The sequence below is a fragment of the Rhododendron vialii genome, chromosome 4a, assembly GCF_030253575.1.
Source record: "Rhododendron vialii isolate Sample 1 chromosome 4a, ASM3025357v1".
Lineage (NCBI taxonomy): Eukaryota > Viridiplantae > Streptophyta > Magnoliopsida > Ericales > Ericaceae > Rhododendron > Rhododendron vialii.
Genome location: NC_080560.1, coordinates 15,290,652 through 15,434,231, shown reverse-complemented (window position 1 = coordinate 15,434,231; position 143,580 = coordinate 15,290,652). Strand labels below are relative to the sequence as shown.

Below are 143,580 nucleotides of genomic sequence, written 5' to 3'. Positions count from 1 at the left end.
GGAATGCAGTGAATAGAGTAGTGGTGGTTGTGTGTGTATTTTCGGATTGGAGAGGGGTGCCGTGGGATGCAAAAATGGAGGGAGGGTGGTGTCAGCAGTAGCTAGGTAGGTGGTAGGTTGCAGCTGGCCCCCTTTGGTTCCGCCCATCAACAACCACATTCGCCACTCGAAGTGGGTACGCATTCGAGTGGAGGTATGTGTCCCCGCGCGACCCCCTTTGAATCCGTCCCTGTTGCAGCTGGCTGGAAGAGATAGGGTTGAAATTCAACCGTTGGAAGTTGGTGGAGTAGGGAGGAAGAATGTGTGGTAGCCAAGAAAAGGAAGGTGGGAGGAAATTGCCATGAGAGAAATCTGTTCAATTTACCTTTTTGACCAAGAAAGTGTGGTGGCCAAGAAAAGGAAAGTGAGAGCCGAAATTTTTTGACCACAAAATCCTATAATTTTATGTATAGCTACAAGAAAATGATAATACCAAAAATATTTTTGTTGGTGCTAAAATTCTAGTACACAAACGACTTCTATCATGTCCAGTGTATAAGACTTTTATGCCCTAGTTGAAGTTTTGACACAAACAAAAATAGTTTTGGCATTATCACTACCCTATTTATATGTGTGTGTGTGTGTGTGTGTATATATATATATATATATATATATATATATATATATATATAGAGAGAGAGAGAGAGAGAGAGAGAGAGAGAGAGAGAGAGAGAGAGAGAGAGAGAGAGAGAGAGAGAGTCCGTTTCCCATGAGGGGATCCTCATTTTAATTAAAATGCGGATTTCCATTTCTCCCATTTCTGGATCAAATTTTGACGATTCGAACCATTCAATGTGTTTAAAATATGATTTTAAAGACACCCGCGAGAAGTCGGCAAAAAAAAGAAAAGAAAGACTGAAAAAGGCTTGATCCAACAGATAAAATTAATAAAATTTGGGATAACAATATTTATTAAGTATTATTTTGATTAAAAAAAAAGGGACCAAAATTAGGATCGTTACAGATACCTCCTAATCTCCTTGGTGTTTGTATTATATTGTAATGAAGCCAAATTTGAAAAGTTGTTATTATAGTTGAAATTCAAATGTCCAATGGGTGAGATTCTCATGACATAAAGTAGGTGAGTATATAAAGATGAATAGTCAAGATCCAAGCCATGCCCTGAGTGTCGGCTCTAAAAAAGCTCAAGCGGAAGCAATAACAGTGCCAAGGAAATTAAGCATAATCATCCATGGATGTTAGTAACATCCAAGATCTAAGAAGCCATGGCATCATGAGTTCCACCTCAAAAAATGCTCAAGTGGAAGTCATAGTAGTGCCATTCCAGTATAAGAAAAATTACATTGGGTGACGAATGAAAATCGTCACAAATTACAGGTCTTTCGTCACAAATAATATAGGTGACGAAAAAAAATTGTCGAGTAAAGGTTATCGAGGATTTCTACCTTGTGACGATATCTATTTTTCGTCACCTATAGTGCTTTTTGATGACGAAATATTTCGTCACCAAAAAGTGAATAATTGGTGATGAAATTTTTTTCCTCACCTATTGTGCTTTTTGACTACGAAATTTTTTGTCATAAATTATTTCTTTTGGGGTCATATCGGTGATGAAATTTTTCGCCACTAATTACGTTTGTCATAAATTATTTCTTTTGGGGTCATATCGGTGATGAAATTTTTCGCCACTAATTACGAAAATGACGTTTTCATATGGGAAAAAAATTCCTCTTTCTTGCTCCTACTGGGTTTCAAACACGAGTTCCCTAAGTTTTTCGCACAATCTTCGACCAACTGCACCACATACACTTTTCAGTATATATTTGAAATATCTAATATATAGCATATATGTTTAACAAGAAAATATATTTCGAATGTAGTTTTGAACCCTTAAACATTAAAATTAGCAATTTTGATAAACATGAAAGTTGTAGGCATTTGAATTATTTGGATCGGAGTTTTTAGTAAAGAGTTATGTCTGAAATACATTTAGTGACAAAGCACAATTCATAAATTTTGTCACTAAAGGTACCTATTTGACGACAAAATATATTTTTTGTCACCGAAAGCATTAAAATGGTGATTAAATTATTTTTCGTCACCAAAGTTAAGCATTTGTTGACAAAAAAATATTTCATTACTAAATTGGTCTAATTTGGCGACAAAATATATTTTGTTACCAAATGATTATCTTTGGTGACGAAAAATAATTTTGTCACATTTTTTAAGCTTTCGGTGATGAAAAATGTATTTCGTCTCTAAATGGGTATCTTTGGTGACGAAATGTTTTTTTTGTCGCTAAACAGGTATAATTGGTGACAAAATTATTTCGTCACGGAAGTTGTCAAAACAGTGACGAATTTATTTTTTTGTCGCCAAATATACTCATTTAGGCTCCGTTTGTTTGGGCGTAAAATGTTTTCCGCAAAATGTTTTACCTATTTTTCGGTGTTTGATTGTGTAAAAAATTAGGAAAACATTTTATTCTATCAATTGGATGAAAATGACTTACCCTTAAATCTTCCGTAAGTTATTTTCGAAATGAACCTGTTGCATTCTATTGCAATTCTCACTGCTCAATATTCGATCGTCAGTCCTGACCCACGTTCAATTATATTCCAATATTCTTAAATCTCTCTACTATTTAAGCCGAGCTCTACACTATTTTGTTGATTTCTGAAAATATTTTCAAGTGCCAACCAAACACCGGAAATAAAAGTTTGAAGTTTGTTTTCTGGAAAAATATTTGACATGAAAAATATTTGACATTGTAAAACATTTTATATTTATTCGATCGTCAGTCCTGACTCACGTTCAATTATATTCCTATATTCTTAAATCTCTCTACTATTTAAGCCCCCCTCTCTCTACATTATTTTGTTGATTTCTGAAAATATTTTCAAGTGCCAACCAAACACTGGAAATAAAAATTTGAAGTTTGTTTTCTGAAAAAATATTTTACATGAAAAATATTTGACATTGTAAAATATTTTATATCGAAACAAACGGAGCCTTAGTGCTACTTTTTCTTTACCAAATTTCATTTTTCTTGTAATGTTCCCCTGCATGCATAGCCATCTCAACCAACTCCTCCAACTCTCCTGCCTCATCTCCTCCTCCTACAACATCCCCGTCCGCTACGCCACCACTGCCACCCACCTCCGCCAGGTCAAACTCCGTTTCAACTCCCAAACTCACCTCCAAAACCCCCATATCCACTTCCACGAATTCCCCCCCTCCTCCGGACCCGAATTCCTCCTCCAAATTCCCTTCACATCTGCTGCCTTCCTTTGAGGCTTCCATACAGATTCGCGACCCCGTGGTGGCGCTCCTGCGGGAGATCTCCAACACCGCCACGCGGGTCGTTGTAATCCACGACTTCAACATGGCTTATGTGGTTCAGGACGTTGCCACCATTCCTAATGCAGAGTCCTATATCTTTTGCTCTATTTCTGGTTTCTTTATGTCTTTCATATCATTGAAAGATCATGAATCTTTCCATTCATTTGAAGAACTGAAAGGGCTATCAACTATCCAAGGCGATCTAACTCCGGAGGTCCTAAAATTTACCACTCTTCAAGCTGATTTTCGGTCGCTAGCCGCTGGAACCATATTCAACACTCATGCAGATCAATTGAAGGTATTGTTTGAATAATTATAGTTGAAGTAGATATATTTTCAATTTGATACGGAAAAAAGCATTTTACTAATTAACTTGAGTAGTCCAGAGTACAGCAGTAACACCGATTTTGGACGTCCTTGAAGACATGTATCCAAACTTGCAACTAGTTGCTCTCGATAACTTCGATTACCTTACAACTAAATATCATGTTTTGGCCGATTGGACATGCGAAAGCAAAGTAAGTGTGTGTCCTCCATGAGATGGCATGTCTGAATCCCACGGAGGCCAAACATTTCAAACTTGGAGCCATTGGAGCGTTTGTCCGGTCGCTAGTTAACGTTCACGCAAGTTGGCCCAAACATCCGGTTATGAAAAAAGAATTTCAACTTCATACCAAATTGCAATCTTAAAATATAGCACAAATTTTGTTTTTGTTCAAAAATTGCTTGTGTTAAAGTTTGCTGCAGGTACTTACCTAGATTCGCTGGAAAAAGAAATGAACAGTAGAAACAAGAAAGTTTGGGCAATAGGCCCATTGAATTCAGACACAAAAGGAAGTCAAATAGCCAACACAAGTGTTTAGAGTGGCTTGACAAACAACCCCCAAAATCTGTGCTATACGTCTCGTTTGGAACCACTACTACAATGGCGGATGAACAGATTAAAGAATTTGCACTTGGGTTGGAATAGAGCAAACAAAAGTTCCTTTGGATTTTGCAAGATGCAAATAAAGGAGACATTTTTACCAAAGAAGTGAAGCGAGCTCCACTGCTAGAAGGGTTTATATACTAATATTAGAATTTGAAGTTTCAGGAATTAATTATTGCTTGAATTTAAAGTTCAAAATTTGTTCCAAACAACCCCCAAAATGCCCAAATTCAAAAATTTTCTTTTCAATGGCATTATTTTTTCCCAATTTCTTGTCACACTTTATCCCATTTTACTTTTTTTTTTTATCGTCCCCTCTGGTGTAGTTTTTGGCTCTTGTCCTGATACATTTACATTCCTATAGCGCTTTATTAGTCACGTTTCTTTCCTTTTTAATGGCTCTTGATTTGATGCATTAACAGGTAGTGGAAAGGGTGAAGGAATTTGGAATGGTGGTGAGGGATTGGGCGCCCCAAGTAGACATTTTGGGACACCCATTAACCGGTGGGTTTATGAGCCATTGCGGATGAAACTCATGTTTGGAGGGTATAACTGCGGGAGTGCCAATACTTGCTTGGCCAATGCACTCTGACCAGCATGGAAGTGCATTTCTGGTTACAGACATTTTAAAGGTTGGTCTAGCAGTTACCGCCTGGGAACAAAGAGAGCAAATAGTGACTTCATCCACCATTTGTGGAGTTGTAAAGATATTGATAAGCACCCAATAATGCATATTCTTGGTGCTTAAGTCCTCTAGTATGTTGTGTTTGTACATATATTTTGTCGTTTTTATGCGATATTGCACGTAAGGTACGTTTTTGTGTATTTCAGGTAAAACATGCTAATAAGGCGGTTTTGAATGCCAATCAACGTTTCGGGATGAACCAAGTGTCCGAATGCCCACCGGTACTCATTTCATTGTCACCAAAGCCTAACGGTGCCACAAGAAGCCTCGGAGATTGGCCGGAGGTCAAGGTTGGCAAGGAACGTGCCAAAGTGTTTCAAGCGAGACATATGCATAGAGGATGGCCCTCGAGGGTATCCAAGAGACCAAGGCCACATGGCACACCTCCGTCAAGTCCCGTTGATCGAGTCTCGAAGTATCGGAGGGCCGTCGGGACATCACAAGAGCTCAAAGGCCAAGCTGCCATGTTTTGTAGTTTTGCAGACAATGGTACCGGTACCTCAAAAACATGGTACCGATACCTTGGTGCTAAAATGGAAGACAGTTGGATTGGTACCAATACCTCATTTTTGAGGTACCGGTACCAATGCCCTTCGGCCAGCACCTTTTTTGCTGAATATTTCAACCTTCCATATATGAAAAGTTTCTACTTCTAGTATGTTTTTTGGATATTTTGGGGGCCTTTTTGTCCATTGTAAGGCTGATTTTATAAGCTCTATAAATAGGCTTGTATGCCATTTATGGAAGATGATGGCCATTAGTTAGTTTTCAGGCCTAAGTTTTTTAGTTTTTGCTCTAGGTTTCTCCATAGCTTTGTTCAAGCTTTTTTTGTCATTTCCTTCAAGAACACTTCAAGGTATTGGTTGTATATTTAATTCTCAAGTATTAATGTTGTAGCTATGGTTTGGATCTTCTATTAAATCTAGTTTATTTTCGTTTTCATCGGTGAATCATGTTTTTCATGCTTAACTCTTTTTCTAGTCTTTTTATTATGAGTGAGTAGTTTAAAGGTTAGGTCATGGGGTGAGGTTCACCCTACGGTTTAGTCTATTAAATGGTTTCCCTTAAACTTTAGCTTAATCTCCAGGTTTTGAATGAATTAAACTCATGATTTCTAGTTTTGATCATGGGGTTGGTGGTTTCTTTGATCAATGAAGTTTATCGCCTTGGGCTACGAGCTTGATAATCCTACGCGTGCGAACGATCTTTTTTCGTCTCTCACTTGCGTTAAATGAGTTCAATTTGAATTAGAGCTTTGAATTAAGTTATAAGTAGTCTACAGCTTTTAATTCTTCTAGTGGAATCCGGACGGTTTCGGTCCACTCATGAGTTAGATGAAGGAACCATTTGACGGCTAAGTCGTGGGTAATCGATCCCTTTGACTCGACCATCTTAACCTAGTTTATTTCCAAGTTTAATTTCGTCAATCGAATCAAAACTCCAAAGTTGGCTGCTTGAACGCCGCAATCTTTAAGCAACTTCTATTCCAAATTCGCTAAAGAAGATTTCTCTGTGGGAACGATCCGGTCTTACCGGTTATTATGCTTTCAACAACCTAGCCCTACGCTTGGGGTGTGAACCTTTCTAAGAGGTTAGGTTGCGACAGAAGCAGATATTGATGGCATCAAGAGAAGGGGAAGAGGTAAGAAGGAAGGTTGAGGAGATAAGTGGTGCCACCCACCAGGCAGTGATGGAAGGTGGTGTTTCTTGCTTGGAGTTGGATTCATTCATATCCACATAACTAGGTAGCTAAGTAATTGCTAAGGGAACTTATTGTATTTTTTGAAAGAATTTATACCGTATTCATTCAACATAGTATGTCAATGGTATATATTTTTGTTGGAGTACAACAATTTACGTATCCTTGTTTTTCCTAAATTATTGGTTTGGTATTTTATTTAGTACTATTTACTTCTTGTAATTTCTTGTTTAGCTTTCGTAAAAAAAAAAAAAAAAAAATTAGGAGCAAGTAATTGTAATCATTCCTCTCAATGAGGGGAATTAGAAAAGTATAAAAAAATATGAACTATAGTTGAAAAAAGTGTAATGATGATAAATTTTAATAAGTTAAACTTACGAAGCTGGACACTTAAAAATGGGTGGAGGGAGTAACACTTGCATTCCATGATCAAAGGATAAGCCAAAATACATTTTTCAAGATTGATTATCCATAAAAATAGAACAAAAATTGTTTAACAATATATCAAAGGGAAAAATTCAAAAAAATCACTGAACTTACACTGCAATGTCCCATAGGCCTAATGTATTTTCAATTTAACCTCCAAAGTTTACAAAAAAACTTACAATTAAGCCTTTGCCGTCATCTTCCGTCAAGTTACAAACGGAATTGTGAAATTTGTACTGTTCATCCAAAGTTTAATATTTATTTGGACATATTACGGATCCTATAAAGATGATTCAAACTGCAAGTCATTCTTAAAATGTAATTTTATAGGTTCCTTAAAAAAATTAGCCTAATCCAATATCAGTAAGACTCTCATATGAGTTATGGCTCTCTTAGGTGCTTATTGAAATGTTTTAGAATCAAAAATTAATTATGACTATTTAAAAAAAAAAATTAATTATGATCAAAATTTCTTGAGTGAGAGACCTTTTCAGTGCATTTTTTGAACCTAAAGGATTTGCTTGAACCCAAAAACCATGGTAAAGCCGCCCCAGAGCAGCCCATTGAATTGTCCGCAAATGCGTAAGCAGATATGTCACTTCTTTCTTGGGAAGGAAGCACACAAGGTCGAAAGGTCTTCTCTATTTCTATTTGTTCAAAATAACACATTAACACTACTCATCTTGCAAACATTAAATTACATCCTCTTTGTATTTTTTACCAATGTCATCCAAGATCCAAGCCATGCCCTGAGTATCAGCTCTTAAAAAGCTCAAGTGGAAGTAACGACAGTGCCAAGGAAATTAACCATCATCCTCCATGGATGTTATTAGTAATATCCAAGATCCAAGAAGCCATGGCATGATCAGCTCCAACTCCAAAAAAGCTCGAGTGGAAGTCATAGTAGTGCCATTCCCATGCCATAGCCATCTCAACCAACTCCTCCAGCTCTCCTGCCTCATCTCCTCCTCCTACAACATCCCCGTCCACTACGCCACCACCGCCACCCACCTCCGCCAGGTCCAACTCCGTTTCAATTCCCAAACCCACCTCCAAAATCCACATATCCACTTCCACGAATTCCCCACCCCTCCTTTCCTCTCCCCTCCTCCGAACCCAAATTCCTCCTCCAAATTCCCTTCGCACCTGCAGCCTTCCTTTGACGCTTCCATACAGCTTCGCGACCCTGCGGCGGCGCTCCTCCGTGAGATCTCCAACACCGCCACACGGGTCGTTGTAATCCACGACTTCCTCATGGCTTATGTGGTCCAGGACGTTGCTACCATTCCTAATGCAGAGTCCTATATCTTTAGCCCTGTTTCTGCTTTCCAAAGGTCTTTCAGCGTATTGAAAGATAATAAATCTTTCCAGTCACTTGAAGAACTGAAGGGGCTATCATCTATCCAAGGAAATTGGACTCCGGAGATCCAAAACTTTTTCGCTCTTCAAGCTGATTATCAGTCGCTAGCCGCTGGAACCATATTCAACTCATGCAGATCAATTGAAGGTATTGTTTGAATAATTATAGTTGCAGTAGAAATATTTTAAATGTGAGATGAAAAATGGCATTTTAATAATTAATTACTTGAGTAGTCCAGACAGCAAAGTAATACCGATTTTGTAGGCAATAAATGATTTATTAAGAAACCTCGAGATAGGGTACATTAAGTTGGGAGATAGGGTACATTAAGTTGGGGGAAGGGAGGATCTAACCAATGGTTGAATGAAAAAAACCAGTGGACCGAGGTCTAAACACTTTAGATGCAAAGCCCAAACACTTAAAGGCCTCAAAATGCTCAGAATAAAACATATAAAGCTCAAAACATCACAAGGGCCTAAAATGGCCACATTTGAAAAATCAGCCCAAAATCAAGGTATGGTCCAATATGGGCCAAACCCATCCTCGAGCCCAAAACACCGTAACAGCTTCAGCCTAGATCTCCGCCACCACCCGCCACAGCCACCAACCCGGACCGCAATCCCGTTCCTCACACTGCCGCGACACCCACGAGCCATAGGATCCCACAAGAGGCCGCCAAGAAACCGTCAATTCGGTCCTCACAAATGGCTGGGAGACCGGCAACCAAGCTTCCATAAGTTGCCGCAAGCCACCGAGTCGAGATCCACCACTAATGAGCAAAAACAGACCAGCATTGCCACCCGACGCCACCAACCACAGATTTACAAAAGCCCAGCCACCGTGAAGTTACCACCTTACCGTTATGCACGAAACCGACAGGTGACAGCACCCATGAGCACAGTAGGCATGGAAACGTCGCAACCCGCCTCCACCAGCCAACTGCCGCGTCTAGCCGTTAGGACAAACCGGAAACTCTCAGATGTGGTTTCCCGGCTGGCGAGCAGAGGCTGGAGAAGACGAACCAGACAAGAAAGCGGCGAGCATGACAGTGAAGAGGGGAAAATACTAAGAGAGAGAGAGATGAAAGCCCAAGGGCAGAGGCGCCCCCAACCCCCCACCCCACACACACGCGCGCGCGCGACGGCTGAAACCCTAGCTTCCTTCTTTTCGCCCAAATCGCCTGAGATAGAGAGAAGTTGAAAAGTTTGAGTTATGTACATGTGATGTATCCAAACTTTCAACTAGTTGCTCTGGATAACTTCAAATGCCTTCCAACTAAATATCATGGGTTTGGCGGACATGCCAAAACAAAATAAGTGTTAACTTTAGGGTCTCAGAATTAGTCGATATTCGTGCAAATTGATCCATACATCCGACTATAAAAAAAAAAAAAAAATTTCAACTTCATACCAAATCGCAATCTATTTAAGAGTACAAATCCTTTTATGTTAAAATTTTGCTTGTGTTCAAATTTACTACAGGTACTTACCTAGATTTGCTGGAAAAGGAAATGAACAGTATAAATAAGAAAGTTTGGACAATTGGGCCACTGAATTCAGACACAAAAGGTGACAAAAGAAAGTCAAATAGTCGCCAACATAGGTGTTTGGAGTGGCTTGAAAAACAAGCCCCAAAATCTGTGCTATATGTCTCGTTTGGAACAACTACTACAATGGCGGATGAACAGATCAAAGAGCTTGCACTTGGGTTGGAACAGAGCAAACAGAAGTTTCTTTGGATTTTGCGAGATGCAGATAAAGGAGACATTTTTACTGAAGAAGTGAAGCGTGCTCCATTGCCAGAAGGGTATATATACCAATAGAATTTGAAGTTTCAAGAATGAGAAAATCTTATTCACAGAGGCGCCGTGAATGAGGTTTGCGGAGCTCAATCTCGACCGTCCAAAAGTGTTTTGAACGATCCAGATTAAAAACAAAGCCGTGAATGAGGTTTGTGGAGCTCAATCTCGACCGTTCAAAAGTGTTTTGAACGATCTAGATACAAAACAATCTATTAACAGTACCTTTAATAGATTGTTTTTAATCTGACTCGTTCAAAACACTTCTGGACGATTGAGATTTCACAGAGTCGTGAATAAGTTTCTCTCTTCAATAATTATTGCTTGAATTTAAAGTTTAATAATTGTACCAAACAACCCCTGGCCCAAATTAAAATTTTCCCTTTTCAGTGGTTTTTTTTTTTCGTTTCTTTGTTTCTTTTTATGTAATGATTCCTTATGCGCTATTTTCATAATGGAGTGTCCCAATGCCAACAGGTACGTGGAAAGGGTGAAGGAATTTGGAATGGTGGTGAGAGATTGGGCGCCCCAAGTGGATATCTTGGGACACCCATCAACAGGTGGGTTTATGAGCCATTGTGGATGGAATTCATGTTTGGAGAGTATAACCATGGGAGTGCCGTTACTTGCTTGGCCAATGCACTCTGACCAACCTAGAAATGCATTTCAGGTTACAAATGTTTTAAAGGTTGGTCTAGCAGTTAACACCTGGGAACAAAGAGAGCAAATAGTGACTTCATCCACCATTTATGAAGTTGTAAAGATGTTGATGGCATCAAGAGAAGGGGAAGAGATCAGAAGGAAGGTTGAGGAGATAGGCGGTGCCGCCCACCAGGCAGTGAAGGAAGGTGGTGTATCTTGCTTGGAATTGGATTCATTCATTACTCACATAACTAGGTAGCTAAAAAATGAAAAATAATAATAATTGCTAAAAGGGAACTTGCAGTTTTTTAAAGGAAATTTATACTGTATTCATTCAACAGAGCGTGTCAATCATATATATTTTTTGTTGAATTACAATAATGGACGTAACCTTGTTCTTCTTAAATCATTGGTCTTTGTGTTTTATTTAGTACTATTTACTTCTTGTAATTTCTTGTTTAGCTTCGTAAAAAAAATTAGGAGCAGGTAATCATTTGTCTCAATGATAGAAATTAAAAAAGTACAAAAAAAAATGAACTGTAGTGGAAAAAAGTTATGATTAGATGAGACTACGGAAGAAGGCAGTGTTTCGATCTCTTTTCATCATTAGTGACTATTTTTCGCTTTTGGTCATAATTTTTATTTTTAAGACTCCTTCTGTTGTGATGAGTAAAGAATGCTTCAAGGTTAGTCTAATGAAACAATAATTTAGCAAGAGCAAGGCCTTTTGGTATGAGTCTCTTTAGTGAAAGTTTATCAGTAAAATACGGAGATTTGGGACGGAGATTGTTAGAATTCACTCCGCCCCGTTCTGTTGCCACCTTAGAATCCATCCCGCCCCGCTCTGTTGCCACCCTTACTGAACAATTCAGTATTACTAGCCTTAGATGAGCAAAAACATAAAAACAAAATTGGGACATTTAGCCCAGTTGCACCATTTCCCGTCTGTCTTCCATACGTGCTCTTTTTGCCAGTGTGAAGCCCTATGTAAACTACTGGCCCAACAAGTTAATTAGTCAATCCTCATAAAACATGGGCCTAAATGCTTATGTCTAAAATTTGGGCTTAAGCATTTGGTTATGATACATTGTTTTGGTATGAAATAGGTGATTACATAATATAATGTTGGTACTCATCGTAATGGCCTAAATTTTTTTATTGGACTCAAAGTTTTCTACGGAACCAATGCCCAAACAATAGAAACTTCACTTTTTTCCGATAAATGTCATTTATGCACCAAAAACAAAAAATACAGGAGAGATACTTCCCTTTGCCAGAAAACAGACGAGAACAAGAAGGCCAAAGCTACCAAAGCCTAAAAACAAAACTGCAGAACTACTACCTATAAACAAGAACAACATTAACACACACAGGAGACAATTAACTACTGAAAATCTTAGGTGAAATATTCCAAATATATATGACACAGCCTGGAATTAGAATGTCATTGCTTCATCCTCCTGCAAGAACTAGCCCTGCCTCTACCATCATCCACAATAGCAGAGCAAATGGCATCACTGGCCTTGGCTTGCCTCCACAAAATCCTTGCATTTCTCTCAAGCCATAAATGGTACACAGCCCCAGTGAGGACAAATTCAAATAACACTGCACATATTCCATCCTTTTATGTTTCTAATAGGCGCTTAAGTAAGCTCCAAACTTCATATCAATGGAATCCTCACAATCACAAATTTCCTCATAAGATTAGCCCAAATCGATCCCTCTGGAAAAAGAGCATCACTAATAGGATCCCTATCCTTTGTTACTAGTCTGACCGACTGACCCTGCAACGTAGCCACAGGATGAAGACCCACCTTGGGATATTTCCTTTAAACCACACCACTGAGAACCAAGGAACCTTTGGACCTCTCTTATTGCAGCCATAGCTGACTGCATAGAAAAAAACACCATTGGCACAAGGAACCGTGTCACAGCATAAAACAAAGGGAGATTTAGTGATAAATCAACTATAAGGAACTTGTAGAGTCTCTAGTTCACCTCAATAATTTGTAGAGTCCCTAGTCCACTTGCTTAATAAGCCCACCACCACCACCCCCCTCCACCACCCCCACCCCTCCCGCCACATCTCCATCGGAAAGTTTGCCGGAGTGCCTAAACCACTAAAATCATATGAAACCAAGTGCCTAAACCACTAAAATCTTATGAAAGTGCCTAATCACTAAAACCCTATGAAAGTCCCTAAAATTCTAAACCCAGTGAAAGTGCATAAACTACTAAAACCCTTTGAAACTAAGTGCACCCTAGAACTATATGAAAGTGCCTAAATTTTCAGGCAAACTTCCTGGTGCCGGCCAATTTTCAGGCGAACTTCCTGGCGCCGACCAACTTTCCGGTGCCGGTCAACTTTCTAGCGATGATGTGGCGGGAGGGTATAAATATTAAATTGAAATGGAGTGGACTAGGCCTACTATAAAAAGTTAAAAATGGACTAGAAACTTTATTAACTTGGAAGATGGATTAGAGACTCTTCAAGTTTCTTATAGTGGACCTAAGACTAATTTTTTAAAAAACATACTCCTATCAAGGCTGGGAGAAGGGATAAAACAGTTCATTATCTCTGGGATGGTCACACTTCTTTTGCCTAGGCCATTTCCACTCACTAGTTAAGATAATAGAAGAGACTTTTGCAAGGTAGCAGAGGCTCAAGTGGATGTGAAGCGATAACAAAGTATCCTCTCCATTGCCCACAGTGTTATTTAATTAAGGGCTTAGCAAGCCCTCAGATTAAAAAGTTTTCTCATTGTCCATGAAGAACATGTTCCAAAAGTTTTTATGTATAATCAATTAATCACAAAAGTTTGGACCCATTTAATTCACAAAGAGCCAGCTTCATTACTGACAGCATTGGAGCCTTATGCCACAATTTCAGAGGCTTTAAGCCCAAGCCGGCCCCCTTCCTCCTAATGGGAGAAAAGTTCCTTCCAACTTATCCTGGCACCTGAATACCTTAAATACGATCAAGTCCATAAGAATGCCCTCAAGATCCCCTCCACTTCTTTAAGAATCTTTTGGTGAAGAATGAATATAAAACACCAGTAAGTTTGCATACCCCGGCCATAGGACAGATTGAATCAATTGAACTCTTCCACCAAGTGAGAGATGCTGAGAAGTCCAACTCTTAACTCCAGCGAATGTCCTCTCTTTCAGCTGAATACACTCAATATAGGATAGCTTAGAAGTTATCAACGGAACCTCCAAATATTTGACCCGTAAAGGAGCCATTGGGATAGGCGGAATAGCTGCCAAACTAGCATGGAGAGAGGGGTTAACACTAGCCAGAAAAATAGCACTCTTATTGAGATAAGGTTCCAGCCCTGAATAAACATGAAATTCCTTTAAAGCACTCTTAACAATAGTGAGAGAAGAAACATCAACTCCATATACAATGAAGTTCAGTGTATGGGTACTTGGCTTTAGCTGTTAGACACTTGCTCATCCTAGGCCAACTATCCTTTTGAAAAGTCCCCGTATCTCATCTACCCATCATTTTCACCTCCTCCTCCATAATGAAGCACCTCATTTTTTGATGACCACACGGTTTTACCATCTATACCTCCACTTCAACATCATCATCCTCAATCTTGATACTTGAATTAGCATTGGTAGCCATTTCCTATTTATAAATCAGCCCACAATTAAGATGGTCTAAATTGGTAATTTTTTTTTTTTTTGCAAGAAATTCAATTTTCAGCACTTAGAATCAATATTCGTACAGCTAACATAGCATCTATCTTGAAATTCCACTAGTTGGAATACGATTCCTGCATATAGTATCAAGTTTTGGCAGCTAGCTTTGGCATTTACTATCAAAATACAGCACTTAAAAAAAAAATATTTCATTTTCCCTTTCTTTCATGCAGTGAACACAAGGGCCAAAATGTTGAAGCCTCAAATGCTTAAATCAATGCCTTTTTCACACAAGCACAAATACAATAGTGATACTTCTACACGAATTATACCAAGATCAACATATAAAGAACATCACCAGGCAATAGTACTTACCGTACGTATTCCAGTGATCAGAATCCTTGGACGCCAAGCGCGGTCAAATACTAGTGATACTGCTCTGTGTTGTTACATTTTCATATTAAATGAAGTATATTAATTAATCTAATATCATTAACGTTAGAGTTTAGTTCATTAGAGTACAGTCTTTAATTGAAGTCTTATTAATGTGTTAAATTATGGATGTACGTAGTTAATTGGGTTTCCATCTATGGACTATATAAGGGTCTTCTTCAGGTGTTTCTAAGGCAAGTAAGTGAAGTAGTAAAAAACAAAGGGAAAACTATTTTCACTATTTCAGGCAAAGAAAGGTGTTTTTATTCGGTGGAGCTTTGGCCTCACACCACTGATGCAGAGTGTGTGAGAGCCATACAACTTGAGTGTTGTGCTGATGTATCCTAGGGGAGAATTGTTGTTGTCTGCTACATCGGTTGTTTGGGTTGCACCCACCGCAGAGGCTATATCTCCTTAAAGAAAGCGAGATACCCGCACCTCAGCCATTCTGGTATTGTTATGAATTTATTAAATATATAATCTGCGGTAATTTCACCAACACTCTGGAATCAAACTGCAGTAAGTCATATTAACAAAGAATTAGAAGAAATCATTTGCAATAGATGAAAGGTCAACTACCCCAATTCAATCCCAAACATGGGACTAATATTTTGGAAAATTATTGCCCAACACGTATGATGCAGAATATAACCAATATAAATGAATTGATTCAGGCAAACTGGAAATTATAAATCTACCCTAGTTACTGAAAAGAGTAGTAAACCTCGGATCTTGATCAGACACAATAAACACCGAAAAACCATGGAGATGGATGATCTCCCGAATGTACAAACGGCTAAGCGTATCAACCGAATTGTTGACCTGAATAGGTAAGAAGTGAGCGGTCTTGGTCAAACAATCTACTATTACCCAAATGACGTCATGTCTGCTCAGCGACCTCAGTAAATCCGTAACGAAGTCCATGGTCACATTCTCCCATTTTCATTCGGCAACTTGCAATGGTTGTAATTCCCCCGCTAGTCGCTGATGCTCTGCTTTCACTTGTTGTCATGTAAGGAACTTTGATACAAAAGTCACAACATCTCTCTCCATTCCAGACCACCAAAATTGTCGATGCAAGTCATGATACATCTTTGTCTCTCCTGGATGAACAGTTAATGGAGAATGGTGAAACTCTAGTAAGATCTCTTCTCGATACGAAATGGGTACTATAACTTCCCTTAAAATCGCAAACTTTGATCGGCACGAATCATCCACCTTTCTTGAGCTTTTTCACTAAGAAATTTGCGCGTAACTCTTCTGCTTCCTCATCGTGTTGTTGCGCCTCAGTCACTCGATTCGCTAAGGAGGATTGCACAGTGTTGCATAAGGTGACCCCATCTCAGACCTCCTCGAAACGCAATGCATAGAACCCCAATTCTTTCATCATCTTCCCCTCATGATTGCTAGACTTGCTAGGTGTGTTGGTTTCCTACTCAGGCTAAGTTTGGATGGCAGGAATCTTGAAGAGGAATGAGAATGTGACACCATACTTCCATGATTCCGACGTTTAGAAGGAACAAGAATAAAAATGTGATGTCACACTTTTAGAATTTCCATGTTTGGGAGAGTCAGGAATATGATTGTGATTCCTGACGACAAATCAGACCAGGAATCACAACCGAGTGGGAATCTGATCCCTCCCTTTCTCCATGGGCATCTTAGATTCCTGGCTTAATCAATGAAAAAAGAAAATATTGACTTTGATAATTTTCCAAAATAATGGATTGCTGCATAAGATTACTGAATTAATCCAAACACTTAAATGAAATTACTTCTAGTATTGTATTCCAAAGAATTTCATTCCTAAAAATCAGATTCCTATGTCCACTCAATAAAATTCCTAGAAATTTGATTCTTAGTAATCACATTCCTATTCCTATTCAAGATTCCGGTCAGCCAAACTGAGCCTCAATGCGTTCGCAACCACGTTCGCCTTTTCTTGATGATATGGTAATTCAAAGTCGTAATACTCCATATACTCCATCCAAAGATGTTGTCGCAAGTTAACCTCTTTTTGGGAAAATAGGTATTTCAAACTCTTGTGATCAAAAAATACTTCAAATTTCTCACTGTACAAATAATAGCGCCAACTCTTCAATGCAGAACCACGACCGCAAGCTCTAGGTCATGCGTCGGGTAATTTCGCTCATGTGTCTTTAATTGCCGCAACCCATACGCTACCACTCACCTCACTTGCATCGTTCCCTAAAGGCATCACAGTACACGAAGTAGCCAACTCCACGCTCGGGCACAATCAATACTGGTGCGGTAGTCAAACGCTTCTTCAACTCCTCAAATGTTGCCTCACACGCATCATCCCAAACAAAACGAGTCCCCTTATGTGTCAATCTCGTCATAGGAGCCACCAAACGCGAAAAGTCAAGAACGAAACGACAGTAATACCTGGCTAAGCCCAAGAAAATCCAAATCTCAAACACATTCTTTGGTCATTGCCAATTCAAAAATGACACATTAATCTTCCCTGAGTCAACGGATTTTCCACCTTTTGATAGGACATGACCCAAGAATTTCACCTCGGACAACCAAAACTCACACTTACTAAGTTTGGTATACAAACATTGCTCTCTCAAGAGTTCTAGAACGATACTATAAGATGAGATTGATACTCCTCCTCCGAAGGCAAATATATTAGAATGTCATCCACGAAGACAACTACGAAATAGTCAAGATAAACTCGAAAGATACGATTCATTAAGTCCATAAAAATCACCGGTACATTGGTCAACCCAAAATTCATTAAATTGAATATGATGATGTAGTAACTCTTAGCAATGGTATTTTTCACAATGTAAGCAATGGCGATTATGTCTAGTCTTTTGACATTGGGATTGTAACGAGTACTTAACGTTACCGATCCTTTTAAATTCATGGTATGAATGCTTGTATTCATTTATGGGTAATTATGGAATATCTTATTTTGCTATCATGGAAAAGATATGGGAAGTGTGTTGAAAATCAAGGGCATGATAATTGATGTTTGGACCAAGACCTAAGTCAACTTACATTTTGGGTAAGGCTCAGGATCCAATAATTTATAGTATTTTCCAAAGTACTGTGCGGTCCACTCCTCTTTTTTACTAGGAAAAAAGATACCCTCAAATTAAAATACAATAAATAATCAACTCCCGTCATATCACTGCTGGCGACGGAGCACTCGCCGGAAAAGTCACCGGCGCCGGACATGGTGATCGGAGATGGTAGTGGTGGGGATGAAGATGATGACAATTAATGGTGACTCATAAAAAAATGTAGGGGTTCGATTTGACGGGACCTTGACCTGAGTTGGTATTCCTCCTCCGCTGCTCCGTTCCCCTACCTCTGGACCTGCAACAAGTCACTAGGGCTGTGGAAGCCCAGTGACCCTCCGACGATCAAGTCAGACCTCAGGGGAGAATATAGATCTAGGGTTAGGAAAGAATGGCATACCCCTTTATGTTAGAGTCCCTTTGTATTTATAGACCTAGGTTTACTTGGCCTCCAAGGTAGCGCGTGAAGGATACGCTCGGGTAACCGCCTCGGATGACATCACAGATGACGCATCGGATAAGGCGGTTACGAAGCGTATGGCCAGATCTGGCCTAGGTGATCCTATTTGCCACGTGTTGCTCCTGGTCCCCTCTTAGTACGCAACACTCCTTCCAGAGATCTTAACGGAATGCTTACTTCGGTAATACCCCGAAACATTAACAGGAGACTCGATACTAACCGAGGAGATAGAAGGATATACGCTGTGGCCCGTCTGTACAGTCCCTCAGATCGAACCGATATGAGACCTCGGTTGACGACGGTCTGGCAAAGCTACCGAGGCCATAACCAAGGCCTCCACAATAGCCCCTCAAGCCCCTGGAGCTTTGCACCCCTGCTTCAGGGTCTTGACCCCATCGCATGAAACGTCAGGCCTCGATGAGAGCACTTGCCTCGGTAGATTCCACTCATCCTACGCCAGTAATGAGAGCCACGTGTCAGCAGTTGCCGAGGTCTCAGAACGAAAAGGCTGACTCGACACATGCCATGTCAGTTGATTGGTACGAAACGTCGCTTCGGCGACACGCGTCGTTACGCCTATGGTTTGAATATCCGGCGATTGTCCTCGGTGCAGAGTCCCTGATACTGGCCGTCCGATGATAACACGCGTCGAAGATCTGACGGTTTGGCGCACGACGCTTCGTTTCCCGTGCGGCCTTCCACTTCTTCCGTTATAAATAGGAAAGACAGAGGTGAGACGACCACTTTTTCTCCGCTTCTGAAGTCGAACTGCTGCCGCCGTCCGTTTTCAGCTTTCAATCGAGATTTTGAGCGTTTTGGACGCGGATCTCGACACAAAACTCAGGTATGACGATCTTCAATCGCTGGTTTTCGTGTTTTGATCATTTTCCTCAAGTTTTCTTCCCTTTAGTCCACATTCCTCATGCGTTGCGGCTGTACCGCCACTCGTCGCTGTTCGTCCCACGGCGGCGCTGGGCGTTTCCAGCGCTGTGCTCTTAGTTTTCCCAGGTCTAAATTCAAACCGAGGCCCATATTCTTCCCGAGGCCAATCTTCAACCCGAGGCCATAGAGACAACCACTGGCCTCGAAAACCTTTCTCGGGGAGAGGTCCCCAAAAATATACCGAGGAGCGATGACCATTTCGTCCCTGTTTACTAGGTCATGTCGCTTTTCCCTGGGCATATAGCTAACGGGTTTTTGCACACATCTTTTTTGCTAGGTAGGGGCGAATGGTTGTTGAAGTCTCCTCGGATAGTACCAGTAGCTCCACTTCTGCCGACCTTGAGGAAATCTTTGAGGAGTGTCGTGCCCAGGCCGTTTACCGAATCCCATTGGACGTCATTGAGCCTTCGGACCCTCTTAGAGCTTCACGCCCCGTTACAGCCTTCGCTCCTTGGGAGATGGAAATCCCCAGTACTTCGGGCCATGGACCGGGCCTATTCGCCGATGCCCCCGAGGAGGTTCGGGGACGAAGGAGGCCAATGAGGCCGTGTCTCTATCTGAACCAATACTTTAATGGGACCTCGGCTGCCTTCGCAGAGTTCAGAAGGGTTTACAGCATCCCACCGAACGTAGAGGTCCGGCTGCTTCCTGACAACAATCCCAAGACCCTTCCTCACCGACCAGGGGAATTGATTTTCCCTTGATGGCGATCACTGAGGGAGGGATTAGATTCCCCCTTCATCAATTTGTCCGACGAGTTCTCCGGACCCTTTCTCTTACCTCCTCCCAGCTTACAGTAAACTCCTACCGAATCATCACAAGCATTATTGAGCTGAGGAGGCAGTTCAACTTGACCTTTGGGGTCGAGGAACTCTTCTGCGTATACCTCTTAGGAGTCAACCGAGAGAGCAACCGATACTACCTCTCGTGCAGGACGGGGTATGACACCTTCCTTGTCGATCGTCTCCCCGACTCCGAGGAGTGAGCAAACATTTACATCTCGGTGACCGACAACTTTATGTTCGGGCCCGGGGAGAATGCTGATACCACTACCAGGGTGCAATTTGGGACCGGGGCTCTTGGTTGGTAAAAATTACTCTTCGGTAGATACTTTGTATGTTTTTGTTATGCCCTGCGTACTTATACTGATCCCTTGTTTTGATTTTGCCTTGCAGCCGAGGGGATAGTTCAACAGCTTCGGGAGAGAGCTAATCGGGCCTGAATTACAGCGGCCTACACCATTCCCACCACCACTCGGTACGCTCCAGAACTGCTCGGGTACGTCCCAACTTACACGAGCTTTTTAAAGAAGAAGCCGAGGCAGCAGGGGGTTCCAAGGGCAGGCCGAGGACGAGGACGAAGGGAGAGGGGAAGAGGCGAAGGCGCGACCGAGGGGAGTAACTTCGGACCTCAAGGCATCCTTCGCGAGAAAATTGACCGAGACATTCCAGAGAGAACCGGGCTGAGCAAGGAGATGGCAGGCCCTGGAACTCGCGAGGTGCTGAATCTCAGGCGCCGGAGGCCGGCCAGTCGGGGCGTGGGAACAGCCCCCGGTACTCCTGGCGCCGGGACTTCGAGGGCGACTCCCGTTTCACCACAGGAGCCCCCGGAGAGGAGGACCCGGCGCGAGGGGGGAGACGGAGAAGGGGGAGGTCAGGAGACGATCCTGATTGAGGAGGAGCAAGGAGAGCCCGGAGGGGGGACCGGTGGAGCGGAGGAAGGCTCTTGGGTCAATCCGAGGGAACTCCCCTGGGCTCCAGAGTTTCGCCACTTTTTTGCCGGCCGCCAGATCCACCACGCCGATAGTGTCAAGAACCTCGGCGTGGCCTTCGGGATGCTCCGAGGAAGCATTCTTCCGAGGGATGCCCGGGCTATCACTGGCTTGACCGAGGATGTCACGGCCGAGATAGCTCAGGCCCTTTTCAATGTAAGTTAATGGTTTGCGTCCCGTTCTCTTCAATCTTGAAAGTTTGCACTTGTTGAATTTCTTTTGTTTGTTTTGTTTTTTTTTTGTTTGCAGGCGGGAGCTCGGGCATTGGCTATCAATGACCGGTGCAAGGCGCAGGAAGAAAAGACCGAGAAGCTTGCTCGGGAGCTGACTCGGAAGGAGGAAGACCTCAAACTGGCTCGGGAGACTTGCGAGCGCTACCTGGCGGACTTCCAACGGTGCGACAGGGAGAGGGTGGAGGCAAAGACCAGAGCCGCCAAGGCCGAGGAGGATGCCAACACACTGCGAGCCACCCGGGCCACAGAGGTTGACTTCGCGAGGAAGAGAGGCTACGATGAAGGTTGGGATGCAACTGGAGTAGAGTATAAAAAGCAGGTTCGAGAGATTGAGGCTGAGCTGCACCGGGACCGTTTCTTGGACGGCCTTCGGTATGGCCATGAAGCCTTGGTGAGGAGGCTCAACCTCCTTGAAGACTCTGACCTCCGAACACTTTCCGAGGCGCCTCCCGAAGAGCCTGTCCTTCTTGAGGAAGAGGAGGAGGTGGTGGAGCCTGCGTTCGGGGACCATGGCCTCAGGAACCAAGCCGATCCAAATGCCCCTGCGCCCGAGGACCAGCTCGACCACCTAGCTCGCTCTTAGGATAGTGTCTTCCTTTTATTTTTGAGATTTCATGTCTTTAGATTCTGTAACTTTGGCTGGACGGCTCTGGACACTTGGAGTTTGCTGCTCCAGGGTTTGTAAATGTTTGATATCGAAGCAGTAACTTTTTTGTTTATGGATTGTTGCTGAAACCCATAATGTTTTGTGAATGAATGCTTTCTTTTCTTGAATGTTATCTCTAAAATGCTTGTATGATTGGTTTGCTCCTTGGGTTATGATGCCCCCGCTTCGGTGAGAATTGAAAAGTTTGTAGAAACAAGTTTAACCGAAGCGGTAACCTAAGAGTTTTGCCAATCGTAAAAAGATGTTTAATCAAGAAAAAAGTGATTTGATCCGAAGCCCCTGCTTCGAGGAGGGTCGGTAGGGACCGAATCAGAAGCAATTATTTAATGAATTTTGGACTTGCATGCCCCTGCTTGTTAATAGAAATGAGCCTAGCGAGTAGACGCGAGATGGTATTACTGCTAGGGGACGTAGGCCGAGGTCACGAAGGGGTATGGCTTCTGCCATAGGTTCGTGACGCAGCGAGTCCGAGCAGTGGGAAACTTTTGGTGGGTCGGTATAAGGGGCTCGGGAAGAGACCGAGTATCCTTAAAGCGAGTGACCAGAAATCCAGACGACCGAAGAGGCCTGGGTGACTTGGTGGAAATTTTGTCCGCGGGTATCACCTATGGAAGAACAATATCCCTGAAGTCGGTATAAAACGGTCCGGGCAAGAACGGACCGAGTATAAGTAATTTTAAACAGTCAGTGTACGAATAGTGCCAAAGAGAGAATTCTCATTCAAACTCATTGGAGCGCTGTCAATACATAAGCAAATTGCCTTCAAAACTTTTAAAAGAAAATGCAATATAATAAAGACTAAGTGGGCTTCGGTAACCGAGCACTATCCGTAGAACTTCTTCAAGTTGTTGGCATTCCATGTTTTAGCGATGGGGGAACCATCCAACTTCTCCAATTTGTAGTTTCCTGATCCGAGGTGCTTGAGAACTCGGTAGGGGCCTTCCCAATTGGGCATTAGCTTTGGCTTTTTGGATTTCTCCACCACCTTTTTCCAGACGAGATCGTCAGGTTTGAATGACCTAAGGCGGACGCTTCGGTTGTAACCTTTTGCAACCTCCTGTTGGTATGAAGCGAGCTTGATCCTTGCGCTGTCACGTTCCTCTTTGGCTAAGTCGAGGTCCGAAGCAATGCTGTTGTTGTTGACCGACTCATCAAAGTTTTCTGTACGCATTGTTGGGAGACCGACTTGGAGAGGGATGACCGCCTCCATTCCAAATGCTAAGGAAAAGGGAGTGCGACCAGTGGATCGCCGAGGAGTAGTACGGTAGCCCTAGAGTACCCTGGGTAGCTCTTCGGCCGACTTTCCCCGTCGTGACTCGAATCATCGCTTGAGTCCAGATGAAATTGCCTTGTTTGCAGCCTCGGCCTGTCCGTTACCCTAGGGGTAAGCCGGAAAGGATGTGTCCCATTTGATACCGTATTCGTCAAGCAGGGCCTGATACTTCTGCCCTGTAAACTGCCTCCCATTGTCTGTAATTATGGCGAACGGCACACCGAAGCGAGAGATGATGTTTCGCCACACGAAGCGGATGACGTTTGTTTCTTCGATGGTGACCAGGGGCTCGGCCTCGACCCATTTCGAGAAATAATCGGTTGCGATTAAGAGGAACTTGAATCCCCCTGGAGCGACTGGGAGCTTACCAACGATATCCATGCCCCATTGGGAGAAGGGCCAGGGGCTGGTGAGAGGGCTAAGGTCCCGGGCCGGCTGATGGATAATGGGAGCGAACATCTGACACCTCTTGCAGCGCTTGACGAATTCTTCAGAATCCTTCTTCATTGTCGGCCACCAATACCCCTGAGTGATGGCTCGGTGGGCGAGGGACCGTCCACCAGAGTGACAACCGCTGTCACCGGCATGAAGCTCTTCGATGATGCCCGGGACTTGATGTGGGTGCGCAACCAATAAGTATGGTCCGGTGAATGATCTTCGGTAAAGCTTGTCGTTGGGATTGAGCCAGAAGAGAGCGGCTTTGTTTCGGAGTCGGTGAGCCTCCTTTTTGTCAGCGGGAAAGGAGTCATCTCTCAGGTAAAGGATAATTTCGTCCATCCAGCTCGGGCCAAGCTCTATGTTGAGTATCTCCTTATTTAGTACTTCAAGCTCGAAACTGGGCTTGTCAATGGAATTAAAGAAGATGGAACGGTGTCCTCTAGACAAGCATGCCGAAGCGAGTCCTGCAAGGGGGTGGGCGTGGGCGTTTTGTTCCCTGGAAATATGCTCGACCCTGATTGCTTTGAAGCGTTTAATGAGCTGGACTGCGGCGCTGAGGTAGGTACGCATGCGGTCGTCCCGAGCTTCATATTCCTCGGAGAGTTGGTTAACCACCAATTGGGAGTCGCTGTAGACCACGAGTTCTTCGATGCCAATGGCTTCGGCAGTTTTGAGTCCGGAGATCAATGCTTCATATTTGGCCTCGTTGTTAGAGGCCGGGAAGTTGATGGAGAATGAGCTTTCGTGCAAGACACCGGAGGGTGAGAGGAGAACGACGCCAGCACCGGCGCCTCGGCTGTTGGAGGCGCCATCGACGTACATTTTCCAAACATTTCCATGAAAAAGCTGCCATGCTGTGCTAGGGTTGGCCTGGAGTAATACCTCGGTACTCGGGGTGGGAGCCGAAGCGGGTGTAGTGGGCGGGGTAAGCTCGGCGATGAAATCGGCGAGCACCTGAGCTTTTATTGCGGTCCGAGGCTGAAAATGGATTTCAAAATTGGCAAGCTCAACGGCCCACTGTGAGATTCGGTTGGAGAGGTCGGCCTTCCGGAGGAGAGACTTAAGAGGATACTCGGTAAGGACAATGATACGGTGTGACTGGAAATAGGGAGCGAGCTTCCTGGAAGCTGAGACGAGGGCAAGGACGAGTTTTTCTAACGGTAGATAACGCATCTCGGCGGGAGTCATTGTTTTGCTAGAGTAGTAGATTGGCTGATGTTCCCGATCCTCCTGGCGAACGAGAACCGAGCTTACGGCGTGTGGAGAGACTGCTAGGTAGAGGAAAAGGTCTTCTTGGTCCCGAGGGGTGACGAGGAGTGGAGCTTTAGAAATATACGTCTTTAACTATTGGAGGGCTCGGTCGCAGTCTTCTGTCCAACTGAAGCTCCGTCGGCTGCCTTTTAAAAGTGCGAAAAATGGCTGGCATTTATCCGAAGAGCGGCTTATAAATCGATTCAGGGCTGCGGCCATGCCGGTCAAACGCTGAACATCACGCTTGTTGTGGGGAGCCGAGAGTTGAGTAATGGTGAGAATCTGGGAAGGGTCGGCCTCAATACCGCGTTGGGAGACGAGGTGGCCAAGAAATTTTTACCGGAGCTGACACCGAAGACGCATTTCTCGGCATTGAGGCGGAGCTTGTGGTTCTTGAGTATCTGAAAGACTTCGGCGAGGTGGGTTAGATGATCACCGGCGCGCAAACTTTTGACCACCATGTCGTCGATGTAAGCCAGCATAGTGTCGCCTAGTAACCTTTTGAACATCTTGGTAATCATCCGCTGAAAAGTGGCCCCGGCATTTTTTAAACCGAAGGGCATAACAAGGTACCCGAAGATGCCATGGGGGGTGATGAAGACCGTGTTCTCGACATCGCCTTCACTCATGGCAATCTGGTGGTAGCCCCGATAGGCATCCAAGAAGCTAAGTCGCTCGTGTCCGGAGGTGGCGTCGACGAGCTGGTCAATACGAGGGAGTGGAAAGAAGTCCTTTGGGCAGGCGTCGTTAAGGCTTGAGTAATCGACGCAGACCCGCCATTTACCACTCTTTTTCTTGACTACGACGGTGTTGGCCAGCCACTTGGGATACTGGACTTCTCTGATTGCCCCTGCGTTCAGGAGTCGGTTAACTTCTTCAATGACGGCCTCGGAATGAAGAGCAAAGGACCGTCGTGCCTTTTGCAAGATCGGGCGTTTGGCTCGGTCGATGTTGAGTTCGTGGCAAATGAAGGAGGGGTCGACTCCGGGCATCTCATATGGGGTCCAGGCGAACACTTTGATGTTTTGGTTGAGAAAAGTTACCGTGTCATTCTGTTCAGTATCACTAAGTGAGGAACTGACAAGGAAGAAACGGGAACCGTCTTCGGTTATTGGGATGGTGGCCACGTCCTCTATGGTTTTGTCGTCGGGGGATCTACCGACGTCTTCCAAAATTGGGGCCTCAGGGACTTCAATGAGATTAATCCGGGAGGTCTGTTTGTTACTTCGGACGGCGTTGATGTAGCACTTCTTGGCCGCAGTTTGATCTCTGTACAAGTCTTCCTGGTGCCCGTGAGTGCCAATGAAACGGACCACTTGGTGATAGGTGGAGGCAATCGCTTTAAGCCTATGCAACTAGGTGCGTCCGACAATTGCGTTGTAAGGGCTAGAGACGTCAACTACCACAAATTCCATTTCAAGAGTTACCGAGCCGGCACGAACAAGAAGAGTGATCATGCCGATGGGCCAGACAGGAGCTCCGTTGAAGCCGATAAGAGGAACTTCGGAGGGACGGAAGTCGGTGTCGGGAATCTTCAGTTCCTTGAACAGAGAGTAGTACATGACTTCGGTCGAGCTACCCTGGTCTACGAGGACGCGACGGATGTTGAAAGGTCCGATGCGTAGTGTGACCACGAGGGCGTCATTGTGGGGAAGCTGGATGCGGTGGAGATCCTTCTCGATGAATGTTATCGTCCATTTGGAACCGTCATCGGTTCTGGGGCGCTTCGATTCGGGTTCGACCAACATGACCTGTTTGGAGGAGGAGGTCTCGTTTAGCTTGGTACAGATGATGCGAGCGGCCTCAGGGTTTAGGGGACCGTGTATGACGTGGATCATCTGGACTTCTTCCTCGGTGTTTGTTTTGGTCCGTTGTGCCCGAGCCGTCGTCTTCTCGTGATCGATGAAGTTGCTGAGGTGGCCATCAGCAACAAGCTGTTCCAAGTATGCCTTGAAGGGCTTGCATGCTATGGTGAAGTGACCCTGCTCGTTGTGGTAACTACATCGGACGATGGGGTTCTTGATTTTCCCATTTTCGGTTCCTAGCTTTTGATTCGGGAAGGAGAAAAAGGGCTGATCCTTCACCTGCTCAATGATTCTGTAGATAGGAATGGTGAAAACGGTTTTCTCGGCGTTGAAGTCATTTGGCTTCAGTCCTCTTCTCTGCGACTGCTTGATGGTATTGACCTGTTTCTTTGGCGTTGAGACAGGTGCGGAGGCCGGTGTGGATACCGAGGTGTTTAATGCTTTGGAACTCGTCGGCTTCCCGATGCCTCTCTCTGCCTTGGACTCGATGAGCTGACACCAGCCCTCAATACGAGTCATAAGGTCCTTCATAGAGTTTGGCTTATGGCGAGCGAGGTCGTCATAGACTTACTCATCCTGGGAGGTGAGACCGAGCTTGAATCCTCGGGCAGAGATGACGCTGTCGCAACCCTCTATCTCATTGAACAATTCCCAGTAACGGCCGGCGTATTGCCGAAGCGTTTCGTCGTTCCTCTTGCGGAGGGCTAAGAGGGAGTCGATCTCCTTCTCATGTTTGTTGCTAGTTACGAATCGGGCCATGAAGGCATCGCAGAGGGAATCGAATGAAGAAATTGACCGAGCCGGGAGTTGATTGAACCAGGTGAGGCCCAGGTTCCCGAGGCTTGCAGGAAACACTTTGCACAAGAAGGCGTCGTCCGAGGGTTCGTTCCGAAGAAACAGAGACATGACGAGTTTATACTGAACCAAATGAGTGTACGCCTCGGTCTTTCCGTCGTATTTGGCAAACTTGGGTTGGGTGAATCTTTTAGGGGGGGGGGGGGGTAACTGAGTCGATCTCTCTTGTAAAGGGAGAGGTCGTGAGTCGTGTAAGTCGTGCGTCGTGATGAGGTCGGATCGAACGGCCGGGGCCGTCTGGACGCTCAGTCGCTGTACGCTTCTTGGGAACAAGTTTGTCCAATCGTTCATATTCCTTTTTATTTGGGGCAGTACTAACCGATTTCCTGGGAAAGCACTCCTGGCGGTGGTGGCGGTAGCTGTCCCGAGCAGAAGGCTCGAGGCACTCGGTGATCGGGCTCCTGCTGTGTGCGCCGCCGGGGTTTATGACGATGGGGCTTCTGGCCCCGGGGCCCTTTAGGCGCTCGCGGTATCCCCTGGTCTGGATCTCCATAAGGCCGTCATCTCCCTTGGCTGCCCTTGTGAGGCTAGGGGTAGATTCCCGGCCTGCCTTGCCCACCTGGACCGAATGAGTGGAGGAGGCAGAGACGCTGCCAGCACCGAGCCTTTAGAAGGCCGATGGTCTCCTTCGAAGTTGCACGGGGTAGCGGGAACGGTCCCTGTGCGATGTGTCCCTCGGGGCTCGAGTGTCCACTACTCTAGGTGACTCGAGATGATCCTTGACGGAGGGGTGGGGTCTATGCTCTAGCAGGTGACCGACTTCGTGACTGTGAGGGGAGGTACGACGGTCCTTCCTTCCGCCGCGACTTCCAGAGGAATGAGACAGGGAGATTTGGAGGAGGTGTTTGATCTCCGCCAACTCATCTCGGACGTGTCTGTCGCGTTCCATCATTGTTGTGAGATCGTTGATTTTCCGCTCAAGATGGCGGATGTAGGAGTGGAGCTCGGAAGATGGGCCTGCTTCTGGAACTGACGTTGCGGCGCCAATTCCGACGGATACATGGGTCTTTCCCAGGACGGCTGCTCCGCCGGAAGCCAGGCTGTGATCCATGAGGGAACCGAGCCCGTGGGCGGTTCCATCGTGATGCGCGTCGTCAATCTCGACCATGTTTGATTCAGGAACGCTGAATGGAGCAGAAGAAAGGAAGGGGGGAAGTGGATGTTGGATTAATGGCTAGGTCCCCAGCAGAGTCGCCAATTGTAGGGGTTCGATTTGACGGGACCTTAACCTGAGTTGGTATTCCTCCTCCGCTGCTCTGTTCCCCTACCTCTGGACCTACAACAAGTCACTAGGGCTGTGGAAGCCCAGTGATCCTCCGACGATCAAGTCAGACCTCAGGGGAGAATATAGATCTAGGGTTAGGAAAGAATGGCATACCCTTTTAGGTTAGAGTCCCTTTGTATTTATAGACCTAGGTTTACTTGGCCTCCAAGGTAGCGCGTGAAGGATATGCTCGGGTAACCGCCTCGGATGACATCACAGATGACGCACCGGATAAGGCGGTTACGAAGCGTATGGCCAGATCTGGCCTAGGTGATCCTATTTGCCACGTGTTGCTCCTGGTCCCCTCTTAGTACGCTACACTCCTTCTAGAGATCTTAACGGAATGCTTACTTCGGTAATACCCCGAAGCATTAACAGGAGACTCGATACCGAACGAGGAGATAAAAGGATATACGATGTGGCCCGTCTGTACAGTCCCTCAGACCGAACCGATATGAGACCTCGGTTGACGACGGTCTGGCAAAGCTACCGAGGCCATAACCGAGGCCTCCACAAAAAATATAATATAAATATACTTTCAGATAATTTTATATGTTGGAATGAATTTTGTAAACATACTTTTTTTTTTCATGGAAGAATAGATGATTTTATTAAGACAGAGCGGTCTGAGGACCGAATATCATCACGAACAAGATTAGTGAGATGTTGGGAGATAGAACCCCCCCAACACTCCAGTCTAGCACCGAACGCTTAGCCAATGAATGAGCTATCCTATTACAATAACGCTTAACATGAATAAAGGAACAAGATGAAAATAAAGGAAAAAGCTCTACACAATCAGCAAGAATAGAACTACAATCAGAGAGAGACTTTCCATCTTGAATCAAAGCCTGAACTACCTAGAACGAGTCACCTTCAACAATAATTTTAGAAAATCCTCTAATAGCCGCAGTGACAAGGGCTTCACGAAATCCCAAAGCCTCAATAGAACATAGCGATAAGAAACCAGCAAAAGGAATCGAAATAGACCCCAAAATTTCACCAAAAAGGTTTCTTGCTACAATACCCACACCAGAAATGCCATTCTTTTTGTTAACTGCACCGTCAACATTAAGTTTAATAACATTAGGTGGAGGGGGAAGCCAGGATGAGGGGTGGGGTGGAGTGAAGAGTCTAGGGATGGAATGGACCATTTCTATAGCTGCCTTGAACTCCTCATATAGGGTGATCGCCTTTTCAATTGTAGCAGAGCAAGTCCATAACTTTTTATCAAAGTATGCAGTGTTCCTCCTCTTCCATAACATCCAGCACATTGTGGCTAAAATAGCATGGAGATCTTCCACTCCACCAGAATTACGTACCGATTGGACCATACCAATCCACCATTAAGTAAATGAGAGAGAATCCCACGAGGGTGAGACTGCATTAGCAAAGGGGGAATTTTTCCACACCTCCTTGGATGATTTACACTGAAAAATGAGATGCTCAATAGTTTCAAATGCAGAATTACACCTCGGACAGTAAGGAGAAACATCAATCTTTTTCTTGAAAAGATTAAATAACACCGTAAGAGCGTTGTGAGAGCATCGCCATAAAAATATTTTAATCTTGTTGGGAACTCGTAAGGACCAGATTAGTCTCCAAATACCATCCTGTAAAGTGCCCGAACTGGATTCTCCTCTCTCTCTAGAGTTTTGTGGAATATTGCTAGATCTTGTCAAGCGATATGCCGATTTGACTGAAAATAAACCATTATCTGTATAATGCCATACCCCTAGCTTTATCCGGAGCACCTTGAGAGCTAATTGGAATAGAAAGAATAACTTCCACATCAATATCAGAAAATAAATGATTGATTAAAGGGATATTCCAAGAGTGAGTTACCTCATCAATAAGATCAGAGACCCGAGTGACGCTGTGATAGAGAGAATCCACTAGTGGGGCAGGACTAAGCACACAGACACGTTATATGTAGCAATAAATTTTCCAAATATACTTTAATTTACATGTTACTTATTCTGGACAAATTAAGTGACAAAATATTAAGATAAGCTTATATGTTGTTTAATTTGCAAAATTAACTCTCAATTGGCAACTAGCAGCTCAAGCAAATGATCCATTTTAAAGACAAATAAAACACCCCGATCTCATCCTTCTTATTGTGGCCCTCCTCAAACTCCTTATTAATTAACCAGATCAGGATTAACAACTCAAGTCCAAACACGGACACGGACACTACTTGTAAAGTTCAATGACCCACAAGTTACAAACAAGACATTCCAATCTGATGCCAGAAAATCCAGCGCTAGTGGCTAGGTCCAAATACTCCTGTTGCGTGCGCTCTTGCCCTCCATAGTGATGACTCATCATCTGCAGATCCTTTAGGAAAATGCCTTTCCTAGCACTATCTGGCATCTCCGGGAGAATATCCTCCACCGCAATTATCTTCCCATTGTCCGGTAGAGCTTTATAGCAATTCTTTAGCAACTTCAGGCAAAGATCGTCATTCCAGCCATGAAGTACACACTATATATAAGTGATCGAACGCATCGTCATCATCATCAATCGTATTCATTCATGAAGTACATGCACCCTATATATAAGCAATCGAATGCATCGTTGTCATCATCAATCGTATTCATTGTATTAGGTCAATGCGTAGTTGTACACACCGCAATTTCGATATTTATTATTCATTAAGAACAGTCTCGGATGCCATCCCGATAACGAAAATGGGCAACAGTACCTGAAGAAAGTGTCGATTAATATCCAAGAACCATTTCTGTGGTACTGACGGCGGTTTATGGACGGGTAGTAGTAGCCTCCTATCGGAAATTGCAAATGTTTCGTCCCGTGTGCGTGTATCATGACAATTTACAAGAGCATTAATATATACACTGCACCGTGATCGCTAACATGCATTGACTTTATCCATGATTTTATCAAGAAAAAACATTCACACGTACTACTACATGCAATTAGCTAGTTTTAAATACTCCATCCGTCCCTTTTTTAGAGTCCAGTATTCCATTTAGGACTGTCTCTTAATAAGTGTCCATTTTGTAAAGTTAGTGGGTAAACATTAATACATTTTCTATTTTACCCTTAAAATGAGAATTCATTTGGAAAAATTAGTGAGTAAAAGTGTAATAATAATATCTCTGTAGAGGGTAAGTAGGAAAAATTGAGGTAAAAATAAATGTGAAATGTGTAATGTCTTTTTAATAAGTTGGAGTTACGAAACTGAACACTTAAAAATGGACGGATGGAGTAGTATTTAAAGCTCACCTTCATGAAAATGGCATCTCCTTTTGGAACACTTTCAAACATATCTCGTCCAACATGTTCCACACCTACACGAAGAAAGTTATGTTACCGTAGCTTTTCATGAGCTAAATGATATGCTTGGAGAAATACAAATTAATAACTGAATGAAGAAAATAGGTTGAAAGTCATACCAGGATAGGGTTTGGCATGTTTGATGACACGGGGCAGGTCAAGATTAATACCCCTGATATGTGGGTATTTGGAGGTGATTAATTCGAGAGCGACACCGAGGCCGCCCCCGACGTCGACCAGGGTTTCGACTTGCTCAAAACCATTGTAGGATGACTGCAGAAATTTCTTGAGGAAAATTGTGCTGTAGTTGACCATTGCGTTGTTGAACACCTCGTTGAACCTAGGATCAATCCCTGGGTAGTCAAATGACTCCACCCCGTAAACCCTCTTAAATGGGATCCCTCCTTCCAAAACTGCCCCTTTAAGTTCGTCCCTATGTAGTTGAGTAAGATAAATATAAAATCATTTAGTATAAACTTCCTCCGTCCCATTTTGTTTGTCCATTTTCGTTGTTCATGTCGTTATATGTCCCAACCTATAATATTTTTCATAATTTTAAAAACTTTGTATTATAGACCATATCGAGAACTATCAAACAAGATTCATATTAGAAGATATAGGTGTTTGAAAAACTGACACAAACATAAAAAATAGACAAACAAAATGGAACATAGAGAGTATATATAAATCGGGACGGTTCCGGAAACCCCTAAAAAAACCTCTTAACCCCCCCCCTCCAAAGTTTCCGATCAAATTTTGAGAATCCGAGCCGCTCAATGTAATTAGAACGTGATTTTAAGAGCACTCGTGAGAAATCGGGAAAAAAAAATAAGGAAGTGGCTTCATCCGAACAGTTTTTTATTCACGTTCTGAACACATTGAGCAGCTCGGATCATCAAAATTTGATCGGAAACTATGAGATTAAAATTTGGGGGGTTTTTTTAGAGGTTTTTGTAGGGGTTCCCGGAACCGTCCCGAATAATTTTCGAGCTCCAAAAAAAGTCTAACACGCTCCACCATTTGTTTTCATTAGACAAATTTCTTGAATTACCCTCTCAATCTAAAATTTTTTCCTAAAAAGTTTCTTAAAGTATGTAAAAAGTGGAGCGCCTAAGGTGTTTTATGAAGTGCGAAAACCTATAAAAAAAAAACTCTTCTAGGGAAAAGAAAAGTTTTAGATTGAGAGGATAATTCAGAAAGTTTGCCTAATGAAAACAAAAGGTGGAGCACCTGAGCCTAGGTTTTAAAAAATGGCCATTACGTCCCGTTACGTCACGTACGTAACGGTATTTGAGAGATCCGATACGGTTACGCCAACATTTAACGGTGTTACGATAATTCACGTCCGAAACGGCCGTTACGTAACCAGAATCGGGGTGTAACGGCCGTTATGCCCGTTACGGCAACCAGCAGGCAGAAACAGAGGGAATCTCACCCTGCTCTGTTTTTCTCCTTTTTTTCTAACTCCATGTGAATCAACAGAAACATTTTGTGGCTTAAAAACAAAACCACCAGTCCACCGTACTTCAATTAAGGGAGAAAAAGGCTGCAATTTCACCTTCAACATTCGATTTCGGCTTTACCTTTACCATCTTCTTGGATTTGAACTTCGATTTGGGCTCCTCGGTATGTTTTTTTTCTCTTCTACTACGAGTTTGATTTGGCATGTATAGGCTTCGATTTAGGGGTTTTAGTGAAGGATTAGAGTTTTATTTGTGGTTTGAATAGTTGGATTGAGGTTGTGGTAGTTAGGGTTTTCTGTTCAACTTCTCGACTACTGGATTAGAGTTTATTTGTTGGGTGTGTTGCGTATACCAACTTTCTGTGTACCTATACATTAGTTTAGGAACGTAGGGAAATAACTAATATCATTATTGCTCTTACTAGAATTGGAAAAATTGAAAAAATACATTGCCTGGTACATACAATTGAAAAAATAAAATTAAAAAAATTCTAATATCAGATTTAGTACTCCATCAAATACCAACATTATAAATCATCTATCATAGTACCAAACTACCAATTCTAGTTTGTTAGATAGTGAAAATCCATCCCCTGCGAAAATTTCAGAATTTATTGTCTCAAAACATGACAATTGATCCAATCTTACTTACAAAACTACTTCTAAAAGTCAAATATCACTCATATATTTCTAAAAACATTCACTTTTTTTTCAAAAATAAGGTTAGAACATGTGTATCAATGGTTTTTTTTATCATTTGCTAGTGCTATAAAAAAAGTCACGGTTGCGCGCGGTCTCCAATTCCCATTACACATTGACCGACACTCCCGATACCTGTAACCCAAGACCGCGACCGTTACGCAAACCGTGACCGCGATTTAAAACCATGACCCTGAGGCTTTTTTGGGAGCGCAAAAATCAGCTTCCTCTGTGTGTGTGTATATGACTTACCAGCTTTTCATGCAGACCTTGTCCTGGACCAGACACATCAAGGGCCCTAACGAGACTCCATCTTGGTTAGGAACAAAGTATTTGGCCAGAGGGGTCAGCCCATACAACCTCTTATCCTCTAGTGCAGCAGCAGCAGTGCTAGGAGAGTCATGATGATCATCAGAATGGAAGTCAACGGCGGAGCAAGTGAGAATGGAGTGGCTGGCCAGGAGGCGTAGCATCCGATCCAACATTTTTGGTGCGTCGGGGTTGCAGAGAAGAGCAGAAGCCGGCAACTGAGATGCAATCTGAGGTTTTTTTTTTTTTCGTTTTTATCAACTTGAGTAAGATATACATCCATACATTACATAGAGCTAAAGGATTCATAAGAAAACCCCACAATCACATATATACCTGAGATGGGGAGAGTTGTGCTCTTGGGCCTGCCTTCGCTATGATATCCAGCACTTGCAACTCCACCGTTGCCTTCATCACCATCGGCAGCACTACCGAGAAAGCCAATTCAATCGCATTCGAATAGCTACACAGCTCCTCTTCTTCGGCTCTATTACTACCATCGCCATTCTCCACATCTTTTTTGTTGGACGTTGATAGGTCTTTTTCTTGATCCATTTGTTGCTCCATTTACTTCTTACTAATATAAGTGAGCATGTGGATTATGGAGTGTGCTATTTATAGACATGGAAAATTCAGATCGGGACTCATGGGTGTGCATGGGTTGGGTTGGGCGGATTTAGAGTGTATTTTTTAACTAAGCCATACTTGCGGTTAACAATTTTTTTAACTGCCGCCGACCTGTCATCATCTTAAAATGACCGGGTTGGCTTTTCTTTTTTTTGCTGTTTCGACTCAGCGGGTCTGGCAGGTTGGGAAAACTCGAAAAGATGGCTTTTTACCACTAGGTACAAAAAATAAAAAATATTTTCCACCAAGTCACCTCCAATTAATGAAACACCAAAACCCTATGAAAATACCTAAAACTCTAAACCCTGAAAGTGCCTAAGTCCTAGGGTACCTTATGAAAGTGCCAAAACACTAAGGTACTCTATAAAAGTGCTTAAACCATAGGGTATCCTATGAAAATGCCTAAATCCTAGGATACCTTATGAAAATATCTAAATCGCTAAAACCCTATCATAGGAAGGTACACTCTAAAACCCCCTGGCTTGGATCTTGGATATTACTAATAACATCCATGGATGATGATGGTTAATTTCCTTGGCACTGTTGTTACTTCCACTATAGCTTTTTTAGAGCTGACACTCAGGTCGTGGCTTGGATCGTATTTTGAAATAGATATAGAGAAGACCTTTTGACCTTTTCCGCTCGATGACGACTTCATTTTATAGCAACATGCACCTTGTTTGGTTCATAACTCAACTCATCTCATTTTTTTTTATATACGTTTTTCAATACATTTTTCTTTCTATCTCTTTTCACTTATTACATCAAAAATAACTTTAAAAAATGCAAACCAAATAAGGTGATTGTGACTTCCTTTTGAAGAAAGAAGTGACGGATCTGCTTACGCATTTGCCGACAATCCAAAGGGGAGCTCTGGGGTGGCTTTACCATGATTTTCGAGGTTGAAGCATACCTTATGGCTTAAAAAAAAAAAATACTCTCTCCGTCCCAATTTATTGCGCTTATTTTAACTTTTATGTAGTTTAAGAAAAGATCATAATTATATTGACTTTGTGTCAATTTTACCATTTTATTATTTTGTAACTTATGATTTTTTTGTCAACTTTCCTTGTCATGTCATTGAGAGAATGGAAACAAATCTAATTTGCTCAATCCGCACCGATGGACCCTACCCGAAAATCTCGGGTTAAAACCATAAGCGAGGTGAATTGGGCGGATAAAACAAAAAATTTAAGCCGGTTGATTTGGGTGCGTATAAAGTTTTTCGAGATAATGCTGGGCCGGTCCCAATTTTCAATTTCATAGTCCTTGGTAGGGGTGTGCACAGGTCGGGTTCGGCCCCGACCCCGACTGGTCGGTTATCGAATTTTTGGGACCCGAACCGAAGGAGGGGGGATACCCGTCCGCGTAACCGATTTTTTTGGTCGGGTCGGGTCGAGTTTTGGTCGGGTCCGACCAAAAACCAATGTAAACTATATGAATTCGTGCCTTTTGGTCGGGTCAGGTAAGAAAAAACAGCACCTCGAGCCCTGAACCGAAAACTGGTTTTTTTGGAAAAGTGTACCCGTACCCGACCGAACCATATGTTCGGCCCCGCCCGAAACCCTTTGGGTCGGGTCGGGTCGTGTTTTTTGCACACCCCTAGTCCTTGGGATCCTTTTCAAATAAGTGTAATAGCCCACTAGGTCCTTACAAAATATTGAATCCCACGCGCGCCATTCCTTTCCTTTCCGTGTCTCTCTCTTCGCATCCCATGTGTTCGGACTACCTAGTGGATCAACTGAACCGCCGAAACCGATCCGTCCGTGAACCAAACCGAGTTATGTGATGGATGGATGCGGATGGAAAAAACAACAATCCACTGTGAGCAAATTGGATGCGGATTAGAACGGCCCAATCCGCCCAAAGTAAAAAATAAAAAAAATTACGAGAAAGAGTTAAAGCCTTCACAATAAACTATTAGCCCCACCAAAATAGTACTGGTATACTCCATATACCATGCTGCTTGTTATTGATATAGAAATTCCAATGTTATGTCAATAGAAAAAATTATTGGCTAGTCGGGGCAATACAGAGTGATATGATGTTATATTGTGCTACTATACTTTTTAAATTTTTGGTATTTATAAAAAATAAATTACAGGCTTAAATCCGCCCAAACGACATCCAAACCGATCCGATCGAACAACGCTCACGGACGGGTGGTGGATGAGGTAAGTATGAATGTGTGTGTTTTGTTCTCTGATTTTTGGGTTTCAAAGGGCTTTATAGAGCAGATATGAACGTGCTTTGTTTTAAAAAATATTACTTGAGTAATGTAACCTTTTTACATATGCAAAGTTTGGAAGCTGTTTAGATTTTTTCGAAGTACTTAGGTTGTTTCAAATCTGCCCAAACTGACTAAGCCGAACCGCCTAAACCGCAAACCAAATTGACCGAACCGTGAAACACTCACAGACGGTTGCCGATGGAGAAAATAATAATTTAGCAGATGCAAATCCGCCTAGGAATCGAACTGATCCCCCAAATTCGAACCGCGAACAGCCGTACGTACCATGTGAATGTGCACACCTCTCTCTCTCTCTCTCCCCAGCCGTACCATGTGAATGTGCACACCACTCACACACACGAGAAATTATTCATTGCCCCAAGGGCAACACGTCATTTTTAATTTGCCATGTGGATTAAAAAGGTTTTTACCTTTTTAACCCCAAGACTGGTACAAAACGAATCTTTCCGTACACGCGGTTACCTATGTCAAATTATCTGTACCCACATGAGCGTTGTATTCGGAAAGAGCCAACTTGACAAACGAAGTAGCCTTTATATTGCATCTTGGACACTAATTTCCAAATTACATTTGTGCCAATAAATGATGTCAACTAGACATCTAATTAGTGCACCCATTTCTCCAACAATTTTCATGGTCTGCGCACAGAGGTCATGTGCAAGACTATGAGAATTTTCATTTATTGGGAATTTGAACCATCCCAACAAATCTCCACCTTGGTGAAAATTCCACGCATCACCGCGCCACCACCAAGCCTTGAAAACGACAGCTACACTTACCGAATCAAATTAAGGTCCAACAATTTGATTCAAACCACAGAGCCAATTCACGTGTGTAGCCGCCTCATGCCAATAATCATCAATTGACACGAGAGTAGGACCTCGACCTGTCCTCTCTACCAACAGGATTTTCACTCTCACAAACATTGGCAACTTGGAAACATGACTTTGTCTTCGCCGCAAAAGACTCACACCTTGGGTACCCATTTCCTTGTGCACGTCGTTTCCAAACCTTTGTCGAGTAAACAGTTTTGCCAATCAACCAATACAACCCTTTGCACTTCTCTCCTTTCATTAGGACCTTACCGCCACGTGTGATTTTCATGGCTCCACCTCCAGCAAAGTACTTGCATCCAATGGAGTCCATTCGGCTAAGTGAAATTAGATTCCTTCGTAACTTCGGGACATAAGCCACACCACCCAAAGTACGAACCGCTCCATCAAACATTTTTATCTTTACATTCCCAAAACCTTGAATTTCACATGGAGTTCCATCGCCTAAAAACAGCGACCCACCATCTACTCCTTGGAATGTATCAAAAAATTCTTTCTTGGGGCAAACATGCATAGTGCAACCCGAATCTAAAATCCACTCATCACGAGAAGAAGTGTTTATACCTTCGGAGACTGTGAGAAGATCTCCATCATCTGCTACCACCAAAGAACTACCACTCGAAGCATCATCAAATTTCTTCCCTTTGTTCTTCCGCAAAGGACAATCGCGCTTCACATGGCCAAATTCTTTGCAATTGTAGCATTGTACACCCTTTCCTCTGGAACTAGACCCGGACCTGTTGTTTCCTCCGGATCTATCATCAGATGTCCTTCCTCCATTCTCACTTTGAACCGCAAGTGCCGAATTTTCTCCACCCTCAGAACTTGATTTTTTCTGAGTAAAATGAGAAACCAACACCCACTGCACCTACTCTAAACTCACTGTATCTTTCCCATACAAGAGAGTTGTCACCAAACTATCATAGGAAGTTGGAAGCGAAGGAAGAAGCAAAAGGGCCTTGTCTTCCTATTCTATCTTTGCATCAATTTTCTGCAGCTGATCCAAATAACCATTGAACACGTTCATGTGCTCCATGAGGTTCCCGCCTTCCTCCATATTCAGCTTGTACAATTGCCGCTTCAGACGCAACTTGTTGGTTAAGCTCTTCGCAAGGTAGAGCTTTTGCAACTTATCCTACAAGGCCGATGCTGAATCCTCATCCATAACACGGTTAATAATATTATCAGCAATACAGAGCCGAATAGTGCTCACACACTTCGACTCTAACTCTTCCCAATCATCATCTTTCATCGTCTCCGGCTTCGCATCCTTTCCCTTCAACACCCTAGCCAACCCTTGTTGAACAAGGATATCCTTCACCCTCCTTTGCCATAGGGTAAAGCTGCCACTTCCATTAAACTACTCAAGAGAAAACTGAGAGTTGATCGTTGCCTTCATTGTGGATGTAACGGAACCTGAATCTCAAACACCGGTCAAGAACCAAGCCGGCTCTGATACCATTTGTTGGGATAAAACGCGGAAGCACCCAAGAACCGAGATTCGAAACGCAACCACAATCGCAACCAATGGAAATACGATGAAAAATAAAATAGAGAGAGACACGCAAGAATTACGTGGTTCAGCAAAACACGCCCACTCCACGGAGAGGATCCCGTTCTTTCACTATGAGAGAATTTGTACAAGAGAACACCCGAGTTTAAAAACCTAAACCCAACCCCTTATACACACACTCTCACCAAGAACCCACTCTCACACCAAGCACAAGACTTGACACTTGCACTCACTGTTTTTCACCTCACCTCGCTCTCTCTCTGCCAAAAAGGAATTCCCTCATGATATTATATATACATCTATTGACCCATGCATTAAAAGCATAATACATGTTCCCATGAGTGAATGGAAGGTCACACAGCAAAATGAGCCAGCTAGCACAACAGCTAGCACTTTGGGAAAAACAGAAACTGAACCATGTGCAAGACTTTGAGAATTTTCATTTATTGGGAATTAGAACCATCCCAACAACCACCTCCAAAATCCCAATATACACTTCCACGAATTCCCCACCCCTCCTTTCCTCTCCTCTCCTCCGAACCCGAATTCCTCCTCCAAATTCCCTTCACATCTCCAGCCTTCCTTTGAGGCTTCCATACTGCTTCGCGACCCCGTGGCGGATCTCCTCCGTGAGATCTCCAGCACCACCACATGGGTCGTTGTAATCCACGACTACTTCATGGCTTACGTGGTTCAAGACGCTGCTACCATTCCTAATGCAGAGTCCTATATCTTTAGCCCCGTTTCTGCTTTCCATAGGTCTTTCAGATTATTGAAGGATAATAAATCTTTCCAGTCACTTGAAGAACTGAAAGGCATATCATCCATCCAAGGAAATGTAACTCCGGAGATCCAAAACTTTTTCGCTATTCTAGTTGATTTCCACTCGCTAGCCGCTGGAACCATATTCAACTCATGCACATCAATTGAAGGTATTGTTAATTTGAATAATTATAGTTGCAGTAGATATATTTTTAATTTGATACGGAAAATAGCATTTTACTAATTAACTTGAGCAGTCCCGACAGCAAATTAAGTAATACCGATATTGAACATCATTGAAGAGATGTATCCAACTTGCAACTAGTTGCTCTAGATATTACTCCACCCTCTCTCTCTCTCTCTAAAAAATTAATATTAATACTTCACATGGCGCAAGGGGTGCCGGTGGTCCGGTGGGAGGGGAGCTATTTATATGATGTAGAATATGTGGAGGTCCAATTTCATGATCAGTTGGACCGAGCTAAGTTCCGGAAGTCCAAACGGTGTTTAGTTTTATATTGGCTTAATTGCAAAAACACCCCCTAAACTATTACTTTTTGGCAACTTCACCCCTTAAGTTTAAATTAGAGCAACTTCACCCCTAGCTATTAAATTTGAGCAACTTCACCCCCTCCCCCATTTTCCGTTAAAAAAATGGACGGAGAGCAACAAAATTTTGTACGTACCCTTTTGTTAAAAAAAATACGTTGACATATATTCTCCCTCTTCCTTCTACAGTATTTTTCATGTTCTCTCTCTCTCTCTCTCTCTCTCTCTCTCTCTCTCTCTCTCTCTCTCTCTTCCGCCTCTGTCTCCCTCCTCTCTCAGAAACCCACCCACCCAGAAGCCCACCCAACGCTCCTCCCTCCAGACGCAGACGACGGCCTGCACGACGCTGACGACCGACGCCGACCTGATTCCCCAGTGAACGACGACGACGACCTGCTTCTTCCCATCCGTAAGTTCTCTGTTTAGTTAATATGGTTTAGGGCAAAATAATTGGGAAGCCTGCTGTTTATTGACATGCATAAGGGCTAAAAAGTTGTTTATTGTTGTTTATTGTTTTCGAATTTAATAAACCCTAAATCTCTGAGTTGAACATGAGATCTGGAATTCATTTAATGCTTCTGGTTTCTCTTCCGAATATTGAGTGTTTTTGGTTTCTGAGGGTGATTTCTTGTACATAGTTCAATTGATTCTCGGTTTCCATCTACTTCGGAATCCTTCTATTGCATCCGCAGCTTCATGTTGCCCTTGTTTCCTTGGTAGCAGTTAATCATTTTAGGTGGTTGCCTGGCAAAACGTTGCTCTGGTATACTAACAATGTTTGGTGTTTCTCTCTTTGGGTATTCCATTTACCTTTGCTTAACTTTTTAGCATGTGTAGTGGTTTATGGATGAGGTAGTATCATCGGCATCTTTTAGAAAGCCGATTGTGAAACTTGATTTGGTGTACTGGTGTATCGGAGTTGCATAGAGCATTTTTGGTCTCTTGGGTTGCATTGATTTCTAGTTTTGATTTCTACTTTTCTTATGTCTAAATTTAGGCTCGATGTTGAGTGATGCAGTATTGAGGTTGGAAGGTGTATTTATTTTGTGTTAAAGGCGATTTTGAATCTTGTCCTCCCCAGGCTAAGGTCTCCAATGTAAGGAAACAAAAGAAGACAATTTTGTAGGGGTTTTTGTGTGTGTGTGTGTGTGTATTCGTATATGAGGATATATTCAAGGGGATGGTTCAATGTAATGAGCTATGTAGAATATGAGAGATGTTAACATTATGACTTTGTTTGCCACTTATCAAGGAAAACATGATAATTTTGTTTATTAATTTTTTGTGTCATTTTGCGGTGGAAGTGTTTCTTAGTTTATGTGTTAATATAAGACAGTCCAACGTGCACCAAAATGCTAATGGACGGGGAAAAAAGTATTGCCTTTCTTGGCACCGTTAGGAATCACTCTTCATAAGGGCTATGCTCCCTCTTGTAGGCAATATTATAAGCCATATTATGAGCCTCACATGCAATTATACCTCTCCTATTATTAATCTAAGTTATTTGTTGCACAAAAACCATGGTGGAGCTCAGGTGTACATTGTTCATACGCGTCGGTGGTAAACTAGTAAGGGGTTTGGAGTCTAAATACTTGAATGGTGTACATTGTTCATCTACAGCATCTTGTGGGAGTGATAGTACCACTGGCAGTGCAACAATGCCAAGCATTGGCCCCAGACAGTTATCCCAAGGAGAATCATCAACCCCAGGCAGTACCCAGAAGTCTAACACTTGACAACCAAATTTCGTAGTATTTTGGAACCGTACTGACTTGTTAGTAGTGTTTTTGGAACCTTTATCTTAGTTTGGCAACAGTACTTGTAACCTTATATTGACTCATTTGAAAGTACTCATTTCGTATCTGCAAATGGCAGTGCAGAAATTATAGAGCAAACTGACGCGGCGGAATTCACGAGAGACTAGTTAGCGTACTAGTCCAAACGAGATAAACAACTCGTCGCAACGAGCAATTCTTGCGCACAAGAAAAAGAGAGAGAAAATCTCTGAATATTATTGATAAAAGTTATAAAAGTTGAATAATTGAATAGGTTACAGCCCTTTTTATAAGACTCTAACCCTAGAAATCCTACAGTAAAAGAAATAATAAATCATGCCAAAACAAGCGGCATTAAATAAAACATATTTCCTAATTAATTAAAATAAAATCTTAATTCTTGTAGACCAAGAATCCTAATAAAGGCAAAAATCAAAATCAAAACGAATACGGAAAGTTAATAATTCTAACATAAACGAAAATATTCCTAGTCAAATTCTTATTCTAAAACAATAAAAATAAAATATAAAAACTCTCCATTTTTGTCCTACATCAGTCTCCTTTTCTTCAAAAGAACTCGCCCTCGAGTTCTCATTAGAAACTTGCCATCTGCCTTTCCAAATAAATAAATATTTGGAATACTTCAACTTCTCGCTCGTCTTCCAATAAAAGTACACTTGCCAAGATAGTTTTTCTGCACACTTCAATTGATTGACAATTTTCACAATACGAGAATTGAGTGAAAACTCAAACTGCTCCAACCCAAGAAAATCAATAAATTGAACGTCATGCAGAAATTCCAATTTCTCTTTATGTTGATCCATCGCAGAATTAATTGGTACATCATGTATGAATGATGTAGCATTAAGAGATCTTGTACCAAATTCACCATTGGGACCACTCATACTTCCGTGTGGCTCGCAAGGCTCAATATTAGGGAAGACATCATCATGTCGAGAAATTATAGGTCCTGATTTTTGACTTTCCTCTTCCTTTGGTTCTCGTACTTGATACAATGTTGCGATATTTTCATCCTTGCTTGCAATTACCTCATTGGTTGCACCTCCATCTAAATCCAACCGATGTTCGAGCATAGGGGCACTCAAACATTCCTCTTTGCCACCAACTTCTTCATCGCCAGCTTCTTCTTCGTCACCAAGTTCAATCCGATCTCCCTCCTCTTTTGCAACTTCTTCAACATCTTTGACAATAATGGTTGTATTCTGTTGCTTTGGCCCATATTTTTCCTTTAGTAATTCCTCATAGTTCCAGGGCAAAAATCTCTCCACCAAAAGTCTTTTAATTCTCGACCATGCATGAATTCGACGCTTGCCCAATCGATCTCTTGACGATTGTAATTTTAACCACCATTGTAGCGCCGGGCCCGTAAGCTTCAATAATAAAAACCTCCACCTTTGTTTAAAAGGAGTTTTCGTATACTCAAAAAAATCATCAATGTCCAATATCCAATCCAAACGATCTTCAAAAAATTCAAGACCACTAAATTTTGGCAACTTATTGTAATACCTGAAATCTGCTTGTCGCTTTATCGACTGATAATCATCATGGCCCTCGAATAACTCGTCTTCAGATTCATCCTCACTATCAAGTTGATAATAAGAATATCTTCCGGAGACGTTTTGATTAATAGGTTGGTTGCGGGCAAATCCCTCAACGCTGTTCCTATCAACTTTGCGTTTAACAGATTGACCCTGGGCAAATCCCTTAGTGCGAGTCCTGTTAAATACTTCACCACGACGAACGTCAATGGGTGTGTCTTCAACTTTGTTTGGTGCCATCGAACCAGGCAAAGCCTTGCTCTGATACCACTTGACGCGGAGAAATTCACGAGAGACTAGTTAGCGTACTAGTCCAAACGAGATAAACAACTCGTCGCAACGAGCAATTCTTGCGCACAAAAAAGAGAGAGAGAAAATCTCTGAATATTATTGATAAAAGTTATAAAAGTTGAATAATTGAATAGGTTACAGCCCTTTTTATAAGACTCTAACCCTAGAAATCCTACAGTAAAAGAAATAATAAATCATGCCAAAACAAGCGGCATTAAATAAAACATATTTCCTAATTAATTAAAATAAAATCTTAATTCTTGTAGACCAAGAATCCTAATAAAGGCAAAAATCAAAATCAAAACGAATACGGAAAGTTAATAATTCTAACATAAACGAAAATATTCCTAGTCAAATTCTTATTCTAAAACAATAAAAATAAAATATAAAAACTCTCTCCATTTTTGTCCTACATCACAAACACTGCACTTCATAATGTAATGAATGGATACTGTGTATTGATCTTTTGTGGGTATCTTTTGTTGAAATTAAATGCAAACACTGCCCTTTTCCTCTTGATTTCGATGTTGTTTCTTGTTACAACTCTTTGTTTTTTTTCACGTTGCTGGCTTGCTTGTTGCAAAACATTGCCAATGCTCAAGAAATCGTTGTCTATAGTGCAAGAATGTGCAAGAATTGCTCGTTTAGTGGTCTATCAACTTTTTACTGTTGAGTTCCTTGAATAGGATGGCTTTGAAATGATGATTAACAATGGAAAAAGATTGGGTTACTTTGTTAATGATTTGGTTTAACTAGAGCAATTGAGACCCAAGTTCTATTGCTGATTAGCTTTTGGGAATTTATTCCTGAATTTGGGCTGTAACTTGTATGGTTGCCGACGACAGTGGCATATGGGCCACATACTTAGTTTTATTTGTGTCGACCGTTTGGGTTTATGTCTGCTTAAAGTTACAATTCTTGTTTCTTAATCGAATCACGATCATAATTTTTTAGTATGACACTTTTTTGGTTTTGTTGTTAAGTCATGCAATGATTCAAATTCAGGACCACGTTTGCTGGATTTGGTTCAAGTAGTTGTAACCAAATTCCACTCAGTCGCTACCCGTAGCCTAAAAAATCTCTACCTGTAGCGAGCGACCAGATTCAGGACCACGTTTGCTGGATTTGGTTCAATGTTGTAGATTTTGGACAACTACCTGTAGCCAAAAAAATGCCCTACCTGTACCCGCTGGACAATTTGGAAAAAAAAAAACCCACGATCCACCCAGGTGGTGAGTGGAGGTGGAGGTGGAGGTGGTGCTGGTGGTGTGATGTGGGAGGGGGTAATTCTGGAGTAAGAGGAGGACTATAAATGGGTTTTACATTTAGGGTTTTTTTGGTGAGGTTACAATGGGGCGGAGAGAGAGAGAGAGAGAGAGAGAGAGAGAGAGAGAGAGAGAGAGAGAGTTTTATCTGGTGTGTAGAGGTGTAGAGGAGAGTTTTTAAAAAGGGTGTAAAGGGCATTTTTGTACATTAATTTACTTTTCCATCCAATTTTGAAATTTTCCATCCAAATTCATGACAGAATTGGATGGAGAATGGGGGAGGGGGTGAAGTTGCTCAAATTTGGTAGTTAGGGGGGTGAAGTTGTTCGAATTTAAACTTAAGGGGGTGAAGTTGCCAAAAAGTGATAATTTAGGGGGTGTTATTGCAATTAAGCCTTTCATATTACCCAAATTGGCTAAATTCGAACGAGCTCGGAATAGGTCCAAACTTGATAGGCTGACTTATTTTCGCGCTCCGGTCCATACTTATTGACCCTCGGTTGATGATGAATGGTGCTTTTCGACCTAATTCCTCCGTTTAGGCTTTCTATTGCGTTATTTTGCCATTTTAGGAAAGATTTGTTTCGTTAATAACTCTTAGATCGTAATTCCTTTTAAGTTGATTCTTTTTGGGAAAGTCTTGTTTTTCTTTCCCGTTTTCAGTTTTAGGAAAAGCCCCAAATTCTGAGACTTTTTATTTTTCAAGTTTATTTTTTAGGATTTCCAGGGTTTCAACCTATATAAAAGGTTTGTAACCTAGAGTTTATGCAACTTTTAATCAATAATATTGTAGAAATTCTCTCTTTCGATCTCGTGCGCAAGATTTGCTCGTTGCGACGAGTTGTTTATCTTGTTTGGACTAGTACGGTAACTAGTCTCTCGTGAATTCCGCTGCGTCATTATAGGTGGTGATTTCAATGGTCATGTAGGAGTTAATAAGCAAGGGTATGAGAAAGCCTATGGTGGTCTGGGATTTTGCTGTGGCTTTTGATCGTGGACACTTTTTTCAAGAAGAGAGAGGAATACCTAATTACCTTTAAGAGCGAGTCCAATAGAAGTCAGATAGATTACTTTTGTCAGAGGCACTAAACATATGTTATGCAAAAATTGCAAGGTTATCCCTAGAGAGTGTCTAGCGTCACAACATGACTTATATTGCTAGATATATATTTGCTTGAAATGGCAACATAGACAAACAAAGGAGACTAGATGCCCACGAACTAGATGGCGTCACAACATATGGCATCACAACGTACTCTGCATTTTTCTTGTTGTTCATATTTCAGCCCCTGTGTTTACGAATTCTTGGTTTCGTCCCTGGGTGCAATCGAATCTTGCTTAACGGTCTGGTGGAGATCTTGAGGCAAGTGATACAGTGATACGATTCTAGGTTGTTGCTGGTCTAGAGCTATTCGTTGTAAGCCTTTCATTCAACCTTTGATTGGATTTCCCTCGCCTCTTCCCCCAACTTGATGTGCCCTTTATTAACTTTTTTCTAATAAAATGTTACTTTTACCAATAAAAAAAGACTAGTTGCTCGAGATAACTTCGAATACCTTCCAACTTAATATCATGGGTTTGGCTGAGTGAGCATGCGAAAAGAAAGTAAGTGTTTGTCCTCCATGAGATCGTATGTTCGAATCCCACGGAGGTCAAACATTCCAAGCCTTGGAGCCACTGGAGTGTTTGTCCAATTATTAACTTTAGGTCTCAGAATTAGTTGGTATTCGCGCAAGTTGGCCCAGACATTCGGTTATATAAAAAAAAAAGATTTTCAGCTTCTACCAAATCGCAATCTTAAAAGAGAGAAACTTATTTCCGGAGCAACTGTAATCAACCTATTTATAGAGCCGTCCGTTTCGGCAATCAATGGTTCGGATTTTAAAAAAACTATTCGTCCACTATTTGCTTCAATAATTTTTTTAAAATTCGGACCGTCCAAAATACTTTTGAACGACCGAGATTGAGCTCCGTAAACATTTGTTTACACCTGCTCTTTAAACAAGATTTTCTCATCTTAAAGTATAACACAAATCGATCCATTTATGTTAAAACTTTGCTACAGGTACTTACCTAGATTTGCTGGAAAAGGAAATGAACATTATAAACAAGAAAGTTTGGGCAATTGGGTCATTGAATTCAGACACAAAAGGTGACAAAAGAAACTCAAATAGCCACCAACATAGGTGTTTGGAGTGGCTTGACAAACAAGTCCCAAAATCTTTGTTATACGTCTCGTTTGAAACAAATATTACAATGGCGGATGAACAGATCAAAGAGCTTGCACTTGGGTTGGAACAGAGCAAACAAAAGTTCCTTTGGGTTTTGCGAGATGTAGATAAAGGAGACATTTTTGCCGGAGACGTGGAGCGATCTCCACTCCCAGATGGGTATAGCATTAGAATTTAAAGTTTCAAGAATCTTTGCTTAAACTTAAAGTTTCAAAAATTGTTCCCAACAACCCCCAAGATGCCCAAATTCAAAATTTTATCTTTTGCGCTTTATTAATCACGCTTCTTTCTTTTTTAATGGCTCTTGTTTTGATACATTAATAGGTACATGGAAAGGGTGAAGGAATTTGGAATGGTGGTGAGAGATTGGGTGTCCCAAGTGGACATTTTGGGACACCCATAAACCGGTGGGTTTATGAGCCATTGCGGATAGAACTCATGTTTGGAGAGTATAACTGTGGGAGTGCCAATACTTGCTTGGCCAATGCACTCTGACCAACCTAGAAATGCATTTCTGGTTACAGACATTCTAGAGGTTGGTCTAGCAGTTACCATGTGGGAATAAAAAGAGCAAATAGTGACTTTATCCACCATTTGTGGAGTTGTAAAGATGTTGATGGCATCAAGAGAAGGGGAAGAGATCAAAAGGAAGGTTGAGGAGATAGGCGGTGCCGCCCACCAGGCAGTGAAGGAAGGTGGTGTTTCTCGCTTGGAGTTGGGTTATTCATTACCCACATAATTAACTAGATAGCTAAATAATTGCTAAGCGGACTTATTGTATTTTTTAAAGGAAATTTGTACCGTATTCATTCAACATAGTGTGTCAATGATACATATTTTTATTGAAGTATAACAATGGACATATCCTCGTTTTCTTCCTAAATTATTGGTCTGAAATTTTTTATTTAGTAGAGTAGTACTATTTACATCTTGTAATTTCTTGTTTAGCTTTCGTAAAAAAATTTTGGAGCAAGTAATCATTCATCTCAATAAAGGGAATCAAAAAAGTTTAAAAAATAAAAACCTAGACTATAGTTGAAAAAAAGTTGTGATTAGACGAGACTTTGGAAAAAAGTCGGTTGTTTCAATCTCTTTTCATCTTGGGTAAAGTTTAGATACACCCCTTGTACTTTGACCGATTTTTAACTACACTCCTTCCACTTCATTTTTAAACACTCACACCTCTTGTACTTTAGACTAGTTTGGCATTGTTAGAAATTATGTGAAAAGTAATAAAAAGACTCAAATACCCGCTTGTATTTCTATCCAAACTAACTCTTTCCAGAAAGTCTAGACTGCCCGACCTTTATTACCGATTTCTCTCCCGACGCAGAAGAAAAAGGATTGAGTGTGGCTAGCACACCACTGTTGTAACAACTCCGATTTTTCGTTCAATAAAAATCTCGTTGTTATTTGAAATTTCTTAATTTCTCTTAATTGCTCGTTGATTCACTTATTTGATTTCCTTGTGGTTTGTATTTAAACAATCGATCGCCTTATCATCGTAATTCTCGACTAGAAACCCTAATCGCACTTTGGACCCTCGAGAATCGTTTCTCGACTATTTAGTCCGACCTAGCAAGCCTAGTTAGCTTCTAACCGGCTCGATGGAGTAACCAAACTAGAAAGTCACCTAGTTACGTTTCCCTAACCGAAGATGGACCATTTTGCCCATCTTGAACCTTTTGAACCGTTTGAACCTTAGACTAGTAATTGTTTAATTATTTTCTTTTATTATTTTGGTTTTATTCTTTATCCATTGGACGATAAATGTTAGGGGAACTATTATCCATTGGATAAAAGAAACCCATTTCTTTATATTAAAAGGATTTTTGAAAGATTTAAATCAAGTACTTTGATCTTTTAAAGAAATGACATTTGAAAAGTACTTTTGATTATTTTTTTCTAATAAAAGTACCCAATTAACTATGGACCATTGGATAATAACCATTAGGGTAATCTTTACCCATTGGACAAAAGCATTTTTCTTATTTTATTTTGTAAGTACATATATATATATCACATGTGTAAGAATAAAAAGGACATGTAGTCATTTCCAAAAACTTAATTTAATATTTAAAGTACCCGTACCTTATTATCCATTGGATAATAACCATTAGGGATTCTATTAACCATTGGGTAATAGGCTCATCTTTCAACCAAAGTACTTAACCCATTAAAATAATATTTTGTTAAGATTCCCGGGAGTACAAAAGTACATTATTTTATTAATTAAAGTACTCGTACTTTATAATTGTTTATTGGGGAAATCTTGACCATTTAAAGACTAAATTACCCTTTTGTACCAAAAGTACCTATTGTTTAAATGTATTCCTACATGTTAGTACATACATATATATACATATATAGTTAGTACATGAGAGAGAGAGAGGGAGAGAGAGGAGAGAGAGGCCGAGAGAGAGGAGAGGAGAGAGAGGCCGAGAGAGAGAGAGAGAGAGGGAGAGAGAGAGGAGGAAAGAGGAAGGAAGAAGAAGATGGATTTGATGTGTGACATTAGTCTTTCAAAGTACTTCAAATCTTTGGTGATTCCTTTCCTAGCCAAATCTTAACCCCATTAACCTCCATTGTACAAAACTCAATTGTTTAAGCCATGAATCTTGTACCAATGTCTCCTCCATTGCAACATATCTTCCAAGAATCCCATCCAAGGACTAACATAGCCATGCAAGCCTACCAATTTAGCTTCCAACCTTTCAATCAAAGCATGACATGTGAAATAAAGTGTGACATAGAGAGAGAGAGAGAGGGGCCGGCCAAAGAGGGAGAGAGGGAGAGCCTTGCCTATAAATAGAAGCTCATTCCAAAGCTTAAACTCACACCTTCTCACTTTGCTCCAACTTCTCTCTAGAATTTCTTAGTGTTCTTGCTTCCAAAGTTCTTCTTTTCTTGTGTTCTTGAGTGTTCTTGAGAGAAACCACCAAACCACCACCCAAAACCACCGTTAGATCTTTTAAAGTAGCTTAGTTAGTTAGAAAGTTGTTTCTAGGAAGAGAAAAGATCAACTCTCTTCCTTTCGAAGCAAACCGACGCCGTTACGCCGCCGAAATCCAAAACCGACGACCGAATTTTCATAACCAACTACTACCGCCAAGAAGCACGGTAGGATTTCCTTAACTTCCATTCCGGTAGTAATTCGTTATCCCTATTTCTAAGTATAAAGTAGTTTTGTATCATAACTCCAAAATAAGTTCATTTGAAAGAAACTTTGTTCATTAAGCTTATGTAGATAAGGTTATCTTTGTTTAAAAATATATGAGATGCATGATGTTGTTTTTTTGATTCAAGCATGTTATGTGGTCAAGAGTTGGATAATATTGTTGTATTCATTTTGGAAATTTATAAATGCTTGCTTATGTGGAAAGTCCTACACCACGGAGTCTATGTATGTAACGTGACACGAAAACCAAGAGAATAGAGACATGGCACCTAGGGTGTGTTAACGAAGATAAAAATGTGTATCCGAGGGAGGAAATATTTTGAAACTACATAATGACCGGTTTTGGGTGCATTATGTGAGTTGTGTGTGTGTATGCCAATGGGAACCCGGCGCGGCGGAACCATTGTGAGGATACTCGGGAATCCGGCGCGGCGGAACCGAGGTTGGGTGTGTGCTTGGTTATCCGCGGTACGGAGCCAATGCGGTTGTGTGCCAATGGGAACCCGGCGCGGCGGAACCATTGTGAGGATACTCGGGAAACCGGCGCGGCGGAACCGAGGTTGGGTGAGTTAAAAAGGAGTTTTTGGGTAAAAGGAAAGTGAAGTAAAAACATGGTCTACGATGAGTCTAGGAAATGAACACAACGTTAGTCAAGTAAGGAATGTGGATTTGAATATTTGTTGGACTAAATGCATGATCTAAGTGGAATTGTTGTTATTATGTTCTTACGTTCATAAGTTAAGGGTTAGAGGGTTTGGATAGTTCTATTGAGCTTTTTGGCTCACGGTGTTGCCTTTTTGGTGACCCTGGCATATTATACCGGTGGCGACGCGGGTATAATATGTCAAATCTCATAGATGAGCAGGGCGAGCTTTACACCTTGGAAGCCTTCGGAGCCGAGGAGCTAGCTGTGATGGAAGAACAAGCGGAGCTGTAGTTAGGAGCCTTAGTTTCCTTCCGTTTGTAATAAAAGTACTCCTCTTTCATGTTTTGTTGTAATAAAAGAGCCAGACTCAGTTTTTATTTCAATAAAATGTTTTATTTAACGTACCCAAATTTCGGGGCGTTACAACTATCACCAGATCAAACAGTAATTTATCATCAGCAATTTACAAATTACAGTTCAAACCATAACTTTCAATAATCTATGAGTAAATTACAGTACCTTTAGAACACTTTTCCAGAAATTTTAGATAACTACAGATAGGACCCCTCTCTTTTATTGTATCTTATTTCCGCATTTTAATTATTCAGTACCCAGTCTAAAATTGGTATCAAAGCATATAGTACTATTTGTTAATTCAAGTAGCTAGATTATAGATCCTTTTATTTGTCTAGTTCATTATCTTTTATTATTGTTTACTTTTATTGTTTAGTTTGTTATGATTAATGAATTAATTAAGGCAATTAGTCCAAGTTTAAGTGAAATTAGATCTCAACAGTCCAAACAGAATATTCAAATTAAAACAAGTTTCCAGTTAGTAGAACAACTTAGTTGTAGTCTAGATAAGAAATTCAGTCTAGAGGTAAAAGGTAATATAGTAACCAGAAACCAGTTTGAAGAGTTTTCAGTAAAATCTCTTGAACAGACTACTCAGATTTTGGAAAAGATTAACAGATCTAGATTTAGCAGACAGGTAGAAAATTTAGATTATTTCAAGGATTTACATTCAGAAATACTCAGAAGGATTAGTAAACTAGAAGAAAAACAGCTAGTAATATCAGATAAATTACCCTGCAAACAGGATACAATAGATTTGACCAGTAAGTTAGACCAGCTGTCTATTAGAGTAGATAAACTTCAGGAAGGAAAAGCTTTATAAGCTTTAACCTCCAAAATAAACCAGATTAGTATTTCAGCCTCAACCGAACATCTAGAACCCAAAAGATCCAATAGATCTTTGCAGAACCATACCTTTTATTATAATATATTTGGCACTCCAGATCCAAACAAAGGAAAGAAACCAGAAATCCCTCAATCCTCAGGAACTCAGTGATGGCATCCAGCAGTAAAACTAAGGTTAGTGGAATTTCTTTGCTAAACAGAGTATTTGGAAAACAGCCAGTTGAAGAAAATAGAATAGAAAGAATCATAGACCCAGAAGTTCAGTTAGACAAATTCAGAAATCATAGTTTAGAATTATTAGACCCAACTGTATTATATAGATCACAGAATTTCTTCAACAGGGGAGTCAGAACTTATAATAGCTATCATGAAAAATCAGTTAGTGTTATAACTGAAGACCAGCTAGAAATTTTAGAAATGATTACTCCGAAGAGTTTCAATGAGCTTAAACAGTTAAGGTTAGGCCTTATACACCTAGGTTTAATTACTATAGGAATAAAAGGTTTAGCTAGGCAAGACTTAGGAACCAAAGTATTGGTTATGATTTTTGATAATAGGTTTACAAATCAGGAACAAGCTTTGATAGGAAGCATGGAATTAGACATGAACAGTAATTGCCAGATTGTTTATTGTATACCAGATTTTCAGATAAAACTTGATGAATTTTACCAGCATATAAGAATAGGAATTAAGACAAAGGGATATCACATGATCCCTGATGTCCATAACCTTTTAGTATGTGTAAATTTTATAGGAAAACTAAGCAATCACAGTAGCACCAGATATAAGCTTAGAACAGATTAAGCTTTAAAAGCTTTAGGTACCAGAGGTATCCAAGTCATAGAAGCCAAAAAACGTGATTCAGAAATGTTATCAGGACTTGAATGGAAAGTCACAAACTTAGTGCCTAAACAGCAACTCAAACCTAATAACAACAGTTTTTATACCAACAATCTAGGAGAAGTTAATCTTAGATTCAGTAATTATATCTCAGCAGGAAGACATTCAGATGTAAGTAGTTCTATTCGCACAGAATTTGCCAGAAATTCAGACGTAGAAACAGAACATATTTACATGGCATATGAACAGCCTTAGTTTACCCTAGATCAATTAGTTAAATTCAGTGAATCTGACATAATCAGATTAAAAGAACTTTTAAAACCAGTTTATAGGCCAGACCTAGATTATTATGACTACCAGATTTTGGAAGGATACTACACCCAAAAGCTTGAATATGAGCATCCAGAATTAGATGATAGTTCTAAGGTCCAAAGACAATATCTATTACAAAATAACATATTTGTCTTAGAAGAAAAATTTTTAGAATATGATTCTAGTAGAAAGAATAATCTTTCAGTAGAAGATATGTTTTGTCACTCAAACCCTAGATCCAAATATTATCAACCACCAGTTAAGAATACAGAAAGCCATATGGTAGAAGTCAAAATGGAAACATATGATAATACTCCACCAGTACTCCCAAATCAAGTATATGAGATGGGAAATATTCCAATCAGTAGGTCTAGATTTGAGCCATCAGCCCAAGAACTAGAATACAGAACCTATGGGAAAAGGTTACCAGTAGATAGAGATATAACTCTTATGGCACAAGCAGGAAAGAGATTAATGCTAGACATTGCAGCATTTGATCCTCAGTTTCACAAAGCAGTAATAGATAGATGGGAACAAGCTTTAGTTAGAAAACTTTTAGAAATGACCAATTGGCACTCTTCAGCAGAAATGTGGTCATATTGCGAATCATTTTTAGGAGACACAGCAAAAGGAATTGTAGAAGCCTACAAAAGAGACTTTGAAACCCAGTATGCGGCTTTAATAGCCCAAGGACCAAATGTTTATAATTTCACCAGTTTAGTCAAAACCTTGATCATAGGAGCAGATCCTAATAGAGGTAATACAACGTATCAGAATGTAGCTATAAGATAGTTAGAACAGCTAAAGTTACATAAATGGAAATATATAGTCAGTTTTTGTAATGACTTCATAGCCCTTGCATCACAGACAGGAAGAGCACTAGATCCAGAAATTAGTAATAAATTCTTTAGAAAACTTCCAGGACCCCTAGGAGAAGAAATATGGGAAAAATGGAAGGTTACCAATGGAGATGAAAACTAGCATCTAGGAATAGGACCTAGAATTCAGTTTGTTTTTGCAGTACTAAGAGACAAGTGCACTACACTTGAGATTCAGAAAGGTATAAAGAAAAACAAGTTAAACTTTTGTAGCCAAGTCATATATACTCCACAACAGTATGGACATAGCAAAGAAAGGAAAAAGAAAAAGAAAAACAAATTCTATAAATATCAGAGGAAAGCTAGAAAATACCATAAGAAAATATCACAGACAGGAAAGTATAGTTATGGATATAAAAAACATGGCTATTATCCTAGGAAGAGATATAGGAAAAGTCAGTCTTACAGGCAAGCACCCAGCAAACAACAGTTTAGACCAAGACCTAAGAAACATTTTAGGAAAATAGTTCAACCAACTCAGAACCGTAAATGTAAGTGCTTTATATGTGATTCAGAAGATCATCTAGCAAACAGATGCCCTAATAAAGGGAAAAGCCAGAAAAACACAGAGAAAGCAAATCTTATAGCAGAATTAGAAGATTTTGATAATATTGAGTTTATAGAAATAAAATTAGAGGAAAGTGATACTGAATCAATATACAGTTTGATCAGTACAGAAACAGAAGAAATAAATTTCTTAGAAGTTAATGATAGCAGTAGCAGTAGTAGTTCAGAGGAAGAACTTCCCAGCTACCTACCAGAATATACTTTTATGATTAAAAGTTCTAGTATAGAATGTATACACCAGTGGCAACATAATATAGGACAGGATAGTGAACCTTGCTCGGAATGCAATGGTTATCCTTTTAGATTGTTTAGAAGTATATGTGAGCATTGTAAGAAAAATGTTTGTAAGTTTTGTCTTAAAAAGAATCACCAGATTGATAGAGACTTGATAGATTTAAGTGGTAGCATACAGCAACCAGTGTTAAACCAGAATTTAAAACTAGCTCTCCAAGAAGCCAAGTTAGAGGCAGCCACAGCTAGGTTAGATTTGGATAGAACCAAATTTCAGTTTGAAAAATAAGTAAGCGAGTTAGAAAAGAAAATAGAAATTTTATCCATAGAAATAGAGACATATAGAATAGAAAATAGTAGATTAAGAAGCCAGTTACATGAGAAAAGCCAGCCTTTAAAACCAGTTGAAATGCTTGAAACTATAGAAGATCACTGCAATATTGTTGAGTCGGTCAATAGAATAGGAGAAAACAGTCTTATAGAAATAAATTGTGAGATTTTATTACCAGCTAGAGGAAAGAATCCAGGAAAGATCATAGAAACCAAAGCTATGGTAGACACATGAGCCAGCAAAAGTCACATTAGTCGTGATCTTATACCAGTTGAATATTTTACGAAACTAGGTTATATAACTAGAGCAGATCTCATGAACAATACCAGTATTATTTATGATACATGTCTCATGAATAGTAGCATCAGATTTACCAACAGAATTCAACAGCAGCATACCTACCCGTTACCTATGGTATGGATAGGAGAAATCAATCATAGTTATAAGTTTATCTTAGGATTAAACTTTATCGACAGTATGAATGGCAGTATTACATTCAGTAGACATTTTGTCACTTTTCACAAGCGTAGTTTACAGGTTGAAACCTTACATGCCCAGCATTTAGAATCAGAATTGTCAGCTAAGCGTGATGGACCTGACGACGAAAACAAAGAACTAGTAGAAGAAAATAGGACAGTAAAAGATAAAATACATAAAATGTTAAAAGATATTCCAGAAAAACACTTAGATTCATACGAAGAAACAGTAGAGGATAATATTGAAACGGAATGGTTAATGGAAGAAGAGGAACAGTCAATCCAAATGGATTATGATCCAGTAGATTTTGATCAAATAGAATATTCTTTGTCAGTTTTTGATCGCAAAAAGAAAAAGACAGACAGAGAACGATTAGAAGAATTAATTAGGTTAGCAGAAGAAACCCAGATTCTAGGAGAAAATCCAATCAAACATTGGAATAAGAACAAAACCTTAGCGCATTTAGAAATTATCAATCCAGATTTTAAGATTAGTACCCAGAAAATTGTATATAGCCCATTAGATATAGAGGAATTTAAGAAACAAATCCAAGAATTACTAGATCTTAAAGTGATAAAAGAAAGTACCAGTCCACACAGAAGTGCAGCCTTTATGGTAAGGAATCATGCAGAGATCAAGAGAGGAAAAGCACGAATGGTCATAAACTATAAACACCTTAATGACAATATTCAGTTAGATAGTTATGACATACCCAGTAAAGAACAGCTTATTAATAATATTCAGGATGCAATAATTTTTAGTAAATTTGATTGCAAATCAGGATTTTGACAGATCATGTTAGACCAGTCCAGTAGACCATGGACAACATTCACATGTCCTAAAGGATGTTATGAATGGATTGTCATGCCGTTTGGTTTAAAAACAGCACCCAGTATTTTTCAGAGAAAAATGGATAATATATTCAAAGAATACCATTCATTTATTCTTGTTTATATTGAAGATATTCTTGTTTTTAGTAAAACACAGGAAGAACATTACAGACATCTCAGGATAACATTTCAGTTATTTATTGATAATGGTTTAATTATTAGTAAAAAGAAGATGGAATTATGCAAAGAATATATAGAATATTTAGGAGCAAGAATAGGAAAGGGAAAAATCCAGTTACAGCTACACATTGCACAAAATATATTAGAGTTTTCCGACAAAATAGAAGATAAAAAGAAACTTCAGTCATTTTTAGGGACTTTGAATTATGCTAGACCATATATAAAAGATCTTAGTAAAATCATAGGACCTTTGTATAGCAAAACGACCCCAACAGCTCAAAAATATTTCAACCAGCAAGATATAGATCTTGTCAGAAAGATCAAAGAAATTTGTAAAAATTTACCAGAACTAGAATTACCATTAGAACCCGATTACATAGTAATAGAAGTAGATGCCAGTGAAAAAGGATGGGGAGCAATACTCCTTAGCAAACCTACAAAGTACTCAGCAAAATCCACAGAAAAGATTTGTAGATATTCTAGTGGAAAATATAGAGAAAAGGGAAATTTAGCCAGCATAGACTGTGAAATACTCGGAGTTATTAATGCCATTAATAGCTTCAAGTTATGGTTGTTTAAACCCTTTACAGTCAGAACAGATTGTGAAGCAATTGTTAAATTCCACAAGCTTCTCAATGAGAAAAAGATCAGTAATCGTAGATGGCTTAATTTTATAGATACAATAACAGGAAATGGTTATACAGTAGAATTTGAACATATTAAAGGAAAAGAAAACACTTTAGCAGATTATTTATCCAGGGAAATAAATACTAATATTTTCAATTCTTTAGATGGCATCTTCCAGCTCAACCAGAACAGATCAGAAGTTCTTAACCTTTGGGAGTGTGACTCTCAGAGTTTTCCCTGAGCAATCAAGATCCAAATTCAGGTACCTCATCCATAATATCAGTGAGGAACAGAAGTGTCTTCTAGATAATCTTTGGGATTCTCACAAAGATGTCCCTAGATTCTTGGCTTGTTTAAATGCTTTAAATATTTTTTTTAATCAACAAAACGGGTCAAACCCAACAAAAAGATTTTCTTTTTATTGTGTAGCTATAGGCCGTGTCCCAGGAATTTATTCTTATTGGCCAGAAGTTTTAAAACAGGTAGATGGAATCCCTTCCTCAACATGGAAAGGTTTTCATACTTTTGCAGAAGCAAATCAATTGGCAAATCGCGCCATTGGAAATAATTTTTACATTTCAAAATTTTCTAGAAGATTGAATACTCAGGTAGCCATTGAAACTGCAGGTTTTGAAAATAACCAAGTTTTTAATCAACCATCTTCTAACCAGTCGTTTTCTCAACAAATAAGATTTTGTGGTCATTGCGAAACAATGACTAGAAATTTCAAATTTTTAAATAGAAGGAACCAAGATTTTGAATAGGCCAATCAACAGTTGATCAATAATCAACAAAAGCTTGAAGAAGAAATAACAACTCTCAAAAAGTTGTTAGAATCAGAAAAGGAACTCAAGAAAATTAGAAGCCTTTTTACCCCACTGGTAAAAGTGAGAAAGCAGTCTTCCCCACTGGAAGATGAAGATAAGAATGAGTGGAGTAAGGAATATGATCCAATAGAGCCTTTGCAACCAAAAGCAACCACTTTTCTTTCAAAATTTCCCCCAGATGTTATCAATCATATTCAGTATTTAGCTAGATAAGATAGAGTTCATTTTCAAGAATTCTTATTCTCAAAACTGATCAAGATCAACCAGAATGAAGGTTGTATTCCAGGACTCACTATTTCTTGGAAAACCCTTTATTTACAAGAAAAAGATGTTGTTCCATGTCCAAAGGTTAAACCAACTTGTATTCAAACGCCTTTGGAGCGGATGACTTGTACATGTCAACTTGTCTACAGCATCCCTATGGCCAACATAGACATGAAGCACTTCAAGCCTTTTTATCTTAATTTCAAAGATAAAAAGGTGGAAATTACAGAAGTAACTCTTTTGGATTTTGGATATATTCAACAAATTATATTCCATGACCCAGAAGACACTAACAGATTTGGAAGAAAAATTGCAGCATGTGTTCACAACTCTATGGCAGATCAAGGTACAGCAGTCGAAGTGGTAGTGGAATCAAAACTTCCAGAATGGACATCTACTGGACAGCTAATCCCTGCTTACCACAATATTCACATCAACACAAATCCTGCAAATACCATCCTCAGAAGAATTTATCATTGTGATAATGATGCTCCATGGGTTTGCGAGGCAAATTCTATAAGAAAGCAGATCAGGCATGCCATTGCCTTCACCATAGCTGAAGGTTTTCATTATGATAGTTTATATGATTACAGGAAGGCACCATTAGTATGTGAAGACCTATTTCAAAAAATTAGGTCCAATGATCACATTCCAGAGTTAAAATTTCATTTTGAAACAGGATATGATAATTTAGTCAGGTATTATTTGGAGCAGAAAGACCAGCAAAGAGCCATGCTAACAGCAGAAGATTTATCCAATCCATCTGATCATGAAGGAGGCGAAGATTATGATTTTGATGATGAAGCCATCCATAATCTTAACAATGCCATGGAAGGATGAAAAGCAAAGTCAAAAGTATCCCACCATGATAAACAGCAACCCTGTCATCACATGGGTCGATACTTTAAGTGATTTGGAAGTATTCGCCGAAAGCAAAGTACTTTTACCACTCTCTGCCAGACAGTCTCAACCACTCTTCACCAACCAGAGAAATAATCAACCACTTGTACTGTTTCAACCACTCTTCACCAGCCAGAGAAATAATGAGCTCAGCTACTTTTGGATATCTGTCTTTGCAACAGTCTTTGTAACAATAATGGAAGGTCTTCTTTTTCAAAAGAAAGTTGAAAGATGTGACGATGCGGGCTAGTGATCACGCGGCATCTACTCTTCTTTTTGAAAAATCGGATCTCTTTTTTCAATAGGTGGCCGGTCATTTTAATTTAGAATCAGTCTATAAATAGAGTGGAGTCTTTCAGTTGTACCCACGACTCTCCTAGCATTTGAACACTTGCTCTCTGTAAGCATTTTGTTGCAATTGTAATTGGTCGAGTTAATCTTCAGCCATTGAGTCTTTGTAATCAGCAGCTTTCAGTAATAAAGTAAGTTCCAGTTTCTCTTCAGTTCTTCATTGTTCTTTAGGGACTCCCGAAAGGGAACACCCCTATGATCATAAATAATATGAATACTGTATGAATTATATGTTTGTATTACCTAGAGAATTTTAATCCAGTTTTTATATCATTAATACCCTAAACTTAAAATTTTAAAGGAGTGACGACTTCAGGCCTTTAAACCATAAAGCCTTCTTGAGTCTTGAGCCCGTTTTGCCAAGAGTGGCATTGAGGGAGTTGTATTCGGAGGTAAGCTAAGAAGGAAAATAAGAAATTTCTCTGAATAAAATTTTGGCACATAAGAGGTGAGTGATAATGAAAAGAAAGATTAATCAATGCGTAATATGATATATAATTTTATACAGTATCCAGTTTATTTTAAACAATTCGTCTGGATCATGTGGTGGTAAGTACCGAGTAGGATTCACAAATATTTGATTATCAACTTTTATCTCTTGCATGTATGAACAAAGAAGAACATATTTTGATTTACATTCATAGAATAGAAGAAGAAATATTTACTAAGAATCTTTTGATAAACAGACTTTTAAATACAACCTTGTATACAGACAGACCTCGATCTAGTAGCGTCCTCACTAGATTCATAGGAAAAGAACAGGATAAACTTAGAGAATTAGAACAACAGTTAGCTGAAGCACAACTTCAGTACCATAGAGCAAAGCCATTCCAAAATTAGGACTAGAACTGTAATAAGGAATAAAGGGTAATTAAGAAGGTTGCACCACAGGTAGACAGGTTACACTACATAGAATCAAAACCTAGGCCAATCAGGAAGATCGGTAGAATCGGGATCTTAATGATCGGGACATGTAGCCTTACCCAACTCTTTCCACGAAAACCTCCGGAAAACATACGTGGCGTCCAATTTAATTCCTTGTGGGTCCCGCTTTCTTGTCTACTGTATTTTTTTCCTTCCACCGCCTTGGAAAAAGCTCTTCCCATTTGCACAAAAAATAAAATTACCCATTCTTCTCTTTCTCTATTCCAAAATTGCTGGGCTTCTTTTTCAAACCAAAGAAGCAGCAAGATCGAGTTAAAGGAGGAATTCACATAAAGGAGAATGATTCACAATTCATTTTAGACTAACGCTGGTTGTTCCATCATTCAAGTAAATGCTTCACATTGCACTAATTCAACATTAGCACAAAACAATTTCAATGCTCAACGGTGTAATGCACAGTAATCACAACATTTACTTCAAAGTTCAAACCATAACATAAAATAATTTCATGCAACATGTATTATCAATTTTTTTTTCTTTTGAATAGCAACAAGTATTCCCAATTAGAAGCAAATTTCCAGCAAAAATCCCAAAATTCCTAAACTGAATGAATGTTACATCTAAAAATCCTAAATTTCAATATAATCTCTTTATACGACAAATTGGCCATCAAAGAATACTCCAGCGCCAATCGCTAGTCTTGAACATGACAAACTTGAGCGAAAACACATCTTTCGATCGAGTGGAAAGCCCCCCATCTTACAATTTTCTTTTTTCTTTTTTTTGCCGATTTGGAGTACTTTAACAAGGCGACCTAAACCATGGACTATGAGTTGGTAGAAAGTAAAGTTAGCATTTTGCTTGATGAAATGCAAGTTGAAAAGGTAACAGCAAGAAGGTTATGAGGTACAAGCATTTATTTTTGTCCTTAGATCCACCTTATCTCCAATCAGGTTCCCGAAACTTACCTCACCGATGTCTCTGTAATGAACAAGAACAATGTGCTCATATGTCCTGCTTCCTGTGTCGAGGTTGCACCAGAAAAGAGGGACAGAATCGAGAAGGGGTTAAAGGGGTTTTTTTGTTTTACAAATGAGCATTCCTTCCATTTATGAAACAACCCATAGAAACCTCTCTACATCAAATAAAATCAAACAGAGAATTCCGGTATCATAATTCATAAGAAAAAATTGGTTTCCTCCCCCACCCATCCTTCTACTCTTTTTCATCTTTAGGGATAATTAAACGAAGATGACTTATGGTTTATGACTATAATAGAGATCTCTGCAGTGATTTTTGAAATTACTACGCCGGGAGACGGAGAAGATGAGAGAATGGCAAAGGATGGGTAAGGGTTGTGGCGTGGGCATTGGTGCTCTGTTTTTTAGTCCTGCCAGTTGGAAAAAAAAATGGATTTATAGGATGTAAATAGTTCTTAGGGGCAAACTGGTCTTACATAATATGTTTTAGGTGGAAAAGTTCCCGCCAATAGGCCATTAGCTGCTTTTTCATTACTTTTTATGGAATTCCTAACAGTTCCAAATTATTCTGAAGTACAAGAGGTGTGAGTGTTTCAAAACGAAGTAGAGGGGGTATAGTTGAAAATCGGTCAAAGTACAAGAGGTGTATTTGAAATTTATCCTTTCATCTTTAGTGACTTTTTTTTTTTGCTTTTGCTAGTAATTTTTGTTTTGTAGGCTTCTTTTGTCAAGATAAGTAACGAGTGGTTAGATGTAAATCTAACAGAACAATTATTTAGCAAGAGCAAGGCTTTTTGGTATGAGTCTCTTTAATGAAAGTTTATTACAATAAAATACGGAGATTGGGACGGAGATGGTTAGAAACTTAGAATCCACCCCGCCCTGCTCTGTTGCCACCCTTATTGAACAATCTAGTGTTACTGTGGGCAGCGTGCCCTTGGAATTTTCGGATTCTAAAATGCAAGGGCCCAGATCGAGGGAGCGCGAGCGGGGAAGCAAGCGCTCGAAAAAAATACAGAGTCGCCACTCGGATTTGAAGGTTCGACACCCAAGGAACAGTATTTCAAAGCGCTTGTCGCGGTGTTTGATTTGAAAAAGTTAAGGAACCAGTCCGTCATAACCATATCTGGGTTCGGGAGCCAGGTTACGAAAGGGGAAGGGTTTTATGGCACCCTTCTTGTCCAATCCGGAGATCGTTCTCTACTTAGGCATTTACGAAAATACTTGTTTTGCGATTCTGTTTGATTAATCAATTCTTTAGCCAATTAGAGCGAGGGAACAATTTAACGGGAATTAAAACTGTAACATGTTTGCAGGATGTGAATGATAGCACGGATGAGCAATTAGTATAGGATGAGAACAGACTGCTGTGGGAGTTTTAAACAAACTGGAAGGCCCCTGTTTTGGAGTGACGTGCGCAGGAAGAAACCAACATGCATTGAACAAGTCACTGCATGTTGTTCACTCCTGCGCGCACAACTCCAAGACATGCGCACGCCGATGAGTTCAAACCCACAACTCTTATTCTCAAACCCTTTGGGCTCTGGAAGGACCAGTGCACACCCAGGACAAACCACGCAGTTCATATAGCAGCATAATATACAGTCCTAAGTAATGTTAAAGGCTAAAAAGCCCTACAAATGAATAAAGCACCCCATAAACAGTGTGGGGATAGAATAACAGCCTCAATCCAAGTTACCCGTGCAAGACCACTCACTGGTCAGAGGCAGACTATCGCGCGACGGAGTGAGTCTGGCGCGCGAGGGTGCGCCCTGGGGCTCTGTCGCGCGACGGAGTGAGTCTGGCGCGCAATGGTGCGCCCTGGCGCGGACCAGTGTTTGGTTTACACATTTCTGAGTTCTGGGACAGGTCCAGAATGATCCTAGAGGTACTCCAAAACAGAAGACATGCAAATTGAACTACGGCTAGCAATTTCTATCAAAGGAAAGCAGTAAACTGGTTTTTAACATGCTTAACAGTGCTCTATATACAAAATAAAGCATGAAACAATAGGACATCAATCCCCACGCCGTTCATCGCATGCAGCACCGGAGTGTCGCGCGAGAGAGTGGGACCATCGCGCGCTGGTTCCTATCATGACGGTTTTTGAAACCTTGCCAGCTTTAGGACCAGAACTGGTATTGATTACCAGCCTTGGCCCTGCCCACCCCCCTCAGGGATCAGAACAAAAAACAGAACAAAGGTAAGCTATACCTTCGGTTTTGAGTTTGAAAGGTGTTTGAACTTTGATGTTTGAAGGCTTGATTGAAGAGTTTGAGTGGTAGAAGCAAAGAACAAGCTTTGTTCTTGAATGGTTGAAGTTTGAAAATGGAGGATTGTGAGTGTAATCCTTCTTTGGGCTTAAAATTTGGTAACCCCTTGAAAGAATAACCATGGGGGGGCATATATAGGGGGAGATGGTGGATCTGGTTGGTGCCAGGAAAGGAGTTCAGTCAGTCCACGAGGCTGGCTAAGAGTTGCATTGGTGGCCAACTGTCCTCCTTCAAAAAGATTGGTGGTAGGTTGGACCGTCGCGCGACGGAGTCAGTCTGTCGCGCGATGGTGCGCTCCGGCGCTCTGTCGCGCGATGGAGTGAGTCGGGCGCGCGATGGTTGCGCCCTGGCGTGCATCAGTAGGGTTTTTGGTTTTTGAAGTGGCTTAGGCTAGGTTAGGTTCAAGGGTTTTGCAAACACTCAAAGCTCAAACACGCTATCATTCCAAGGATGTTCTTGATCCATCTCATCATTGGGGAATCAAATACCGTAAGTAAACTAATCTTGAAGCCCAGATTGGGGTGTCTACAATTACTAGCTAAGATGAGCAAAAATTTAAAATCAAAACTGGGACATTTAGCCCTGTTGCACAAAACTGGAAAAAAAAAATGGCAATCCACCGCAAATAAATTGGATTGGGAACCGAACTGATCTGTGGGCAACCCTTATAGAAACTCCAATTTTTTCCGATAAATGTCATTTATGTGCCAAAAACCAAAGATACAAGAATCTTAGGTGAAATATTCCAAGAACACCATCACAACACACAGGAGACAATTAATTACTGAGAATCTTAGGCGAAATATTCCAAATATACAACACAGAACCTGAAATCAGAATGCCATTGCTTGATCCTCCTCCAAGAACTAGCCCTACCCTTACCATCATCCACAATAGCAGAGCAAATGGCATCACTGGTCTTGCCTTGCCTCCATAAAAACCCTTGCATTTCTCTCAAGCCATAAATGGTACACAGCCCTAGCCAGAACAAATTCGAATAACAGTGCATATATTCCATCCTTTTATGTTTTGAATAGGCGCTCAAGCGAGCTCCAAACTTCATATCAAAGGCATCCTCACAATCACAAATTTCCTCATAAGATTGGCCCAAATCCCTCAGAAAAAAAGTGCATCACAGAATAGATGATCCCTCTGTTGGGATTTTGGGTCCCTCGCCGCAACGGAAGCACGCCACAAAATTAAACAAGCACAAGAAAAATAAAGAACACAAGATTTTCGTGGTTCGGTCTCAAACCTACTCCACAAACAAAAGAGAAATTCCACTATATTGATCGAGTACAATGAGATAGAAAAATATTAATCCCCAAGTCCACGCTCACTAATATTTTTTATCTCTCCCTCGTTCTCACAATATATTTTCTCTCTTGCTCTCGCCAATTGTGTATCTCTCACACACACTTATAAATCCCAAATACGCCTTGGTATTTATAAAGTATCAAGCCTTGACCTCCAAGGCATAATTCCTTTTCCTACTCGGACTAGGAAATACACCAAGAAGGAAACTCTTCCAAAGTAATACCGCCAAGTATGGAACTCTTCCAACTTGCCATAGGATTTAATTCTCTAACCAAAACCGAATATAACATAACTACACGCGAATAATTACCAAGCACCCCCTCGATAAATTATCACATGTGGGTGAAGCCTAACACCCTCATGGGACTCATTCTCTCTTTTGTAGTAATATATGCAAATAGGAATCATTTGTTACTAGTCTGACCCTACAACATATCCACAGGATGAAGGCCCACCTGGGGATATTTCCTTTAAACCACACCACTGAGAACCAAGGAACCTTCGTTGGGAAAAGGGATAAAATAGTTCATCATCTCTTGGATGGCCAGGCGTTTTTTTGTAATAGTTGAAGTCCAGACGTTTTTTTTGAGAGTTGGCTAAATGTTTAGGTATTTTTTTAAAATTTTCCCTAAAGGAAATCTCCACCTCATTGCTTATGTTGTGCTGTCGGTCCGATACCCAACATGGTCAAAGCAGTCAGGGTGTTCCATTTTCTTTTTAAAAGTTCTTTTTGAAAAAAAGAGAGGTAATTTCAAACTAAAAAATTATGTATTTACGCAAATAATTTTTTTTAAACAATGTGAGCTCAAAATTATTTTTAAACAATGCAAAAAAAATCAAAAAATTATTTTTCATTTTCATAATATGTTAGTTCAAAATTATCTTCTTTTTTGAAAAAGAAGGTTTAGAAAGAAAGTGGAACGGGGTCTTCAAGCCACGCTACACTGCAGACAGGACCTTAATTCTTTTTGCCAATTTTGTCCACGTGTCATTAATTTGCTTATTATTGGCTGAATTGCCAAAGGACGCACGATTTACTTGCTGGAAACGATCTCCGCGAAACGCTGGCCATTGACACGTGGAGGACACAAATGTATGAGTCCGGAGCAATTGTTGTTCAACAAAGACACTTACACAGAGGCTCATACTACATCTGTCCCAAAATGTTTGTCCGGTCTGCAAAACGAAGACTCAAAAATAATACATTTCTTTCAAGAAAAAATTCAAATTTTTTTCATAAATTAAAAAAACTCATCGATATCTAATGAATTGTTGAAAAAAATTTAAATTTTTCTTGCAAAAATTGTATTAGTTTTACGTCATCGTTTTGCGGATCAGACAAATATTTTAGGACGGAGGGAGTATTTTTTTTGGAGTACACACACACTATCCCCATTGTGTGTGGATTCCAGTGTGAATGTAAGTAGATTTGTGTTAATATTTGTGTAAGTATTTATAGTTGTAGAATGATTGGAAGTCCGGAGTCCCTTAAGTGTAATGCGTCGGCGAGAAAATGAAAGGAAAATGGGTTGGGTCGGATTTGGGTATGGCTTGACCCATATTCGACTCAATCTGTTTCAAACCGCCTACTATTGACACCAATTCAATATTAGACAGGCCCACAATAGTTCATTTCATTTTCATTATATGCCATCATAATTTCATTTTCATTATACGTCCATTTTCAGGTTGGGACAACACCAGTCCAAGGACCACTTGGGGCCAAAAAAGGACTTGAAACCTCAATGGTGGTGAGACAAATTTCTTTTTTCAAATTATGTCATGATCACTACAAGAAAAATGGCCATTCCCAGCATTTTTCTTCTCGGCATTTTAATTAATGCCGGAAAAGCCACTATTACCTGCATTTCTTGAAATGCCGGAAAAAAATAATTATTACCGGCGTTTGTTCAAAAAAATGCCGGCAAAAGTCAATTTTTTCGCCAAAATAAGTACCGCCAAACTATTACCGGCATTTGTTGAAAAAAATGCCGGGAAAAAACAATATATAATATAAATATTTTTTATTGTGCATTGTAACCCAATATGGTGGCTAGCCTAGTTGGTAGCTACATGCGTGCGCGAGGCAAAGGTCACGAGTTTGAATCTTGGGGCAAGCAAATTCTTCACAAAATTTGCTTGACACACGGGCACCACGCAAGCGCCACGCAAGCGCCCACGTGGCATTTTGTCTTATATGGTACAATTTTTCCCGACATTTGTACAAATGCCGCAAATGAGTCCATCTATTCCCGGCATTTATAAAGACCTTTACCGGCATTTGTACCATTACTGACACACTCCTAGACGGCATTTGTTATAAATGCCGGTAATACTTGACAAATGCCGGCAATACTCTTTACCAGCATTTTTTGAACTTTTTGCGGCATTTATAAAATGCCGTGAAAAGCAAAATTTCTTGTAGTGGATGTTCATACCATGTATTTTAAGGTTGGCCTTTCAATTTCAGGTTGGCGACAACTATGATGGGCCTAGTGGGACAAAGTCTAGGACAAAGTTACCTATTAGAAAGCAGATGAAGGTAGTTGAGAAAAGGTCAACTCAAGTGGTTGAAATAAGGTCAAGCGAAATGCTTGAGACAGAGCCAACCCAGTCTTTAATAATAACACAACTGCAAGGCAAAGACAAAAGGGTGCAGAACATGATCACATGGCAAGGATGCAGTGAATAAGACCTTTGTGTTGTTCTTTTTGTGCAAGAGCTGCTATTTTTTTAGAATGTAGTTAAGCTATGAAAACAAAAATTCTGTGATTTTTTTTGTTGAACTTTTGTCTTGGACAAGCTATGTGAACAAGTGAAGTGCTGATTTTTTTGTGAACTAAGAAATTTGGAAAGCAACTTTTTGAAGTCCATTTTTTGTGAGAGCTGCTATTCCCCCCTCCCCTGACACACACCCCTCCCGGCCCCACCACCCCTTTTCCGGAATTACCCCGCCCCTTTCTCTCTCTCTCTCTCTCTTTCTTCTTTTTCTTCTTTCTTTCTTTACAGTTTCTTTCTTTCTTTCTTTCTTTTCCTTTTCTTTCCAGTTTAATTTTTTTTTTCATTTTCTTTCTTTCTAGTTTGAATTTTTTTTTCTCTTAATAGGTTCGAGTCTAATTTTAGGCTTTGTAAAGTAATTAAGAAAAAAAAAATGTTTCAATTGATCATGTTTATACGACTGTTTTTTTTTCTTTTTTTGTCCTTTATAGATTAAAAAATATAGTTACGAAAATAAGTATTTCAATTTTCAATCCGTTTGAATCAGTACAAAGATGCTATTTTTTCTGATCATTTCATCCTAAATGGTCGTAATAAATTTTTGGTTCCAAAGCCTTTCAATGGACATCCTAAGAGAGTCTTAGAACTAAAAAATAAGTCTTAGGGTGTTTTGTTGAAAGGCCTTAAAAAGATATGAGTAATTAAATAAAGAAATAAATTAAAATAATATGATCAGAATAAAAAAATCTTCACACCCGTTCAAACGCATTAAAAATTGAAGCACTTAATTTTTTAACCATATTTTTTAATATATATAAAAGGTCTAAAAAAATTAAGTGCTTAAATTTTCGCTCCGTTTGAAAGGGTGCAAAGATCTTGTCAATATAATAAGAATAACAAGATCTTTGCACCGATTCAAACGGATGGAAAATTTGAGCAATTAATTTTTTTAGACCGTTTATATATTAAAAAATATAATTAAAAAATTAAGTACTTCAATTTTTAATGCGTTTGAATAGGTGTGAAGATCTTTTTATTTTGATCATATTATTCTAAAGAGACATAATCAAATTTTGTCTCTAAGGCTCTCATAATTACGTTTTTGCTCCATAGGATTGCAAATTGATGGTGAGAATTTTTTTTTAACCCAAACGTCGCCGTTTGGGGCTAGCAGAGCCCAGACCAATTAAAATGGCGGAGAGAGGTAATTAAAAGGGCTGAGGAAGGGTAAAAGAGGAAAAAAGATGTGGGACCGGGAGGGGTGTGGTGTCAGGGGGGGTGGGAAAAGCAATTTACTTTTTTGTTGGCTGGCTTATGTGAACAAGTCAAGTGCTTTGTCTGCTTTTGAGCTTTGTGTAAGTGAACTTTTTAGCCTTGTGTAATGAACAAGACGAGTTCTATGTTTGCACCAAATTTTTTTTACTGCTTTTTTTTTCCCGCTATTTTTTAACCAGTTTTTTCTACTGCTTTTTTTTTTCCTGTTGTTTTTGCACTTATTTTTTTGTTGCTATTTTTCCACCAATTTTTTCTACTACTATTCTTTTTTTTTTTGCTGCTTTTTGGCTACTCTGGTGTTCTATTGCTTATTTTTTCTTCTAGTGTTTGGTTCTCGGCAAATGGATGAGGGTTAAGTCTACCGTGTGGTTCCTTCCGTTAAGTGTATAACAGAATGAGACAGCAAGTGTGTATTTGTTAACGGAACTGAAAGTCTAGGTGCTATTTTGTTAATAGTTGAAGTCTAGGTGTTTTTTTAGAGTAGGCTGAAAGTTTAGGTGTTTTTTTGAAATTTTCCCTAAAGGAAATCTCCACCTCACTGCTTACGTTGTGGTGTCGGTCCGATACCCAATTCGGTCAAAGCGGTTAAGCCACGCAACACTGCAGACAGGACGTTAAATTCTTTTTGCCAATTTTGTTCACGTGTCATTAATTTGCTTTACTATTGGCTGAAATGCCAAATGACCCACGATTTCCTTGCTGGAAACGATCTCCGCGAAACGCTGGCTATTGACACGTGGAGAATACAATGTCTGAGTCCGGAGCAATTATTATTCAACAAAAAAACTTACACAGGCGCATATATTTTTTGTGGGGTCTACACGCACTCTCTTCATTGTGTGTGGGTCTCAGTATGAATGTAAATGAATTTGTGTTAATATTTGTGTAATTATTTATGGTCGTAGAATGATTGAAGTCCAGAGTCCCTTAATTAAGTGTAGTGCGTTGGCGAGAAAATGAAAGGAAAATGGGTTGGGTCGGATTTGGGTATGGCTTGACCCATATTCGACTCAATCTGTTACAAACCGCATATTATTAACCCGTATTTGACTCGCTCATTCATCTTATGACCCGTTTCAACCCGTTCATTTGCCACCTTTATATTAGGGAGACCCTAGGTGTGATGCATAATGTTTTCTATGTGTGAGGCCTATGATTCTTTTCTATATCTATTGTTGACATGCACTGTTCACGACCCCAAAACATCCCATTTCCTTTGTATTTGAGCATATCCTTAATCCTCTTCAAAATTCTGTACTCCGTCAATTATATCGGATTGAAGCTAAATTATAAAATGTTGTCACTAACCAAATTTTGAGGCGTTCTCATTAAAGGGAAATTCACATCTCCAACGGGTACGTTTGTCACTTGCCAAAATATTGTTAGGAGTCGGATCCGCAAGAGGTTTTCCCGTGTGTGTAGGCTCAACCCGTTGGAAAGTATCCACAGAGTCCACATCAAAATGACTCATATTCACTTAAATAACTAAGCCTTGTAATTAGTGGTGAGCTACTTAATTATATATTAAGGTCCAACCCTATTTTAATTATCCGATGTAAGACTTAATCATTCACACATGTTTCTAACAATTTGCCCCTCATGTGAGCCATGCATTGGACTTAGCTAACCTCTATTTGATCCATTGGACTCACCCTTAATTCTTGATCTATTATCATGCATTGGGCCTAGCTCCCCCCTTGATTTAACCCATCAGACTCCCAACAAATAGTATCAGAGCTGACGATTGACAATCTATAGGCGAACTCTCCTAGAAGCATCAGTGGTCGTGGGCTTGCACGGAGACTCTCAGAGGAGCAAAAAAATCCATTGTAACTCACGATGGAGCAGGAAAATTTCTAATACATGGTGGCCAGTAACAAGGTGGCTCTTATGGAGTGGGTGCGTTAAATAAGTCCGATTTCGAACATGGCATTGGAGAATGATAATAAATCTAAAATTAAGGGGAAGTCAAACGGATGGAATTGAGGAGGAGCTAGACCCAATGCATATTTCATGCATGAGGTGGTGTCAGTGAATTTTAATACTCCGTATTAAGATTTCACATTGTCTTTACCAGGGAAAACATTTGCTCAAATCTGTGTGGCATAAGTGCATAGGTATATGTCGGCCGGCTGGCAAATGCATAAAGATATGCCTCTTTAATATGATTTTCTCTCACTAGGAACTGGAATTATCTTCAACTCATGGAAGTCATGTAATATCCCAAAATTTTTAATAAATAAAAATTTTGTAATATTATTTCAAAAATCATTTTCTTTGTTAATAATCTGTTTTATTTTATTAAATTGATTATAGTTGATAAGTTAATTAGTTTGATTAAATTCGAATCGGGTGTATTAATATTCGCATAAAAAAATTAATTTTTGACCAACGAGATTTTTCTTCCATAAATCGAGACGGCCATTAGTCTCAAAATATTTTGTTTAGTTTAACGGTAATATTTTCAAAATTTTCCGAAATCGAAAATCGGACCGCCAAACACCGCAAGGCACGTTTCCGCAATCCCAAGAAATAATCGCACGTTTCCCAGCACCTTCTATCTTTCTCAAACCCCCCACCGACACAGATTTGTTTTTTTTTTTTTTTTACAACTCAACACACACCCACATTATATACACTCATTATACACATACCCCACACCAATTAAGTTTCTCCAATTACTCTCCCACCTTCTCCTCTGATTTTCTGCAGAGAAATCACTCCTCCCATACCAACCCACGCCCATTAATGCCACCAATTTCTCTCCCTTCCCTATAAATTTTACATGCACGCAAACACCACCTCTCATACCCGAAAATCACAGCACACATTCACCTTCTGCTAGCTCCTATCCAGAGAGAGAGAGAGAGAGCGCCCCTCCACCTCCTCCATAACCACCGAACCCCCACCCCACACCACCCGAACCCTCCTCCATCAAAAATTAAGGGGGAGTCAAATGGAAGGAATTGAGGAGGAGCTAGACCCAATGCATAGTCCATGCATGAGGTGGCTTCAGTGAATTTTAACACTCCGTATTAAGATTTCACATTGTCTTTCTTTACCAGGGAAAACGTTTGCCCAAATCTGTGTCGCGTAAGTGCATAGGTATATGTCGGCCGGCCGGCAAATGCGTAAAGATATGCCTCTTTTTTTCTTTTAATTTTAAATAAACTAGCTGAAAAGGATTTACTATCCAGCGTTCCCGGAGTACCATGTGATATTGTCTACATAGTACTCCCAACTATTTACGTAGCAACAATTATCTAGAAAGAATATTATCGCTCACTTTTGTTAGGGGTAGGAACACAAATGACATAAAATTGTGCGACGAACGATATTTTATTTGCAGGTTCACCTAGTACTCCAAAAATACCCGATAATTGGCCTTGAAGAAGTCAAAAGATCTTACTCATTTAGGTAACTTTGAACATCATCTATATATGGATGCCACCAATATTATCCAATACCCAAGCCATGGTGCTCAAGTGGAAGTGATAGTAGTGCCCTTTCCAATGCATAGCCATCTCGACCAACTCCTCCGCCTCTCCTGCCTCATTGCCGCCCACAACATCCCCGTCCACTATGCCACCACCGCCACCCACCTCCGCCAGGCCAAACTCCGTTTCGATTCCCAAACCTACCTCCAAAACTCCAACATCCACTTCCATGAATTTCCCACCCCTCATTTCCTCTCCCCTCCCCCCATCCCAAATTCCTCCTCCAAATTTCCTTCACATCTCCAACCTTCCTTTGAAGCTTCAGTGCACCTCCGCGAACCCACGGCAGCGCTCCTCCGCGAGGTCTCTGCAACCGCCAGGCGGGTTGTCGTAATCCACGACTACCTCATGGCTTATGTGGTTCAAGACGTTGGTACCCTCCCCAATGCAGAGTCTTATATGTTCTGTGCTGTTTCTGTTTTCCACTATTCTCTTAGAGGAATGAAGGACCAGAATTCAGTCCAAGTACTACTTGATCAAGAACTGAAAGGGATACCATCTCTTGAAGGATGTAGCACTCCGGAGTTCCAAAATCTTATATCTCTTCAATATGATTTTCTCTCACTAGGAGCTGGAATTATCTTCAACTCATGCAGGTCAATTGAAGGTACTGTTAGAAAAACTATATTTCTCTAGATGAATTTTTTTACAAGAAAATTAAGGTGAAATTTGGATCTTCAAGAAAAAAAAAAAATCGGTGTCAAAGTAGGCAAACCCCGAGTAGTTACTCTAGATGAATACTTTGGGCCTGTTTGGAATTTAAGGAAAGAAAAAGAAAAGAGAAGGAAAATGAGAGGAAAAATTTACAATTCATTAAAATTGAAAATTTTATTTCCTTCCCTCTTTCTCTTTCAACCAAACACTAGAAGGGGAAATTTTTTTTTTTTTTTTCTTTGAGTTCCAAACAAAGCCTTATTTTGATTTGTACGAGGACACAATACGTCCAGATTCTAACTCTAAATAAGACAAATCAGATAATAAGACGAGAAAACATAGCATACCCTTTATTTGGCATTCCAACCAAATTAACCACCAACTTCATTAATTACACATCCTTTACACGCCTTTCCTTCAAGTGTAGTCATAGTCTTCTTCACATGCGGGCCAAACACATGCACATATTTATTTACTTCAAGTTGATGGTGATATTCAAACACATGATCTATTTTCTGTTCTGATACCATTGTGAAATTTTTATATCCGATGCCTTGGTGGCAGGCCCGACTCTGAGTTTTTGGAAGCCCAAAGTGAGAATTGAAAATAGGACCTCTTATATTTGTCTATATATTTGTTTTTTGACATAAGATGCAAGGTCTCATTGTGGTTCAGTGACACTACAATTGAAATATCTCCTTTGTGCCTCATGTCACGAGTTCAATTCTCAACACTTTCATCTTGAAACAAATTTCTGTACAAAGTTCAAATCTGTCCGCCCCAAAAAGTGTATGAAGCAAGTTTCAAACGCATGATCTTGTGGATAAACAAGCAAATCTTACCATCGTACCAAAGTCACCTATTAGCTAGATATTCAACATAATTATGTTGTATTTGGATGAGTTTTTGAGAAATTTTTATAAGAGTAATAATTGAAAGTAAAGGTAATGATTGGAGAGAAATAAAGAGATAAATGAAAATAATGATTAGAGGTAGAGGTAATGAGTAGAGAGTAATTATTAAAAATAAGGATAATGAGTATTTTTTGAGTTGAAAAATATTTTTCATAAAGGAAAACGAACAAGGCATTAATATTTAATATATTCTGCCATTTGGGAGCCTTGTAATTGGGCCGGAAACTAAAGGTCCCAGGCGGTCGCCTAGTGGGTCTATGGCCTGCTTGGTGATTACATCTAACAGCTTTGAGTGATTATGATTCATAATTTTGCTTTGTGAATGTTTATGCGGATATTTAGGCTCTGTTCCGCTAAAGTTCTTATTTTTTACGTACTTATTTTCCACTTTACGAGACATGTCATTCTCTCACAATAATATATCACCTTTAATTCAAAAAATAAGTTCTTATTTCCCTTAGCTGAAGGGGCCTTAGTATCTCTGCAAAATAATTTCTCGATCGCACGAATAGGCACAAAAAGCCATTTTATTAATGTTTGTAATTTTTTTGCATTGAAATGATGCTAATGGATTTGTAAAGCTCAACGATATATATATCTCCCCATTCCTCCATGTTTCTTTCTTTTTCCCTTAATTTGAACGGGACTATATTCTCATTCTCATTTTTGTATTCTTTCAAATTTTGCAACAGGTACTTACATTGATTTACTGGCAAAGGAAATGAATAGTAGAAACAAGAAAATTTGGGCAGTTGGGCCATTGAATCATGGCAAAACGAGTGACAGAAGAGAGTCAAATAGCCGGCACAAGTGTTTGGAGTGGCTTGACAAACAAGTCCCTAAATCCGTGTTATATGTCTCGTTTGGAACAGTTACTTCAATAGCAGATGAACAGATCAAAGAGCTTGCGATTGGGTTAGTACAGAGCAAACAAAAGTTCATTTGGATATTGAGAGATGCAGATAGAGGAGACATTTTTGCCGGAGATGTGAAGAGAGCTCAACTGCCAAAATGGTATTCTTGAAAATTTGTTCCAACCCCCTGTGGGGTTTTTCTTGGTTTTTGGTGGGTTTTTTTTTTTTTGGCCTGGTCAATTATTTTTTTGGGCTCGTCTCAAGTATAAGATTCAAAATTTATTTGGGAAAAAAAATTGGAGTGGGTTGGAGCCCAAATTGAGGAGAATCGAGAGGATGGGTTGGAGTGGTTTAATACTCTCAAATAAAGATAGAGTATGGATTGGAGATGCTCTAATGACATGACTACTAAGAAACGAAGGATATATACGACTTCACCTACGAGTAGTTTTTTAACTCATATTTTTCTGTGTTTTACGTTCCTTTATTATATATGTCTTCTTTGCTTTATCATTCATGTTAGATTATTTTCATGATTCATGCATTTCAAATGCTCATAAGTCCCATCTTTATCATTCTTTTTGGAATTATGTGTGTGCTGTTTTGGTAATTTATTGTCTGAATGCCAACAGGTATGAGGAAAGGGTGAAAGAGTTCGGATTGGTGGTGAGGGATTGGGTGCCCCAAGTGGAAATTTTGGGGCATCCATCCACAGGCGGGTTTATGAGTCATTGCGGTTGGAATTCATGCTTGGAGAGCATAACCATGGGAGTGCCCATAGCTGCCTGGCCAATGCACTCTGACCAGCCTAGGAATGCTTTTTTGGTTACAGACATATTAAAAGTTGGTGTGGCAGTTAACACATGGGAAAAGAGAGAGGAAATAGTGAATTCATCCACCATAGCAAGAGCTGTGAAGAGTTTGATGGCATCAAAAGAAGGGGACGAGACAAGGAAGAGGGTGGAGGAGATAGGCGATGCCACTCGACTGGCGGTGGAAGAAGGTGGAATTTCTCGCTTAGAGTTGTATTCATTCATTGCCCGCATAACCAGGGAGTAAAATAACCCATGAATCGAAATTTATAGAAATTTCATTCTAAATAGATTCAAAATGGTATTTTGAGATTTTTTTTTGTTTTTACTTGGCGAAAGTCGGTATTGTCACTTGTATGAGGGTACATGGTGCCTACTACTTGGCTACCCCTTCACTGGCGTATTTTGATGTTTATTGAGGTAGATGTTTTAATTGCTGTGAAAAGTAATATGCTACTAGAAAGGCATATCATTTGGAATGAAAATCTCTCTTTAAAAAAAAGTCCATTTATATAGCATCCTCCTCCTCTCTCTTTTTTTCCTCAGCAAAAAGGAATTCGGATGTTATCTATAAAAACTTACTAGATTCGTTGACTTCATCAGTAGCCAAACTGATGCAACTTGTTCTACTCCTTCAGCTTCCCCTTAACCTCGATCCCTCGATCAGCTTCATCATAATTCCAAATCCAGCCCAACCTTAGACAGGAGTAGAGTTCCAACTTCCGATTAGTATCTTCAATGATCTGGGAGTACTACTGTACTACTTCAGATTAGATAGCCAAGCATCATCAATAAATCTAAAAGGCTTAGCCCCTAGTCCTTGACGGGCTCATCTAAAATTTTGTGCGTGATTGTGCAACGATTTGAAACACTTCGTTGCATGCAGTTCCCATTGAAGGAACTTAAATTTGACACGACACTCATGAGACAACGTACAGGAATCTGTCCAACCATAGCAGCAACATCTTGGCATGCAGCTGATCCAAGTAAACTTCCCTCTCCCAACACAAGCAAGTTTATTAATTCCATATCGTCGATAAAGTTGATGAAGTGTCTAGCTCATACCATAGTTTTAAATCGCGGTATCGGTCGCCGTCGCGGTATCGGTCGCGGTATATCGGTATCGGGACATATCGGTGATACGTCGCGGGAATCGGGTGTCGCGGTCGTGAATTTTTAAAAATCATCAGCAACATGTATAAAACTTGAAAAATATACTTTTACCCCAAACATTGGCTTAATTATCACATTTACTTATTTTCCAAGACAAGATCCAAAATTTTTGCAAAAAAGCTGTGAAAAAAGCTGTGAAAAAAGCTGTGTGGAAGGAGTTTTTTGTTTTTTGCTTTTCTTTTTTTTTTTCAGCACCGATACGTATCGGCCGTATCGGCCGTATCGGTCCAAATATCGGTTACGGACCGATACGTATCGGGAACCGGCCGATACGCCTGTGAATTTCAATCTCACCGATATATCGGCCAATATCCGTATCGGAAGCCGAAAATTCCGGTACGTATCGGCCGATATTTAAAACTATGGCTCATACGTACGAGAAATTATTCGTTGCACCAAGGGCAACATGACATTTTGCCAAGTGGTGCCTCTTACCAATCAAAAACAGCCTGCTAGTAAGGGGTTGGTGCCAGAGATGTAAATCGAAGGTATGACATATGTAAGGAGGAGAGTTCATAGGTGATTTATTTTAAATAGTTTTTCTTTTCACTTAATTCCTTAAGTTGCGGTACGAGTATTAAAATGAGGAATTTTTTTTCGTTAATTCTTTAAGTTGTCATTTAATCTCGTTGGAAATTGCTCTTTTTGGTTAATTCTTTAAGTTGTACGTGTATTTTTTTGGTTTAATCTTCTTCAAAATGAGGTATTTTTTCTTAACTATTGCAATGAACAAATCACAAATAGCTTTTGAAACTTCACATTCAGAACATTTGAACCCAACGAGAAAGTGTCATTGATCTACAAGTCCATTGTATAATAACTTCGAATGTTTTCAAAATGTGAGAGTCTAAGTAAAAGTAGTAGGTAGGACTTACAGAATTTGAACCCGCGACATTTGTACCTAAAACAAATGTGCTACCAAACTGCGCCACATCCCTATAATATTTCCGTTCAAAAAAGAGTCCAACTAGTATCAATAACTTCCTTCCAAAAGAAAAGGTAGCATCCATAACTGATCATTTTTTTTTTTTTTTTTTACAAAATTGAGAAGATTATATTAATAACGGTCTTGCTATTGTCAGCCCACTAGGCTGACGATAAGTACACTAGAAGACAAGAAAAATACATATTTCTGTGTACTTTTTACAGTATTTAATACACATTCACACACTTATTATTGTCAGCCAATTGGGCTGATTTTAGAATTTTCCTATTAATAATTGTTCAACAGCATTTACATAACAGAATTCATTACAAAAAATTTGAAAAAAGCTAAACTAATCATCTAACTATTGTAAAATGAGAAAGCACAAGGCAATCGATGTCTTTCACCCCGACCCAAACCTAGCCTAACGCAAACAACGGTATTTGCAATCTGTTGTATATTCATACCTAAAATTAATAGTCTCAAAAGAGATAAAGTACTAGCCAAAGATAAAAGATACGCCCTCCGTCCATGTTTGTTTACTAGCCAAAGATAAAAGATAAAAGAGATAAAGTATTAAGCATACTTCTAATAGTCTCAAAAGAGATAAAAGATACTTTTTTTTGGAGACGTAATTATTGCTTTGGATAATTTTAACTTTCCATTTTTACCCTTCAAACAATGACAGTCATTTCTTTTGAATTTGCCACCTAAAACAAATTTACAATTTTTAAATGATCTAAAAATGACTCCTAAAACATGCCGCCAAAAATCATGCTTTGTTTGGATTGTTATTTGGAAAAAACTTCTTCACTCAAAAAACACTTTATTATTCTTATTTCTAATCATTATTCACGTTTATCTCCAATCATTATTTTTATTTCTTTCTCTTTCTTTATTTCTATCTTTTTCTAATCATTACCTTTATTACCAATTATTACTCTCATTTCTCTCTCCACTCATAATTTTACAAAAAATTTCAAAAACTCATCCAAACACAGCGTGAGCCTTTCAATTTTGATTTCAGGAGGAAGCGGGGAACAACTCGATTTGAAATTTCATTCACCGCCAAAACCCATTAAAAACAGTTTCAAACTCCACCACTATAAAGAGTGATTTTGTCCCTTTCTAAGACTTCTCTCCCAATACAACTCTGTTTTCCCACTACTCCTACTGGCTACTACACCGATCTCTCTCTCCCTATTTCCACGGTTGATTCATGAATTATGGATTCTCCCACTGAAATTTCCTCTGTTCTTTACACGAGAACAAAGAGAAACCTAACCAATGAACAAAGGCAAGAGATTAATCTCTCTCTTTTGCGACAAAGTGATCGTGGAAAACTGAAAACGGGTCTTGTAAAAGATGTGGCTGCACAATTCTCCGTCAACTTGAAAATAGTTCGTCGAATTTGGAGCCGAGGGAAAGCTTGTATTGCCCATGGGTTAGCAGTTGACGTGTCCAACAGAATCCCCGCACGAGTTGGTGGGATCGAGTTCAATTTGGCGCAAATCAAATGATGGCAATCCCTCTTCCTCGCCGGACTAATATCCGTTCTTTGTCGAAGGCTTTGAAATTTGAAAATCCCAAAATCAACACTGCTTAAGAGAATTAAAGAAGGTAAGATCAGCCCCCATTCAAATGCACTCAAACCTGATCTATGTGATAACCATAAGAAAGAAAGGCTTTTATTTTTGTCTTTCAATACTCGAGCCAGGCAGTCTTGGCCTCGACATTTGGGTTGCTCAAGTTCAAATTTAGTTGCCCATTTACAATTAAGTTATGATAAATAAAATGACATACGAAAAGTAAGAAATAAGGTTACATTATGCTTTTAGATTTGAATTGTATTATAAATTCAAAATCAAAATAAGGAATTTTTAAAAGTATAATTACTCTCTCCAATAATAAATAATTATTTCAGTCAGAGCAAAGTATCGAAAAAAATTTAACGATCAAAGTTATTTATTTGCATGATCAAAAGATTTAAAAAGTGGTTGCTCATCTCATTATGATTATGTTGATTGCATATTGGTATCCACTCTAAATAACAAAATTTAAAAACTCATAAATAAGCAAACGAACTATATTCTAACAACTCTCAAACGATTAGACACATTCAATCCAAAATTATACATCAAATATTTGCTAAACAAACAAATCATCAAAAGGACAACAATTCGGATCCAATCCGGTTTATTTGCAGACCTATATAAATTTCTTTGATTTTCCTTGCTGATATGATCGATAACTTTGCCGACATAGATAAATTTGCATAGATTTGTGCAAAGATTTTTTGTGGGAGCCACTTTTGGGTCCTATACAAATGATTTGATCCGTTTATTAATTTTAAATATTTTTTGAGGGATCTTGTAAAAATTAGCTCAATAAAATACATGTAAGTGTTTGATCAAATCTTACAACTTTTCATTCAGAATTTTAATCAAGAAACCAAAATCTAATGGGGAAACCCAACTTTCATTTGATAATACCTAGCTTCCATATTGGCCCCTATTCCTTCAAAGCGATTTGATGTTGGGAAAACCATGTTCACCAAGTTAGATTCGCTTGTATCCAAAGACACTCATCTACGTACAAGTATGGAATCGAAGATTGATCGAGTAATAGAATAGAATAGAACGTACGGAAAGAGAGAGAGAGAGAGAGAGAGAGTTGACCTCAATTAGTGGATAGAATAGAACGTCGTCGTGTTCGCAAAATAGTAGATAAAACGCTGCAGCTCTAAAATTAAATAAATACCGTAATAAAGGAAGGGCAATTTGGTAATATTGCCATACCAAACGATGAACAATAAACACAACTCACTCTTTATATAGTGTGTGTGTGTATATATATAACATAGTATAGTAAGTAGATAGAATAATAAAGGAAGAAAATTGAGTTTAACATTCTACTTTTAGTTATTGGCACTTCATTTTTTGTCTTTTTTTCGATTTAAAATTATCAAATTACCCTTTAAAGTGAATGAAGACTAACAAAGTAAAAGATAATTTAGTAATTTTCATATAGGATAAAGACAAAAAGTGAAGTGTCATGGCTAAATGTAGAATGCCAAAATCACTGTCCCAAAAGAAGGACAATTCGATAATATTGCCGTACCAAACTATGAGGAGTGAACACAAATCACTCTTTATATATGGGCTATTTTTGGATAAAGATGTTAAGTATTAAGTAATTTTGTCTTTATTTAGTAATTTTTTTTGCATTTGTTTGTTGAAAATTGATTTTCACATTTTTCTTTTGTCCATCTGCATTCTTTTTTTTTTTTTTTTTTGTCTCTATTCATGTAGGATTATAAAACTATCATTCATACATTTTTCCCCACATGTGAAAATGGTAATTATATAATTTCACATCACTATAAAACAAAAAAAAAGAGTGCATTTGGATAAAAAGAGAGTGTAAAAATCAATTTCCTTGTTTGTTTTATGTCAAAATTTTGTGACTTATTAATTTGTTATTGATTTGTCTCGTTGGGAGGAATCGTAAAAGTAAAAAATTAGGATCGAAACCCATAATATTTTGAATAAAGACAAAATAAGTCAAAAAGATAGTTATTTTGAATAAACCCATAATGTTTCGATCAATTTTTTTTACTTTTTCGATTCTTCTTAACAAAATGAATCAATAAATCACAAAAATTTAATACAAAATTAACAAATATGGAAAAAATTAAATAAAAATAACAAAAATGATACGGACCCATAAATACAAAGCCATAAAACAACCCATAATCCTTCGTGGAGCCTCTTGGTGGATCCCACCCACGAACTCTTCCACATTTTTTTAAAGCAATTTTGTTCATCATCGCTTTGTCTACCCTCGTGAGGTATGCTCATTTTATGTCATAATAGAATAATCGGAACCATTCACTTTATTTGGATTCATTTGTTAAGAGACTACAATTCAGCTTAATCGGATTTTGGCAAGTGCTAGATTTAACAATTCATTTTTTCAGTCAAGAATTTGAATGAAAATAAACAAATTCCTACATGAAACACTTATCGATATTCGATTGAGTTGAATTTTATCATGATCCTCAAACCAATGAATCATGAAAAATTGAACGGTTTCGATCAACAAATTAGAGCACGAAACGAGTGTAACTTCGCCGAAGGGGAACAAAATTGCTCTCACATTTTCTTCCCACCCACCAAACTCATCCAAATTCTTCTCTTCTTTTTCTTTCCGGCCAAAGAACAGGTGCGGCGTTTTAGAACTAGCCTGTTCAGTCCCCTCTCTCTCTCGATCTCGATCTCGATCTCGACGAGAGAAGTTCAGACTTCGGCTGATCTCCACTTTATCCAGGTTCCGTCATCATCTGCCTCCGTTTAAATTGAATTTATTGCGTTCTCGATTCCAAATCAAACACTAGTGTTTTCAGAGCGGGTTAGATTTTGGGCACTTCAATGTTGCATTGCATGCCGATTGGGAGACTATTTATGACGCAGTTGGCCTTCTGTAATTTCATCATCGTTGTTTCATTTTAGGGGAAAAAAAGTTAAAGGGATATGATGATAAGTAGGGTAATGGAAATGGAAAAGAGAAACAAGGAGGAGGAATTTTATTGAACAAGGCATGGAATCGAACAATGATCCCAAACTTTTCACATTACAATTCACTACTGATCTCTAACCTCTCATCTCCACTTATACAACAAAGAATGAAGAATCTAACTACGGGCTGGTTCTCTTTTTCTTTCTTTTTTCTTTTTGTATTTGTTAGTTTTGTGTCAAAATTTTGTGGATTATTATTGATTTGTCTCAACGTCAGGAATCGAAAAAGTAAAAATTTATGATCCAAGCTCAATTTTTTTTTGAATAAAAACAAAAATAAGTAAGAAAATCTATCTTCTTGGCTTTTTGGCTTTATACAAATAATTATGGCTTTCAATCATACTTTTATACTTTTCCGATTGCTCTTGAGAAGTCAAATTAATAATCCACAAAAATTTGATGCAAAACTAACAAATGCCAAAAGAATTTGAATAAAGACAAAAAAAAAAGAAGCTAAGTGGGTTTTTTTTTTTCTGCTTAAACCAACCAACTAATCACTTTAGCCTTAATTGTTGCACTTGAGCTCCCAACGAATCCTGACAACCTCTCTTGCAATCAGTTGCCCATGTGTTCTCCTGGCATTCCCTGGGCTAGAGTAGAAATACCATCCATTTCTGGTGGTGTATCATTCCACCCCGCATAAGAAGGCCTTGTCTTCAAGGCCAAAAATAAAGCACAAAGACCAATTGGAGACAATCAAGGCATTAGCAATTTGGAGAAGATTGTACTTGGTGAGAGTTGTCAAGGAACCACATTGCAACATTAACCAACCTGGACTTTTCAAGTCCCATATTGAAGTCTTTAATGCCATAAACTTTGTGAAACCTTCAAGCCATCCAATTGCCTACAATGTCCACCATTAGACTAGGATGATACGAATACAATGCTTCCCTCAGTTGCCCATACGGTGCATATCCTTGAAGTCTTGAACCATGCCGTTCAGAATCATTCTGTGGCATTTTATCGAACACAATCCCTACGAGCGTTACATCACCGAATTCAGACATGGCAGTCACCATTTGTGTCACCCAACATGGATTAGTAATTTTATCAAACAATCTGCATGCAAAATCCATAAGCCTTTTCTCATATGGGTCATCTTCGAATCAATATTGCATAACCAGCATATTTTGGTTGCCAAGGACTTGGGACAAATCAATAGTTGTAAAACTAAGTGAAGAAAAATGGTCCAACAGGAATATCAGTGGAAAGTTGGCAGGGAATTTCTGATTCTGTATGATATTCTCATGGTAAAAACAGATTTGTGAATCTTCCCAAGGTGTTTTGCTCAAACTGGGGTTATCTCAAATTCTGTAGATAAGAAAGGAGAAGAGAATAGAAATTGAATTGGAAGGAGTGAGACTCGACTATTTTCAAGGAGTCCCACATTAAAATCTTTTGAAATACTCTCGGATTCATAGAAGGGTGAAATGAAAAAACGCTACTATTTTGAAGGAATTCCTGATCGTACAGATGAGCTCCCCTTCTCTTGAAAGATGCTTGCCAAATAAAGCTTGCACTTTCATGTGAGTTTCAATGTGGTCCTTGAGTAAGAATTCAATAGTAAACCTAATAGAAAATGTGTGTGCAGTGCATGCGTAGGTGCATTCAAGCTGCTTATTTTTGTTGAAGTTGGTCTATAAACTGTTTTATAAAATTGTTCAGTGGTATGCATAGGAGATATATGGCATTATGTAATACACAGATATAAGTTTGTGTCTGCATACTGCACAGTATTTTGTTCTTGAAGTCAGGTTTGGGAATTGCTTTTATGAGATATGTGCTAATAACAGTCTTGAGCTTGTCCATACAGCCTAGATATAGAGTTTGTGTGATATCGAGAGAGAGATTCTTGTGGGGAAAGGGTACGGAAATACTGTCTGTACAGACAGTACTACTTGTCCAAACATCCTAGAAAATTAATTGGTATGTGCTTCTTTCATACAAGTTCTTAAAAAGGTGGAGGTGTATGTGTCTCTATATTGCGGTAGATTGTTAAAGCATCCAACTCAATACCAATTGGTAAAGAGTGGAGAGGCTGCCCAGGCTCATATACTAGTTTTTGGAGGAGATAATTAACTGATGTGGGACAAACTCTAACACTCCCCTGCACGTGCGACCCCCCGACTCGCACGTGGAGAGGTAAACAAAGGATCCATAACACTTGGATCACAATAAATAACGGTGCACTTATGGCACAAACAAGGGGAACAAATTTTCCGAAACCCTAGCTCTGATACCATGTTAAAGCATCCAACTCCAAACCAATTGGCAAAGAGTGGAGAGGCTGCCTAGACTCATATACTAGTTTTTAGAAGAGATAATTAACCGATGTGGGACAAACTCCAACATAGACTATAGAAGCAGCTACTATGCAGAATCTTTATGCTGTTAAAATTAGAAATGGAGCAATCATTTGAGCAGTTGTCATGTTTCATTTTTTGGCACTCGAATTGGTCCCTTTGTTACAAGATTATATATTCTGTCGTTTTAGACTCTGATTAATTTTGGCTTTGCCTCCTCAGTAGCCACCACCGTCCCAATCACAGATTGAAGGTGAGAGGCAGTGCGATGGCATTCCATTGAAATTCGGTCATGAGACTCATGACAAACATGGCCGTGTCAATTTCTTCTCCTTTAACAAGGTGGAGCTCCCTGCACTTCCCTAACATCACTGTTATGAAGAAAGATGCATTGGTGAAGCATCTTTGGAGGTCCTAGCTTCTGTAAGTTTGATGGCTAAGTGCTTCATTTTATAACATTGCTAAATGTTAATTTCATTATGCTAAAGTTTGCTCAACGAAAATGATATTGTTAGTGCACAGCAGCAAGTCACCTATATGTGTTTGGAGGTTTTTATTTTTCAGTTAAATGTTTATTCTGTATTTTTATTTTTTGTTACTCTATTGAAATATTTCCAATTAGGCCACTACTGGAAAATTTCAACTCCTGAAGGATACCTAGACACACACACCCCCCCCCCCCCCCCCCCCCCCCCCCCCCCCCCCCTTCACTAGCTTATTCGTTGGATTTTAGAGCTCGGTAATTAGATTACTTTTATATTTGGTATTTTTTTTTTGACTTGTGAAACCCACAAATAAAATCGTTAAAATTGTAGTAGCCTTGCCCTTGCCTGTAGGACTTAGTTTTCTAGCAATCGGTGATTATTTCAGTTGTATTCGGTCAGTATTGTGGTGGTTTGACTTTCATGAGTCTACCTATGGGATAACCTTAGAACTGTCGAAGTGTTGACCACTAATTCATTAAAATCTAAAGCTGTTAGAGAGAAGGTCAACTTTATTGGTTTTAGCCTTAACATTATACTCCCCCCCTAGTGGTACACGCATGAGGGTGCCTAACTTGTCCAAATGTATCAGAGTAATCATAAAGGTGGACTGAGTTAAATGTATCAGAGTAATCATAAAGGTAGACTGAGTTTCGAACACCTGATCTGTTGGTTGCTTTGAACTTTGATACCATGTTTAATTGTTGATGCCAGCTCATGTAAAAGCTTTAGTATTTTACTCATTCTCTGAACAAAAACTATTCTGAGATAGTAGGCTCTGAGTGAAAGATCAATTGGTGATACTGTTGGTGGACTTTCTCTGAAATCCTTCCTAATTTGTCTTAGAATTCAGTGGCTAGAACCCAACTCAAATGCAACTGCTCTGTGTTCAAAAAGAATTCTGTTCTCTTTTTCGCTTTTATGGTGATTATCACTCCTAAGTACTGGGATATAATTTTGGCTAAATGACCAAGTTAAAATTGCTGAAAGAGACTTTTTAGTTTGTTGGATCTGTTATCAAATTAAAAATCAACTGTAGGAACTAGGAACTATTTCTTTCTCTTTTCTTTTTTGGAAACTTCAAAATTAAATTAAACATAACAAAAGACACAAGTTTCGGAAAAGTTGGTAGCACAGTGTAGTGGGCCAAATCCAGGCAATGGGCCAGGTGCCATGGGCAGCCTGTCGTACTGGCGCTCGTATGTGCCGGACACACATGGGAGGACACTTGTCCCAATCATCCCTTGGAGCCCAATTAGCAAATCCAACATGGGAGCCTGCAGGGCTAACTTGGCGGATTGGGATTTATTAGAGGAGATGAAGAAGAAGAGGTACAAGGTTTGTGTTGTGGTAGTTCTATGAACCTACCTAGTAATGTGAGCGATGAATGAATCCAGCTCCATCCGAGAAGCACCACCTTCTTCCACCGCCTGCTTGGTGGAAGCACCTAGCTCCTCAGCTCTCTTCCTTATCTCCTCCCCTTCTTTGGATGCGATCAGCTTCCTGACAACTTTTGCTATGGTTGACGAAGTCACTATTTCCTCTCTCTGTTCCCATTTGTTAACCGGCAGACCAACCTTCAATATATCTGTAACCAAAAATGCATTCTTGGGTTGGTCAGAGTGCATGGGCCAAGCAGCTATGGGCACTCCCAAAGCTATACTCTCAAAGCAGGAATTCCAGCCGCAGTGACTCATGAACCCGCCTGTGGATGGGTGCCCCAAAATCTCTACTTGAGGTGCCCAATCCCTCACCACCATTCCAACTTCTTTCATTCTCTCTTCAAACCCTTCTGGCAGTTTCTCTTTCATCACCTCTCCTGTGAAAATGTCTACTTTATCGGCATTTCTGAAAACCCAGATGAACTTTTGCTCGCTCTGTTCTAACCCCATTGCGAGCTCTTTGATCTCTTCATCAGTCATTGTAGTTGTTGTTCCAAATGAAACATATAGAACGGACTTTGGGGCTTGTTTGTCAAGCCACTCCAAACATTTGTGTTTTGGGCTATTTGAGTTATTTCTATCATAGTCTGCCCCCAGGTTCAAGGGCCCAATCGCCCACATCTGTGTGTTAACTTTGTTCCTATTAAACTGGTCCTTTGCTATTAAATCAATAAATGTACCTTCGATTGATCTGCTCGAGTTATAGATATATCCGGTTGTAAATTTCAGGAAATCAGCTTGAAGGGCTATGAAAGTCAGCACGTCAATGGTGAAGCATCCTTCGAATGATGGTAGCCCTTTTGGTGGTGGTTCTTTCAGGGACGGTTTTCCCATCATTTGCCACCCGTCGAAGAAAGAAGAAAAGGGTGAAGTTGGGTTAAATGCGTAGGATTCTGCATTTGGAACGTCAGCAACATCCTGAACCACATAAGCCATCAGGACATCGTGGATGATGATAACCCTTCTTGTCATGGCAGAGATTCCATGGAGGAGTGCGGCCATTGGCTGGCGGAGGTGGATGGAAGAATCGAATGAGGGCTGGAGGTGGGTTGGGAATTTGGTGGAGGGATCTGGGGTAGGGGAAGGAGAGTGGACATCAGGGGTGGGGAATTCGTGGAAATGGATTTGGGAGTCTTGGAGGTGGGTTTGGGAATTGAAACGGAGTTTGGCCTGGCGGAGGTGGGTGGAGGTGGTGGCGTAGTGGACGGGGATGTTGTAGGAGGAGGAGATGAGGCAGGAGAGGTGGAGGAGCTGGTTGAGATGGCTTTGGCATGGAAATGGCACCATTATTACCACCACTTCAGCTTGTTTGGAGATACTACTGATCAGGTCATTGCTTGGATCTTTGCTGTGGATATCCATGAACTCTCTCTCTCTCTCTCTCTCTCTCTCTCTCCTGCTACTAGTGTAGTGTCAACTTTCGTATCCCCTGAGCAACAAGAGTGCGATCTTTTTAAAAGGAAGAAACCACCCATTTTCGTTACATGGCACCTTCCCTGAATTAAGAAAGATGCCTTTTGATCAAGTACCTTTTGTTTTATTATCTACATAGGAGATTAAAAACTGAGGCTAATTTTGTATGCTTTGAAACCTAGTGGTGTTAGAATCAACCATACTAATTGGCAATTGCCATCGGAGATTGTGCTTTCGATATTTTTTTCTTAAAATATGCTAATTAGTCTTTGGTGCCATGTGCTATGTGTCATATTGTCTTATTTCTGAAGCGCCGGAGAAAAAGAACAAGAAGAGCCTTGTTGAGACAACCGAGAAAGTGCAATTAGAGATGGTTGACTCTCAGTTCTTGTTCCCGTTTGATAACCCTCTTAAGCCTTGGGATTGGTAGTCCAATCCCAAGGGACTCCTACACCCTTGTTTGATAACCTAAATAGATCCGGACTAATAATCCCTTGGGATGAGTAGTGTGGCCTTTAGGGGCGATTCATAATACCCCTTGGGACTTGGTATTGATAATCCAATCTCAAGTAGGTTGATGCCAAAATACAAAGTTGCCATTGGATTAGTAATAGAAGTTACTTTGCATAAGGGCAAAAATGGAAATATATACAATCAATTCAATCCTATTCCATGTAAACAAACATGGTATTAATAATCTCATCATCTAATCCCAAACAAATGTACTCATTATTAATTCATTCTCATTACTAATCCATTCTCATTACCAATCCCAATCTTTATCCTAATCCTATTTTCTTACGGATCCTACCCATCTATCATTGTTATCAAACAGGGTCTAACCATGTGAGGTTTTGATACAAAATTGGAGTAGTTAGTTCAAATGTGCTGAGGTTACCTTCAGGACCTCGAAAATAGACGAGGTTCAAGACCCCAAAATTAGTTGAAGTGCGTGCAAGCTGGTCTGGACATCTGGTTATGAGAAAAAAAAATGTTGTGAAGTTATGTACAGTTGCAGTGAACTCGTGCTATTCACAGCAAACCATTTGCCTTCCGATACAAATGCAAAAATGAAAGCTTTCGCCTTTTTTGGATAACAACTTACATCTTTTGTTGAGCTTTTGTCAAAGTTTTTTGTTAGTCCTGTTTTCCAGTCCTCCTTAGGATTTCATCGGAATTCTGTTTTGAGTTCTGTTCAAATTTCAACTGTTATTGATTGGAAGATGTGAAGATGTTGACTGAGTTTTTTTTTTTTTACTGGGGTGGGATTTTGTTGACTTTTCCATGTAGGATTTCTCTCTCTCAAATTACTGGATAAGTTGTTGAATTATTATTTTTTTGATCAAATTTAATTTATGGAATGATTGTTCGTAATTTCGCATCCTAACTTGCAGTGGCAGAGATACTGTGAAGGAGCGACCGAGTTGGATAGAGGATTCGAATGAGGGCTGGAGGTGGGGTTGGGTATTTGGTGGAGGGATTCGGGGCGGGGGAAGGAGAGAGGAAATCAGGGGTGGGAAATTCACGAATAGATTTGGGAATTTTGGAGACGGTTGTGTTATTGGACAGGAGTTTGGCCTGGCGGAGGTGGGTGGAGGTGGTGGTGTAGTGGACAGGGATGTTGTAGGACGAGGAGATGATTTAGGAGAGGTGGTGGAGCTGATTGAGATGGTTTTGGCATGGAAATGGCACAATTATCACCACCACTTCTCCCAGCTAGCTGTTTGGAGATACTACTGAGGTCATGACTTGGATCTTTGTTATGAATCTTCACGAAACTCTCTCTCTCTCTCTCTCTCTCTCTCTCTCTCTCTCTCTCTCTCTCTCTCTCTCCTATAGTATTATCATGGATCTTTGTTATGAATCTTCATGTATTATCAATTTTGTTATTGTCACAGCAACAATGAGTACATTCTTTCATTTTTTTGAACGACAATTTTTTTTTTTATTAATCTTTGAAGTTGTTACAAAGACTAAAAGGAATAAAGAGTGATACATTAAATTCCTAAGTAAAGTTAAGAACTATCTTGTGCCTATTCAAGACCCAAATCTTTGGGACAAGCCCATAATCCTAAGCCCAAAAGCAGAGCACCAAAAGAACTAAAGAAAAACCCTAGCCACCCAAAACCTCCAACCAATGCAGCTTGGTCGAAACAGGCCGCCAACATCCCAGACACCGCTGAACAACAACTGCCACCACCGGAGCACCACCCGAGCCCTAATAAGCCCGGGCCCATACAACCCAATGGAGAACTGATCCATCGGAGAAACGTGTTGCAGATGGTGCCACCAAAACGAAGAAGCCCAACGCCGTTAATGCAAATCCGAGGCCATCAACAACGGCATAGCCGAGACGAGCCGGAAAGACACCAACGACGCTGTTAAAGCATAGCAGATGGTGCCACCAAAACGAAGAAGCCCAACGCCGTTAATGCAAACTCGAGGCCATCAACAACGGCACAGCCGAGATGAGCTGGAAAGACACCAACGACGCCGTTAAAGCATAGAACGGGAAACACCTTTTCAAGGATAGGTAGAATCATAATGAGAATGATGTCTACATATTGTGCGATGGACAACCCGTTTTTTATTTTATCGTACCTTTCTTGAATTAAGAAATGATTGTAATGTTTCAATAATACATTACATTACGTTATACTCCTTTTCCCCTCCTTATTTCTCTGCCCATCTCTTTCCCACTTTCTGCTGCATTTGTTGTCATGCTTTTGGCATATTGGCCCTGTTTGATTGGAGGAATTGGAAAATGAGGGATTAGCTAATACTGGGGTCCACGTGGTTTTTTTTTTTTTTTTTTATATCTCAAGAGGATAAGCTAATACCATGGGATTAGCTATATTGTGTTTGGTTGAAAGAGGATAAAGGATGGGATAAAATTTTAAATAGTAATATCGATCGTTGGATCGAAGTAGCAAGATTATCCGAAAGTAGGTTAGTCCCGGGATCATTAATCCAAAGAGGGAGGTGGGATACAATAGTGTGCCATATGAGCGATTATTGGCCTCATTTAGTCTCAATCATAATTCAATCTCACCCCATTTGTATGTTTACCCATGGGATTAGGGGACAATCTCTTACAAGGTAGGCCCTATGTGTTTTCTACTAATCCAATTCCATCCTCAATCCTCCCATCAAACAGGCCCATTGTTCATTCCAAGTACAAGTGGAAGATCACTTGTGCATCAACTGACGAAGCTGATGACCATGTTTGTTTAGGCCTCTAGATTCAATACCTCTTTCTGTGTACGGTTCCTAATAAGTTCTCTGTTTTTTTTTTTTTTTGAACGGCAATAAGTTTTTTCTGTAATTCTTATTCTAATTCCTCATCTTTCCTTCTCCACTCGTTACTCAAAACACCTCCCTCAAAATTCAAATCAAACAAAGTGATGTGTTCGGAGGAAATAAATACGAAGTTAACCCCAAGTAGAGGAGGACACGAGCTCTGCCTTCCATCGGAAATTATCCTGAATTTCATTTTGCAATCATTCAACCCAAGCTTTGAACCGAAATTAATCAGGGATTCTCTCTTTAGGTACATCGTCAAAAAGAACAAGATCAAATTATTAGTATTTGTAATAAATAGTATTGTTGGGGTTCGCCTAGTGGTCAAAGCTTGAAACTTAAGAGTTTGTTCCATTCTAAGGTTTCAAGTTTGAAACATCTAAAGTGGTATCAACTCTTTTAGGTTTAGTTAGCTTTGATTGAGACCCCCGGACGAAAGGGGGCGTCAGATTGATCCCCTACGATCAGAGATGGAACTATGTGAGGGCTTATGGGGGCCACGGCCCCCGCGCAATTTCAGGTTTAAAAAAAATAAAAAAATATAGTTGTTTTTTGTTTGTTAAGAGCAACTATATATTATTTTTGTATTGAATGTTATTTAGACATTTAAATGCTTTAGACTATGTACGTTTTGAGTCCCAAAATCCAACATCTCTCTCTGCGCACGGTCTCAAATCAGCTTTTCCTCCAATTATTACTATTATTTTTCTTTTTATCTTTCTCTATTCATTACCCAAAATAATCTCCCTCAAAACTCAAACCAAATAAACTATTAGATTTTCAAATCTTGAAATTTCAAAATTTGTTCATAGTTCAGCCCCCGCAAATAAGAAATCTTGGTTCCATCCCTGCCTACGATTAGTTGAGGTGTGCGTTACCTGGCTCGGATACCTCTCTTAATCTCTTTGATGTTTGTATTATATTGGAGCTCAAGCTTTCTCTTTATTTCTCCCTTCTTTCTTGCAACTGGAATGCAGTGAATAGAGTAGTAGTGGTGGTGTGTGTATTTTCGGATTGGAGAGGGATGCAAAAATGTGAGGAAGGGTAAGGGACAGCAGGCTGCTGTGCCGGCCAAAACAGCATCGTTCCGAGCCGAAAACTTAATCCGAAACGTTCACTTGAAAGATCTCATTGTATGCTATGGTTCTGCAAAAAATCAAGTTGATTGAGCATCAATAACCTAGTGAACAAATCACTCTTTTGCTTAATTTTTGGCTTAATATTTTGGACATTGATATAATAACACTGTAAACAGTTGATTTATTCACTTGGTTTTCGATTTTCGATCGACTTGATTTTTTGCAGGGCCATAGTATGTGATGAGATCTTTCAAGTGAACGTTTCGAATCAAGTTTTCAGGCTCGGGACGATACTATTTGGCCGACATAGCAGCCTGCTGTCTCTCAAGGGGACATCAGCCCCCCTTCCTCCGAAAAATGGAGGGAGCGTGGTGTCGGAAGTAGGTGGTAGGTTGCAGCTGGCTGGAAGCGATAGGGTTGAAATTCAACCATTGGATGATGGTGGGGTAGGGAGGAAGAAAGTGTGGCAGCCAAGGAAAGGATGGTGGGAGGAAATTGCCATGAGAGAGGGAGAGAGACTTTTTTGACCAAGAAAGTGTGGTGGCCAAGAAAAGGAACGTGAGAGCCGAAATTTTTTGACCACAAAAATCCTATAATTTTATGTATAGCTAAAATCTATAGGAAAATAATAATGTCAAAATTATTTTTGTTGGTGTCAAAATTTTAGTACACAAAAAATTTGTATCATGTGTAGTGTGCAAGATTTTTATGCGCTGGAGTTTTGACACCAACAAAAATAGTTTTGATATTATCACTACATCATCTATATGTGTCATGTGTGTCTACACACATACATATATATTTGGAGTCCGTTTCAAATGAGGACTCTCTTATATTAGTTAAATGTGGACCACCTCATTTCTCCTATTTCTGGATCAAATTTTAATAATCCAAACCGTTTAATGTTTTTAAAACATGATTTCAGGAGTACCCTTGAGAAATCGGAAAAAAAAATGACGAGAGAAGATAAGGAAGAGAGCTGAGTATGACGTATATATAAAGAAGAATAGTCAATATAAAGAAGAAAGCTCAAGTGGAAGCAATAACAGTGCCAAGGAAATTAAGCATCATCATCCATGGATGTTAGTAATATCCAAGATCCAAGAAGCCAAGGCATTATGAGTTCCAGCTCCAAAAATGCTCAAGTGGAAGTGATAGTAGTGCCATTCCCATGTATGCAAAGCCATCTCAACCAACTTCTCCAACTCTCCTGCCTCATCTCCTCCTCCTACAACATTCCCGTCCACTACGCCACCACCGCCACCCACCTCCGCCAGGTCCAACTCCGTTTCAATTCCCAAACCCACCTCCAAAATCCCCAGATCCACTTCCATGAATTCCCCACCCCTCCTTTCCTCTCCCCTCCTCCGAACCCGAATTCCTCCTCCAAATTCCCTTCACACATGCTGCCTTCCTTTGAGGCTTCCTTACAGCTTCGCGACCCCGTGGCGGATCTCCTCCGTGAGATCTCCAACACCGCCACACGGGTCGTTGTAATCCACGACATCAACATGGCTTATGTGGTTCAGGACGTTGCCACCATTCCTAATGCAGAGTCCTATGTCTTTTGCCCTGTTTCTGCTTTCTACATGTCTTTCATGTCATTGAAAGATCATGAAGCTTTCCAGTCACTTGAAGAATTGAAAGGGCTATCAACTATCCCAGAAAATCTACCTCCAGAGGTCCTAAAATTTTGCACTCTTCAAGCTGATTATCAGTCGCTAGCCGCTGGAACCATATTCAACTCATGCAGATCAATTGAAGGTATTGTTTGAATAATTATAGTTGCAGTAGATATATTTTTAATTTGATACGGAAAATAGCATTTTACTAATTAACTTGAGTAGTCCAGAGTACAGCAAAGTAACACCGATTTTGAACATCATTGAAGACATGTATCCAAACTTGCAACTAGTTGCTCTCGATAACTTCAAATACTTTCGAACTAAATATCATGTTTTGGCCGATTGGGCATGCATAAGCAAAGTAGGAGTAAATGTTTGTCATCCATGAGATCGAACATTCGAATACAAACATTTCAAACATTGGGGCAACTGAAATGTTTGTCCAGTCGTTAACTTCAGGGTCTCTGAATTAGTCGATGTTTGCACATCTTGGCCCAGACGTTTGGTTATAAAAAAGAATTTCAACTTCATACCACATCGGAATCTTAAAATATAGCACAAATCCTTTTATGTTAAAATTTGCTTGCATTAAAATTTACTGCAGGTACTTACCTAGATTTGCTGGAAAAGGAAATGAGCAGTAGAAACAAGAAAGTTTGGGCAATTGGGCCAATGAATTCAGACACAAAAGGTGACAAAAGAAAGTCAAATAGCCGCCAACACATGTGTTTGGAGTGGCTAGATAAACAAGCCCCAAAATCTGTGCTATACGTCTCGTTTGGAACAACTACTACAATGGCAGATGAACAGATCAAAGAGCTTGCACTTGGATTGGAACAAAGCAAACAGAAGTTCCTTTGGGTTTTGCGAGATGCAGATAAAGGAGACATTTTTGCCAGAGATGTGGAGCGATCTCCACTCCCAGATGGGTATATATACTAGTATTAGAATTTGAAGTTTCAAGAATTATTGCTTGAATTTAAAGTTCAAAAATTGGCCCAAATTCAAAATTTTCCTTTTCAGAGGTTTTTTTCCCCAGTTTCTTGTCACACTTTTTTCCATTTTACTTTTTTTTTCCCGTCTGGTGTAGTTTTTGGCTCTTGTTCTGATACATTTACATTCCTATATTTATTCCTTCGCGCTTTATTAGTCACGTTTCTTTCCTTTTTAATGGTTCTTGTTTTGATGCGTTAACAGGTACATGGAAAGGGTCAAGGAATTTGGAATGGTGGTGACGGATTGGGCGCCTCAGGTGGACATTTTGGGACACCCATCAACCAGTGGATTTATGAGCCATTGCGGATGGAACTCGTGTTTGGAGAGTATAACCATGGGAGTGCCGATACTTGCTTGGCCAATGCACTCTGACCAACATGGAACTGCATTTCTGGTTACAAACATTTTAAAAGTTGGTCTAGGAGTCACCATCTGTGAACAACAAGAGCAAATAGTGACTTCATCCACCATTTGTGGAGTTGTAAAGATGTTGATGGCATCAAGAGAAGGGGAAGAGGTCAGAAGGAATGTTGAGGAGATCGGTGGTGCCACCCGCCAAGCAGTGGAGGAAGGTGGTGTTTCTAGCTTGGAGTTGGATTCATTCATTACCCACATAACTAGGTAGCTAAATAATTGCTTAGGGAACTTATTGTTTGTTTGTTTTTTAGAGATTTTTAGCAGTAGGTACAGAATATCACATCTTAATTCCCATTAAAAATGAGTTTATAGAATAAATAAATAATTGTAGTCCGTGTGCTGGGGAATGGAATGCGCCATTGGGCAAGCTGCACAGGTTTGTTAACATCTATGGGCAGACCATGAAAATTGTACGTTGAAGAAATGGGTGCACTAATTAGATGTCTAGTTGACATTATTAATTGGCACAAATGCAATTTGAAAATTAGTGTCCAAGATGCTATATAATGGCTATCAAGTTTGTCAATTAAGTTGGCTCTTTCCAAATACAGCACTCATGCGGGTACAGATTTGACGTATGCAACCGTGCGTATAGACAGATTCGTTTTGAACCAGTCTTGGGTCTCACAAAGATGATTTGTTCATTTTGTTTAAAACATTTTGTTCATGTAGACTTGACTCTCATTTTAGCCCATGCTGGGTACGGAAGCTTTAATTTCATGGGTTCAATAACCTCCTCCCACCGTCGCTCAAAATCCTTTTTTCTTGAGTAGTTGTATCGACAAATTATGGTTTCATGCTACTTAGCTAGAAATTGAAATGTAGGTGGAAAAATGTATGCATATTATTGGCAGAGATTTCCAACAACAGAATTAGAAACACTAGACAAAGATCATTCAGGATGATATCGTTGATGGTGATGTAGAACACGTGGATGTCCAATTTCACGATCTATTAGACCGGTCGAAGCCTTGGAAGTCCAAATGATGCTTAATTGCAAATTACCCAATTTGACAAAATTTGGACGAGCTCGGATCGGGCCCAAACTTGGTGGGCTAACTTAAAATTGCACTGCGGTCAATACTCACAACCACAAGTCGTGATTGATGGTGGATTTCGGCCTAATTCATCCGTTGAGGCCTTCAATTTGATATTTTTGCCGTTTTAGGAAAGTTTTAGAACTTTAATAACTCTTAGTCGGTCGGTAATTTCTTTTTAGTTGATTCTTTTTTTTGGAAAGTCCTGTTTTTCTTTCCCGTTTGCAATTTTGGTATTTTCCCCAATTTTCAGGATTATATATTTTTCGGCTTTATTTTTGGGGTTTCGGGGTTACACCAAAGTTTGACCGCGTCGTTCCGTGTCAAAAATAAATTTATAAAAACTTGGAGTTAACTACTACTCCGTAGAATAGTGGTCAAGACCGAGTATCGTTCTGACGGAGACATTATATATGGCTGAGCTACGACAAATTCAATTAATTTTTAGATTAATTCAGGCAAAGAAGTTTGGTTGTTTGAATTTGGAGAATTTACTAAATTAAGAGAAATAATTGAATGGAAAGTTTGTAACGATTGGAGAGAAAAATCTAGGGTTCGAATCCTCCTCGACCTCATAACTCCAACATGCATAGGTGAGATTAATTATTCAAATCAGAAGGGATTATTATTAGGACATGCAAACCCTAGCAATAATCATCTAGAAAATATATTGGGTTGTTAAAAGGCATAAATTATCCTATAGCACGGACCGTCTCAGAAGTACGGTCTAGCCGCCTAACGGCACGGTCCGTCTTACGAGTATAATCTATCTCAAAATTCCAACCACAATCAATGAAAATCATTGTGTAACTCGTATTTGAAAGCATGCATACAAATACTCAATAGATTAAAACCATCAAAATCATTCCATTCAATTGAAACGGAAAGGGTTCTTAGTTATACAATCGATCCGAATAATAAACCTAAAACCCATACATAAAATAGAGTTACTTGGTGCGAAGTTTCATCTTCTCCTAGACAAGGGATTTAGCCGGCCATGGAAACGTGCACAGCTTTTTTCGCAGCCGAATGGTCTCTTGTTCGTAGCACTATTCCGTCCTTCGTTCGCTGTTATTCCCGAAGTCCCCAATAACGAAACCCTCTTTTTTTTCTTTTATAATGCTGCCGCCCACCACTTCTTGTAAATGGAAAATTCTTCTCCTAGTCAAACTCTCCATCTTTGATTAATTAGTTGCCAGAGAAAACAAAACCCTTATTTTTCCTCTGGCCGCCGCTCACGAGTCATGATTCTTGCCAATAATAATGGAGTTAATGCCCTCCAGGTCCTCAGAGCTTAGCACATGCTACAAGCAGGCCCCTAAACTTATTAAAGTTTGCACTTTAACTCATTAAAATGTCAAGCCTCCAAATATCTACAAACACAAAAAATACATCACTAATCTTCAAATAACAATATAAACCGACTTAACAAGGCATAAATTAGAAGGATTAAATGGGTGCTTTTTAGCACTTATCACACCCCCTAACTTACACTTTGCTAGTCTTCGAGCAAAGCAAAGAATAAAAGCAACTAATGAAATAGAATTAAAATCGATAGTTCTTTTAAACCCTCAGGCGGCCCCGGTAGGACGAGTGAAGTCTCCTAAAAGTGCAAGGGTTATCAGCAGTGAACACCGACAAACACGGGGAACCTTTCAACACAAAAAACACAACCTGTCATGCAACTCATCGACATATCAAGCAGAGGACATAAAGCTACCACAAAGATATAGCAAGGCAAACATAGTTCCGAGTGCTAACAATTCAAGAAATAAACTATGGCACTTAAGCTTAGCATGTGTGAGTACAGGCCTCGAGCACATATGAACAATAACCAACTGCTCTCTCCGGACCGAGCTTCGACTTCAATTCTCACCGTGTCATGCACTCACAAATGAAATCACTCGAAACAAGGTGCATTATGAACTCTCGAGTGCGCGGTTTGGAGGTTATGAAAATGGAAAGCAAAGTACTCCGCACACTATGACACGAAAAGAACGCTTTATATAGTGGACACACAATCTCATGAACAAAATGCCAAGCGTTGGAACTCTCCACCAATCAAAGCTCAGCCCAACACCCCTAAGAGCAAATATGACTTTATTCAAGGTTACAGCATTAGGGATGAGATAATGTATCAAGGCTAGGGTAAAAATAGATTCAAGTGTGAGAGAATAGACGAGTATTTCAACTAAATGGGGCAAATATGCGATGTGTACCCCGCTAACTTTAATTCAACTCCACCTTATCTCTCCTTCTAACCCTTCAACATCTTTCAATTACAAAGCAACCATTCCTCTTTTTTCAACTTATCGGTGCCCCTTTTGCTCTCTCTCTCTCTCTCTTTTGTGTTTCTTTTTTAAGGGACACCACCAAAACTCTGCAAAATTCAATAATCTACCCAAAAATTAACCTTTACATTCTTGCCTTTCTCCAAACACAATATGGAAGGTGGAGCTAACCAAGAAAATGCTAAAATCTGTAAGGCTCAATGTGGCTCGCAAGGGATAAATGTGAACACAAAAGAACGAATTAGCCCAAATATCATGAAAGTGCCTATAATCCTCTCCCAAGGGTGTAACATCAATGTGACAAACCAAAACCTAGAGATATTGTTATGCCTTCAAGTTCCAACACTCGGCAACCAAAGATAATGAGATTGACAACAAATGTGTTTCTTTCCATGACAAATAAAGAGTTTATTCGACACCACTCCAACAAAAAGCTTAAGGCACGAAAGCTCACTCGGGCATAAGTCTCCACTAATCATAACCTTTAAGAACAGTCAAATCACAGCTCACAAGCAATCAAGACCCGACATGCAATGTGCAAAAATGCTAAAACAAAAGTGCCAGCAGTCTAGCAAATTGAAACCATAGTTCTGAATACCGTTTCGGACAGGGTACCGGTTTTCCTACTGGTACGGTACGTACCGGTACCGGTCAAGTACCGGGTACCGTTTCGGATTTACCGCAACTACAATATATATAATAATTATATATAATTATAATTCAAAAAAATCCCCCATACCATGAAATTCATCATAAAATATCTATATTAAGACAACAAAATTCATCATTTGGAGTCCAAAATCAAACATTGCAAGTGTATAAATCGCGTAAAAAAAATCTATTAACAATAATACTTGTCATAAGACGTTGTTACTGATTCACGATCATAATAAATAAATTGTTGTTGTTGGGATTTTGGTGTGAAGTCATAAAACATTGTGTTTGCCTTTTTGTCCCACATTGCTTAGTTACAAAACTCTTTTCCATTTTAAATGACTTTGCACACTAGTGAGCTTGTGAATGAAAACCCAAGGAGAGGTCTCGCGCGCTCGGGAAAATAGACCATGGCCGAATGCAATTTGGAAAAACTGATTTGGAAACCAATTAACCGGGTGCGCGTAGGGGGGGGGGTGCAAATCCGGGATTTTGAGCCTCACGCACATACTATAGATAAGCCCACGTTTTGCTAAATTTTTTTTCCCTTTTCCCTTTTTTTCCCCTACCGTTGGGTTTTTTTTTTTTTTTTTCCTTTTTTCCCCTGCCGTTGGGTTTTTTTTTTTTCCTTTTTTTCAGTTTTTTTTCCCCCCTGACCCTCCCGGAAAACAGCCTGCAAAATTTCGGCCGAAACTAGCGGAAACCACATCTCGTCCGGTATTTTCCGAGATTTCCAGTACCGGCCGGTAAGGCCCGGTATTTAGACCGGAACGGTATTGGGGGCTGGTGGTACCGGAATCTTACAAATCCGAAACGTACCAGCCGATACCGGCCGGTACGGAACGAGATTCACAACTATGATTGAATCTACTCTGCCAAAGAGATATCGAAATGATAGCAGAATGCTTATACTCAAGTAATCAACAAGAGAGCACAACACACAACAATCTCATGCAAAAATGCTCCCATTTTTTTTTTAATTTTCAATATTCTCAATTTGTTTCTTTTTCTTTTTTTTAAGACTTAAGACTCTAAACAAACTACTAAAGAAAGCACCCGAAATATTTTCCGCCCCCCAACTTAAACTAGTCACTGCCCTCAGTGATGGCAAAGACACTAAAAGAAATAAGACAATGGAAAGAAAGAGGGATGAGAGATATCACCTCAAGTGAAGAACTAAGCAGAAAAGAGTATGGCGGCCAAGAGGTCCCCCAACTTGAACAAAACAACCTGCAATGCGTTAGTCTCCACCAAAGCAAGATACGAAAATAATTAACAAAACTAACTGACAAAACAAAAATTAAGCAAAAAGAAAAGAAAACTCATGAGATTGCATAAAAACATAAACAATAATTAATAAATAAATAAAAAATCCACCACTTTCTTCACGCGAAAGACATGGGTACTACTTTTCTCCCTTGCCAAAGACTGTGGTTCCTTACTTGTTGGAAGAGCAATATACGTAGGATTCAATGATATCTTGAGAAGTGGTGCCATCATCTAATAGGCTGTCACTCCCTTTGGGGCTGCCAGATTCCTTACTCACCACTCGGCTTATGAAGCAATCTCCGCCAAGTTGGACACTAAAGTCGGATGGTTCAGACAGATTTCTCACTGCTAACTACGTGCCTGCCGCCAAAGCAAATCTCCTAAGTACTACATACATAGCTTTGACAAGGTAGCTATACCACACCGTTGGAAACCGTTTGAGCACGGCGAACATTGGAGGTATCTCACCCTCCATGGATTTAAAGTCTCCTAGACTTCATTTAAAACTCAATTATTTGGATAAACCGGATCAACTAAGTTGACTTCCTCAATCACCTCCTCATTATAAATACCTTCCACATATGGTTTTAAACGTTGACCGTTATCCTTAGAAACTTTACCATCCTGTGAATCTTTAATTTCAACCGCCCCGTGGGGAAAAACTTTGTGAATTATGAAGGGCCCATCCCATCTTGATTTCAACTTACCCGAAAAGAGACGCAAACGAGAATTAAAAAGCCACACCTTTTGGTTAGGCTCAAAGGATTTCCGAACAATATGTTTATCATGAAAAGCTTTAGTTCTATCCTTGTAAATACGCGCACTCTCATAAGCATCATCATGCACTTCCTCAAGCTCACTCAATTGGAGACGACGATGAGACCCGGTAACGATCATATCAAAATTAAACTTTTTAATTGCCCACAACGCCCTATGCTCCAACACTACGGGTAAGTGGCACACCTTACCAAAAACCAACCGGTAAGGGGACATGCCAATAGGGGTTTTATAGGCAGTCCGATAAGCCCACAATGCATCGTCTAGTAGTGTTGACCAATCTTTGCGGTCAGTCCTAACCGTTCTAGCAAGAATTTTCTTTATCTCCCTATTTGAAACCTCAACTTGGCCACTAGTTTGTGGATGGTAAGGTGTCGCCATCTTGTGTGTAGTAGAATACTTATGCACTAGTGCCGCAAAATGCTTATTAACAAAATGGGTACCCTTATCACTTATGATCGCTCTCGAACAGCCGAAACGACTAAAAATGTTGCTCTTAAGGAATTGGAGCACAACTTTATGATCATTGGTTTTCGTGGCCACCGCTTCCACCCACTTAGACACATAATCTACTGCTACAAGAATATACTCATTCCCAAAAGAATTATGGAACGGTCCCATGAAGTCTATGCCCCACACATCAAATAACTCCACCACTAGAATGGAGTTCAATGGCATCATGTCTCGACGGGACATGTTTCCGGCACGCTGGCACTGAAGACACGTCTTACAAAACTCGTGGGCATCTTAAAAAAAAGAGTTGGCCAATAGAAGCCACTCTGCAACACTTTTGCCGCCGTTCTCTTCCCACTAAAGTGTCCCCCACATTCAAGAGTATGACAAAAGGTCAAAATATTATGATACTCACACTCGGGGACACAGCGCCGAATCACTTGATCTGCGCAATACTTAAAAAGTATCAGATCCTCCCACAAATAATGCCCAATCTGAGAAAAGAATCGGTCCTTATCAAGACGGGACCAATGCGACGGAATCTCACCAATGGCTAGGTAATAAACAATAACAGCATACCACGGAGGCCGAACTTGCGACACCTCAAACAATTGCTCATCGAGGAATGAGTCATGGAGAGGCACGCTGTCACATGAGGAGTCAACAAGGATCCTCGACAAGTGGTCAGCCACAGAATTTTCGGAATCTTTCTTATCCCGAATTTCAAAATCAAACTCTTGTAGCAACAGAATCCATCTAATGAGTCTAGGTTTCACATCTTTCTTAGAAAGCAAGTGACGCAATGCAGCATGATCAAAATACACAACAACCTTAGACCCGAGGAGGTACGACCTAAACTTGTCTAACGCAAAAACAACGGCGAGCAACTCCTTCTCTGTAGTGGTGTAATTCAATTGAGCATCGAAGAGGATTTTACTCACATAGTAAATCGCATGGGAAACTTTGTCAACCCGTTGGCCAAGGACAGCGCCAACTGCATAGTTGGACGCATCACACATGATTTCGAAAGGTAATTTCCAATCGGGTGACTGCACAATAGGTGCGGAGGACAGGGCATCTCTCAACTTGACAAAGGCCTTCATGCATGCCTCGTCAAACACAAATGGCACATCCTTGGAGAGGAGATCGCACAAGGGTTTAGCAATCTTGCTAAAATCATGAATAAAGCGACGGTAAAAGCCCGCGTGCCCTAAAAAGGACCTAATCTGCTTAACAGAAGATGGGGGATGGAGTCGCGAAATTAAGTCAACTTTGGCTTTATCCACCTCAATCCCCCTTGTAGACACCACATGTCCCAACACTATCCCCTCTTGAACCATAAAATGGCTCTTCTCCCAACTTAGCACTAAATTTTTCTTAATACATCGCTCAAGCACCTTGCTCAAGTTGCAGAGACAATCATCAAATGAGGTCCCAAAGACCGAAAAGTCATCCATAAAGACCTCGAGAAACTCCTCCACCATGTCAGAAAAAATAGACATCATGCACCGCTGAAAAGTAGCAGGTTCATTGCACAAACCAAATGGCATACATCGGTAAGCGAAAGTACCAAAAGGGCAAGTAAAGGTAGTTTTCTCTTTGTCAGCTGGGTCGACAGGCACTTGATTGTATCCAGAATAGCCATCAAGAAAACAGTAATAGCTTTTGCCTGCTAACCGCTCTAAGATTTGGTCAACGAAAGGCAATGGGAAGTGATCTTTCCTAGTCATGGAATTGAGCTTACGGTAGTCAATGCACACACGCCACCCCGTGGTGACACGTGTCGGGACAAGCTCACCTCTCTCGTTCTCGACCACAGTTATGCCCGACTTTTTGGGCACCACCTGAGTGGGACTCACCCACTTACTATCCGCGATGGGGTATATGATACTCGCATCCAAAAGTTTCACAACCTCCTTCATTACCACCTCCTTCATATTCGGGTTCAACCTTCATTGCATCTCACGTGATGGTTTGGCATTCTCTTCGCAATTGATGCAATGCATGCACACGGAGGGATCAATACCCTTCAAATCTGCCACGGACCACCCTATCGCACTCTTATACTGCTTAAGCCTCTCAACCAATTGACCCTCCTGAGTGACAGAAAGGTCGGAGGCAATAATAACTGGAAGGGTGTCGTTGGTACATAGAAACACGTACTTGAGATTAGCCGGAAGTGGCTTCAACTCAAGTTTCGGTGGAGCCTCAATAGACGGAGGGGCGGTCTCGTCGAAAAGTGCGGGTAGAGGTTCAACTGCACTGTCCATTTTGGAGGTGAATTATTAAGTAACAAATTCACTTCCTCGATGGACTGATTGATATCATACTCCTCATACCCAAAGTGTGCCAAACATGTGGCCAATGGGTCATCTGTCAAAATATAAGGCAATGCCTCCTCCACCAAGTCCTCCACGACATCGACTGTGAAGCAGTCTTCCTCCATTGGAGGGTGTTTCGCGGCCTTGTAAACATTAAGCTTAAGGGTCATGTTCCCAAAGGTCACCTCCATCTCTCCACTCCTCACATGAATATTCGCATTTGTGGTCGCCAAGAAGGGACAACCAAGAATAATCAGAGTCTGCTTTTTGAGGGTTGCACCGGTTCTGTGTCAATGACTATAAAATAAGCTGGAAAGTAAAAATCATTAACCTTGAGAAGAACGTCCTCAACTACTCCACATAGCACCTTAATGGATCTATCAGCTAATTGCAAGGTAACTGACGTGGGCTTCAACTCCCCAAGCCCCAATTGTTCGTACACCGAGTACCGAATCAAGTTGACACTAGCCCCTAAGTCTAAAAGTGCTCGCTCTATGGCATGCCTCCTAATGACTATATTAATAGTCAGGGTACCAGGATCTTGCATCTTAAGGGGAGCATCCGATTGAAAAACAGAGCTCACTTGTTCGGTGAGAAGGACCTTTTTTGACACATTGGTTCGGTTTTTCCTCTTTTGAGTGCAGAGGTCCTTTAGAAATTTCGCATAAGTTGGGACTTGTTTGATGGCATCTAGGAGTGGGATGTTAATTATCACTTGCTTGAATACCTCAAGGGTATCCTCCATAGATACTTCCCTTTTAGGAAAGGGAGATGGTGCATTCAAACATGATGGGAACGGGGCTTTAGGCACATAAGGTGGTACCTTAGAGTCCGCTGACACAGAAGTGGGTGATGTAGGTGTGACTGGAGGGGTTCCCTCTTTACTCTGTGAACTCTCCTCCCCAAAGTCATCAGGGTCGGAGGGAGCCAAATGCTCATTCGATTTTGCTTTCTTTGGTCAGGTTTCGACCTCTCTCTTATTGCGCAAAGTCATGATTACCTTAGCATCAGCAAGAGGTGGGTCATGAACCACAAACTGTCCTCCAGGGGGTTGAATAGGCTGACTGGGCAACCTACCTTCTTCCCTACGATTAAGTGCATTGGCTATTTGACCCACTTGGGTCTCGAGCCGCAAGATGGACCAGGTATTAGAACGCACTTGTTGTTGGGTATCATTGAAACGGTTAAGCGCTTGCAGCACCTTGTCCTCGAAGGATGGATCCCGCGAGGATTGGGTGGGTGCTTGGCGGTTTTGTGAGCGATATGCAGCTGGATTAAATGGAGTATTAAAAGGCCTAGGCTATTGGGCAAAAGAACTACCCTGCTCTTGCGATCTTCACGAGAAATTAGGAGGTTTGGCCCAACCCGCGTTGTAAGTACTAGAATACGGATCATTGCCCAGTTGAGAGAAACCTCGTGCATTAGCGTACCCTTGTGCAGCATTAACCTGCTCCTCCACAAAAATAGGGAATTGTGGGGCCACAAGACAATCAGTGATGAAATGGGCCGGACTAGCACATAAAGAACATGCCTCCTGAGAAAGTGGAGGCTATGAGGTGGCCGGTCCCATACAAAGAAGCTTTTCAACCTTTTCAGTCAATATTTCGACTTTGGAATTGAGGTCATGAGATGGTTTGATCTCATACATACCTTGTGGCTTATCAGAGCCAGTAGTGACTGACTCACCTCTCCTCTCAAAAGAAACATTTTGTAGGGACCCTTCGCTCATAGTTTCGAACAATTGCCAAGCTTCCTCTTCACTCTTAACCATCACAGAGCCTCCACATGAGGCATCAACCATCACACGATGTGGCAGAAGCAGCCCAGAATAAAAACTTTGTACTAATTGCCACTTTGGTATGTCATGGTGCGGACACTTACGAATTAAATCCCCATATCTCTTCCAAGCCTTATAGAACTGTTCATTCTCAGCTTGTTGGAAAGTGGTAATCTCTTGCCGAAGTTTGAGTGTTTTTCCTATGGGGAAGAATTTCTTAAGGAATGCCGCACTCATTTGCGCCCAAGATGTTATAGAATTAGTTGGCAAAGTACTAAGCCAATGTTTGACGTTCCCTATCAAAGTGAATTGAAACAAAAGCAATCTCAATGCATCCATCGGAAAATTATGAATTAAAAGCGTGGAACTGAGGGCTTCAAATTCAGTGATGTGTTGATATGGATCCTCTTGAGCTTGCCCTTGAAACTTAGGGAGCATTTGGAGTGTACCGGGTTTAATCTCATAGTTGTTAGCCGTGATGGTGGGTAATTGTACACATGATGGTGTAGTGTAAGCCGTGGGGGTGAAGTGTGAGTTGAGAGGGAGGGGGGAGGGGGTTAGGTATCACAACCCTCCTCTCTCTATTAGGATCATCATCTACCATTGTGACTAAGTCGGTCTTTCTATTACCCCTACGTCTCTTTTCCAAGTCAAAATTAAAAGGTACGAGTTCAGGTTCCTGTAACCGACGACCAAGCATGCAAGTTCAATACCCCTTGATTGTAAAAATGGGGTACTCCGGACATAGACACTAATTTGCCAAAAATAAGAACAAACTCAGTGGGTCAACGAAATCGCTTTATATCACGGCACCGCTTCTTCACAGTGATCTTTGCTCATTTTGTCGCCTCGTAACCTGTAGCTAAGACTACCAAAACTAACAAACAAAATAAAAATAAATACCAATGAACTAAACTAAAAACTAATTAAATTAACACAACCATGCAAACTGTCCCCGGCAACGGCGCCAAAGTTTGACCGCGCTGTTCCGTGTCAAAAATAAATTTATAAAAATTTGGAGTTAACTACTACTCCGTAGAATAGTGGTCAAGACCGAGTATCGTTCCGACGGAGACATTACATATGGCTGAGTTACGACAAATTCAATTAATTTTTAGATTAATTCGAGCAAAGAAGTTTGATTGTTTGAATTTGGAGAATTTATTAAATTAAGAGAAATAATTAAATGGAAAGTTTGTAACGATTTGGAGAGAAAAATCTAGGGTTCGAATCCACCTCGACCTTGTAACTCCAACGTGCATAGGTGAGATTAATTATTCGAATCAGAAGGGATTATTATTAGGACATGCAAACCCTAGCAATAATTATCTAGAAAATATATTGGGTTGTTAAAAGGCATAAATTATCCCATAGCACGGACCGTCTCAGAAGTACGGTCTAGCCACCTAACGGCACGACCCGTCTTACGAGTATAATCTATCTCAGAACTCCAACCACAAGCAATGAAAATCATTGTATAACTCGTATTTGAAAGCATGCATACAAATATTCAATAGATTAAAACCATCAAAATCATTCCATTCAATTGAAATGGAAAGGGTTCTTAGTTATACAATCGATCCGAATAATAAACCTAAAACCCATACATAAAATAGAGTTACTTGGTGCGAAGTTTCATTTTCCCCTAGACAAAGGATTTAGCCGGCCATGGAAACGTGCGCAGCTTTTTCCGCAGCCGAATGGTCTCTTGTTCGCAACACTGTTCCGTCCTTCGTTCGCTGTTATTCCTGAAGTCCCCAATAATGAAACCCTCTTTTTTTTCTTTTATAATGCTGCCGCCCACCGCTTTTTGTAAAGAGAAAATTCTTCTCCTAGTCAAACTCTCCCTCTTCGATTAATTAGTTGCCAGAGAAAACAAAACCCTTATTTTTCCTCTGGCCCCCGCTCACGAGTCACGATTCTTGCCAATAATAATGGAGTTAATGCATTCCAGGTCCTCAGAGCTTAGCACATGCTACAAGCAGGCCCCTAAACTTATTAAAGTTTGCACTTTAACTCATTAAAATGTCAAGCCTCCAAATATCTACAAACACAAGAAATGCATCACTAATCTCCAAATAACAATATAAACGGACTTAACAAGACATAAATTAGAAGGATTAAATGGGTGCTTTTCAGCACTTATCACTTATCAATATAACTTCTGGGTTTTCTCTCATTTTCATGGATTCAAGTTTATTATTTTATTCATATTAGTACGCATTTAGTTTCTTATCAATTCCGCTATGTTAGATGGGTAAAATTTGGAAGAGCCTTAGAAGTTGAGCGTTCCACTTGAGAGAGAACCATATATTCACTACATATTTCACCGGTTGCTCCATTGCCCTTCTCATTTTACTTTTGAGAAAAGAAATTAATTAGACAAAGCTTGAATTTATAAAGTTTGATTGAAATCCAATTAAACATGAACACTACTTAAAGATATTATCCACAAGTCACAAACAAAGCATTCCAATCTAAGGCCGAAAAAATCCAGCTCATGTGGCTATGTAATTACTAATTAGTAACCTTTACTATAAAGAGTATGGGTGGCTTTGCCACTTTTTTGCCGCTTCGGACAAAAATCTCCCGTTTGGTGTGTCGCACAACAATAGTAGGGTCAAAAACTGTTGTGTCGTCATCTGGAAATTGATTTGGAAAATGCCTTTTGTAGCGGCGCTATTATCTTGCATTACTGGAAAATTCCCTCCACCACAATTATCTTGCCATTGTCTGGTAGACCTTTATTGCAATTCTTAATTGGCAACTTAGGCAATGACCATCACCCTGATTGTGATACTCAGCCTCCAGTCCGATTTTGTTTGTCTTGACTTTTTATCGTTCTAAATTGTCTGTCAATCTCAAAAAGGAGAGCTCTACCATTTTCACATACCTTTACATAATTAAAATACGTATAACTGTATAAGGAACTAATTGAGTATTTTGTTGAACCCAGAAGGTATGCTTGAATCCTTGAACCTCCTAAAATAATGGTGAAGCCGCCCCATGATTGTGGACAATTATGGGTCGCTTCTTTCTTGGGAAGGAAGATAAAATGTGACTACCTCCGTTCCAAAATGTTTGTTCAGTTCGTAAAATGATGACTAAAAAATAATACATTTTTTTCAAGAAAAAATTCAAACTTTTTTCATAAATTAAAAGAACTTATCGATATCTAGTAAGTTGTTGAAAAAAATATAAAATTTTCTTGCAAAAATTATTTTATTTTTACATTCTTGTTTTGGGACCGGACAAAGACAGTGGGAGTATAAAATAGTCATCGAGCTGAAAAGGTCAAAAGGACTTCTCTATTTCTATTTCAAAATAACAGCAGTGCCAAGGAAATTACCCACCATCATCCATGGATGTTGGTAATATCCAATTAGATCCAAGCCACGGCATGAGCTCCAGCCCCAAAAATGCTCAAGTGGAAGTGATAGTGGTGCCATTCCCATGCCACAGCCATCTCAACCAACTCCTCCAACTCTCCTGCCTCATCTCCTCCTCCTACAACATCCCCGTCCACTACGCCACCACCGCCACCCACCTCCGCCAGGTCAAACTCCGATTCAGTTCCGAAACCCACCTCCAAAATCCCAATATCCACTTCCACGAATTCCCCACCCCTCCTTTCCTCTCCCCTCCTCCGAACCCGAATTCCTCCTCCAAATTTCCTTCACATCTGCAGCCTTCCTTTGATGCTTCCATACAGCTTCGCGACCCTGTGGCGGATCTCCTCCGTGAGATCTCCAACACCGCCACACGGGTCGTTGTTATCCGCGACTTCCTCATGGCTTATGTGGTTCAGGACATAGCCACCATTCCTAATGCAGAGTCCTATATCTTTAGCCCTGTTTCTGCTTTCAATATGTCTTTCAGATTATTGAAGGATAATAAATCTTTCCAATCACTTGACAAACTGAGAGGGCTATCAACTATCCAAGGAAATAAAACTCCGGAGATCCAAAAGCTTTTCGCTCTTCAAGCTGATTTTCAGTCGGTAGCCGCTGGAACCATATTCAACTCATGCAGATCAATTGAAGGTATTGTTTGAATAATCATAGTTGCAGTAGATATATTTTTAAAGAAAACTGATTTTCTCGCTTCACTTTTAACACGTAAAGTTACTTGTAACTTTATAAACAAATTGAAGTGTCATCAGTAAAAAGTAGAGCGCGAAAATCAAAATCCATTTTTAATTTGATACAAAAAATAGCATTTTACTAATTAACTTGAGTAGTCCAGAGTACAGCGAAGTAATACTGATTTTAAACATCATTGAAGAGATGTATCTGTTGGATTTCACCCAAGTGGGTGATTCAAGTCAAGGCTGGGCAGCCTTTGTAGACTTCATGCCGTGCAGGAGGCGGGGGGGGGCTGCCCCCTTGGGGGCAGCAGTGTGCTGTTGTCCCGGATTTTCGGGCGCACTCCGGTCTCGCTCCGATGATTGGAAACATTCACTTTGTAGAGCTCCTTGAGTAGAATAATTATATAAAAAATCAGCTTAATTGGATATCATTAAGTACCTGATCGGAACCTTTTTATCTTAAAAAGAATGGATCCGAAATACTGGATCAAATCCACTGTAACCCATGGACCGAGAGTTATATGGGCTCCAATCAGGTACTTAATGATATCCAATTAAGCTGATTTTTTGCTTAGTTATTCTACTCGACGAGCTCTACAAAGTGAACGTTTCCGATCATCGGAGCGAGACCAGAGTAGGCCCGGAAACCCGGGACAGCAGCACGCAGGGGGCAGCAACCCCCCGCCTCCGTGCCGAAATCCTGAGAAATCTCAAGCGTGACAGAGCATTAAGGCCCCGTTCCAGAAACCTTCTTAAAAAATAAGCAACTTATTTCACATTTTCAAATTCAAAAATAAAGAAAATGAAAAATAATTTTTAAATTTTTTTTGCATCGTGTAGAAGATCTCAATGAGATCTTCCAAAAAAGATCCATATTGTATATTTTTAAATTTCAATAAATTCATAATATTTGAGCTTGAAATTGCTTTTTTTAAAAATAAAGGCCTTTATTTTTTTTCCGGAACGGAGCCTAAATGCTCATTTGTTTTCTTTTCTCCCTGCCTACATAAGTGTATTGAGGGCTGAGAGGGAGTGTGTGGAGCTGAGATCTGAGCTTGAGGGGTGAGGCTGAGTGTGGGAGAGCCGGTTGTGGCTCTCTCGGTGAGATTCTTCATGTTTTGTATATGTTTGAGAATATATACTGAGAAATGGAGCTTTCCTCTAAAATTCGTGCTTGAGTTCTGTGCGTGAGTGACCTCTGATCCCAACAGTATCCAACTTGCAAAATCTAAGGGTACTGGAGTGTTTGTCCAATAGCCAGATCTCGAAATTAGTCGATATTTGTGCAAGTTGACCTGACATTCAATTATAAAAAAAGAATTTCAACTTCATACCAAGTCGCAATCTTGAAATATAGCATAAATCCGTTTATGTTAAAGTTTGCTTGTGTTACAATTTGCAACAGGTACTTACCTAGATTTGCTGGAAAAGGAAATGAGCAGTAGAAACAAGAAACTGTGGGCAATTGGGCCATTGAATTCAGACACAAAAGGTGACAAAACAAAGTCAAAAAGCCAACACAGGTGTTTGGAGTGGCTTGACCAACAAGCCCCAAAATCTGTGCTATACGTCTCATTTGGAACAACTACTTCAATGGCGGATGAACAGATCAAAGAGCTTGCACTTGGGTTGGAGCAGAGCAAACACAAATTCCTTTGGATTTTGCGAGATGCAGATAAAGGAGACATTTTTGTCGAAGACGTGGAGCGATCTCCACTCCCAGAAGGGTATATATACTAGCATTAGAATTTAAAGTTTCAAAAAGAGAAAAACTTCTTTACGGAAGTTTCCGTCAAGAAAGTTTACAGAAGTGAATTACTGTCATCCAAAAGTGTTTTGAACGGTCTAGAGTTTAATGAAACTTTTTCGGGAAAAAGTTAATTGTGACCGGTCATAATTGAAAACGAATCTCAACCATTGATTGCGCGAATGGACAGCTGAGATTGCGCCGCTCCATAAACTCCCTGTTCACGGAGCTGCCGTGAAAAAGTCTCTGTTTCAAAAATCATTGCTTGAACTTAAAGTTCCAAAAATTGTTCCAAACAACGTACCCCCCAAGATACCCAAATTCAAAATTTTCCTTTTCAGTGGTTTTATTTTTTCCATTTTCTTGTCGCAATTTTTTCCATTTTACTTTTTTTTTTCTCCCTCTACTGTAGTTTTTGGCTCTTGTTCTGATACATTTACATTCCTATATTAAGTCCTTTGCGCTTTATTAGTCACGTTTCTTTCTTTTCTAATGGCTCTTTGTTTTGATGCATTAACAGCTACGTGGAAAGGGTGAAGGAATTTGGAATGGTGGTGAGAGATTGGGCGCCCCAAGTGGACATTTTGCAACACCCATCAACCGGTGGGTTTTTGAGCCATTGCGGATGGAACTCGTGTTTGGAGAGTATAACCGTGGGAGTGCCGATACTTGCTTGGCCAATGCACTCTGACCAACCTAGAAATGCCTTTCTGGTTACAGACATTTTAAAAGTTGGTCTAGCAGTTACCACCTGGGAACAACGAGAGCAAATAGTGACTTCATCCAACATTTGTGGAGTTATAAAGATGTTGATGGCATCAAGAGAAGGGGAAGAGATAAGAAGGAAGGTTAAGGAGATAAGCCGTGCCACCTACCAGGCAGTGAAGGAAGGTGGTGTTTCTCGCTTGGAGTTGGATTCATTCATTACTCATATAACTAGGTAGCTAAATAATTCCTAAGGGAACTTATTGTATTTTCTTAAAGGAAATTTATGCCGTATTCATTCAACATAGCATGTCAATGATATATATTTTTATTGAAGTTCAATAATGGACGTATCCTTGTTCTTTCTAAATTATTGGTCAGGTATTTTATTTAGTACTATTTACATCTTGTAATTTCTTGTTTAGCTTTCCTAAAAAAAAATTAGGAGCAAGTAATCATTCGTTTCAATGAGAGGAATTATAAAAGTAAAAAAACATGAACTATAGTTGAAAAAGTTATGATCAGACAAGATTATGGTTAAAAAGGCAGGTCTTTTAATCTTTTTTCATCTTTAATGACTTGTTTTTTTTCGCTTTTGGTCATAATTTTTGCTTTTTAGACTCATTCTGTCGAGATAAGTAATGAGTGCTTCAAAGTAATTAAATCTAACAAAACAATAATTTAGCAAGAGCAAGGCCTTTTGGTATGAGTCTCTTTAATGAAAGTTCATTAATAAAATACAGAGATCTGGGACGGAGATGGTTAGAATCGATCCCGCCCCGCTCTGTTGCCACTCTGAACAATCCAGTATTATTACTAGCTAAGATTTTTGATTGGATTCAAAATTTTCTACAAACTTCATATCAAAGGAATCCTCACAATCACATATTTCCTCATAAGATTAGCACGCCCAAATCAATCCCTCTCGAAAAAGAGCATCATATCACAAATAGGGTCCCTATCCTTTGTTACCATTCTGACCCTGCAACGTAGCCATAGGATGAAGGCCCACCCGGGGATATTTCCTTTAAACCTCTTGGATGGTCACACTTATTGGCCTAGGCCATTTCCACTCACCATAGACCATTTCCATTCACTATTTAAGATAATAGAAGAGAGTTTTGCAAGGTAAGAGCTCCCAATTAATATTCATAACAACTGCATCCCCAATGTCTAGCAGAGGCTCGATCAAGTAGTGGATGTCAAGCCATAACAAAGTATCCTCTCCACTGCCCACAGTGTATTCAATTAAGGGCTTATATAGCAAGACCTCAGATTAAAGAGTTTTCTCATTGTCAATGAAGAACTCGGACACATGTTCCAAAAGTTTTTATGTATAATCACAAAAGTTTGGACCCATTTAATCCACAAAGAGTCAGCTTCGTTACTGATAGCTCCCAGATGCATGTATCTCAGCATTGAAGCCTTATGCCACAACTTCAGAGGCTTTAAGCCCAAGCCCCCTTCCTCCTAAGGGGAGAAAACTTCCTTCCAACTTATCTTGGCACCTGAAGACCTCAAATACGATCGAGTCCGTAAGAAAGCCCTCAAGGTCCCCTCCGCTTCCTTAAGAATCTTTTGGTGATGATTGAATATAAAACACCAGTAAATTTGCATACCCCATAGGACATCTTGAACCAATTGAAGTACTCTTCCACCAAGTGAGAGATGCTTAGAAGTCCAACTCTTAAGTACAGCGATTGTCCTCTCTTTCAGCTGAATACAGTCAATATAGGATAGCTTAGAAGTTATCATTGGAACCTCCAAATATTTGACCGGTAAAGAAGCCATTGGGATAGGTAGAATAGCTGCCAAACTAGCATGGAGAGAGGGGTTAACACCAGCCAGAAAAATAGCTCTCTTACTAGGAGTATTTCAGATTAGGTTCCAGACCTCTTGATATATGATTCACATTATCTTTCTTTCTTTCTTTTTTTGATCCGATTCACATTATCTATTCACAAGTTATTCTTTGAATCTTCAGAGAATGGAGAAAGAGCCCCCCCCCCCCACCCCCCCCCCCCCCCCCACACACACACACACACACACACACCATTATAAGTTAACATAATTTACACAGTCCGTCCTAAATTACTTACTCTCTCCGTTCCTAAATGAGAGTCCATGTTACTATTTTGAACACTTGGAAAAATTGTTTATATCTTTCAATCTATAATAATGCTAAAAATATTCAATATAGATCTTATTTGATAGATCTCAACTAGTTTTATTAAACAACATTTTTAAAATCATACTATAAAAAATATCATAAATTGAAAGATATGAATATGATAAAAATAACACGAAAAAATGAAAGTGGACTCTCATATAGGAAGGGGGGAGTATATCTTTAGGGGAACCGTGCTTTTTGCACTAAAAAAATAACATGTTTATGAAAATTTTCTTTTTGAAAACAATTACATCAATTTATTCTTTCTCAATGAGATGTTTAAATTGACGTAAAAATCCGTGGAAAAGAATTCATGCTTATAATGCACGGTTTCAAAAAAAAGGGAAAGCAATTTGGGACAAATGGAGTAACCAACAAAATATTGGACCAAACTCGAGCTATTGAAATATAGGAAATTCAAAACGATGAGCTCCATTATTGCATAGATTTTTTCAAAGTTCAAGGATGAAAGCCAAAACTAGCTAACATTAATTTAAGACAAATTGTTTAAGTTTTGAATTTTTAATTTACTATGTCGTAGTTTCAGAGTTTTCTTTTGTATAGGTTAGAAATAATATATACCATCTCGTGGTGGGCACGCAAGTAAAGAAAGGATTTGAGTGGAAAACCTAGATGGAACGGTTCCCCATTCCATGGATGAGTTTTATCCTGTGAAATTTTACAGCTGAATGAACCGACCAAAGATTTACTGATATCCAAATGAGTTATTTTTTGTGGGAACTTTGAAAATATGTGTTTTAAATAAATTAAACGGCTCTGATCATATGCGTGGGACTCCAAAATGAGTCCCTCACAAAATTTGTGTCAACTTTATGTGAGATAGAGAGAGAGAGAGAGAGAGATCTCAGATCAATGACCATGTGAAATTATGTAAAGAGTTATACGTTTTTGATCTCCTTGATATTACTATATTCGATTTAACCCAAGTTTTGATGTGTTGTTTATATAAGTGAAATTTGCATATTTAACGGGTGCGAGTCTCATGTCACATAAAGTAGGGAAGTATATAATATGCTCTAAAAATAGTGTTTCTATTCATTAGTCAAATCAATTTCATACTTTTTTATTGTTATTGTGCTACCAATGACTTCTATCAATTATTTTTTAGAACATATTTAATTTTAATTTTAAGGTTTCACATGGTCACAATCTTTACCATAGAAAACGTTTATTCAAACATGTGCCACGTAAGTGAATAGGTCATATATGTCGGCAAATGCGTGATAAAAACTACATACATATAAATTAACTAGCTAAAAAGATTGAAAGGTCTTTTCAATAAATTTATTGGTACGGACAAGCATGCACCGACGAATATATTGGCGGACGGAGTCCACTTTCGGGTCCGGATCTACTAATTACGTTAACCACATGGTTTTATTAGTTGTATTCGATCAATGTCCTATTCATTCAATATTTTTCCTAGACATGTAATAGGAATAGTCTTATGAAGTCGTTTATATGTTCATTTACTTGTAACACATGTTGTGAGCCTATAAATTTCCTTTTTTTTAACAGCGAAGCAAAAAATTTATTGATAAGAAAAAACGGTTACAAAGCAAAGTTTAAGTTGGCAAGAAACCAACAGAACACCCAATGGGCCAAGCCCAGATTACCAAAGGGGTATAAATATAACAATAATGGCCACAAGAAACGCAAAACCCAAATATAACAATTAAGACTAAAATACCGAAACCCAACCCAAAGACTAAAAGACATAATCCATAGACGACATAGGCCTAGTCGGAGACCAACCCATAGACAACATGGGCCATCCTAAAAATTGATGGCGTTTGAGATATGATTGATGAATGAAATTTGGGAAAATGACGGCCCATGACTTATTTTGATAATTAATACCCGCTAAGGACATGCTGAGAACATTTGCTAATGCTGAAAATGTCCTTGGTAGGCATTAATTATCAGAATACGTCCTTAGCCATCATTTTCCCGTGAAATTTTAGAAATACCTACAACTATGTCAATTATATCGGATTGAAGCTAAATTGGGCCAGCCTAAAAATTGATGTCCTCTTTCTTTAGTGTGATCGACGTTAAAGAAACCCTATGGGTGATGCATAATGTTTTTTCAAGTGGATGATTCTTTTCGATCTACATCTATTGTTCACATGTACTTTTCACGACCCCATCGATCCTGAATCCTTTTCAAAATTCTGTTCTACGTCAATTATATTGGATTGAAGCTAAATTCTAATAACAGTTCAAAAGAAAAAGAAAAATAATTTTCACACTTCCTTTTTTTATTATGGCACTCCATTTTTCATCTTTTAGTGAACCTTTTGTGTGCATTTTTTTTTACTAAAAGATAACAAAAGGAGTGCCATAATCAAAAAAGGAGTGTGAAAATCATTTAACAAACAAAAAAAAGAAGCTAAATTTTAAAATATTGTTACTAACCAAATTTTGAAGCGTTCTCATTAAAGGGAAATCCACATTTCCAATGGGTGCGTTTCTCATCGCACATAAAGTAGGAAGCATATAATATGGTTGGGAGTCGGATTGCGAGAGATTTTCTTTTTTTTCCGTGTGCGCATAGGCTCCATCCGTTAGGGAGTATCCACGGAATCTACACCATATCCCTGGACCCAATATACATTGACGGACTCATATTCACTTAAACGGATAAATCTTATAAGTGGTGAGCAACCAAATTATATATTAAGATCCAACCCCTATTTCTGTTTATTCAATGTAGGATTCAATCTTTCACACATATTTCCAACAATCTCCCCCTCATGCGAACCATGCATTGGGCTTAGCTCCCCCTCGATTTGATCCATTTGACTCCCCTTTAACTCATGATCTATTACCATGCATTGGGCCTAGCTTTCCATCGTTTGATCCATCCGACTTCCAACAAGTGGTATCAGAGAGTCGATGACTGATGATCAATGGGCGGACTCTCCTGAAAGCATTAGTGGTCGTGGGCTTGCATGGAGACTCTCGAAGGAGCAGAAAAATCCTTGTAACCCTTGATGGAGCTGGGAAATTCCTAGTGCGTGCAGCAGGTGGCCGATAGAAAGGTGGCTCTCATGGAGTATGGTGGCTCTCGAAGGAGTGGGCACGGTAAATAAGTCCGGATTCAAACATGGTATTGAAAAATGATAACAGATCAAGAATTAATTAAGGGAGAGTCCAAATGGATCAAATCGAGGAGGAGATAGACTCAATGCATGATTCACACATGAGGCGTAAGTGAATTTTAATTTTAAGATTTCACATTGTCACTCTTTACCAGGGAAAACGTTCGTCCAAATCAGTGTGGCGTAAGTGCATAGGTATATGTCGGCCGGCATAGGTGTCTGTGTGTCTCTTTTTTTCTTAAATAAGTGACAAGACTGCGAATAAACTAGCTGAAAAGGATAATATATTCAGAGTATGATAGCATCCAAAGGGGGCATGTGGGGGCACGTGTCCCATTCGAACGCGTGCTTCTATTCGAAATTAATATATATATATATATATATATATATTAGCATAATTATGAAATTGTGCTAATATATAAATATACACATTTGCATATATCTCAAAAATACATATAAAATTAGTTTTAAGTTTGAATTTTATCATATGTTGCATTTATATTTGCTGTTTTACGAGCTGTTTGTCTATTCGAAACTTTTCTTTTTTGATTCTCTTTATTTTTAACTGTCTGGGAGAAATATTTTAAAAAATAAAGCTATTAACAAAACTAACTCAATCATTCTAAAACTTGTCGATGTTCATTTAAAACAAATTTTAAAAATTGTCTGAGATTTTGTGTTCATTTTTACCTAATTTAACTTAAAGTACGCGTTATAAACTTTTGTAGTTAGTAATGCATGCCTTAATTTTATACAATCTTACTATGGTTGACTAAAAAAATGAATTTTCGCCACTATGATTAACAGGTGCCCCACTAAGCTATATTCCTGGATCCGTCTTTAATAGCAACAATTATCTAGCAAGAATATCCGGATGATAGGAAGACAAAGAGTGATATATATTGTGCGACGGCGATATTCTATTTTCAAGGTCACATGATACTTCAAAAATACCCAATAATTGGCCCTGAAGAAGTCAAAAGATCTTGATCTCTATTTCTAGTACCCGAAATAACACAACTCATTGAGGTAACTTGAACATATCATCTATGGATGCCACCAATATTAACCAAGATCCAAGCCATGGCGCCCTTAGTAGTGGCCTTAGTGTCCGCTCCAAAAATGCTCAAGTGGAAGTGATAGTAGTGCCATTCCCATTGCAAAGCCATCTCGACCAACTACTCCGCCTCTCCTGCCTCATTGCCGCCCACAACATCCCCGTCCACTATGCCACCACCGCCACCCACCTCCGCCAGGCCAAACTCCGTTTTGATTCCCAAACCCACCTCCAAAACTCCAATATCCACTTCCATGAATTCCCCACTCCTCATTTCCTCTCCCCTCCCCCCATCCCAAATTCCTCCACCAAATTTCCTTCACATCTCCAACCTTCCTTTGAAGCTTCAGTGCATCTCCGTGAACCTGCGGCAGCGCTCCTCCGTGAGGTCTCTGCAGCCACCAGGCGGGTTGTCGTAATCCACGACTTCCTCATGGCTTATGTGGTTCAAGACGTTGGTAGCCTCCCCAATGCAGAGTCTTATATGTTTTGTGCTGTTTCTGCTTTCCACTATTCTCTTAGATTTCTGAAGGACCAGAATTCTTTCCAAGTACTACTTGATCAAGAACTGAAAGGGATACCATCTCTTGAAGGATGTAGCACTCCGGAGTTCCAAAACCTTGTATCTCTTCAATATGATTTTCTCTCACTAGCAGCTGGAATTATCTTCAACTCATGCTGGTCAATTGAAGGTACTGTTAGACAAACTATATATTTCTCTAGCTGAAAGTTTTTACAAGAAAAAATGAAATTTGGATCTTTAAAGAAAAAAAAAATTTCGGTGCCAAAATAGGCATACCCCAACTAGTTACCCCGTCTAGATGAATACTTTGGGCCTGTTTGGTCGTCTTTGCTTAGTTTGATTTGAATGCGGACACAATACGTCCAGATTCTGAACTGGGGATGGTGCTTTGCGCATCCTGACCATTTAGTTCGGCAATCAACGGTTTGGATTAAAAACAAACTTTTACCAATAAAAGATAATTATTATTGACCAAAGTTAAAAAATATATCTTAACCATTGATTGTCAAGATTAACAATCCGGATGTGTACAACACCGTGCACAGTAGGATGCCGCACAGCACCTCCCATATTCTTGCTCTAACCAAGACAAATCAGATAATAAGACAAGATAACAAAACATACATTTATTTGGCTTCCAGCCAAATTAACCACCAACTTCATAACTCGCATCCTTTCCACGCCCTCTCACGTTGTAGCTACGCTCGATCTTCTTCGTAGGCGGGCCAAAACACTTGCACATATTTAATTATCAAGTAGGCGGTGAAATTTGAACACATGATCTATTGTTTGTCCTACTACAACGTGAAAATTTTATATTCAACCTGAAAGCTTAAGCTTTTAGATGCCTTGGTGGCATGCCCAACCCTTAGTTTTTGGGGGCCAAAGGCGAAGTTTGAAAATGGGGCCTCTTATATTTGTCCATATATTTATTTTTCGACAAAAGATGCAAGAACTTATTGTGGTTCAATGGCACAACAATTGAATTATCTCCTTTGTGCTTGATGTCACGAGTTCAATTCTCAACACTTTCATTTTGAAACAAAGTTCAAATCCGTCCTCCCAAAAAAGTTTATGAAGCAGGTCTTGAACGCATGACCTTGTGGGTAAAACAAGCGTATCTTACCAATATACTAGAGTCACCTATTAGCTAGATATCCGAAACATTTAATATTTAATTTAATATTAGATAATTAGAGGCTAGTCCTCCTTTTTAGCCTTGGTATGATCCCAACCCTGAAATAATTTCCCGAAGCTGGATGGCTCGGGTATGTTGGATGATGGACCTTTTTGCCCACAAAGACCCACTCCATGTTAAAAACATAAACAGAACCCCCTTCGATCCCCTCTGTTTCTCCACTGTCTCCCAACACCTCCCCCCCCCCCCCCTCTCTCTCTCTCCACCGATGGAGCAGCGTCGACTCTGAAAACGTCGCTGTCGCGTCGCCATCACCGCCTCGTTCTCCATCGCCTCCTTGACCTGATCCATTTTCTCGTCCTTCTCGACATTCCTCTTCTCGTTGATCTGCAGAATCCTATTGTTCTCACCCTCCCCTCATCATCGCTCCCGCCGTTGCCGCTCCTCAGCCGGCACAAGTACATCCTCTTGATGTCACCGCTCCCGATCCGCCGCACCAGCCTGAAGTCCCTAAGCCCCAGCGCAGCCGCCGCTGTTTGGATCGCCAGCCACGAGGAGTCTGACGACCGGCGGGGTTCAGAGATGGATTGTTCTTTGGAGATGACTCCAATCTGATTAGGCTCAGGTTTTCAAAGGACAATCTGTTGAAACTCATGCAACTGTTGACGCTACTGTAGCGTTATTCAATTTATATTAAAACGGTGAAGTTGATTCTTTGGATTAAAGAATAAATTAGATTGATTTTGTCGGTCATCTTGTAATTGTTCCCAACTTTCTTTGTGCAGTGATGGTTGTTGTTGTTCCCGAACTGTGTGTGTATTTTTTCATGAGAACTGTGTAATTTTTTTATGAAAATTGTCTATGAGAATTGTGTATTTTTTGTGAGAACTCCATATGAAAACGGTGTATTTTATATAAGAACTGTATATTTTCTATAAGAACTGTTTATGAGAACTATGTTTTTTTATATGAGAACTGTTATTGTTCATGATGATTGTCTATGAGAACTGTGTATTTTTCTATGAGAATTATGTATTTTCTATGAAAACTGTGTATTTTAGTGTGTGGTAAGGCTATTTGAACGATGTATTTTTCAGTTCACATAGCCAATTCATATGAGAACGGTCTATGAGAACTGTATTTTTCAGTTCACATAGCCATTTCACATGAGAACGGTCTATGAGAACTGTGTTTTTTCTATGAAAACTGTATTTTTCTTTATGAGAATTGTTATTGTCTATGATGATATTTCTCCGATCTAATTCCAAAACATTTTTGTTTTGCGATTCAGATTTCAGAACGTAAATTTTTTGAGATCCAGAGACCAATTGGTGTTCAAATTTGTGGCCAGATTCAAAACATCGCGGGTCGTCGTTGGTTTTCTTGTATGAAATACGAAAAATTGGGTGAACTTTTATGCAAATGGGGACAAAAAAAGCAGAGGGCTGTTTGGTTGCTCATTTTAATGCTTCATTTGGTTAGTCTTTTGTTTTAGAAATTTTCAATTTTCAATTGACTAATGACTTTCTTCTTAATTGATTGAGGAATTTAGAACCATTTTTTATGCAAACTATACAAGTAAAATGTATATGGGATTACGTGAGCGGTGCGTTGGGGTTATATGAACTTTTTATTTATTTATGAGAATTGTGTATTTTTCTATGAGAATTGTGTATTTTTCTATAAGAACTGTGTATTGTTCATGAGAACTGTGTATTTTTCTATGATAAATGTTTATAAGAACTGTGTATTTTCTATGAGAACTGTGTATTGTCCATGAGAACGATGTATTTTTCTATGAGAATTGTTTATGAGAACTGTGTATTGAACTATTTCATTTTGTTTTTTCTATGAGAATTGTGTATTTCTCTATGAGAACAATCTCTTCTGATAGCCAATTCACATAGAACTGACTATGAGAACTGTCAAGTCTCATAGTCAGTTCTCTATGAGAACAGTCACTTCTTATAGTCAATTCTCATAGAACTGGCTATGAGAAGTGATTGTTCTCATAGAACTGACTGATTGATGAGCTGAGTGATGTCGGAGTGAAGTTTTTGCCCACCGCCAATTCCCTTCACCATTTTTCTCTCTCTAGAATTTTGCAAAAAAATAAAAAGTTAATAAGAAGAAGAAGAAGAAGATGATGACGGCATAGGGAAAGAGAGAGTAATGATGTTTGGGTCCAAAGAAAACAATCAAAGAAAAAAAATAATAGTTCACATAGGAAATAAATTGATTTAGAATTGAATTTTTAACTGCCAAGTCTCAGTTAATTCTATGAGAACTGGCTATGTGAACTGAGTTATGAGAACTGGCTATGTGAACTGCCAATTCTCATAGTCAGTTCTATGAGAACTATCAGTTTTTATAGTCAATTATATGAAAATTGACTATGAGAACTGGACTATGTGAACTGATTATGTGAAATAGTTCTCATAGAAAATACACAATTCTCATAGAAAAAATCATAGTTCTGGTAGAAAATATATAGTTCTAGTAGAAAAAATAGAAAATATACAGTTCTTATAGTAAAAAATACACAAAAATATAGTCAGTTCACATAACTCCAATACACACTGTTCACATATGCCACCACACAATTCACATGGCCCAACACAGACTAAAAATGCATAGTTCACCTAAATTCACCTAAATTCACATAACTCCAATACTAAAATTGTGTATTTTTCTATGAGAACTGTGTGTTATTCATGAGAACTGTCTATGAGAATTGAGTATTTTTCTATAAGAATTGTGTATTTTTCTATGAGAACTGTGTATTATCTATGAGAACTGTCTATTAGAACCATATATTTTCTATGAGAACTATATATATTTTATGAAAACTGTGTATTTTAGTGTGTGGTAAGACTATGTAAACTGTGTATTTTTCAGTTCACATAATCCAATTCTCATAACCAGTTCATAAAGCTAGTTCTCTATGAGAACAGTCACTTCTCATAGCCAATTCTCATAGAAGTGACTATGAAAACTGACAGTTCTCATAGAACTGATTATGAGAATTGACAGTTCTCATAGCCAGTTCATATAACTAAGGGTATTTTTGTCCGAAACAGTTTTCATAGGGACAGTTCTCATAGAAACAGTTCTCATAGACAATTCTCATAGAAACAGTTCTCATAGAATTTTCTCATAGCAAATGGTATTTTTTTAATCTTTCATAATTTCATATTCAATATGGATCTTGTTTAGTAGATATCGTCGAGTAGGTTCTAAAAATATAATTTTTTAAAAAAATGAATATCTACAACAAAAGATATTACTTTTTGAAATTTAAACAATGTTTTAATGGTGCACCAGTGCTCATGGAGCATTGGATAATTTTTCTATACTAGATGCTCTGTAGTTCTGTGCGCTGATGCGCGTGAAGGGACAAGGTTGGAATAAAAAATACAAATAATTGTACAGGACTAAATGAAGACCGAGCCTAAGTTTTTGGGCCGGCCTAAAAATTCCCCATTTAATATCTTCTGCTATTTGGGGGCCTTGTATTTGGGCCGAAAACTAGAGGTCCTAGGCGGTTACCTGGTGGATCTATGCTCCCTGCTTGGTGGTAACTAATCTAACAGCTTTGAGTAATTAACTTATTATGATTCATAAGTTTGCTTTGTGAATGTTTATTCGGGATATTTAGTATCACTGCAAAATAGGCACAAAAGCCACTTTGTTCTTCTACACTTTTTCAGAAACTTTTTTACTCCCCGCACAATTCTTAATAAATTTTTCTATCTACCTTTGTTCACTCATTACCTCTCATTACATCAAACAAATTTCTTAGAACTCCAAACTAAACAAAGTGCATTGTAATTTTTTCAGCGAAATAATGCTAATGAATTTGTAAAGCTCAACAACATATATCCTCCTTCCTCAATCTTTTTTGTCTTCTTAATTTGATCGCGACTATAGTCTCATACTCATTTTTGTATCTTCTAAAATTTGCTACAGGTACTTACATTGATTTATCTACAAAGGAAATGAACAGCAAAAACAAGCAGATTTGGGCAGTTGGGCCATTGAATCATGACACAAAAAGTGACAGAAGAGAGATCTCAAATAGCCGACACAAGTGTTTGGAGTGGCTTGACAAACAAGTCCCTAAATCCGTGTTATATGTCTCCTTTGGAACAACTACTTCAATGGTGGATGAACAGATCAAAGAGCTTGCGATGGGGTTAGAACAGAGCAAACATAAGTTTATTTGGATATTGAGAGATGCAGATAAAGGAGACATTTTTACAGGAGATGTGAAGAGAGCTCAACTGCCAGAAGGGTATTGTTGAAATTTATGCTGTGTTTGGATGAGTTTTTGAGAAAATTTTGAGAAATTTTTTATTAGAGTAATGATTGAAAGTAAGGGTAATGAGTGAAGAGAGATAGAGAGAAAAATAAAAATAATGATTAGAAATAGAGATAATGAGTGGCCAGAGAGTAATGATTAGAAGTATGGAGTATTTTTGGAAAAAAGCTTTTCAAAACTTGAAACGAACAAGGCATTAATGTTTTGAAAATTTGTTCCAACCCCCTGTGGGATTTTTTATTTTTCCTTTGGTTTTTGGTGCTTTTTTTTTTTGGGCTCGTCTCCAGTATAAGAAACAAAATTTGGATCATATTTGGGGAAAAAATCGGATTCCTTATTTTAAGCTCTAGTGTACTTTCTTAAATTTAGTATGCCTCTGCCCAAGGTGATCCAATTATTTCAAAATCTTGTTGAAAAGGAGGAATATTTGTAGAAGGCAAATGTTGTTTTGGGTTAATACATCTATACAGGTTCCAACTAAAGCATTTACCGGAAATCCTAAAGGCACCGACTATTAGTGCAATTCCCGTTATGTAGGGCCCACTTTGGGTCCCCGCATGGATGATCCGAGCCGTTCAATAATTATTTTTCATTTATTAAATAAATTTTGAAATCCTCTATTTATGTCTTCCAATTTGTAATCTTGCGTATGAATGATTGGATCGCTTGCATATATAATATCGACAAATTCTCTATTTTTGTCTCTAAAATGACTTTATGAATAAAAAGCCCTTATTTTGATACTCTCATGAGGATATGATTGGTAGAAAAATTGATTATCAAAAGCTGACAAGGACAAAAATGTCATATGACAAGGTGGATAGTGTTCTAGAGACGATCCTCTATATTTTCTCTCACTCTCTAAATATGGAGAATCAAAATCCAATACTCTCAAATAGAGGAAGATTGACAGGATGGTTGGCCAGCCGGAGTGGTTTAATACTCTCAAATAGAGATATAGAGTATAGATTAATTATTGGAGATGCTCTAATGACATGACTACGAAGGATACGACTTCACCTATGAGTAGTTTTTGAACTCTTATTTTTCCGTGTTGTACGTTCCTTTATTATGTCTTCTTTGCTTTATCATTCATGGTAGATTATTTTCATGATTCATGCATTTCAAATGCTCATGAGTCCTATCTTTTTTCTTTCTTTTTAGGATTATGTGTGTGCTGTTTTGATAATTTTCTGTCTGAATGCCAACAGGTATGAGGAAAGGGTGAAAGAATTCGGATTGGTGGTGAGGGATTGGGTGCCCCAAGTGGAAATTTTGGGGCACCCGTCCACAGGAGGGTTTATGAGCCATTGTGGCTGGAATTCATGCTTGGAGAGCATAACCATGGGAGTGCCCCTAGCTGCTTGGCCAATGCACTCTGACCAACCTAGGAATGCTTTTTTGGTTACAGACATATTAAAGGTTGGTGTGGCAGTTAATGCATGGGAAAAGAGAGAGGAAATAGTGAATTCATCCGCCATAGCAAGAGCTGTGAAGAGTTTGATGGCATCAAAAGAAGGGGAAGAGACAAGGAAGAGGGTGGAAGAGATGGGCAGTGCCACTCAACAAGCGGTGGAAGAAGGTGGAATTTCTCGCTTAGAGTTGTATTCATTCATTGCCCACATAACTAGGGAGTGAAATAATCCATGAATCGAAATTTCATTCTAAATAGATTCAAAATGGTATTTTGATATTTTTTTGTTTTTACTTGGCAAAAGTCAGTATTGTCAGTTGTATGAGGGTACAAGGTGCCTACTACTTGACTACCATTTCACTGGCGTATTTTGCTGTTTATTGAGGTATGCTAATTGATGTTTTAATTGCTGTAAAAGTAATATGCTACTAGAAAGGCATATAATTTGGAATGAAAATCTCTTTAAAAAAAAGTCCATTTATATAGCATCCTCCTTTTCTTTTCTTTTTTGTTCCTCAGCAAAAAGGAATTTGGATGCTATAAAAACTTACTTCCTATGTCCTCTTTTTAAAGTCCAGTATTCTATTTTGGATTGTATCTTAATAAATGTCCATTTTGTAAAGTTAGTGGATAACAGTTGGTACATTTTCTATTTAGCCCATAAAAATAGATTCTATTTTAAAAAGTTAGTAGGTAAAAATGCAATGATGATATCTCCATATAGGGTAAGTAAGAAAAGTAGAGTTAAAAGTTGATGTGAGAGGTGTAATAATGATATTTTCTTAATAAGTTGGAGTTACGAAGCGTGATACTTAAAAAGAGACGGAGAGAGTACTAGATTCGGTGACTTTATCAGTAGCCAAACTGATGCAACTTGTTCTACTCCAGCTTCCCCTTTAACCTCCCTCGATCAGCTTCATCATAATTCCAAATCCAGCCCAACCTTGGACGTACAGGAGTAGAGTTCCCAGTATCTTCGATGATCTGGGAGTACTACTTAAGACTAATTAGATAGCCAAGCATCAATAAATCTAAAAGGCTCAGCCCCTAGTCCTTGACGGGCTCATCTAAAATTGTGCGGGATTGGGCAACGATTTGAAACACTTCGTTGCAGTTCCCATTGAAGGAACTTAAATTTGACATGACACTCATGAGACAACAGGAATCTGTCCAACCATACCAACATCTTGGCAGCTGATCCAAGTAAACTTTCTTCCCAACATACGCAAGTTTATTACTGTAATTCCATATTGTCGATAAAGTTTTAAACTTCCTTCCCGACTTAGGCAAGTTGATTTCCCTTGTGGTGGCACTCGTGTGGTTTCATTCACCATGTCAAGGATTCGTGCTATGGTATCCACTCTCATAGACGAGTTTATTACTGTAATTCCATATTGTCAATAAAGTTCATAAAGTGTCTCATACGTACCTCCTTCCAACCTAGAATGTCTTATCATGTCTCCTGTGGATCTAATCTCATTTAAAGTCACCCCCATATACCATGGCACATCAAATTTGCTCTTAAGATATTTAATTTTCTCCCAAACTAGCTTGTCTTATTTCTATTGTAGAATTAGGGGCATACACATTATAATAATTACACAATTGAAATTATTAGGAACAGCCGTACCTTCTGTTAGAAAACACCCCAGCGGTATCTAGGATAGTGAATTGTGTATATATCTCCTCTCATAGAATCCAGTGATCTGGTCAGCCACGGTCCACATGATGGCCTGCCCTGGTGGGATCCTCATCAGCCGAGGAAGCAGTCTCTTCCACAAGGCCCTCAACCGTTCCTCTTTGTATATTGTCGCAATGGCATGAACCATCCCTTCGTACTTCACCTCTCCTCTGGATCGGCTCTGGGCCATTAACCTAGTTTTCACAACATCAAAAGGGCCGGTGCACACGGGACCAGCCACTCCAGCAAGAAATCCCGATATCATCGACTGCCACGGTTGGAGGACTTTTCCATCGCCTTCTTGTTTATCCCACAAGACTCGATCAAAAGCATTCTTAGCTGTAAACATGGCATCCTGGTTTATCCCATTGCGCATGATGGTTGGGGCGGCCCACGAAGACCTTCTTCACGGATGATCATACGTACGAGCACAGTGTACGGGGGCCCTTGTACTTTACAACTCGCGAGTTAATCCTCTTTGCAGCTGCAGTCGTATTTTAACCACCTGCAATTAAGAGGTTTAGATATGAAGAGGGGCATCTCTCCCATATTACTTGTTTGCTACAGTTACAAATACTATAAAGCAATACGAAAACTAGTTTGGCAACCGGTGACTAATTTGCTTATTGTAGTTGTATTTGTCTACAATAAGCACCAAGCACTAAGCAATGACAATTCAGCAGATTAGCAGCCACCCATCAAGCCAATTGCTTATTGCTTAGGGAGTGTGATTATCAATTTGAGGAGTGTCAAAATTAATTCTCATTGCTTATTAATAATGAAATAAGCAAGTGAACCAAATCGGTCCCGCTTTTGCTGGCGTTCAAATACGGGCATTACGTGGCTGGGAAAGTCTAGTAGTCTACAAACACAACGATTTATACAACAAATGGGCAATGAAGTTCACACGAATCACCAATAATGCCAATGAAAAGAAACTACTAATAACTAACCAAATATTACTAACCTCAAACGGCGTGACAATGACGAGAGCTTCAATCACGCCGGCGCCAAACCCAGTGAGAACCCTCGCACCGTGGCTGAGCTCCCCCGTGCGCAGGTCCCTGAACGCGGCCTGGAGAACAGCATTCGAACCCATCCAGAGCGCGTACTTGAGCGTCAAGTGGGTCGCGAAAGGCGTCAAGCCCTTCCACCCGCACGCCCTCCGTCCGGACGATGGTGGCGCCGCAGTGGATTATACCCCTGTAGGAGCCGGACCGTTAGAGTTGCAACCTGGTTTTGATGACGTCGATGGGCTGTAGGCAACAGGCTTCCACCATGCCTCCAATGGAGCCCGCAATGGCTTTCACGCGGGGTGGGATTGATTTGGGTTTTGGGTTTTGGGTTCTGTTCCGCCATTGATTTTGGAGGGTCGAGATTGGGTTTTGACGGAGAAGAAGAATGAATGAGATGGGTGGGTGGATTTTGAATATTATCCTTTGTTCTTCCACTGGGAATGAGATTTGAGGGTGAAATGTTTGGAAATTGAATTTTGACTATCCTTTTGTGTAAGCTGGAGGTGGCGGGTGTTCAAACATAAATCTTCCTCAACTGAAGAGATTCTTTGGAAAATTTTAGTGCCGGGTTGGCACACCTGGTGCCCACTTGGCGCATCCCTCGATTGCATTTTTAGACGACTTAGATTTGCAGAGAAAAAAATAAAGAGAGAAAATATTGGGATGAAAAAAGAGAGAGTTTTATTCTGAACCATTTAATAATGTATTTGTCGGTTTGAATATGCTGACCATACCATGTACCACTTGGGATATACCCGACACAAAAAAATTCCTTGGATTCTCCGATCTACATTCTGAAACTTTCTGGTCCGTACACCTGGCGAATTGTACTTACGTGGCCTACCTTTTTTTTTTGCTATGCATACAAAACGTGGCGTACGATCCACGAAAATGTTTACCGGAACAAAAATGTTAACAACCACACCCAAGTCATACACCTATTTACACGTCAGAAAGCCCACACAGATAATCTGTGCACAATTCAAAAAGTCTACACACAGATAATATGCAAATTGTGCACAGAATTTATTGTGGAGCTCATCACAGTTTCCACACAAATAATTCAAAGCCGTTCATTAAATATAAAACATTTTTTCAAAAGTTCATGTAAAAAATCAGCTCAATCCGATACTTATAGATTCTCGATCCAATCGTCGAACTTTTCATTCAGATTTTAGAATAATGAAAAGTTAGACGATTGGATCGAGCATCTATAAGTATCCTTGTACACTCCTTCGGTCTTGTACTTCGCCTTCTAACATTCTTTGGATAATGCTCTCCTTGTGTTCATGGAAGTGAACACCCGTTTCAGGCAATATCCTCAAAGCATACAGAAGCAAATGTGGCACCTTGTTGAGATAATTGAGGGCATGATAAGAAAATTACTATGCTAGCTCTTTCCATCCATTAAATAGTGCAGTTGAAACATCTCAAAAATCAGCATTCTTCTTCTAACTCAAGCTTCCTTGTGGGCTATGTATAAGGGGAAGAGGAAGAAGAGGACAATTTTTTTTGTTGAGAATACACCTCAGTTTGGTAAGCAAGACTGTGATCGATCCAACCTCTGACCCAAAATGGAGAGGTGCTATTCACACAGACAAAGGGGCACAGATCGTGCACAGATCTTGATGTGGGGCCCACTATGGGTCCCACACAAATGATCCGAGTCGTTCATTAAATTTAAAACATTTTTTCAAGGGTCCCCACAAAAAATCAGATCAATCCGATACCTATAAATACTTGATCTAATCATCTAACTTTTCATTCAACTTTGAACTGAATGAAAACTTATATGATTAGATCGAGTACTTAAAGATATCGAATCAAAATGATTTTTCACGGGAGCCTTTGAAAAAATGTTTTAAATCTAATGAACGGCTAGGATTTTTTGTGTGGGACCCGTAGTGGGCCCCACATTAGGATCTGTGCACAATCTGTGCACGCTTTGTCTGTGTCAACAGACTTACGCCCCAAAATGCGGGTCTGTAGTGGAAGATTGGGCTACACAGACTTAGATTGTAACAGTTCATGCCAACTGACTTACTAACCATTAGCCTAACCGCATGGCTCAAAAAGTTAATCTCGAGTCATATAATGTGAGACAATTGTGGGGTCTCATAATCTCTCCCACTTGAGATCTCAACGTCCTCAAAAGGTTAACCTCGAGTCATACAAAAGTATATGGCGGTCTTAAAGGGTGATCCCTCTATAGAAAATTTCTGGATCCACTACTAGCAATAGATGCTCACATATCGTTATGTACACGGCTGTTCAGGTCTGATATTTCTGATTTTGGTTAAAATCTGGACTTCTCCCACAGTTGTTGATTGTGTTTTCAATGGTCCAGATCTGGGGTCAATTTATAACCCCCCTAGATTTGGACCTTTGAATGGGAGAAGTTCGAATTTTACTCTTTATTCGAGATACCCCCTAGATTTGGACCTTTGAATGGGAGAAGTTCGAATTTTACTCTTTATTCGAGATACCCCCTAGATTTGGACCTTTGAATGGGAGAAGTTCGAATTTTACTCTTTATTCGAGATACCCCCTAGATTTGGACCTTTGAATGGGAGAAGTTCGAATTTTACTCTTTATTTGAGATACCGGACCTGAAAAGGACTATCGTTATATATACAATGTCATTTTCCATATTAACCCACCGATGTGGGACAATAGTGGAGTCTCGCAATTTCTATACCCTAAAGGGCCTAAACATAACCCTATCTAGGCCCGTAGCATTGATGTATGTAATTTCAAATAATGAGGGACTTTCCACCTTGTTGTGCTCTCCCAAGTCCCAACTATATCAGATGCAGCCGCCCTACAATCTTGCACCATCCCACTCCAAATGTTCAACTTTCAAAAGAACTTGTTGCAAAAAATTCAATCGGCAATTTCCAGAATACAATTCTTTTACGAAATAACAAAAACTGAACGTTATAGATTACATATTACATCAATAGAATGCGAAACAAACCGAGATATGTAAATTGAATCGAGCCCTAGTCTCCTTAAAACAGATTCACCGCCTCACCGCAGGGTGTTAGAGGTTTACCGGCGTCTCTCTCCCTGGATAGAATGTTTAGACCACGGCTATCGGAACATCACCGAAAAGCTGCCTAGACGAACTGACTCAGCATTGATCTGCCTCTCTCTCATACATAGAAGGAACTCAAGAAAAGTATTATGTAACTCAAAATTCGTCATAATCCATAACCGGGAGTACATACTTATACACATCAAAGTGACTCTTGACTTGTATGAAGGAATCAATACACGAAACTCCCAAAATGAATTTTTCCATAAATCTTACATCAAGGAGGTATTAACCATCCGTAACCGCTGGACTTTAGAGCTATCTTGTCTGATGAACCAAAGTGGGTCTATTTGGTTGCCTCGAGAGACCCCCCGAATTTTTCAAATTCATTCACAAATTTTCCAAAATGTTCTCCCTTTCCAGCTTGTCAAGTGACTGGACTTCCATGTTAACTCAGTCAGCTTCCAAGTCATCATAATCTTCTTCCCCATTCTCCTCATCGAGGTGGCTGATGAAGAACTGTTGCGCCCTCGGCACAGGAGTTTTCGATCGGCACAGCAGATTCTGCCTCGGTACATTGAGGACTTTCTTTCCTCAACCTTCTTGTGAAATCCCGTTCTCCCAAATCATCATTCATGACATCTCATAGATATCTTAGATGTCATTGATTTAATTTTTTTCTCTACCTCTATTATTGACATTGCTATTATCATTGAAAGCTAGCTAGCAAATCTTTTAATTTTTCATTCATATCACTACCATCCCTATTATCATTAACAGAAAATCCTGTGAACAACCATAATTAATTGGATTTTCTTTGTCGTGGCATCGACACTTTTTTTTTTTTAATCATTTATCTTGTGTCAATCGTTTTCAAAAAGGAGAGAAAAGAATTGAAGGGTGATTTAATTAAGGGGAGTGATTTTCGCACTTTCCTTTTTGATATTCACACTCCCTTTTTTGTTTTTTAGTGTTGAAAGTATTTTTTTTTTTTACTAAAAGACAAAAAAGAGAGTGTGAATATGAAAAAGGATGTGAAAATCAATTCCCTTAATTAATTGTCAAAGATCTACTATTGAACATTATTGACTAAACCTTCCCATAATTTTATTTTATTTTTGGTAATGAATGATGTCCCAAGCCAGCTTGCCATAATTCAAACTCGCTATATATTTATCCCCGAAGGCTCCACCTGCATATTCCAAATTCTATTTCCATCGTTGACCAAATGACATGCAATCCTTTCTCTCTTTTTTTCTTTTCTTTTTTGTCCAAAATCAAAACGAATCTGTTTGAGTTTAAATTAAGGGTTTTGACTTCTTAAGATACTAGTATTTTAGAAGTATATTCTGAGCAATGCATCTATAAACTATATATAGAGTCAGGTTCTCTGCACTTAATTTGGTTTGTAACGTTTTTTAATTCAAAACCGGTCCTTATTTTTCGAAATAATTAAAGCAATATGAAATATAGCCTGCCACTATAATTTCCACAAATACTAGCACTTAACATGATAAAATTCTAAAGAGTTTTTTTTCTTTTTATCCCTTAAACTATGCACATTTTCTCTACTTAGTCCATAAACTATCAATTTGATGATTTCATCCCATCAACTGTTATACCATTACCTACTTAGTCCAATAGATAACGGAAATTAAAAATTTGGATGAAAAATGTCATGTAAGGCCATGTTTGATCCTTGTAAAACAGATACTTAATTATGAGAGCCTTAGAGATAAAAATTAACTATGGCTCTTTAGGATAAAATGATCAACAAAATAAGATATTCGCACCGGTTCAAACAAATTGAAAATTGGAGCACTTAGACTTTTTCTATATTAAAAATATGGTTAAAAATTAAGCGATCCAATTTTCAATCAGTGTGAACTGGTGCGAATATCTTATTTTTTTGATCATTTTATGCTAAAAAGTTATAGTTAATTTTTTTTCAGAACTCTCATAATTAAGTATCTGCTCTAAAAGGTCCTAAATAAGAAGTAGATATTTAATTATGATAGCCCTAGAGATTAAAATTAATTAGGACTCTTTAGAATAATATGATCAGAAAAATAATATCTTCTCACCGTTCCAAACGGATTAAAAATTCGACCACTTAATTTTTTTAGAAGGTCTATATAGTAAAAAATACGGTTAAAAAATTAAGTACTCCAATTTTCAATCTATTGAAACCGGTGCAAAAGTTTATTTTTCTAATCATTTTATACTATGATTAATTTTTATCTCTAATACTTTCATAATCAAATATCTGCTCTACATAGTCCAAAACAAGCCTTACATGGCATTTTCCGTCCAAATTACTAACTTTCATTATCTATTGGACTAAGTAGGTAACAGCATGATAGTTGAGGGGATGAAATCGTCAAATTGATAGTTTAGGGACTAAATTGAGAAAATGCATAATTTGGGGGGATAAAAAGAAAAAAAAACTCTATTGTAAATTATGCCATTTTAATGAATATGACACGAATTTTGAGACCCTTTTTTATACAAGATATTTAAAAACTTCAAAGGTCTTATGCCTTCTCTCAAGACCAGCACCGGAAGAGAGCTACCTGCAATATGTGACTATAGAATATGACCTCGTCAAACTCTCTCCTCTTATTGTAAGTATGGATGGCGTACTTATTTTAGCTAAGCCTTTCAAGAAGTGGTTAAAAAATATGACCTCATCAAATTCTCTCCTTCTATTATAACAGCGGACGGGGTACTTACTTTAGCTAAGCCTTTCAAGAAACTCTTCCAGAAAAAACACATCATCCATGGATGCTACCATTATCACCCAAGATCCAAGCCAAGGCCAGAGTGTGGTCACCTCCAAGCAAGCTCAAGTGGAAGTGATAGCAGTGCCAATGATCCCATTCCATAGCCATCTCGACCAACTCCTCCACTTCTCCTGCCTCATCTCCTCCTCCTACAGCATCCCCGTCCACTTCGCCACCACCGCCACCCACCTCCGCCAGGCCAAACTCCGTTTCAACTCCCAAACCCACCTCCAGAACCCCCACATCCGCTTCCACGAATTGCCCACCCCTCCTTTCCTCTCCCCTCCTCCAGACCCGAACTCCCCCAACAAATTCCCTTCCCATCTCCAGCCCACCTTCGAAGCCTCCATGCAGCTGCGACACCCCATGGCGGAGCTCCTCCGCGAGGTCTCCGCCACCGCCAGACGGGTTGTCGTAATCCACGACGCCTTCATGGCTTATGTGGTCCAGGACATGGCCACCCTTCCCAATGTTGAGTCCTATATCTTTAGCCCTATACCTGCTTTCCATGGCCTTTTAAGAGAATTGAAGGATGATCATAAATATCCCCATTTCTTTGAAGAATTAAAAGCGATTCCATCGATTGAAGGATGCCTCCCTCCTGAGTTTATAAATCTTGTTGTTCCTTCCGTTGCGTTTCTCTCACTAGCTGCTGGAACTATATTCAACTCATGCAGATCAATTGAAGGTACTATATCTTAGAAACACTACGGTTGCTCTGGATGAATTTTGTTCATGAGACAAAATTAATTAAATTTTCATTAATTAACTTGAGTGGTTTATACAAGAAGCTAAATAAATTGGATTTTTAGGGGGGCTGGAAATCTTCATTGTTGAAGAAGCATATTCCAAATAGTTGATATAGATGAATACTCTGACCTGTTTGGTTTGCAAGTCTTATTGACTTAATTATTCGCTTGTTTTGGATATGAATCAGGATGCAATTATGCTTAATTACACACCGGTGTTTTTTAACACTTTTATTGGCCGGCGACGGAAAACATGGACTATAAATCTTCTTTTATTAGGTGTCTCTCTCTATCAACCCGATGCTCTAATACCAGTTGGGTAGCGTAGATCAATCCAAGGAGAAAGTAACACTCTTTCATTTAATAAGATATTTAAAAACTTCAGTCAAAGGCACGGGAAGAGAACTACTTGCAATTTGTGGCTATAGAATATGGCCTCGTCAGACTCTCTCCTATCGTGAGATAAGTTTGGACAGCGTACCTACTCAATACAGAGAAGATTAGCACGGTCCCTGTGCAAGGATGACATGCACAAATCAAGAAATGGTTCAAATTTTTGTTTTTACTTACCCAAAAAAAAGTAACAGTATTTCACAATGGAGAGAGAGAGAGAGAGAGAGAGAGAGAGAGAGAGAGAGAGAGAGAGAGTTAAGGATTATTTTTTTAAAAATATAAAATGTACGTGAGTTGTTAAACGATATTTTTGTGAGTAAAATGAATATGTGACTATATTCTCAAACTATATATTCATTTTTCTTTATGTTAAAATTTGCAACAGGTACTTACATTGATTTACTGGCAAAGGAAATGAATAGTAGAAACAAGAAAATCTGGGCAGTTGGGCCATTGAATCATGGCAAAAAAAGTGAGTCAAATAGCCTACACAAGTGTTTGGAGTGGCTTGACAAACAAGTCCCTAAATCCGTGTTATATGTTTCGTTTGGAACATCTACTTCAATGGCAGATGAACAGATCAAAGAGCTTGCACTTGGGTTAGAACAGAGCAAACAGAAGTTCATTTGGATATTGAGAGATGCAGATAAAGGGGACATTTTTGCGGGAGATGTGAAGAGAGCTCAACTGCCAGAAGGGTATATTGTTGGCATTTGAAGTTTTAAAAGCTATTTTGCCGATCCCCATGAGATGTCTAAATTTTTATTTTTTTTTCAGTGGTTTTTTTTCCCCCCATTTTCGGTCAATTTTTTTCTCCAGTTCATCCTAATATGGACATTATTGCCAACGCAAAAAAACAAAACAAAACAGAACAAAAACACAAAACTCTGATGTTAGTTTTTTCTTCTGTTTTTTTTTTTTTGTGTCCCCAGTGTATTTTCTTTTAAATTTATGGTACCACTATTCAAGAAGACAGGACTATTTAAAAATTTTCCAAACCCCATTTCACAAAACTTCTTAAAAAATAAGTACCTTTTTCCAATTTTTCAAGTTTAAATTTTTTTTTTTTTTTTTTTTTGCATCGTATGAAACTTTCAAACAAGATCCGTATTGCATATTTTTAGATTTCAGTAAGCCCATTATTTTTAAGCTTGAAAATTACAAAAATAAAATACTTATTTGAAAAAAAAATACTTTTTCTCGTTTGTGGAACGGCCTCACTTACATAAGTACTTATTTTTAAAATCCAATGTGATGTAAAACGAGAAATAAGTACTTAAAAAGTAAGAACCTTAACGAAACATAGTCTTACTTTATATGATCAGGCATCCATGACAAACGGGGTCCTGTAGTACAGAGGTGTAGTGTACAATTCAGGTTGTTCATCTTGGCAATCAATGATTTATGCCTATGTTGCAACATATTTTTTTGTCAAATTGTTGGAGTTATATCCAAGCGTCAAAATCCAATCAACACAAAATGAGGCGAATATGATTTTTAGAGTGACTTGTATGCGTACTATGTTTTTCATACCTATATATTAAGTGTTCTCCGTTTTGTTATTCATTTTTGTTAGTTTGTTTTCGATCAGGATTCATGCACTTCAAATGCTCGAGTCCCGTCTCTTTATTTTCTTTTTATGATCCCGTATGCGCGTAGTTCATAGTTTATTATCTCAATGGCAACAGGTATGAGGAAAGGGTAAAAGAATTTGGAATGGTGGTGAGGGATTGGGCACCTCAAGTGGAAATTCTAGGGCACCCATCAACAGGTGGGTTTATAAGCCATTGCGGATGGAATTCTTGTTCTGAGAGTATAGCCCTGGGAGTGCCCATAGCTGCCTGGCCAATGTACGCTGACCAACATAGAAATGCTTTTCTGATTACAAATATATTAAAGGTCGGTCTAGCGGTTAAGACAACAGAAGAGAGTGAAGAAATAGTGACTTCATCTACCATTGTAGGTGCTGTCAAGAGGTTGATGGCATCAAAAGAAGGGGAAGAGATGGGGAAGAGGGCGGAAGAGATTGGCGCTGCTGTCCAACTGGCGGTGGAGGAAGGTGGGGTTTCTCGCTTAGAGTTGGATTCATTCATTGCCCATATAACTAGGTAGTAACCACCAATTGGACTTTGTACAAATCTCATCATGAATAGTGTGAGTATAGTATTTTAATGTGTATTGAGCTACAACACTGAATGTGTTCAATGTTCCAACAAAGGTACTCATTTGGTAAGCGAATATCTTTTAGATAAAATCTATTTATACGATAATGCTTGGTTCTTCGAAGATGGTTGCTTCTGTAATCTTATTTGATTTATTTTCGTCTTGCGCTTAATTTGTTTTTTGAATTAAAAGATCATCCCATTAACGAGAAAATAAATACAAGATTACATTACTTCAAGGCTTTTCTGGCTTTATCATGAGCCATCTTGACTATGTGTCTTGACACTTTGACGACCTTGATCACATCAAAAAAAGAACACACAAGAACCAAAAATCACGCAGAGCCAAATACAGAGAGGAACTAGCCTTCTCTGGCTTTAGAACAAAAACAAAGCAATCTGTTTGAATACAAAACATTACTAATATTTCTATTAAGTACGCACTGAAGCAAAAGCAACCCTGCCCAGATTTCGACCAAAGTAGCCGAAGAAGCCTCACAAACTAAAGTTTGATGCAACACTTCAAAATTAAAGCCCAAATGAGAAGCCCGGCACACTCTCTTAGTCTTAGCCAACTCAATTAAAGAAAAGACGGTCTATAAGACTCCCCCATCTGGCCGCAATGCGAACACTCCGGAGAGACATCCACACCACGTTGAATAAGAGAAACCTTAACAGCAAGGATTCGATGAATGACCTTCCATAAAAAGTTGGAACTTTTGAGGCAGACCCAAACCCCAAACTTTCCCTCAAAGTTGAAATCGACCCTGCCCGTACTGAAAATCTCCGCACCCTTATTTTTAAAAATTTCAAGATAAGCGGACTTAACCGTAAACAATCCATCCTTTGTATGTTCCCACACAAGGCAATCCTCCTGATTGTGCAAAGGAAAATAGTCCGAATTTTCTGCACTACATCTCTCTTGGAAACAAAACCGAAAACAATGGCTCACGCCACATTCTCCTTTGATGATCAAATAAGTCTTTTAACTTTGAAATTAGAAAACACAGACGACATATCTTGATTCCTAAAAGGATTATTCGAATTAGGAATCCAGTTATCACAAAACACATTAATGTGTTGTGCCCTGAACTTTTGTTACAGAATCATCTAACAAAAATGATACTGTACATTTTTGCTATTAATTTATTATGTATGGGTGACTGCGCGCGCGAGCGAGCGAGCACACGTGGGCGTATTTTTGCACTATGCGGCATGCTCAGAACTAAACTAGTTTCATGGATTTCGCTTTCTAAGAGCACATGCGGTAGACTGCCCATGGCATAACTCCACAAGCTAAATTCCGGATGAAAGGAGACCCATTTTGACTAGTTTTTTGTTTTTCTCGCAAAAGAAGAATCTATTAATCAATGAATGAACAACAAAAATGATTTCCACACTTTTCTTTTAGTCATCTACATTCTCTTTTTTTATCCACATGAATTTACTATATTACCCTTGCATTTGTGAATAAGTGTATTGAATAAAGGACAAGATAATAAATTCAAGTGAATAAAGAAAAAAAAATGAGTGTAGATAGCTAAAAGGGGAGTGTGGAAATCACATGAACAAAGGCAAACAAAGATTAAAGGGAAAAGGACAAAAAGCATCGCAACCAAGAGCAAAAATCCCAACAAAGTTGGCACCTTTGCATCGGTCTATCATATGTCATTCGAAACCCAAGAGCGGAAAGGGATGGCTAAGGTGCCAACCTAAAGAAGGATAGGAGAGAATTACACAGTAGTAAACAAGGAACCAAAATCTGATTGCAATTACATTTTCAACATCAACTGCTGAACCAAAACCAAACAGCTGCTTTATCTTGAAAAAACCAAGCCTCAGATCCTGCCCAAGATCATCAGCATCCATAAATACCCTCTTAAATCTTTTGAAAACCTTTCTAGTCTAGAGCCAAACTTCACCAACCAAGTCAGCGAAGCAGCAATAGCCTCATCCCTTGGAAATAGCAGAAGATACTACCTGAGAGAACTTAGCAACCACAATCTGCAACTATAGCCATTAGCAACATAACCAGAATTGGCCAAAGCTGCAGAGTAAGGATGTACGAACCACATACACACACCTGCAAACACACTCTCACCCACACACACACACATTCAAACCCGAGGTACACCGACATGGATGTGTTGGTGGGCCCGCCGCCGGCCACAATACTAGGATTCATTTTCATAATCCGAATAATTTATCTGTTAGCCTCTTGTGTGCAGATTAGTCATGATTCAAAAAGAACAAGTGTTGTAAATATAAAAATTTGATTCAAAAAGTTTCTTACAAACATGCAAAAACCGAATACATCAAAAGATGCCCACCATAACCGTTCCATCGGATATATACGTATCGTTATTGTACGGTAAATGCAAACCTAATAGATCAAAATTTAAACTAACCAACTGAATTTTCCAACTTCAAGCTCAAAAACATGTTCATCTCGGAACTAAACTCATCAGGAAGCTTTTGAAATACTTCACTACAAAAACCAGATATCATGGTTGTCATTGCCTTTTCAGCGTCGATTCCCCTTTGTTGAAAGTAGAATATCAAATCTTCTGTTATCTTGGACATTCTAGCCTCATGTGTTCAATGCAAGCTGAAGGATTCTTTACCTATTCGAAACAAGTCAGCAGTACAAGCACATTTCAGTTATTATTAATTGACAAAGTAAATTAAGTAAAGTAGAGAATAGTAATGGAACAAGTACTCATTCCATGAGAATGCACAAACAAAAACTGGAAAACACTGAAGAGCCATCAAACCTACATCCAACACATAAGATCGATATAATCCATCAGTCCCAAAAGTCGTACAAAAATTATGTTGTATTGTTTGAAACGTTGAGGCCTAATAAAAAAAAAGGCACCTATGAAGATATTGTAGGGGTTCGATTTGACGGGATCCTAACCGTGGTTCAGGTCCTGGTTCCTTTCTTCACAGCTCCGTGCTTCCGCCGCCGGACCTGCAACAAGTCACTAGGGCAATGGTTGCTCAATGACCATCCGACGATCAAGTTAGGTCTCAAGAGAAGTATGTAGGTCTAGAGTTAAGGTAGAATGACATACCTCTCTAGGTTAGAATCCCTTTGTATTTATAGACCTTGGCTTGCTTGGCCTCCAAGCTAGCCCGTGGAGGGTACGCTCGGGTAACCGCCTCGGGTGACGTCATAGAGAACGTAGGGGATAAGGCAGTTACAAAGCACATGGCCAGGTCAAACCCCAATGAATATCCCTATGGCATAACCACGTGGGCTCCTCCTGGAGTAACCGTTCTCCTTCAAGTGTCCTCGGGGGGTCGGGGTTGGAAACGTCCTGATCCAATAGTCAACAGCGGGATCCCGACTGGACCTCCACTTACCGAGCAACACACCGAGGGAAACACCATGATCCTTCGGATTCCTCTGTCGTAGCGGGCAGGGATCCCCATGACGGCTCGGTACAGCACGACTCAGGGGGACTACCGAGCCCCAGTTCCGGAGCCACTACAGATATCGATAGGCAGCTTTCGATAAAGTGTGGTGTTCCATAACTAAAGAGCTATATACCTAAACAAAACAACAAACAGAGTTAATTCCATACATTTTCCATCCTGAAAAGCTAAACGATATTAGCCCAGGAAATCAAGATGCAGCACAATAATTTTTATTTTATTTTTTGATCGGCAAAAACTGAGCAGGACCATAGCCAACATGTTGAACACAAATTGAAAATATGTTGAATGCATGGAGAGAAGTGAAAACAAATTGAGTTGATTGGTACTCGGGAGGCATGAGGTAAGCCTCCTGGGTCATCCATGCATAGTCTTTGTTAGTATTTTTGGCACTTTCCGGGGTTGTTCAAAACTTTCATTGGTGTCTTTATTATATCGACTCCATTTGATTGTAATGGGTAGGTTAATTAGGGGGTAGTTGCTCGCTCGATACTCTTTCCATTATTT

General features: G+C 39.6%; 10 protein-coding genes, 1 long non-coding RNA gene and 2 pseudogenes across 12 annotated transcripts in view; 9 read left to right on the top strand and 4 right to left on the bottom strand.

The window, feature by feature from the left end:
* Positions 1 to 3,058: 3,058 nt before the first annotated feature.
* Positions 3,059 to 3,670, top strand: LOC131323728 (zeatin O-glucosyltransferase-like; the record flags this gene model as incomplete). Its single annotated transcript, XM_058355571.1, has 1 exon — positions 3,059 to 3,670. A coding segment is annotated over one exon (597 nt), but the record flags the coding sequence as incomplete, so codon positions are not given.
* A 4,021-nt stretch (positions 3,671 to 7,691) lies between these two features.
* On the top strand, positions 7,692 to 11,283 carry LOC131324315 (zeatin O-glucosyltransferase-like). Its single transcript, XM_058356243.1, has 3 exons — positions 7,692 to 8,587; positions 9,922 to 10,246; positions 10,716 to 11,283. Exons 1-3 carry the CDS (start codon positions 7,900 to 7,902, stop codon positions 11,137 to 11,139), a joined length of 1,437 nt encoding a protein of 478 aa, XP_058212226.1. The 5' UTR covers positions 7,692 to 7,899; the 3' UTR covers positions 11,140 to 11,283.
* A 19,750-nt stretch (positions 11,284 to 31,033) lies between these two features.
* Positions 31,034 to 35,334, bottom strand: LOC131324320 (caffeic acid 3-O-methyltransferase-like). The gene is made up of 5 exons (XM_058356250.1): positions 35,076 to 35,334; positions 34,683 to 34,969; positions 32,389 to 32,702; positions 32,219 to 32,283; positions 31,034 to 31,456 (listed from the first exon to the last, which is right to left on the bottom strand). Exons 1-5 carry the CDS (start codon positions 35,304 to 35,306, stop codon positions 31,166 to 31,168), a joined length of 1,188 nt encoding a protein of 395 aa, XP_058212233.1. The 5' UTR covers positions 35,307 to 35,334; the 3' UTR covers positions 31,034 to 31,165.
* A 37,816-nt stretch (positions 35,335 to 73,150) lies between these two features.
* LOC131324318 (zeatin O-glucosyltransferase-like) lies at positions 73,151 to 77,649 on the top strand. The gene is made up of 3 exons (XM_058356247.1): positions 73,151 to 74,586; positions 76,240 to 76,561; positions 77,034 to 77,649. Exons 1-3 carry the CDS (start codon positions 73,923 to 73,925, stop codon positions 77,458 to 77,460), a joined length of 1,413 nt encoding a protein of 470 aa, XP_058212230.1. The 5' UTR covers positions 73,151 to 73,922; the 3' UTR covers positions 77,461 to 77,649.
* Positions 77,650 to 83,463: 5,814 nt separating this feature from the next.
* On the top strand, positions 83,464 to 91,639 carry LOC131324321 (uncharacterized). Its single transcript, XR_009199298.1, has 3 exons — positions 83,464 to 83,640; positions 86,414 to 86,614; positions 90,923 to 91,639. It is a non-coding gene; the product is annotated as an uncharacterized LOC131324321 (long non-coding RNA).
* On the bottom strand, positions 87,675 to 90,446 carry LOC131324314 (zeatin O-xylosyltransferase-like). The gene has a single exon (XM_058356242.1). It carries the CDS (start codon positions 89,475 to 89,477, stop codon positions 88,038 to 88,040), a length of 1,440 nt encoding a protein of 479 aa, XP_058212225.1. The 5' UTR covers positions 89,478 to 90,446; the 3' UTR covers positions 87,675 to 88,037.
* Positions 91,640 to 94,921: 3,282 nt separating the features above from the next.
* On the top strand, positions 94,922 to 97,491 carry LOC131324316 (zeatin O-glucosyltransferase-like). Its single transcript, XM_058356245.1, has 3 exons — positions 94,922 to 95,671; positions 96,137 to 96,461; positions 96,730 to 97,491. Exons 1-3 carry the CDS (start codon positions 94,984 to 94,986, stop codon positions 97,151 to 97,153), a joined length of 1,437 nt encoding a protein of 478 aa, XP_058212228.1. The 5' UTR covers positions 94,922 to 94,983; the 3' UTR covers positions 97,154 to 97,491.
* Positions 97,492 to 106,000: 8,509 nt separating this feature from the next.
* LOC131323727 (uncharacterized) lies at positions 106,001 to 107,761 on the bottom strand. Its single transcript, XM_058355570.1, has 4 exons — positions 107,336 to 107,761; positions 107,113 to 107,194; positions 106,748 to 107,016; positions 106,001 to 106,645 (listed from the first exon to the last, which is right to left on the bottom strand). Exons 1-4 carry the CDS (start codon positions 107,759 to 107,761, stop codon positions 106,001 to 106,003), a joined length of 1,422 nt encoding a protein of 473 aa, XP_058211553.1.
* Positions 107,762 to 110,801: 3,040 nt separating this feature from the next.
* Positions 110,802 to 114,405, top strand: LOC131324317 (zeatin O-glucosyltransferase-like). The gene is made up of 3 exons (XM_058356246.1): positions 110,802 to 111,567; positions 113,017 to 113,338; positions 113,879 to 114,405. The coding sequence occupies exons 1-3, from the start codon at positions 110,886 to 110,888 to the stop codon at positions 114,300 to 114,302; spliced, it is 1,428 nt and encodes a 475-aa protein (XP_058212229.1). The 5' UTR covers positions 110,802 to 110,885; the 3' UTR covers positions 114,303 to 114,405.
* A 5,834-nt stretch (positions 114,406 to 120,239) lies between these two features.
* LOC131324312 (zeatin O-xylosyltransferase-like) lies at positions 120,240 to 128,214 on the top strand. The gene is made up of 3 exons (XM_058356237.1): positions 120,240 to 121,107; positions 126,046 to 126,370; positions 127,609 to 128,214. Exons 1-3 carry the CDS (start codon positions 120,408 to 120,410, stop codon positions 128,033 to 128,035), a joined length of 1,452 nt encoding a protein of 483 aa, XP_058212220.1. The 5' UTR covers positions 120,240 to 120,407; the 3' UTR covers positions 128,036 to 128,214.
* Positions 128,215 to 129,446: 1,232 nt separating this feature from the next.
* Positions 129,447 to 131,119, bottom strand: LOC131323726 (mitochondrial succinate-fumarate transporter 1-like; annotated as a pseudogene).
* Positions 131,120 to 136,222: 5,103 nt separating this feature from the next.
* The window catches only part of LOC131324313 (zeatin O-glucosyltransferase-like), a 22,514-nt gene continuing 15,156 nt past the window's right edge, over positions 136,223 to 143,580 (top strand). The window contains exons 1-3 of one of the 2 annotated variants that reach the window (XM_058356241.1): positions 136,223 to 137,016; positions 137,856 to 138,168; positions 139,159 to 139,756. In XM_058356241.1, the coding sequence (XP_058212224.1) occupies positions 136,326 to 137,016; positions 137,856 to 138,168; positions 139,159 to 139,582 (1,428 nt within the window). In that variant the 5' untranslated portion in view covers positions 136,223 to 136,325 and the 3' untranslated portion in view covers positions 139,583 to 139,756. Of the gene's footprint in view, positions 137,017 to 137,855; positions 138,169 to 139,158; positions 139,757 to 143,580 lie in introns of those variants that run through there. The other variant, XM_058356238.1, reaches the window with a different exon arrangement.
* Positions 137,563 to 137,635, top strand: LOC131324998 (U6 spliceosomal RNA; annotated as a pseudogene).

What these genes read in the sequence shown, in the direction of transcription:
- LOC131324315 (XM_058356243.1), top strand. Translation starts at nt 7,900, where the DNA reads ATGGATGTTATTAGTAATATCCAAGATCCAAGAAGCCATGGCATGATC. An exon ending in CTCATGCAGATCAATTGAAG is followed by an intron (nt 8,588 to 9,921) that starts GTATTGTTTGAA and finishes AATTTACTACAG; the next exon opens with GTACTTACCTAGATTTGCTG. An exon ending in CGTGCTCCATTGCCAGAAGG is followed by an intron (nt 10,247 to 10,715) that starts GTATATATACCA and finishes CAATGCCAACAG; the next exon opens with GTACGTGGAAAGGGTGAAGG.
- LOC131324320 (XM_058356250.1), bottom strand. Translation starts at nt 35,306, where the DNA reads ATGGAGCAACAAATGGATCAAGAAAAAGACCTATCAACGTCCAACAAA. An exon ending in AAGGTCTGCATGAAAAGCTG is followed by an intron (nt 32,703 to 34,682) that starts GTAAGTCATATA and finishes TCAACTACATAG; the next exon opens with GGACGAACTTAAAGGGGCAG. An exon ending in GAGATGCCATTTTCATGAAG is followed by an intron (nt 31,457 to 32,218) that starts GTGAGCTTTAAA and finishes ACTTATATATAG; the next exon opens with TGTGTACTTCATGGCTGGAA.
- LOC131324318 (XM_058356247.1), top strand. Translation starts at nt 73,923, where the DNA reads ATGGATGCCACCAATATTATCCAATACCCAAGCCATGGTGCTCAAGTG. An exon ending in CTCATGCAGGTCAATTGAAG is followed by an intron (nt 74,587 to 76,239) that starts GTACTGTTAGAA and finishes ATTTTGCAACAG; the next exon opens with GTACTTACATTGATTTACTG. An exon ending in AGAGCTCAACTGCCAAAATG is followed by an intron (nt 76,562 to 77,033) that starts GTATTCTTGAAA and finishes GAATGCCAACAG; the next exon opens with GTATGAGGAAAGGGTGAAAG.
- LOC131324314 (XM_058356242.1), bottom strand. Translation starts at nt 89,477, where the DNA reads ATGGATATCCACAGCAAAGATCCAAGCAATGACCTGATCAGTAGTATC.
- LOC131324316 (XM_058356245.1), top strand. Translation starts at nt 94,984, where the DNA reads ATGGATGTTAGTAATATCCAAGATCCAAGAAGCCAAGGCATTATGAGT. An exon ending in CTCATGCAGATCAATTGAAG is followed by an intron (nt 95,672 to 96,136) that starts GTATTGTTTGAA and finishes AATTTACTGCAG; the next exon opens with GTACTTACCTAGATTTGCTG. An exon ending in CGATCTCCACTCCCAGATGG is followed by an intron (nt 96,462 to 96,729) that starts GTATATATACTA and finishes ATGCGTTAACAG; the next exon opens with GTACATGGAAAGGGTCAAGG.
- LOC131323727 (XM_058355570.1), bottom strand. Translation starts at nt 107,761, where the DNA reads ATGAGTGCGGCATTCCTTAAGAAATTCTTCCCCATAGGAAAAACACTC. An exon ending in TCGAAATATTGACTGAAAAG is followed by an intron (nt 107,195 to 107,335) that starts GTTGAAAAGCTT and finishes GTGGAGGAGCAG; the next exon opens with GTTAATGCTGCACAAGGGTA. An exon ending in TTCTAGTACTTACAACGCGG is followed by an intron (nt 107,017 to 107,112) that starts GTTGGGCCAAAC and finishes CATTTAATCCAG; the next exon opens with CTGCATATCGCTCACAAAAC.
- LOC131324317 (XM_058356246.1), top strand. Translation starts at nt 110,886, where the DNA reads ATGGATGTTGGTAATATCCAATTAGATCCAAGCCACGGCATGAGCTCC. An exon ending in CTCATGCAGATCAATTGAAG is followed by an intron (nt 111,568 to 113,016) that starts GTATTGTTTGAA and finishes AATTTGCAACAG; the next exon opens with GTACTTACCTAGATTTGCTG. An exon ending in CGATCTCCACTCCCAGAAGG is followed by an intron (nt 113,339 to 113,878) that starts GTATATATACTA and finishes ATGCATTAACAG; the next exon opens with CTACGTGGAAAGGGTGAAGG.
- LOC131324312 (XM_058356237.1), top strand. Translation starts at nt 120,408, where the DNA reads ATGGATGCCACCAATATTAACCAAGATCCAAGCCATGGCGCCCTTAGT. An exon ending in CTCATGCTGGTCAATTGAAG is followed by an intron (nt 121,108 to 126,045) that starts GTACTGTTAGAC and finishes AATTTGCTACAG; the next exon opens with GTACTTACATTGATTTATCT. An exon ending in AGAGCTCAACTGCCAGAAGG is followed by an intron (nt 126,371 to 127,608) that starts GTATTGTTGAAA and finishes GAATGCCAACAG; the next exon opens with GTATGAGGAAAGGGTGAAAG.